Source organism: Silurus aristotelis (assembly GCF_946808225.1).
Source record: "Silurus aristotelis genome assembly, chromosome: 14".
Taxonomy (NCBI): domain Eukaryota; kingdom Metazoa; phylum Chordata; class Actinopteri; order Siluriformes; family Siluridae; genus Silurus; species Silurus aristotelis.
This window is the reverse complement of record NC_139587.1, coordinates 22,166,412-22,307,811: the sequence shown is the minus strand read 5'-3', so window position 1 is coordinate 22,307,811 and position 141,400 is coordinate 22,166,412. Positions and strand designations below refer to the sequence as shown.

The window sequence follows — 141,400 nt, the reverse complement described above, 5'->3', positions numbered from 1 at the left end:
TAGGGCTCCCTCGATGTGAAATAAGTCTTTAAGTGAATAAGTGTTTACTGGATGAAGATTTATTTGAGTTACAGTCAAACTATAACAATGAGTGTTCAACCATCACGTACTCTTTGTACGACTAATATACAAAGTCAGAGCAGTAACAGTAAGTAATGACAATGGTTTACAGGTTGAGGCCTGTATTGCTTTCCATATCACCTGAGAGCCAATCGTTATCTGAACCTGTTGAGGACTCTGACCTCCCCTACCCCGCCTCGCACTGTCTGGATAGTGGGTAGACACAACATAGTCGGAGCTCAGTTATGTTCATGGTCCTGACCAGTACAGACAGACGTTCTGATCTCTGATCATCCAGTCCTGCTTAGTGCTTACTGCCATATTGCTTAGCGTTCTGTCTTCCGTAGCGAAGCACGGGTACTTTCAGCTAGTTATTCTTATATTCACAAAATATTAGGAGTTGTGGTCAGATATTTTGCAAGTTTGTGGTTTATATGGTTACAGTGTGAATTTCAATTAGTGACCTAATTTTTTAAAGGATGCTTTTTACACGATTTAGATCATAATTTATTTTCATTGTCACAGCGTTACAACATGTACATTATACAGTGTAACAAGTGGTACCCAATTCTTGTGTCTCTTAAACATAAAGTTGTATGAGTATTACAAAAATCAGGTAGAACTGTGTACTCTTGTTACCGGCCGGACAGTTGATTTATATAGTTACTTGTTATACATTTCAAAGCATTTTGCTGATTTCTTCAGTAACACATCTACTGGGGCGTCGTTATAACTGTAGCGGGGGGTCTGGGGTCACACAGGAAAGGTCCCGGCCGCCTCCGAACCTGTCTGCCCGTAGATGCTCCATCAGAAACATCAGTTACTGGAACAGCGTTAGAGGAACTCCGCTGGTGCCTGATGTGACAGGCCTTGGCCTGCTCTGAAGACTTGAGTGATGGCCCTTTTTGATATGAACTCGCAATTAGAACAAGACTTGATCACTATTTACTTTATTTATCTTATTTTAAAACTAATTATTTATTCGATTTCCCTGTAAAAGAGAGAGAACTGCGTTTAAGAATGCGATGGTGACAATAAAACATATTGAAACACGTTTAAATAAAAATAAAACGTTCAAATCTAATTGTACGCATTATACTTGTTTGTAATCTCACTGTATTCACAGTTCAGTGTACAGAGAATATAGTTTAGTTTTGGTGTTTGTTCCTGGTCTGTGCTCATGGTCATGGTCTGTACTTCTGATTTATTTCCTTAATCAGAAGCGGCTTTATTTCCTTAATAATTTTTACACGACTCAAATCATAGTTTATCTTCGCCATCAACATTTAACAAAAACATTACAACAACTATTTTATACAGTTACTAAATTATGCCGAATAAATGAAGACAAATATCGGACGGAACTATTTACCTGGACTCCTGTTACCGGTCGCACTCATTAATGGACGGACAGAATGTTTCGATGTAGTGCGTATTTGTTCAGCACTCTTTATTGAAAGACCGTTGATATATAGTCGCCTTTCATCAATTAAATGTACTATTTATTCACTAAAACAATTAATTGACTTTTTTTTTATTTATGTAGAGCACTTTTGTGTAAGCTGTAACTCTTCGCCTGACCTGGTGGTGGGACTAACAGCAGCGAGACATTAAAATACCCTTTATTATTATGATTATTATGATTATTTATTTCGCAGACGTTTGCTGCTTACCATGCAGTAATGCGCCTTTTCTCATAACCCGTAGTTTTAACGCATGTGCTACACACCTAATTTCCCGAACATTGTGGCTCTCATTACGTATTGAGTAGCGGTGCATCATGGGAATTGTAAGCGGGTTTTGCTCACCATGATGGTGAACAGTGTGTGCTGTGGTGCAGTCCGTAGCTGATGCTTGTAGAACTCATACTTACCTGGCAGGGGAGATACCATGATCAAGAAGGTGGTTCACCCAGGGCGAGGCTCAGCCATTGCACTCCGGTTGTGCTGACCCCTGCGAATTCCCCAAATGTGGGAATCTCGACTGCATAATTTGTGGTAGTGGGGGACTGCGTTCGCGCTCTCCCCTGATTTCACTGTACTAAAAATAAATTCTTTTGCAAGTTTTCCGAGTGAATGAAATCTGCATGTGTCGAACATATCTTTGTGATACAAAGATATCTGTGAGAGTGAAAGAAAAGTTTATGAAACTGTGGTGAGACCGGAAATGTTGTTTGGTTTAGAGACAGTGGCATTGAGTAAAATACAGGAGGTGGCAGAGCTGAAGATCTTGAGTAAATTAGTTTATTAGAAGGACCGCATATGTAGGACAGAGCAGGGACATGGGGTATATCGGTAGGAGAATGCTGAAGATGGACCGACAGGAAGGCGCAAAAGAGGAAGGCCAAAGAGGAGGCTTATGAATGTGGTGAGGGAAAACATGCAGGTTTGAAAGAAGCAGATGTAAAGGACAGATTAGTATGCAGACGGATGATCTGTTTTGGTGACCCCTAATGGGAGAAGCTAAATGAAGAAGAATACAGTATGTTTGCTATGTAATAGGGTTGCTTTTATGGTCAACAAATATTTACCTGAAATCTTTTTTTGTTTTCATAGGTTTTCAAGGTACCGACCAGATCGAGATTACTACGCCAATGCTTGTGTTTCTAGTTAATCAGTCAGTATTTTAACAGGGTTGAAATTGAATTAAGATAATATATATTGGAGAAGAATGACCTTGATTTATAAGTTACCACCGAACATGGAGACACCCTCTGAAGATGGTGGCTGGAAGGAGAATAGTGTCCAAATTGTAGACCCATCATATAACATATATGCAAATATATTATTTATTAATTTTAATGTTGGTATGTCTTTCACATTAATAAAACACATCCATCTTTACCATTTGTTGTTTAATATTTGAAGTAATGTTTTAGCCAAGATCCATATTTAACAATAAAATAGATATATATTAGATTTATAGTTCATGTAAATAATCTCCTTAATTTACTAAACTGTTTTTATTATACCTTATACACTTATACCTTATAAACTTTTAGCTTTTTTTTGTATTTATTTTTTTACTGTGATTAAATTTGTTGCTTGTTACACTCAGCATGGTTTCCCATACCCCCCGAAAGTACAGCTTTAAAAAAGTAGTAGGGTATTCTAGCTGCTTGTTAATGCAGGAAAATCATAATTCAAAATGTTTCTCCCTATAAATACAAAACCAACTCTAATTTATGATTGGTGGGCTACAGTCAAAGTCTACAGTGAATGTAGTCTCTCGGCCAGAAAGTGTAAACTTTTCACATTATTATTATTATTATTATTAAATGTTAAAAATTGCATTCTTATTGTGTTGTAACTTGTATTTGATGACACAGCAGTCCTTAAAGACATTTTACTGAATATGGTTATTTATGTGGCAAATATTTGAGTACTTATTTTTTGACATAATGTAGCTTTGCCAACTAAATTCCCCTAAATGAGGGAATCTCGAGTGCACAGTTTCTTAGGTGATATTCACTGTATTTAAGATTGAAAACTATAAATATATTGATAACTATAAATAATTTTAAAGGCACTAATTTTATTAACGTGCGAATAATGCAGCATGCATTTTTGTTTATCTTTTTTATTAAAACAAAAATATATAAAATATAAAAGAGGCGAAATTAAAACCTGCAATGCAACACAAATTTTTTCATGACGTCCTTTCATTACACAGATATAAAAAAATAAATACATTAAGAGGTGTTAAGATGAGCCTCCCACTGGTTCCCTAAACACATTTCTATGTTGTATGTTCAGTGTCTACATGATCTTTAGGATGTGATTATGTAAGATATACAGAAAGTCTTTGTGTAGATTCACACATCTCTGGGTACTATGTCTTCTTACCCAATCAGGAACAGTTTTAGCTCAGGTTTTCTCCAGTGTAAATATATACTTGTTTGTTTTCTGAACATTTGCACCATTTTGTGTGATTCTTCCCTGATCAGAAAAGGCACTATGGGCATCGTAGAGCACATGGGAAACCTCTCCAAGATTTAAGTTTTGTTTGGGCATGTTTTATCAATTCGCCAAGTCTCAAATCCCCACCAAAATCCGCCATGATGCACACATGAGGCAATTAAAACTGTCCATTTGGAAACATAGCAAAAGTTCCTTTTGGTGTCTTAATGATTTTAAATAATTTAAAACACCATAATTACTTTAAAACATTTACAAGAATATTTTGTCCGATTGCTTTCATAATAAAGTTAACTAAAAATGTTATATATATATATATATATATATATATATATATATATATATATATATATATATATATATATATATATATTTTTTTTTTTTTTTTATGTGAGGAAAATAAGTATTTGAACACCCTGCTATTTTGCTATTTTAGTTCTCCCACTTAGAAATAATGGAGGGGTCTGAAATTGTCATCGTAGGTGCATGTCCACTGTGAGAGACATAATCTTAAAAAAAAAAAAAATCCAGAAATCACAATATATGATTTTTAAACTATTTATTTGTATGATACAGCTGCAAATAAGTATTTGAACACCTGTCTATCAGCTAGAATTCTGAACCTTAAAGACCTGTTAGTCTGCCTTTAAAATGTCCACCTCCACTACATTTATTATCCTAAATAAGATGCATCTGTTTGAGGTCGTTAGCTGCATAAAGACACCTGTCCACCCCATACAATCAGTAAGAATCCAACTACTAACATGGCCAAGACCAAAGAGCTGTCCAAAGACTCTAGAGACAAAATTGTACACCTCCACAAGGCTGGAAAGGGCTACGGGGAAATTGCCAAGCAGATTGGTGAAAAAAGGTCCACTGTTGGAGCAATCATTAGAAAATGGAAGAACCTAAACATGACTGTCAATCTCCCTCGGACTGGGGCTCCATGCAAGATCTCACCTCGTGGGGTCTCAATGATCCTAAGGAAGGTGAGAAATCAGCCCAGAACTACACGGGAGGAGCTGGTCAATGACCTGAAAAGAGCTGGGACCACCGTTTCCAAGGTTACTGTTAGTAATACACTAAGACATCATGGTTTGAAATCATGCATGGCACGGAAGGTTCCCCTGCTTAAACCAGCACATGTCCAGGCACGTCTTAAGTTTGCCAATGACCATTTGGATGATCCAGAGGAGTCATGGGAGAAAGTGATGTGGTCAGATGAGACCAAAAAAACTTTTGGGTCATAATTCCACTAAACGTGTTTGGAGGAAGAAGAATGATGAGTACCATCCCAAGAACACCATCCCTACTGTGAAGCATGGGGGTGGTAGCATCATGCTTTGGGGGTGTTTTTCTGCACATGGGACAGGGCGAATGCACTGTATTAAGGAGAGGATGACTGGGGCCATGTATTGCGAGATTTTGGGGAACAACCTCCTTCCCTCTGTTAGAGCATTGAAGATGGGTCGAGGCTGGGTCTTCCAACATGACAATGACCCGAAGCACACAGCCAGGATAACCAAGGAGTGGCTCTGTAAGAAGCAGATCAAGGTTCTGGCGTGGCCTAGCCAGTCTCCAGACCTAAACCCAATAGAGAATCTTTGGAGGGAGCTCAAACTCTGTGTTTCTCAGCGACAGGCCAGAAACCTGACTGATCTAGAGAAGATCTGTGTGGAGGAGTGGGCCAAAATCCCTCCTGCAGTGTGTGCAAACCTGGTGAAAAACTACAGGAAACGTTTGACCTCTGTAATTGCAAACAAAGGCTACTGTACCAAATATTAACATTGACTTTCTCAGGTGTTCAAATACTTATTTGCAGCTGTATCATACAAATAAATAGTTAAAAAATCATACATTGTGATTCCTGGATTTTTTTTTTTAGATTATGTCTCTCACAGTGGACATGCACCTACGATGACAATTTCAGACCCCTCCATGATTTCTAAGTGGGAGAACTTGCAAAATAGCAGGGTGTTCAAATACTTATTTTCCTCACATTGCTTCACATCTACAATTACACTAATCCACTAATCTTCTGTGGGGTTAAATTCCCCATATTGCACGGACAAATATATTATATTTAATATTGTAATATTTTCTATTTACTAAGACTTGTGTATACAAGATTATACTTACTTTATATACAATATTATATTATATAATATTGCACTGGATTTTATATTCTTGCTTATTTTATTATTCTTGCTTGCACACTATTTCCTGTCATGTGTTAATATTTCTCTGATTGATGAAGTGATCTCTTTCCATTAGAGGTGCAGTACTAACGATAATGAAACACACACCATACACACATAAACAAGCACGAGTTATCAGTTATATTAAACAAAAACAATATGAATTACACTCAACTTTTTAAACAGGGAGGCTTATCACCATCGTATCACATTGCATTTATGTTAAATAACAGCACCGTTATTTCTAATAAGAACATCATTCACAAAGTCGTCGTGGACTGCCGCATGCGCAAACGCGATGTGTTCGACTTTTTCACTTCCGGAAAGCTTTCTAGACCAATGCGGCGGCGCCATTTAAATCACGTGATCTTTGAATTTAGCCTAAGGACGAAATTTGAAATGAGTTGAAGCACTGTTTTATGTACGAGTTTGCGTTTGCAGTAAATTTGCACAGAGGGAGAAAAAGTTCAAGCTTCTGCGCCGTGAGTTTGAAATATAACCAAATACAACTGGTAAGATTTAGTTTTAAAATTAATAAAAGTCTTTGTGATGCTAAGAGTATCCATGTTTACTATGTAGTGTGCTGGTTAGCTGACTTGCTAGCTTTCGGTGCATCATGCTAAAGCAGAATAAACCTTTTTATAAACATGTAATTTGGATGAAATCGTGTTATTAGTATTGTATTATTTGAAATCGTTGTCACTTAATATTTGCGAAACATTTCATATCGTTATTGTGGTTTATTTTCAGCTGGTTTTCTGTCGATGATGGATTCGATAGCCGATGAAGGTAACAAAACCATATTCAACAAATATGTGCATTCTAGTTAAATGATATCAACGTATTAGGAATTCATGTGCATGCACAAAGTTTTTTTTTCATTTCATTTTATTCATTTGTTAACCAATGTTTTTCTTCTATAGATTTTTGCTCATTGGCTGAAGAGAAGTTTGATTTTGAGGTTTCACTGTCACCAGCCAGGTCTGTTGTCATTTGGTCTTTTAGTGGGTTGTTTAAGAAAAACAATAAGAATAGATTTGTCATAATCTTGGACAGCACAGACTACCGTACTTAAATGTCTATAGAAGCACAAATGTAACATTTTGGATTCCTTGCAATAACATAAGAAGCTTAATTGTGATTAGATTAAAACAATTTGTGCCATTGTTGATTACCAGTAGATAGAATGAGTTATGTCTGATCCAAATTCTAAATCAGACTTTTAGACCATTGTCTGCGCAAACCAGAGAATTTCTCGCTATATCATGTTACTGAAAACGATTGCATACAGCCAGGGTGATTTCTGAAATTAAGCTTTTGTTTCAGTTCTAAAGGTGATGATGTTGAAGATGAAGTCTTTTTGGGTCCAATTACACATAAAGAGAAATGCATTTCCCATGGGGTTGATACCCAAGCGAAAGACAGTGTGAGCAGCGGACCATCTTTGGGTGAGGAGCCCAGTTGGAGCCCTCTGCTTGAAGAGAACTTTGAGGAAATTCGCAAAGAAGCTCATCTTTTAGCCACCCACCTTGAGAGAACTTTGCCTGAGCCTGTTGCAAAAGACTTTACAGCTGCTTCCAGTGTGCCTGAAGATTCAGAAAAGTTTGAGATGGATGCTTCAGCCAAACTGGGCATGTTCAAACCAGTTAATAAACTTAGCCCTATTAAAAGAGAAACATTTTGTGTTCAGGACAGCCCTATGAAACAGCTTCCACCTGCCATCCAGAAACGCCTGCAGAAGTCTTGCGGTATATCTGGAGGCAAACCTCGTGTCAGCACCTCCAGTCCGTTAAGAACTACTGACACTCAACCTAAACTGGTCCCAAGAGGGAAAAGCCTTGGGCCCACTAGCAGAATACTACCTAACAAACCCACAACTATGGGGAGCTCTCGACTTTCCTCTGGCACTCGAACAGCACTTCCTAACAAAAATCGTCTTCCACCACCAAGCAAAGTAGGCCAGCTTTCTGCCTCCAATATCTCAAATATAATTTTGTTGAAAAAAATTAACAATTATGTATTCAGTATATTGATTTTTAATGTTAAAATTATACAATATGTTTGGTCTGTACTTTTTCCCCCAGAATTGTATAAATTTTTTTTTTTTTAATGTCCCAGAGTTGTTTTGGCTTAAAACGGAGTCCTGGTAATAGAGTCACAAGCAGAACGGGCTCTGCTGAAGACTTGCTCTCTGATACAGCAAGTGTAGCCTCTGATGTGAGTGATTCTTCATTCAACACAAGCCTGCCCATAAAGAGAGGCCTTCCAGCCCCCAGCAAGGTGATTTGCTTTAGTTATTTAGTTTAAAAATAGCTATTGATATCAAATTAGGTTAACATGTAAATAGTTTTATGGGAAATTCTTGATTTTTCTTTGCTCTTCAGCCTGAATTAAGAGGGGGTGCACCTCTTTGTAAAGTACCTGCAGTAACCAAAAGGAAAGTGGTGGACCGAAGCCGAAATACTTCCTCCTCTTCATCGTCTGTGTCTAGTATCAATTCAAGCCTTTCTGTCTCTCCAACAGGTAAATGTATCAGTAGTGCAAGTAATATTTTACTGCTTTACCCCAAACCTGTAAAAATGATCAAATTTTTAACCACACTAAAAGGCAATTTATGTCCAAGATATCTTGGCCAACTCTTGACATGGCTGTCTAGTCTGCCATTTTTAAAAAATCACATAATAAGGTCTACAGTACTGTCAATTAATAAGTTGACCTTATTTTAGTCAAAACTAAGCTGTTTCTTAGAAAAAATAACTAATTTTATGCTAAATACGAGGAATATTAAGAAATAATGCAACTGAAGTAGTTCTAAAAATGTTTTGAAGCAAATTTAAAGCCACACAAGGGTTAAACTAAAATTTTCTATGAACACTCTGCATGCAGGCAAACTGAATTCCTCCCTGAACACCAGTGTTAGTAGCATCAGTGGCCGCATTCCCAGCAGTAGCAGCAGGCTTCCTGGTTCCAATCGAAAGTCAGGAATCATCTGCAAATCTCGGGAATCCTCTGCTGGACGAACTGCACCCTTCTCCACACAGGGAAGGAAAGGATCTGAGCCTGTTCCTAGACCAGTCAAGGCCACACCTATTCGAAAAACAGAGACTGGACCTTCTGTTCAGCACCAAACACCCGCTAAGAGCACAATGGAAAGGACCACCTCAGTGCCCAATATATCTACACTTGCTGCTAAGACTGGAAGCACTGTTAAGATGAACTTTCAATTAAAGGCTTCCATGGCACCGACTCCAACAAACATACTCAAAGGAGTACAAAGATGTAAGAAACAATAATGCTAATGTCAAGCTTGAATTTGTTTTTAAAGTTGAATTAACGGTATACCTAATGTTTTATTAGTTGCGTCATCGCCTGATGTTTCTCGAATTATGAAACCTAAAAGACTGATGTCCGCATGCAGTGTGGACAGGTAAGGTAGCATTCTGGTTCTGTATTACATAATTGCGGATTATACACTGGATTTAGGACGAATTGCTCACTTGTTGAGGTCACAGGTTTATATGGGTAAATGTTTATAATTTTTTCAGCAGTGTTCCACAAAGACTTGCTCTTCCTATACCTCATGGCCTCCAGACACCTTCAAGTGCAGCTGAAAAGTCATTACAGACTAAACTGCGGCGCCCATCTGCGTTGCCTACACCTGTGAACCGCCGTGTGTCTGGCATTCCCATGCTGACACCCAAGAGCATACCTCGCCTCAACAAAGCCTCCTGGAACCCCGAGCCACAGTCACCAGGTTCTAGCTCAGAGATTAGTCATGTTAGGTAATGGGATTTGATTCTCATACTGCAAATGAAGAGTTTATGGTGCTGTTTACATAAAACAGAGAAAAACCAAACAATATAAACAGCAGTTATAATTTAAGATCATGGTCTTGAGTGTTTCCTTAATCAGTCATAGAAGTTTTTTTTAATAAACCCTGTGTTTGCAATACTGATGTCTAACGTGAGTGTGAGAATTTGGACTCTACAAATAGACATTTTACACAAACCAGTAGTGTTCTACATGTGTTCTGAAGGATCTTGAATTCTCTTGTTTTTTGTGTATTTTGATATATCATAGCATGAAAATCTAGGGTTAAATATATACAGTCATAAACTGTTGCATATCAGAAGACTGTCAGTATGCAGTAGTTTATTCACATGATGTTTTTTTTGCTATTTAATACCGTTTGTGATTCATGGCTACCCTCTTTTTTTTTTTTTTTCTCAGCCCAGGTCACTTGAAACAGAGTGATCAGCAGCAAGTTGTCAAGCAGGAAGTGCCTAAGGAGGACTCCTCTGCTCTGACTGAGCTTCAGCCCTGCTCCCTGGTCTTTAACCTGGAAGATGTTGTTGATGGACCCACTGCTTGTGAGCCTGCAGCAGTGAAGTCCCCAGTTGATCCAGAGTTCCATTTGACCAACCCAGAGGGTCCATGTCCATCACATTCAGAATTCAAGGACATTTTGCACAACCAGTTAAAGAAAACCATAACAAAGGAGGTCAGTGGGAGTGGAAAAAACAAAGTTGAGTACATTGTATAACAAAATTGTTCATTGTTGTATCTGACCATTCAGGTTGTTGTTAGGCCTTTTTTTTTTTCTTTCTTTCAGAAATTAGAGACATAGATATGGAATTTTAGTGGCATATACTTGACATATTTACTGCTTGTCTTTATGTTAACATGCTGATTAGATCAAAAAGAATTACAGTATTTAGCATATGCCCATATCCATGCAACTGAGCAGCTATGGGGTTAAGGGCCTTGCTCAGGGGCCCAAGAGTGTGGCAGCTTGGTGTGGCTGAGATTAGAATTAGTGACCTTCGATTACACCCAAGTCCAATGCTTTAACCATTAAGATACCACATCCCTTGGATTAAGCTAAATAAAATGGGATTTTTTCCACCATTTATAACAATTTAAAGAAAATTAAAAAAACATTTTCTGGTGAATTCTCTATGAAGAAGGCAGATGGTGGTAACAAATAAAATAGGCTTCTGTTTGCCATGTAATGATTTCAATGTCATGACATGTACCAAAAAAATAAAAAATAATAAAAAAAAAAAAAAAAAAAAAAAATATATATATATATATATATATATATATATATATATATATATATATATATATATATATATATATATATATATATATATATATTTGTCTTTTTGTTAGGTGTTACTGGTGGATGCACCTGCTCCTATTTTGAAATCTGAAGAGAAGGTACTCATTGATCTATCAAACACCCCTGATCTGATCAAAACCATTCCCAGTAAGGGTTTTGGTGGACAGGTAAGAGATCAACTGAATGACACTTTAATGACCACAAAAGTATTATAATATAAAGTGATTGTGTTTTTGTTGAAGATGGTGTTTTGATTACAGCATTAATGAGACATGTCTGAGTCTTCATAGCCCACAAACTGTATCACAACTTTTTTTTTTCTCCCCCAGCTGATTGATTTGAGCTCACCTCTAATCAAGTGGAGTCCAGAAAGAAAAACTGAAAATCCTGTGACTGAGGCTCCTCCACTTATTAACTTGTCTTTCTGATGAATCTGCAATGCAAATTGAAATAATCCAAGAAAATAAATCTACAGATAGAGACTTTGTCATATGGAAAACGGTGTGGGGATGGGTATCAAGACTCTAATAATAATAATAACAATAATAATGGCCATTTTATTGTGCGGTTGATTGTACGTGATTGTTTTATTATGCTGGAACATGTCCATGTTACTGTTTAGAGTAATTTACTTTTGCATGTTTGTCTTTTGTTAGTCTGTTTTTGTTGTTTTCTCTCCCCCATATGGTCCAAATAAAATATCTAAAATATAAATGCTGTGGGATTTATGCACTATTTATGTACCAGTTTTGAGTTAGAATCCAACTTTCAGCCTAGGTGGAGTTTAAACAATAGGAAGTTTACTGCGGGGTCTCTACCAAAAACATGCTACTCTAAAGTATTTCTATCTGTATTTCTAAGTTTACTTGCATGTTGCTTGGTAATAGACTTGAGTATTTTAAGGCATTGGCCTTTGGATCGGAAAAACACAAGTTCAAATCCCACCACCACCAAGCTGCCACTGCTGGGCCCTTGTGCGTGGCCCTAAACCCTACCCTGCTTAGTTTTAAGTCGCTCTGGATAAAAGTGTCTGCCAAATGCAATAAAAGTAAATAAGATGAGTGAATGACTCAAGAATCAGTGCGGTATAGCTATTGATTTAATTAATTTTAATTATATGTCTGAGTGGTGGAAATGAGTATCAAACCAATTTGACTAGACCTTTTGATTGAAACAGGTTAAATCCTAATATATTGTGTAAATTTAAGAAAGACAATTAGAATAAATAATTTTGTTTTTATTTAAGTAATGATTGTAATATTGGAGTAGTCGTTTAATGTTAAAAAAATGTATAGTAATCTCCAGTCCTACAGGGGGCGCTTCATAACGCTTCGCCGACAAGCACGTACAGAGAGAAGAAGAACAACCACAAGACGCACAGTAAAAAAATTAAAAGAAGAAAACGCAAATATGTTATAGCTAAAGTATTGTTTCTGCAAGATCTATTACCTTTTAGGGTGCGACTGGTAGCCATGAGAACTCTCGTTCTGGACAATGGTGCTTACACGGCTAAGATTGGATACAGCCATGAGAAAGTCAGGTGTGCTGCTTTTGTTATAGCATTGCACAATAAGGAAAAAGTGTTTGTTTTGGGTGAATAATAGTCTTTCTTCTTTTCTTTAGTGTTATTCCAAACTGCCAGTTCCGCTCCAAGTCTCTGAGGCTAAAAACTTTCACTGCAAATCAGCTTGATGAAATTAAAGACCCGTCTGGACTCTTTTATATTCTTCCATTTCAAAAGGTAAAGTATTCTGATTATAATAATAATAATAAATACAATGTCAAAAAAACGTGCACTTTTCCCTAAAAATACTTTCTAATCTTGGTGTATTTTAGGGTTATCTTGTGAACTGGGATGTGCAACGGAAAGTGTGGGATCAACTTTTTGGAAAAGAAATGTTCAAGGTACTTGTCAAATGGTCATTATTGTCTGTCAAACATTCAGATCGTCAAGTGGAGCATGAACATCCACTTCTTTCTTCATGCGATATTTGTCTCCATCTCTTCTTCATTCTGTTTTACGCAGAATTATTGGTCATAGTTCTTTAGTGTCTTGGGAAAGGTATCCCTCTTTCTCCATTCCTTTTGTACCCTCCACTGCCATGTCCTCCTTATATGAGAGGACAAATGTTGTCCCTATATGTATGTGCTACTTCTTTCTAATACAGTATTTACACACCTGACCCAAGTCAGAAATGTATTAATCACAAGCTGCTCTATGCAATGACTTTACTACAACATTTTGCAGGTGGACTTTGCTGATACCAACATTATTATAACCGAGCCCTACTTCAACTTCTCCTCAATTCAAGAATCCATGAATGAAATTTTGTTTGAGGAGTACCAGTTTCAAGCAGCTCTCCGAATAAACGGTGAAAAAACACATTTATGTACACACAAACATTTATGGGAACTATTTATATAATCATGTATGGAATTTTCATGTCTGCTTGTCTCAGTAATCGCAAAAATATTGAATATTTTTGTGTACACTTTATTTTGACTGGCCAATTTAGTATAGGGTATTACATTAAGATTAATACCCGAATATTGACACTTCAAACACATCCACAAAACCCGAAACAAAGCCGTAACATTCTACATAATGTGCCACGGTTTCAGCTGGATCTTTGAGTGCACACAGACACTTCAGTGAGTACAATATGGAGTTGTGTTGCATCGTGGTGGATAGTGGCTTCTCCTTCACACACATTGTCCCTTACTGCCGAGGAAGGAAGATGCAAGAGGGCATTTGCAGGTCAGCTAATTTTACCTGATTTAAATGTTTATTTTTAAGTTTGTTTGGCTATATTTTTCACACATTGCTTTTGGTTCTATAGAATAAATGTAGGTGGAAAACTTCTCACCAACCACTTAAAAGAGATCATTTCATACAGGTAAGGATGTGAAGATATTATAAGTATTGTAGTTTGTCTAACTAAAATTCCCTTCAGAATTACAAAGCATTTTGAAACATTTAAACATAAACAATGATCCGCTGTGGCGACCCCTAATGGGAGAAGCCAAAAAAAAGAAGAAACATAAACAATGATAGTGCTTTACTGCAAGACTTGTCTCAGATAATCAAATGTATAGTGGTAAAACACATGACATCTATGTGCACAATAGAGAACATAAAATTTAATTAAATATTGCTAATATATTTCTGTTGACTCTGTGACCTTGACCTGAAATTCTTTCAAAGGCAACTACATGTAATGGATGAGACTTACGTGATCAATCAAGTAAAGGAGGATGTGTGCTATGTCTCTCAGGATTTTTACAGAGACATGCAGATTGCTCAGTAAGCAGTGTTTTTTTTTGTCTAAGCTGAGGCTATAGATCTGTTCTGATACTTTCTTTAACTTTTAAGAATGGCTTTTTATTTTCTATAGGTTGAAAGGGGAGGAAAATCTGGTAATGAGAGACTACGTACTACCTGACTTTAGTGCCATCAAAAAGGGCTTCTGTAAGGTGTGATATTTGATCAAATATGTGCTTCACCTTTCTAGTTACTAAAAGTTTGCTAATCAGAAAAGATTTGATTCACTCTCTAATGCATTTCAGTTCGTTTTCTACCATATCTTTTTTTTTTCCGCCAATCAATCTTTTTGTTTTGTGCTACAGCCTCGAGAGGAGATGAATTTCACGGGGAAGTATAAAACTGGAGAGCAGATACTGCACCTCACAAATGAAAGATTTGCTGTCCCAGAAATGCTTTTCCACCCATCAGATATCGGCATCCAGGAAATGGGCATACCAGAAGCAATAGTCAACTCCATCAACAAAATGCCAGAAGGTAGGTTAAGCTTTCAACAAGCTTTATCATAATGTGACATTGGATTATAAAATGATTAACAATTTGGCACCTGCCAGTCATACATCACTATTGATAGTGATATTACCATGATGCTCCAAAAAGTGCAACACATTTCCCTCTGCATGACTGGTTCCTTCACAAAAGAATAGGGTAATTGTTTTCAGAAGTCAGTAGGATGTCATGTATGATACAAACGCATGAGATTTGTCTTTTCTTCATTGTCCAATAACCTTTCAGATTACAAGGTTGTCTGGATATTTTTTGGATGTCATGAACAGAAAAGGAGCCTAAATGATTCATGAGTCTGAAATAAACTTGTGCCTCATGAACTTGCATTCCAAACACCTCATAATAACGCATCATAGACTTAAAAAAAAAAAAGATGCTATAGCACCAATGATGGACAAATATCTGAGTGACTGCAAGCTGGTAATTCTTAAACAGCATTTGGTTCTGTGTGTTTGTGTGTGTTTATTTTTTTTTATTATTATTTCAGAAATGCAACCTCACTTCTTCAAGAACATCATCCTGACAGGTGGCACCGCCTTGTTTCCTGGCTTTAGGGATCGTGTGTATAAAGAAGTTCGTGCACTTGCCCCTAATGTTTTCGATGTTTCTGTAATACAGCCACAGAAGTAAGTTTACTGTAAAATTGACTAGAAATTGACAGTGAAAATTGAGTGTCAAAAATGTATTTGGCTTTAAAATTCTCTTCTTTCTTCAGTCCAATCTGCTATCCTTGGAAAGGAGGAAAGCTGTTAGCGGAAAACCCCGACTTTGAAGAAATGGTGGTAACACGGGATGATTATGAAGAAAATGGACATTATGTATGTGAGGAGAAGTTTGACATTTAAGATGGGAATTTATATTTATCCACAATGTGTCTCTTAACATGGGATGGCATGGTATTTGTTTTGGAGTGGATTTTTTGAATGTTGTAATTATAATTTTTTTTTACACTGTGTTGAAAATAAACTTTATAATTGGAAGTTGTTTTTTTTGTTAAGCATTGTGTGATCAGTATTGAATATTAATGGGAAATCTGGTTATTTGAAGAGCAAACTAATTCTGCTTTATTGTAAAGCCAAAAGTATGTGGACACACAAATGTCCATTTAAACAAAAAAACAAGAGCATTATTACAGTGTTGATCCAGACTTAGAAGGGAACCCGGATTTTGTAACCACTGGCAGAACACAGTCCTGTGGTGGACTTATATAAATGTACCCTAAATAAGCTGCGTTGCCAGATATGCAATATAAAGACATTTTTAGAAATGTGTTAAACTATTGTTATAAATAACGGAAATGCAATAAGCAAAAAATTACACAACGCACATTTATGTAAAGCAACATACGACTAATTTTGGAACCCGAGTTCCTTATTAATCGATAATACCGGTAATAGAGGACCTGGCAACAAGAGGCTAAACAGGTGTAGGCGCGAAAGCTCACTTTCCACACAGAGCAGTCTGAGGTAAAAATCATCAACTGTAAGTCAGACATCTGCAAACAATTTCGATGACTAATTTTAAATAGGAAAGAATGGGTTAAACGAGCTGTCGGCACAATAGTTTGTATTATTCGCTAAATACAATTAATTTATTTGCCATTTAGCTTCCTAACGTAGTGAATAATACTTAACACTGTTAAATTAGTACAGTGATATTTTCCTGTCGTGGGTTAAATTTTAACTGGTGTGGGTGATAAAAATATTGTAAAAAAAAAAAAAAAATAAAATTCTTATTTTAAAAATAACATACTTAAAAATAATTACACTTTATGATGTAAAAGCCACATAGGGATTTATTATATACTCAGTTTTTAAGTCACACATTCATCAATGGGATTTTCCTTAAAGCTATTAGTTAATTAAATCGATCAGAATGCATATTTGGATGGTCAGATTTTGTGTAGAACAAAAAAAATAATCACAACGTACCTAAAATGTCCACAGCCCATTCCCATCACTTTTATAAAGTCCATGGAGAGGGCTATATTGTAGCTTGGTCTTCAATGGAAGTGATGAAGCAAATGTATTTGAAGTGTAAGGACAGTGTTGATGTTACCTGCCTGGGCTTATCAAACAATGCAAAATCAAAATTATGCAAATAATCAATTAATAATATATATTCAAATTCTATTCAGTTTGATTTGTGTCTATTTTAACAATAGTTATAGTCTCTATGCAGATTTATGTAAATAGAGGTTATAAAATATGAATTTACATATTAGTGCTTATAAGTTTATCCTCAATGAGTAAGCCATTTGAGACAGCGGCAAAAACTCTCTGAGATGGAATGAGGAAGAAACCTTGAGAGGAACCAGACTCAGAAGGGAACTCATCATCATCTGGGTGGCTCAGAATCTAAATGAAACCTCCACCCTGAAAGTCAAGTCAAGTTTATTTCTATAGTGCTTTTCACAACAGACATTGTCTCAAAGCAGCTTAGTTAAGGTGAATGAAACCTATATACATATGTTTATACTAAAATTATCAGATGTGTTGAGTGATTCTGGTGGCATTATGTTAACTGGTTCTAAAGTGTAAGCGCTTGTCTTTCTGGCTTTTGTCACATTGCCAGCAAGTATAAAGTGGTGTTTAAGAGAAGGAGAAATCTCAACAATTTCTCAACACAAGGCCCCTAAAAAAAAGAAACAGGTGTGATAACTTTTTTCTGACTTTTTTCTGAACCATGTTCAGTTTCATGTAATGAGGAATCCAGTGGGGTTTGGATAAAAAGTACTGAATTCAGTGCCGTTATTAACACTGTTTTGCTGATCTATTGCAGAGACTCCGCATAGTTTGTTAGTTAGCTACAAGAAGTTACACACTATACCTTTGATTGTGGTTTTAGCATGACAAATGAAGCTTTGGACACTGATCGGTTTTGTAGAGAATAGTAGGTGGGCGTGTGGGTGAGAGAGAGAGAGACTTAAGTCAAGAGGTAGCATTGCTGAATCTCTCTGAGATAATTCGCAAGTAATAAAAGGTTCAAATTATTTTGTGCATGTGAATGTGTAATGATATTTGGGTTAGGGTTAAATCTCCTTAATGAAATTCACTTTATATTAAGCTATGTTATTTGTTGTAACTAGCTGACAGTCTTAGTATAATTCTAACAATTAACTTGTGTATTATTATTATTTATTTATTTTTAGAAAAAATGGCATCAGCAGGAAAAAAACAGAACAAAAAGCTCAAACCATCAGACTCTTCACACCTTCAGGCTTTCGACTTTAATATAGAGGATGAAAAGAAATGTCTGAGTGGCTCTGAGGATGAGGCAAGAGGAGGTGCGATGTGTTTGTCTTTTAGTTTTAATTACATGACATTTAATTAAGCTGTATACTAATGCAAAATAATAAGTATAGCTGTTATAATGCATTGTTTGTTTTGTATCTGTCAGATATATGTATAAAGTAGCATTAAATCCTAATCATTTCATCCAATTATAATTTTGATTATAGAAACTCACATTATCGACAAGTCAGCCAAGAAAAGATCTGCTAGTACATTTGAGGGAGAAGACTTAACTGTAGGCGCAGGGTGAGTTAATTATTGTCTATTAGTAATGTAGCTACCTCATTGGTTGGAAAGTTTGCTGATGCACACATACACGCATGTTTTTTTTTCCACAGGAATGAAGTTCAGACAATGTTAGAAAAGTTTGGAGGTGAGGCCGTTTGCAGTGAAAATCCGCTTTTTTTGTATTGTGCTGTAGTTATACATTATAGTAATGAATTTGTGACTAGTGTTTTTGAACGTCGATGCAGCTGACATCAGCAAGGCGATGCAGGCTAAGAGGAAACGTCTGGAAGCTTTCACCAAAAGTTCTCTGAAAGGCAGCAACCAGAAAATAGAACAGCTGTGGAAAACTCAGCATAGCCAGAGGTACATGTGCATACAACCTCAGCATTTTTAAATCTACTTCATTTCTAGTGTTCATGCAAATAAGTATGGCAGTGTATCCCTATACTGTGCTATTATTGTATTATGCTTTTGTGCATTAAAGCTTATTTGTGAATTAGTTTCCACCTATAAGATTAGGCTCTGGATGTTCCATGACAGTTACCAGCATTAAGACCTTTCTATGGATGAGAAGTCAGTTCTTTTCTGTGTTAATTACCTATTGTGGAGGTTTTTAGATCTTTATTTGCCACCACAGGCAGAAGCTGACACAGGAATACTCACAGCAAGTGCTATCTGTGCTGCGGCAGTGGGAGATCGATGTTCAGAAATCTGAGGAGCAAGAGGAGAAACTAAATGTTAGTGCTTCCTGAACACAACGTGAAAACCCACAGTTTGCATTAAAGTTTTTAAAATGTTCTTAGCTAGAAAAACAGAGTACTTTCTTTTCCGTGATAATGATAGCGGCGACATTACAATACAGTATATGTACATTACAGTGCATGGTAAATTAATTTAGAATAATACGCTGTGTATAAATCTCTGTTGTGTGTGTAGAATTTGTTTCAACAGCAGCAGAAGTTCTTCCAACAGGCTCGGGTTGTGCAGAGTCAAAAAATGAAAACCATCAAAGAGCTGTATGAGCAGTTCATCAAGGTATGACACTTCATATCAGTTCAGAGAATGTGCCTATTGTTTACGTTTTGTTTTTTAAACTGGAGATGTTCCTGTGTTTTCCAACAGAACATGGACGAGATGGAAAAGAGTCATGAGGCTTTTCTCCAGGGAGCACAGATGGAGCTAAAAAAGGAGATGGCTCTGCTTCAGAAAAAGATAATGATGGACACAGTGAGTACATTTACACACAATCTCTGGGTTTTTCCTATCTATAGACAATTTTACAATGCTAATTCTGTTCTGCATCTATGTTATAGCAACAACAAGAAATGGCCACAGTGAGGAAGTCCCTCCAGTCCATGCTGTTTTGAAGTCTAATGTATTTAATTGTTCATTCAGAAGAAATATTTAATGCTTATGCTGTTCTTAAAAATGTTGAGCATATGAATGAATGCAATTATCTGAATGTATGAAAATGACAGATTGTGTTCCTTTTCTTTTCTTTTCTTTTTTTTTTAAACCAATGATTTATATATAAATTTTGGCAGATTGTTCTCAAATAAAGAATATTTTGATGTTGATATGTGTTTATACTTTTTTGTATATTTATCAAGCAGGATTCCCACTACAAGCAAACAGTTTTACAAATGCATTTCTTTCTATTGAACTTTATAAAAAGCATATTTTTGCACTGTAAACTCTCAAGCTGGTGTGAAAATACTGTGCTTACTGTTTATGTAAAATATTGCTGGATTTGCAATTTTGGGGTTATTCACGTTTACTGGGTTTTGCAGAACTTTGTGGTTGCACAGTATCGGGAATAATTATATTTTGCAGGGGAGTAGTAGCCTCCATTTATTTGTTAGATCCATCTCCATAACTATGTAGAATATAAACATAATGTTTCTATGTTTTCTTCAGATCACTGTTTTCAATTTGGTTCTCCAAATAATTTGAACAGTTAAACAATTAAAGAAAATTACAAAATGTCATAGGAGGTTTTATCAGTTTATTTTTCTTTATTATTTAAATGCATATGGTGCAATTACTGTATCTACCTCGTTGAGCAATTTAGTTTTTTAGGGAAATTTCAGTGAAACGGAACACACCAGAGGAAATTACGTAAGCGGAAGTGCTTTTGCACGGCGGTATTTGTTTTTTATTCCTATAATAATCAAGCGGGTGGAAAAACAACTAAAATAAACGCGTTTATATTCGGGTTATGCGCTGTACACATGGTAAGTGCACTTTAATTCTGATATTTAATTGATCTAGAGCCATTGAAAAGGTGATCGTTTCAGAGCCTGAATGTAGTCTCAGGGTAGGACACTGCTGGCTAACCGACTAGCTAACTACATCGCCTTTCATCGCATTGTTTTAAATTACATGCTAGAGCTGACTAGTTACCCATCGCTGTTAAGCGACCAGACTCAGTTCATAGGTTTTCTAGCACGCCAGCATTTATCCTGACTTATAGCCAAGCTAGCGAGCTTCACTGTTTTGTCTTGCAACGTTAATGTTTCATTTTCTTCAGACACAAACTACAGCCGAGGAGCCATAACCAAAAGCAGGACGTATGGAGAGCACACTGAAAGATTCGAGGCCTAGCAGCCCTTTCTTCAGCCTGGATGAAGATGAAACCAGTGAACATCTAAATGAAGCTTGTCTACTAAGTGACAGTGAACTGCCTTTTGATGACCGAAGATCCTCTTATGATTTTTCCAACGTGATCGTTCCAGAAACTCCAGAAAGGTACTATGGAGGTTCAGGCTGAAACAGATTATGGTGTATTACACATTCCTCTGAGACTGTTTATATTATTTTATCTGGTTTATTATGTGGGTCGGAGATTGAAAGGTAGAAAAGCATTGAGCTATTTTTTTTTTTACAAGGCAATACTGTATAATAGATAGATAGATAGATAGATAGATAGATAGATAGATAGAGTACTATATTAATCCCAAAGAAAAATTGTAATGTTAGAACAGCCATTGCACAGACATACAACAAAGTACAATGGGTGTTGAATCTTAAAATGTAGTGTTTTTTTTTTCTTCTCTCCTCCATTTCGTATGACCAATACTTCAACCAAGTACTAAATTGGTCTCATGGCCAACAGTACTGAATGGACAAGACGAGAAATCGTGGGAAATCATTGCTCTGTCAAATGCAATAATCACAAAATCTTCAAATTGCATCCATCAGTATCAAATAACATGGATAAATAATGTAATAATTTTTATGTTTGGGGAATGTAATCTCCCATCTAGGTACCAGATGTTCAAGATTTATAAGAGTCTTTACTTACAAGTACAGTTAAGACCTGGAAAGTGCAAGTGGGTTGCCAGCTTTGTCTTTGACTGAATAACAACTTTTAATTATTGCTGGTGCTGTTTATTATTAATTCCAGCTTGACACAATATAAATTGTAACCACCTGATATCCTCCAGAGAATTATTATTACATTAACAGGTATAGTTAAGAAACGGGTAAAATACAGGGGGACCTGACCAGTAACCATACAGTGCTGTACTTCAGAAATCTACGTTCCACCTCTTTTTGTCTATAGCTACAGTGAGGAAAATAAGTATTTGAACACCCTGCTATTTTGCAAGTTCTCCCACTTAGAAATCATGGAGGGGTCTGAAATTGTCATCGTAGGTGCATGTCCACTGTAAGAGACATAATAAAAATAAAAAAAATCCAGAGATCACAATGTGTGATTTTTTTTTAAACTATTTATTTGTATGATACAGCTGATTTGTGATAGTAGGGTATCTGCAAAAATGAAAGGGAAAGGTCTGTGGTGAGACCTGCGATGTTGTATGGATTAGAGACAGTGGCATTGAGTAAAAGACAGGAGGTGGAGCTGGAGGTAGCAGAGCTGAAGATGTTGAGGTTTTTGTTGGGAGTGAAGAGGATGGATAAGATTAGAAATGAGTTTATTAGAGGGACAGCGCATGTAGGATGTTTTGGTGACAAGGTGAGGGAGGCGAGATTGAGATGGTTTGGACATGTGCAGAGAAGGGACATGAATTATATTGGTAGAAGAATGCTGAGGATGGAGCCACCAGGTAGGAGTAAAAGAGGAAGGCCAAGGAGGAGGTTCATGGATGTGGTGAGGGAAGACATGCAGGTAGTTAGTGTAAAAGAGGCAGATGTAGAGGACAGGGTGGTATGGAGATGGATGATCCACTGTGGCGACCCCTAATGGGAGCAGCTGAAAGAAGAAGAAGATTTATATGATACAGCTGCAAATAAGTATTTGAACACCTGAGAAAGTCAATGTTAATATTTGGTACAGTAGCCTTTGTTTGCAATTACAGAGGTCAAACGTTTCCTGTAGTTTTTCACCAGGTTTGCACACACTGCAGGCGGGATTTTGGCCCACTCCTCCACACAGATCTTCTCTAGATCAGTCAGAGTTTGAGCTCCCTCCAAAGATTTTCTATTGGGTTTAGGTCTGGAGACTGGCTAGGCCACGCCAGAACCTTGATATGCTTCTTATAGAGCCACTCCTCGGTTATCCTGGCTGTGTGTTTCGGGTCATTGTCAGACCCAGCCTCGACCCATCTTCAATGCTCTAACAGAGGGAAGGAGGTTGTTCCCCAGAATCTCGCAATACATGGCCCCAGTCATCCTCTCCTTAATACAGTGCAGTCACCCTGTCCCATGTGCAGAAAAACACCCCCAAAGCATGATGCTACCACCCCCCATGTTTCACAGTAGGGATGGTGTTCTTGGGATGGTACTCATCATTCTTCTTCCTCCAAACACGTTTAGTGGAATTATGACCCAAAAGTTCTATTTTGGTCTCATCTGACCACATGAATTTCTCCCATGACTCCTCTGGATCATCCAAATGGTCATTGGCAAACTGATTTCAAACCATGACGTCTTAGTGTATTACTAACAGTAACCTTGGAAACGGTGGTCCCAGCTCTTTTCAGGTCATTGACCAGCTCTTCGTATGTAGTTCTGGGCTGAACTCTCACCTTCCTTAGGATCATTGAGACTCCACGAGGTGAGATCTTGCATGGAGCCGCAGTCCGAGGGAGATTGACAGTGATGTTTAGCTTCTTCCATTTTCTAATGATTGCTCCAACAGTGGACCTTTTTTCACCAAGCTGCTTGGCATTTTCCCTGTAGCCCTTTCCAGCCTTGTGGAGGTGTACAATTTTGTCTCTAGTGTCTTTGGACAGCTCTTTGGTCTTGGCCATGTTAGTAGTTGGATTCTTACTGATTGTATGGGGTGGACAGGTGTCTTTATGCAGCTAACGACCTCACAGGTGCATCTAATTTAGGATAATAAATGTAGTGGAGGTGGACATTTTAAAGGCAGACTAACAGGTCTTTTAAGGGTCAGAATTCTAGCTGATAGACAGGTGTTCAAATACTTATTTGCAGCTGTATCATACAAATAAATAGTTAAAAAATCATATATTGTTATTTCTGGATTTTTTTTTTTTAGATTATGTCTCTCACAGTGGACATGCACCTACGATGACAATTTCAGACCCCTCCATGATTTCTAAATGGGAGAACTTGCAAAATAGCAGGGTGTTCAAATATTTATTTTCCTCACTGTATGTATGAGTTTTATGATCGCTAATCTATTAAGTACACTCAGATATCTGTTTTTTGTCTGTTTCTGCTTTTCAGCCCTCTCAATTTTCAAAGAAAAAGGCATTCCCAAGTCGCAGACAGTTACAGTGGGGTAAAGACAGCTTTTGTTAAAATCCCTTTATTTTTTGTAAAGACGTTTTAGCAAATGTAAAGAATATTTCTCATGGTGGCTTTAATCCCTAGGCTACACTATTTGGTGCAGATGGCAAAAGTTCACAGAGAGGGGACATGATTCCCGGATACCTCAACACAACCCCTTGCTCTCAAAGGACACTAAAACGAAGAAGATTACAAGAGCCCGTAGGAGGTGTACATGATGTACAAACTGGAATTGGAAGAGGATTTGTTCCTGCCTCATCTCTTTTATCTGAAATGACGTGGCTGGAGTCTCCACGCCCCTCACAGTCCACTGTTTCTTCCTCTTCCACTTCTGCCTTTTCACGTTCTAGTTCAGCTCCTGAACGATCTGTACTGGGAGCTGCTTCTGCTGCTGGTCATATTTGCTCACGCAAGACTTCTCCCTGTGGTCGTGCCTCTGAGCAAAAAATACTTAATAAATGCAATAAGGAACGGAGAGCAAAAAAGACATCAACCTTTAACAGTCATGGGTCCTCTAGGTGTACATCAACAACACTTTCGCTTGGAGCAGTGGAAACACACTTGCACACTACAGGTGAGACTCATGATTTGTTTTTGAATGGGTTCAGCAGTTTTCTAAAGTAATGGACATGAACTCAAGTCTTCTGATTCTTTCTCGGTTCTGTTGACCACAGACACAGAAAGAGGAGGTGGATGCATTCAAGAAGAGATTGTTGTCATAGATGATGATGATGATGATATGGTGGTTGAGGCTACTGTTCGCTCTATTCAAATGGCTGAAGACGAGGCGTTTGCTAGAAGCCTTCAGGTAATGCTGTTATCCTAATTTATTTTAAAAGACTAGAACTTTTTCTTTTCATCCAAAACAATGCCAATGCCATTAGGCTTCCCCCTCCACGTTAGACATATGAGGCACTCTGGTATTATCTTCTCTCCTGTTCTCTTCAGAACTTTCTTCCAGTAATTCACTGCCCAATTCTTGTTTTTTTTTTTTTTTTTTTTTTAGGTCTTTACCTATTTTGATGCATATAAACAAAAAGAGCATATATCTCAAAAATGATCAAAACACAAAATTTCTAAACTTTTGAGAGGTGCTCTATACCTATTCACACTTTTTTTTTGTATATTGAATTTTTTTTCTTTTCTTGCAGGAGCAATTTGATAGAGAGGAACAGTTTAATCAGGAGCAAAATCGATTACAGACCACCTCACCCAACAGACCTCCACGAAACCTCCCAGTTAGTTTTATTAAACACATCTTTCATAAATACTGTTTACATATCATTGCATAGTTAATATTTTTGTTATTAAAAGTTCTAACTTTTGATTTTACTTGTACCTTCTTAAGTTTAATTCCTATGTAGGTCTGAGCTGGATCTCTCCCTGGGCCTCCATGATACACTCATCATCATTCTCAGAGCTGCAGCAGGCCATGGTTGTGGAGCAGCCCAGTGAGTCGTGGTTATTTTCCAAAGATTGTAAAACCATTGTTTGACATGTCAGCATTCCTTGTTGATGCTGTGAATGTGATTGATTCATCAGGCAGACAAACAAGACAGACTCGGGGAGGTCGCAGCTCTCGCCACAGAAACGGTCCACACGTGTCTTTAGACATGCTTGATGACAGCCAGGGAAATAACTATGAGGTATGCGTTTATAGTGCAAATAATATGAATGTGTCAAGTAGCTTTCCCAATTCTTTCAGCAGCTGTTTTTTCCTTTTGACTATTTTATCTTGTGGATTTGTCTTTAGGCTCTTCTGGCACTTGAGGAGATCCAGGGATCTGTGATGGGCAAGAAAACCCTCACTAAAGTTGAGATTGAAAGACTCCCTGCAAAAGCTTATGATCCAGCACACAGTGCAGGCAAGACAGAGTAAGTGCCAAAATCACATTTTCTTTTTTTATAGGGTCTTGTATTCACTTATTGTAGGTAATGTTTCATCTCTGTGTGCCCAGATGCCAAATCTGTTTCTCTGACTACAAGAAAGGAGAGAAGCTGCGAATGTTGCCGTGCTTCCATGACTACCATGTGAAGTGCATTGACCGCTGGTTGAAAGTAAGTTATTGGACACTTTTCATACCTCATATTTTCTATCCGATGATATGATTGTAATGTGCACACATTTCTTGTTTGTTTCTCAGGAGAATGCCACCTGTCCTATCTGCAGGGCAGATGTATCAACATAGTGCACATGATCTCAGGACTGCTTCTCTACCTCATAACACAAGACTACACAATATGTATTGTATGCATGCAATTTTAATTTACACGTGCCTCAGAAATGTCTTTTTCTTAAAAATAAGAAACGAATGTAACGGATTGACCAACAAATTATCCAAATTAAATACATTAAATGCATTCAATACATCCAGGTTTACTGTTAGAATGTACTACTGTGCATATTTTTTTTTTAATAAAATTAATTTTTTTCTTAGGCTGGCTTGGACATTGTGATCAAATCAAGTCAATTGCCACATAATTATCGGTGCTTAATGGTAATTTCTTTGTCTAGTAAAAAGTTTTTATAAATATTGCTGTTGCTTTTTACTTTTATCCTAATTAAAAGACCTCCAGCACTGGTACCTGGTACTTTTAACCCCTTTGCATCAGTTTCATTATTTCATTTCCTCTTAGATACAGTGGTGTTTCTTATTGCCTTGTTGTGATAAACAGCAAAATTCATGGTTCCATTTATCAAAAAATCCTGGAGGAGAATGTCTGGGCATCTGTTTGTGACCTCAAGCTGTAGAGAACTTGGGTTCTGCAGCAGGACAATGATCCAAAACACCCCAGCAAGTCCACCTCTGAATGGCTGAAGAAAAACAAAATGAAGACTTTGGAGTGGCCTAGTCAAAATCCTGACCTAAATCCTATTGAGATGCTGTGGCATGACCTTAAAAAGGTGGTTCATGCTCGAAAACCCTCCAATGTGGCTGAATTACAACAATTCTGCATACATGAGTGGATCAAAGTTCCTCCAGAGCGCTGTAACAGACTCATTGCAAATTATCGCAAACACTTGATTGCAGTTGTTACTGCTAAGGGTGGCAGAACCAGTTATTAGGTTTAGGGGGCAAACACTTTTTCACACAGGACCATGTAATTTTGGATTTTGTTTTCCCTCAATTAAAAAAACTGCATGTTGTGTTCACTTATCTTTTACTAATATGTAAATTAGTTTGATGATCTGAAACATTAGTGTGATAAACATGCAAATGAATCAGGAAGGAGCAAACACTTTTTCACACCACTGTGTATTTAGTTAGTCAAGACATTTGATGTTCATATGTAGAGCTGGCACTAATATAGCAAACACTGAAGCCCATGGCTCCCAAAAGAGAGACTAAATATGACAAGCTTAATGCATATTCTCTTAACTGAAACTGCTTAGAATTAAAATCATTTGTGCTTATGTCCTACACCAATCTAGAACAGGAAAAATCAGACAAATTACTTTTATTAAATAACATGCTGATCAAAAATCAACAATGAACAATTAATTGTAACCCAATCAACATTCTGTGGTAGTTCAATGCAATAATTTATTCAAGATACAAATTTCATGACTCCTGCAAAATTCCATTGTAGGCACTATAAACAGACCAGGTTATTGATTTCCTGACTGTTGCAGTTTGTATTTGTCTAATTTAGTATAAAGTCACTATTATGGTTATAGTCATATCTACCTAGGTTATCTACTACAAACATGCCCTCTTATATGGCAATATTTTATTGCAAATTATGCACAAAAATGCACAGAAATGGAGAGAAGCTTACAAATAATCTCTCTTATTTTAAGGTACATTCATGGTGTAACCTTAAAAATATGCTGGTGATAAATAGAGCAGGCAACGCTGGTCCTCCGGACATGAGTGCATACTTCAGGCATCAGCTGGAAAGCAGAACCCCAGTCGTTCCTCACCAAAGACAGTGCTGTAATGCTACCACACATCCTGGGCCTAAACCTGTACTGAGCACAAAGTAGTCACTCTACTGTCTGTCAGACAGGTAGCCACATTCTTTTTAGTAATTTGCTCTGAGTCGTTTGTTTTCTTCCTTTAGCTTTTCAATCTCTTCCACAAGACTGTCATTTATAGAGTACCGCTCAATGAGCCCATGGATTTCATTCTGAAATAGCGAGAATCGCCATATTAATAGAGTTGCATGACAGTATGGCAAAAAAAAAAAAAGATGACAAAAACAATTGTGCCTTGCAAGTAATACTTACCAGCTGAATATAGAACTGCCGAACCATTTCAACTTGCAGATTGATAATATCTCTGTGGCATGTGTCTCTACAAAAAAAGATTACAAAGCTGTTTAGCTGATCTGAGACACCTTGGATTGATAAACTAGCCACCAGGAAAGTAAAATGTGTTACTTAGTCTCAGATTCTGGTTACCGGGATTGCAAAATGACTAAGGTAACATAATATAAGAATAGCTGTTCTTTTACAAAAGTAAATGTAAGGTACAGGTTTATATGCATGAAATTCTCATCTCAGGTGCCATATGTCCAAGACGCATGCAACTCATAAAATGGCTTTATTCCTAAAATAAAGTTGAAAATTGAACAGAAAAGTTTACTCTTTCTTCTCTGTGCTCTGTGTAACTACCTAATTGACTATAGTGTACTAATTATTACAACAACAAAAAAAAGGTTCCACAACTTGGTAATAAAGCCCTGGAAGTATAAACTGACTTCGGAGTGGGATCAGAATGTTTTGTTAACTTGAGTTTACCCACATAACAATGCAAAAATAATGTACTATACTGTAGGTAACATTATAAATTTAACAGTTTTTCCTTAGAGACGAGTAAATAGAAGTGTGTGTGTGTAAATATTTCAAAACGATGTACCTGAAATCTTCCAGAGCTTCATGGATCATGTTGCGCACAAAATTCATCTGGACAGAGGTGAGTGGTGCGTCACTACTGACAGCACCCGATGCACCTGCTACTGCTGCTGCTGCTGCTGCTGCTGCTGCTGCTAAAAACAGAAACACAACTTTTTGTGACCCTGCAATCATACATTTACATACAAGTATTCATTTGATCAGGTGTATTCTATGTCCTGTTTACATACCTGGTTCAGCTACAGGTTGACTGCAACTTACTGGCGAATCATAGTTGAGCTGGGTTGACAATTCTCTCCTTTGACTTGCCTCAGGAGTGTTGAATGAAGGCACTGATTGCATGTGTGTACTCTGAGAAGCAGGAAGTGTATTCAGAACATTTTGCCTCAGATAATTACTCTTCTTTACCTGTCCATCATGCCAAAATGTTAATATCAGAAATATAAAAAAATATATATACCTATACATTTTATGTATAGGTTTTTATACCATTTTATATTCCTTATATTGTTAAAGTAACAGTACATTATAGCTACAAAACATTTAGTAGTCATTAAAGCATTAGGGATGTCTCCTAAACACATAATGATATGACAGTAACTGACCATATTGCTTTGTGTGTCCGTATGCGTAGGTGATGTGATCACTGTATCCTCCTCTTTGATTGCAGGTGGTGTGTGGACAGCAGTCAGAGGACTATAACAGCGAGCACCAGGTGTACCCAGTGGGTTCTTGCGCTGAGCTGAACCGTGCTGAGGTAAGAAATCTAAATCTTTAATAAAAGAAACAATATCAAACAAGTAAAGAACTGAACAAATGCTTTTACAAATACAAACTTCAGTCGAATGCAAACAATAAAAGCTCACCTTTCTTTACACTTGAGGCATCACTGAGCCTGTGACCTTTATAATCTAGAATTAATGAGTTAAAAATACGTAAAAAAAAAAACAATTATAATAATTCTTAAAAAAATAGCAGATTATTGCAGTTACTTATATTTGAGAAAGCAAGGAAACATTTTCTGAAATATAATAAATAACACCTAAGAAGAAAAATCCTCTCACCATCTCGGACAGGAGAGAAAATGTCCAGGCTGTTGCGACCCACCCTAAACTTGTCTGAACTGTGTTGCCCCTCAGGTTCTCTGAAAAAGACATCAGCACTCCCCCCTAGTGGTAAATTGAAAAACAGATATACCCATCAGACAAAAAGCAATAAGCAGTGCTGCAATTTTTGACCAATAGAATGGTATAGGTGCTTATTAAGTACCTATATCTAAAGTATCACTAAGTACACACCATTTCTTGAAGTTGGAGTATCACCAATTAAGCCATGTGTCTTAAACCCTGAGTGAGGCATTAAACACAGAAAAAAATAAAACTGTAGTGCAAAGTAAAATCCACAGCAACTGTATAATAAATAAAGTAAGCACATACCATCGGTTACAGGTGAGAAAATATCCAGGCTCAGACTGTTTCGACCGACACTGTTAAACTTATCCAAACTCTGCTGGCCTTCAGCCTCTCTGGATGGGACCTCAGGACCTTCTCCACTCCCTAAACACACCCACAGCACAGGAAGAGTAGTCAGAACACTAGTGCAATTCTAAAATTTGAATACATTTGTCACAAATATGCTATGATCCCATATATTAATTTTATATATATATATATATATATATATATATATATATATATATATATATATATATATATATATATACACACACACACACACACACACACACACACACACACACACACACACACACACACACACACAGACCTCATGAATTTGTCAAATCAAAAGCTGACCATGTTCCAAACCAGGCTGTACAAGTTATGAATTATCTACATTCAAGGAAACTGAGGACAGCTGAGTGAAATGGACACTCACCTAGGTTGTGAGTTTGTCCATCTCCTCGGCTTACTGGCTGCTGTTCTAGGACAGTAGGAACTGAAAAAGTCGGCGTAGATGGACCGCTCTGCTGGGTCTGCCCCAGCTTTACGGAGATCCGCTTGTTAGACTGCGAAGAAGTAGTCTTGCCTGAGACTGTTTTACTAGTCTGAGGAGAAAGTTAATTTATAGCACATTAGAATGCCATTGTTCTTAATTACTTCACAATACCATATATATATATAGACAAAGCATATGCAAAACATACTTTTAGTCTTGTGTTCGAGTGCTGGAAGCGAATACATGTGACTGAGGTCTTGTGAGCCATTATGGTTTTGACAGGAGCACTTAGATTACGCAAATCATACATGTAGATCCGTCCTTGGGTGGAGCCCACTACCAGCCCTGCTCCATCTGGAGTGAAGTCTACAGTTGTAAGTGGGGACTCTACCTGCTTACTTCGGAAAATACTGCAGAAACAAACAACAACCCACAAACTAAATTTCAAGTAATATTATAAAAATGCCATATCTTGCTTTGAACTAGCAATTATCTAAAAACAACCTTTAAAAAAATGTGTGGGCCTTACACTTTGCTGGAAGTGTCATAACAGACAATCTTCTTATCCAGTCCCACTGTAATAAAGAGTAAGTCATTTGCTGGAGAAAAGGCCAGGCCTGAGGCAGGAGCTTTGTGCGCTCCTTCAAACGTGTGTAGCTCCTTCTGTGTATTGGCATCCCACAGAACCACAGAGCCGCTGTCTGACACACTCCCCAAGAGAGACCGCTTTATCAATGAGTACTTCAAGTCACGGATAGGCTACACAGTGAAAACATGTTATTCACTATATTTCTGCCAAGTTTAGTATATTTGTATGCATTTTTAAATCAAACATTTTACTTCACAGTATAATTTTAATTTTAAATACATTTCAATCTAATTGTACAAGTCTAATATAAATCCTTAAAAAAAAAAAAAAGCACAAACAAAACAGAAGTGTCAATTCATAAGATTGATGCATGTTATTTATTTAATTTAGCTTACTCAAACTAAATTCACCAATAATATTCTTATATTATACCCAATAAGACAGCAAAAATGTCTCCCATTAGTTCATATACACTGATCAGGCATAACATTAAGACAATTTAACATTATTATTAGTGAACTAGATAAAACTGATTATCTCTTCATCATGGCACCTGTTAGTGGGTGGTATATATTAGGCGGCAAGTAAACATTTAGTCCTCAAAGTTGATGTGTTAGAAGCAGGAAAAATGGGCAATCGTAAGGATTTGAGAGATTTTGACAAGGGCCAAATTGTGAACACAATTTTCATCTCCAAAACTGCAGGTCTTGTGTGGTGTTCACGATCTGCAGTGGTCAGTATCTATCAAAAGTAGTAGGAAGGAACAGTGTTGAACCGGCTACTTGGGGAGTGAAGGCTGGCCTATGTGGTCTAATCCAACAGACGAGCTCCTGTAGATAAATTTGCTGTTAGTGCTCAACAGGTTCGGACTGTTTTGGCAAAATAGGGGGGGGGGGGTCAACACAATATTAGACAGGTGGTCATAATGTTGTACCTGATCTGTGTAAAACATGGCATGAAAATACAGGTTTTGTTGAAAAGAGACAAACCCACCTCATTGGGTCCGTGGCCAAAGGCTTTGCTGGACAGATTGGTAGTAATGCTGTGGAGAATGATGTCTCCACTGGTGGAGCCAGATGCTATGTAACTATCACCACCATTGAAGGATACACACGTTACTTCCTCCTTATGATCCTGAAAAGTGGTTGAACAAATAAAGTAATATATATATACACACACACAAATTATTAATTTTTTTTTTATCAAATTATTGCAGTTTTCTGTAACTGTAACCCAGGTCAATGCAAATGTTAAACCAAGAAACATTTAAACATATCTGTAAAGTAGAGCTGGTTAATTCAGACAACCTCGCAGTAAAATATCTACTTTAATGGATAATTAACAACGAGATACCTTGAGGCTGCGATGTAATCTCTTTGTTTTCAGGTCCCAGATGTTGACCGTGTTATCTAGTCCCCCACTGACCAAGAACTGTGATGTTGAATTTAGTGCAACTCGTGTCTGTTTTTTCTAAAAAAAAAAAAAAAAAACAAAGCCACAGATGCAGCACAAATGAGAATGCTGAGAGGGTTATGAAGTGGTTTTATTAGTGCTTTGTGCAGAAATGCAGCTTGTCTACTGACCCCTTCTGCAAGCTCCATCACTGGCACTGGTGAGGACTTCAGGCTGGTCACTACCAGCTTGTCTCCTATACTGCTGGCACTGACAATGTACTGATCTGACTGTTGTCAAGTCATACAAAGTGGTGTCTACAAATTCATTATGGATTCATTAACTAATTATTTATTTATTTTTTATTAGATTTTTTTTTTGACAGAAACCATAACATAATACACCTTATCTGCACTTTTGCACGATTGCTACATTTTGCACTTCTGGTAGATGCCAAACTGCATTTCGTTGCTGTGTACCTGTACAATGCAATGACAATAAAGTTCTTTCTTTCTTTCTTTCTTTCTTTCTTTCTTTCTTTCTTTCTATCTATCTATCTATCTATCTATCTATCTATCTATCTATCTATCTATCTATCAAACCAAAAGTAAGACTCAAACAGTGATGTTAAATGAGAAGATCTGGGGTTAAATCAGTGTTCCAGTATATCTGTGCAAGACACACATTCTTTCACACCAACCTTGTTAAATCAATTCTTAATGATACAGCAGACAGAGACCTTCTATACTACTGTGCATTTCAAATGTTGTGGGAGCAGTTGGCAGAAAGCCCAGGAATGGGGTGTTGGCCAGATGTCAGTATGTTTGTGTATGGTATATAATTGTAAATAGTGCTGTGTAATTTGCTTTAAAATGTTTAAGAACATGCTTACATCATTAATAAGATAGCTTGCCATTGGACAATGTAGTGAATTATGAGTAATCTGCCAAGCAGAGCCACACAATCTACGGTAATTGATAAGCTTTGAAGCTGTTCCAAGTAACATCAGTTTCTAACATTTACATTAGTGTATTTAGTGACACAAACCAGCACAATTCTATGTCAGAAACTTCATAATTACAAAAGTGTCAATTGCACACTATTTAGGGAATGTTCCACCACTCAATACAACTGAATCCAAATATAAACCAGGCCTTTTACATTTACTCAATGGTTGTATATCCTGAATAAAATGGCTTAATATGGAAGAAGAAGAATATGGAGGATACTGCTGCTGCTCCAGCAGGCCTGTGCTAGTGGATGGCTGGCACTGTGAGGGTTGAACTGCTCCACCACGCTCATGGAGGTGGAATCCCAGATCTTCAGGCAGTCACCTGATGACACCAAACGCGTCACCTCCTCCATAGCAACACTCTTAGTAGAAAAAGCAACAGAAAATACACTGCATATGTCAGACAGGCTGGTGACACTTGAGTCTTGTAGTGTAATTACAGCTTTCACAGTGACCACAATAAATAATTTACAACCTGATACACCAACACTGGGACTTTCAAAAAAAACAGTTTGGCTTCATATTTTCCTCATTATATTAACTCCTTTATACTTTTGGAAATGTGAAAATATAAGAATGTTGTTATTCTATATAGAATAATCCCAAATATTAGAAACAGTAAAAGGATACTTGTGTGTCAGTTTTACTGGTCTTATTATTAATTATAAAACTAATTTTAGGAAGCCAGAATGCTTCTTTATTTTTCCCAAATGTAGACGATAACCTTATGAGTATTATTTTAATATATATACCCTACGTGGACAGACTGGATTTGGTAAAATGATGTTAACATGCAAATATAAACCAGCGAGCTATAAAAGTTAGCAAGCTAATTAGCTTTGCATTTTGGCTAGCTAGCTAACTTTTTAACAAACTCACAACTTTAAACAGCGCAGACAACGCTACATATAAAACTAAACATTTGTCAAACGCCACATATAAATTAACCGGAAATACTAACTTTTAAGTTTATCGTGAGAACATTAGCCACCGACAAGGTTATGCTAGCAAGCAGTTGTTGACATTTTGCAAGTTTTTCCTATAACTTTGACTACTCACCGTAAGGTTTACAAACCAAGTACCTCCGTTTTTTAATGCAACGGGCTAGATTTTGTTTTGTGAAAACCCCGGATATTGTTATTCTTATTAATTCCCAGCACTTATTTATATATCCCAAGTTTGAAAAAACTGTACACTCGGCTGGTACCGCCACTACGGCAACCCACGAAGGTCAAACCATGCAGCCAGTGTTTCAAACGCTTTTCAGGGAGAAGTAGCTAATGAATTTTTAGAGAACCGATAAATAAATAAATAAATAAAACAAGTCAGATAGCGTCATATACTAACTTGCATATTCATTACATTTTTAATAATCCATGGAGAGGCCAGAATGGTCAGAAGGTGTGCTGAATTATCGCTGAATATCAACAGAGAAGAAATCAGTTTTGTCTGCTACATGAATAGGTTAAGATTATGACATATTTTAGAAGAGTTTATTTAATACAAATATACAACAATGTATATTGTTATCATAACAATGAAGACTTCACAGCAGTAAAAGTATTCAGAACAGATAATTTTTTTCTACTCGTTTCTTGGTAAAATGACAGGCTGAGTGTTTCAAGAGAGTTTCACATGACTGAGAGATGGGGAGAGAGAGAGCGAGAGAGAGAGAGAGCGAGAGAGAGAGAGAGAGAGAGAGAGAAAGGTGATTAGTGAGTGACAGGTATAACAAATGAGAACATGAACTTTTCTCTCTGGCCTCCACAACAATTAAATAGAATATAAATAGTTAAATTGTATTATGTGTTGTTCGCAAAAAACCCTCGGTAGACAGAAATATATACACAATCACACAATAATGATGTGATGTGTTACAATCTTTATTTGCAAACTATCTTTCATTTCCATTTATTTAATTTACAAAATATTATCCCCTAAAACAAATAGCAAATGCCGACAATATTAACCACATACTGCAGGAACTATGTTTTCAGTATGGCTATCATAAAAAAAAGCAGCATCACTTTCCCCAAAGGCTATAACAATATTGCTGTCTGGTTGCATATATTCTTAATACAATTTGGCAAGTCTATATACATAAACTACATTCACCAATTTAGGATGTTAGTAAATTGTGTTAAATACCACATATAATGAACACTCATATCGCCCTAACCATCAATCAACATTCAAGGGTTGCATACTAGATATTGCCTTATTAGTTTCTTTAATATAAGCAATTAAATGTAAAGAAAAGACAATATATACAAATAATTGCATAGTGGAAAAAAGATCCAAAAGAGCAGCTGGGAACTGTGAAGCACATCCATCAGACAAAGATACTTATCAATAAAATGCATGGCTTTGACCAAGCACTGAAAAGATGATGAGTTTTTGTAATGGCTCAGTGAACTGGGGACCGGTTGTCATTGGGGCAGTGGTACAAGGACCTCAACATAATTGACAGGGAAAAAGCCAGACTCTCCATTGAACAGCCCTTCATACCAGTTCTCATCAACCTGGCTAGTGAGAATAATGATGTCATCCTTCTTAAAGCCTATCTCACGTTGAGTTTCAGGCTTAAAGTTGAACAGTGCCCGACAGCAAGGTTGATCCAGTGGTTCATTACAGGTGCCTGTAGGTCAAAAATATTCACATGGATCTATGCAGATGATATACACTATAAAAACACACAGTTCACTTTGAAAGTGTTGAAACGGAAAGACCATTAATGTTGTTTAAGCTACAACCTAAAAACTGTTGTTTTTAGTGTTCTGTCAACATCTGCTGTTGTTGTTTTCCTTAGCTGGCATATTCCATGATAATTTTTTCCTTTATGGTTTATTTCCCTTTTATTCCAAATGTTTGTATTAGCTACAATATGTCCAAAGATTGTTCTTATAAATGTTTCCATTTTCCTCAGGGAAAATTACTTCATTTCCCGATAGACAGCTCACCGGTCTTCATGTTGGTTTATCCATTTTAAGAACAAATACTTCAGTGCATATTAAAAAATATAAAATATTTGGCTTTGCAGTGCTAGTACTTTAAAAGGTTACTATACACTTATTTACATTTACATCTGCGGCATTTAGCAAACGTCCTTGTCCAGAGCGACGTACAAAAGTGATATACTCCTGATCAACTTAAAAAGGGCCACCCATACACATGCTCATTTTTGCATAAAATCATGCAGCTGTTGACCAAGAGTTTCAGTTAATGTGCATGACATTCAGGATGGAGAAATTTCTGATATGATCTATAACTATGGCATGATTGTTAGCTGATTGGCTGGTTCGAGTATTTTGGGAACTACTGATCTCATGAGATTCTCTCTACAGATTACACAGTAAAGATAAAAAACCAGAAAAACCAAAAGAGCAACATATGTGAACAGAAAAACCTTGTTGATGAGAGTTAAAAAAAGAAAATGGTCAAATTAGTTTGAGAAGGCTGGAAAAGGAAGGCCATGGTAACTTAAATAACAAATCTTTATAACCACGTTTAGAGGATAGGTGAACACTATTTGATGTACTTGATCTATACCTGCCTGATGAAAGATTGGATAATTGTGAATGTGCAGGTGTAAATGTGCTATTACTAATACTCATATTCAAGTTTCCAGTAAGTGTAGATTTTTCTTTTGACTGAAAGCCTACTTACTTTTTTCACTCAGCTCTTGATTTATCTCAGTGTCTGAAAAATAAAGGTGTCAATTGTAAAATCTTTACCTTGTATACTTTTTTAGCACTGTGGCAACATAAAAAATATCACTGACCATAAGATGTAGTTGTAGAAAACCCATAAGTGCCTGTCCAACACATTGTACTTGCGGTCGACTTTGTTTTGAGTTCCTTTTTTGGTCTGTTGCTGGTATCCGCAATCCTGAATAAAAAGAAGATACTTTTATAAGCTACCTAGCTAAAATGCAGCATTTAGACAAACATGTTATGTAAATAACTATTAACTCACTTGTTTTGAAGACTGCTTCTGAGATTTTCCAGTATGTCATGAGATTGCTGATGGTAATCCATAGATGCTTCAATGAGACCCAACAAGTGTCGTACTTGATCCACCTAAAGCAAATAAATTATAAGTTATGAATATTTAACCCTATGTTTTTGCAAAAATAAAGAAATTAAATTTTCTTTATTGTCTTACATCATTTTCTAAGAGGTTGAACATGCTACTTTTTGCCAGCTCTTTGGATTCCTCAAACTTGTCTAATGCCTGTTTAAGGTCCGCCTCTGCAATTCTCCTTTTGGAACCTTTCTTGTAGTCAAAATCTAACCGGCGACCTTCAAGTTTCTTCAGATGGAACTTGCACACAGAAAAGAAACGTATACATATATACATTACATAACCATCACAGTTAAAACCACAGATGTGTTGCTTGGTTGTTTGTTTTTCTCAAATGTACAAAAATTTACAAAAATGGGACACTACTAAATTTCCAAACTTTTTCTTTCAAAAAGTTATGGAGGTCTAGTCTTTAGACCTCCATAACTTTTTGAAAGAAAAAGTTTTGAAATATAAACAGAGGGGAGGCATGGGCCTAACCCCCACCCTGAAGACGCTTCCAAAATCTACTCTATAGGTTAGAATACTCTGAAAGTCTCATGTTACAACCTATACTCAAGAAGGGATGAAACACCTACCTAAATTCCTATCTTAAAGCATTACATTAATTGTATTATTGACTATTATCCCTAATGAATAGACTCACTGCAATTTCTTTAAGCTCCTTTTCCTGTAGCATCTGAAGTGGATCGATAAAGCTGTGTTTCACACGCACATCCATGCAGTCCCTTACTTCTGCCATCTGCTTCAAGGCCTGTCCCATGTCCACCAGTGCATTACCTAGTGGGAAAGGCAATGATTAAGCTCAGGCTAACAGACTAAACACTAAAATGAAAGTTTGCCATTTCTGAAATTCCTTCTTTAAAATACTGTAATACAATCACACTGGTACAAATTGTAACTGTGATAAGTCCTGCAACTAAACAATGTTGATGGTATGATATTAAAAGAAGTAATAAATCTTTTAATGGTTGTTTAGTTGCAATGCTTTCATACGTTTACAATTCTGAAGGACAATATTGCAGTAATGATTAACAACAATATCTACACTACAACATAATGCCCTTTCATATAAGCCATACAGGAAACTAGAATACTTTACTATATATCCAATTCTATAATATTAAGGAGCAAGCTATGCATGAAAAAAGTTCAACTTATTATAGTTTACTGGACACTAAAAAATGTCAGAAAAATGAAGTGTTGTTCTTCATCTCCCTTCTGTGAACAAGTACTGATTAAGTAGTAAAGCAGACATTTTCATGAATGAATAATCCCTAACAATCTAAATGTTTGCTTCTCTATGTACATTGATACTATACCAGACGTTTTCATTAGTTTTTCACAGATAAATGAATTAAACATTTTTATAGTAAGATCTATTTCAGTTGCTAAACATACCAAATGCAGACTCCACCCCAAGCTGAGCACCGTAGATTAACATACAGTCCCCCAGTATTCCTTCTGTCTGTGGGTATCCAGCTGATCTTGCATTTCCACGAATCCTAGAAACTTTATTGAGCATGCTGAGTTTTGCTCTATATGCTAGGAATCAAAAGAACTTGATAATGAATAATAATGAATTATCCGGTTATAAATACCTTAAATGTGAGTATTACTTTCTAAGGCATACCTGGGTTTGGCTGAATATGCTCTGTTGTTTTTGTAAGAAGGTCGGCAATAAGCTTATTGGTGATTTGAGTTTTCTATAATAAAGCAGGAAATGTACATTTTCATTGAGAGTAAAGCCAAGTATGGAGTCTAGCCATGTTGAAGTTCTACACTGATCTAAATGAAAACAAAATTACTTTTTCCATTTTGATGAAATCCTCATCCAGCTTTGTTCCTTCAGCACCACTGATCTTTTCCTTGAGCAACTAAATTGATAAAAAGCACAAAAAAAATGTATAGTTTGTGAAGGTACATATGTGAAACACATATATAAACAGATAAATAACATCATAAGTGAGCATTTAAATTATGCAGTTTTTCATGGTATGTGCATTTAATTGATAATACATTTAATAGATGATTTGATATGAACTTCCACTAATTCTTTACAACGATCCCTAAACGAGTTTGAACTGATTTTCGGATAACTAAACTGAAACTGATTTTGGGATAATACTGATATAAAATATGGAAATAATAGAACTATATGGTCTATTTTGCTGCTTTAAGTGTGCTAAAAGAAGACAAAGTTCAAATGTTGCAATAGGTCCTAAGCTGTAAGGAAGTTATGTATATCAGTAATAAAACCTTATCATTGTATCATTTCTGCTGGGAGAAAACAGACATGTTTTGGTCTTTATTTTTGTCAAGATAGCTGGTCCTGTTTTGAGATATTAATTTATTAACCTGACAACACTTTTTTTTTATCTAACAACACTTTTTTGTTCTGCTGTTCCCTTTGTTAACTTTGAGATTATTTGTAATTATGGTGATTGCTGAATGTTTTTTGAACACTAATTGATTTCTAAACAAACAATTATTATTATTTTTTTTTTGGCAATTGACATGTAGCCTAATGACTGCACCAGGCACATTTTGCATTTCCCTGAAGGATGTTCACAATTGCACTCTTGCATTGTAATAAAAATATCTGATATTATTTTTCTATACAAAAATCACACATTAACCTTGTTGCTCTATAGTAGAGGTGCCCAAACATTTTCCTAAGAAGGACCAAAAATCAAACTTGATTGAGGGAAATGGGCCAAAAATAAATGTTGCATTATACCATTATATAAGAATTAAAGTTGCTACAGCTCCTCTCATTTATCATCATTCATCCTCTCATTTATGATTTTATAATATGTAAAATGAATAAATAATTAGAAAAGTTTACTCTGTAATATGTTTAACTAATGCAGTTTTATTTTTAATGTTCTTAACATAGAAAGAATCGAATTAATTGTACAATAACCTCCAATGAAAGACATGAATTTGGTCCTTGGTTTTTCCAAATGGTACCCACCCACCCATATATCATTGTGGGCCAAATCGAAGGTCACCACTGGCCAATTTTGACCGGCGGGCCCTAATTTGGGCATCTCTGATCAAATCCAAAACACTGCATGCCCTCAGTAATGTCACTCCATCTTTAAGTCCCTCCAATAAATCTCATACAGTAATTTGTTTAGTTCTCTTTTCATTAAACAGTGAGTGAGAAGTGTGTACTGGCTTACGTTTTAATCGTAATTACTTTACGATTAAATAACCCATTCAGGTTCTGATATTCTTTTCGATATAGCAAATTATTTTTCATATCTAGTAAACTAACAAAAGAAGTTATGTGATTATAATATTCGAAAACAAAACCTACATTTACAATGTAGCTCGATTGCTTCTTTTTTAAAAGTCGATTCGCCCGACTCTCTTAAAAGAATCGATCAAGAGAATCGATTCGTATGCGCCTCATCCGTCAAAAGGACAAGCAACTGGCACGAGCTGCTATTTGTTTCTGGATTTAAATCTAACTTAATAAACAGCATAGCATAGAGTTAGTATATCTTGCTAGATAATGCCTGGGTTTTAGATGTTATAAATGGTGTAAACGGTAGGCCAACACACGCGACGACTTGAATGTAAAGCCACGTGTATAATGTAAACACATATAATAACTTAATAAACACAATTACACAGGCTCGCGCTGCAAGCTGTGCCTTTCATTACCTGGCTAGCCTTGTGAAACTGTTTCTTCAGTCCCGCTACCGACATCTTTCATGCTTTTCACCTTCGTTCCTTTTTTTTAAGGCTGGACAATCAGTGCACAAACAAGAAACGCTGTCAATAAACAAGTCAAGGGCGCACCCAATCGAATTTCCGTCCAGAAAAACAAAATGTTCACAAACTCTAACACGAATAGAAATCAAGTCGGCTCCAGGGCGCAGTGGCTACTTTAAGAACACAATAAGGGTCAGAGTCCACAGACACACCCATATGACGTTTCTTAGAACTGAAACAGTACATCCATACCGTAATCCTTACTGTTAAAATAAGACAAAATAAACTGAATATCGGATTTCTGTGCAAGCGCATGCCGAGGATGCTGCAGAGAGCTTGAAGCAGTTTCTCAGGTGACGTTACACGGCACGTGGACCAAGCGCAAAGACGTTGCATATACACACTCTCACTCGGCAGTGAAATTTATACAGTAGTGCACTAGGCATAGTCCACTGCGTTGAACCAGGTAACTTGCTTTGCTGCTCTGCTGGGTGGAATGTGACCAGATTTGCATGGGCATGCACATTGTGTAACTGTGGCACAGAGAAAAAGAAAGACAACAGCACATTAAGCGGTGGTACAACGAAGCTGCATTTCTTGAACAATTAATAGAGACGTAATAACAATAGTGTATTAGTTCAATTAGCATTAATCTTTCTAACACCCAATGGAGTCAAGTTAAAACATCTAAATAGCTGCAATTTATGTGAATTTACCCCAGCATTAAATTTGGATTAATATAGTGTGAATAAATTGCACAGATCTAACCCAGCCATTAGGGGGGCACAAGCCAGTGTACTCTTAGTGCCGGTCCCAAGCCCGGGTAAATGGGGAGGGTTGCGTTAGGAAGGGCATCCAGCGTAAAACATGTGCCAAATCAAATATGCGGATCACAAATGAGAATTTCATACCGGATCGGTCGAGGCCCGGGTTAACAACGACCGCCACAGGTATCGTTAGCCGACAGGGTACCGGTGGAAATTGGGCTACTGTTGGCCGAAGGAGGAGAAGGAGAGGAGGAAGGTGTCTACAGAGACGGCAGGAAAAGGAGCAGTGTAGGAGAGTAGAGGTTCGGGTTGGTACTTTAAATGTTGGTACTATGACGGGTAAAGGGAGAGAGATAGCTGATATGATGGAGAGGAGAAAGGTAGATGTGTTGTGTGTTCAGGAGACCAAGTGGAAAGGGAGTAAGGCCAGGAACATTGGAGGTGGGTTTAAACTGTTTTATCATGGTGTGGATGGGAAGAGAAATGGTGTAGGGGTGATTCTGAAGGAAGCGTACAGTAAGAGTGTAGTGGAGGTGAAGAGAGTTTCTGATAGGGTGATGATCGTGAAGGTGGAAGTTGAAGGGATGATGATAAATGTCATCAGTGCCTATGCTCCACAAGTTGGCTGTGAGATGGAGGAGAAAGAAAGATTCTGGAGTGAATTAGATGAAGTGGTAGATGGTGTACCTAGGAAAGAACGATTGGTGATTGGGGCAGACTTTAATGGGCATGTAGGTGAAGGGAACAGAGGTGATGAGGAGGTGATGGGTAGGTATGGTTTTAAGGAGAGGAATGTGGAAGGGCAGATGGTGGTAGATTTTGCTAAAAGGATGGAAATGGCAGTGGTGAACACGTATTTTAAGAAGAAGGAGGATCATAGGGTGACGTATAAGAGTGGAGGAAGGTGCACACAGGTGGATTATCTTCTGTGTAGGAGATGCAACCTGAAGGAGATTGGAGACTGTAAGGTGTTGGCGGGGGACAGTGTAGCTAGACAGCATCGGATGGTGGTCTGTAGGATGGTTTTGGAGGCGAAGAAGAAGAGGAGGAAAGTAAGGTTTGAAAGAAGAATAAGATGGTGGAAACTGAAGGAGGAAGAGTGTAGTGTGAGGTTCAGGGAAGAGGTCAGACAGGGGCTCGGTGGTGGTGAAGAGGTGCCGGATGATTGGGCAACTACTGCAGGAGTGATGAGGGAGGCAGCTAGAAAAGTACTTGGTGTGACATCTGGAAATAGAAAGCAAGACAAGGAGACGTGGTGGTGGAATGAGGAAGTGCAGGAGAGCATTAGGGGGAAGAGGTTGGCAAAACAGAAGTGGGATCGACAGAGTGATGAGAAAAGTAGGCAGGAGTACAAGGAGATGCGGCAGCAGGTTAAAAGGGATGTGGCGAAAGCCAAGGAAAAGGCATATGAGGAACTGTATAAGAGGTTGGACACTAAGGAAGGAGAAAAGGATTTATACCGATTGGCCAAGCAGAGGGACCGAGCTGGGAAGGATGTACTGCAAGTTAGAGCAATAAAGGATGGAGAGGGAAATGTGTTGACTAGTGAGGAGAGTGTGTTGAGAAGATGGAGGGAGTATTTTGAGCAGCTGATGAATGAGGAAAATCAGAGAGAGAGAAGGTTGGAGGATGTGGAGTTAGTGAAGCAGGATGTAGATAGGATTAGTAAGGAGGAAGTGAGAGCAGCGATTAAGAGGATGAAGAATGGAAAGTCGGTTGGACCAGATGACATACCGGTAGAAGCGTGGAGATGTTTAGGAGAGATGGCAGTGGAGTTTTTAACCAGATTGTTTAACAGGATTCTGGAAGGGGAGAGGATGCCTGAGGAATGGAGAAGGAGTGTGCTGGTACCGATCTTTAAGCATAAGGGAGATGTGCAGACCTGCAGTAACTACAGGGGAATTAAGTTGATCAGTCACACCATGAAGTTATGGGAAAGAGTAGTGGAAGCCAGGTTGAGAGAAGAGGTGACCATCTGTGAGCAACAGTATGGTTTCATGCCGAGGAAGAGCACCACAGATGCCTTATTTGCTTTAAGGATGTTGATGGAGAAGTATAGAGAAGGACAGAAGGAGCTGCATTGTGTATTTGTGGATTTAGAGAAAGCGTACGACAGGGTGCCGAGAGAGGAGTTGTGGTATTGTATGAGGAAGTCAGGTGTGTCAGAGAAGTATGTGAGGGTGGTGCAGGACATGTATGAGGACAGTGTGACGGCAGTAAAGTGTGCAGTAGGTACGACAGACTGGTTCAGGGTGAAGGTTGGACTGCATCAAGGATCGGCCCTGAGCCCTTTCCTGTTTGCAGTGGTGATGGACAGGTTGACGGACGAGGTCAGACAGGAGTCTCCCTGGACTATGATGTTTGCAGATGATATTGTGATTTGTGGTGAGAGTAGAGAGCAGGTTGAGAAGAGCCTGGAGAGGTGGAGATATGCGCTGGAGAGAAGGGGAATGAAAGTCAGTAGGAGTAAGACAGAGTACATGTGTGTGAATGAGAGGGAGGGCAGTGGAGTGATGCGGTTGCAGGGAGAAGAGGTGGAGAAGGTGGAGGAGTTCAGGTACCTGGGGTCAACAGTGCAAAGTAATGGAGAGTGTGTTAGGGAAGTAAAGAAAAGAGTGCAGGCAGGGTGGAGTGGGTGGAGAAGAGTGACAGGAGTGATTTGTGATAGAAGAGTATCTGCAAGAATGAAAGGGAAAGTTTATAGGACTGTGGTGAGACCTGCGATGTTGTATGGATTAGAGACAGTGGCATTGAGTAAAAGACAGGAGGTGGAGCTGGAGGTAGCAGAGCTGAAGATGTTGAGGTTTTCGTTGGGAGTGACGAGGATGGACAAGATTAGAAATGAGTTTATTAGAGGGACAGCACATGTAGGATGTTTTGGTGACAAGGTGAGGGAGGCGAGATTGAGATGGTTTGGACATGTGCAGAGAAGGGACATGAATTATATTGGTAGAAAAATGCTGAAGATGGAGCCACCAGGTAGGAGGAAAAGAGGAAGGCCAAGGAGGAGGTTCATGGATGTGGTGAGGGAAGACATGCAGGTTGTTGGTGTAAAAGAGGCAGATATAGAGGACAGGGTGGTATGGAGACGGATGATCCGCTGTGGCGACCCCTAATGGGAGCAGCCGAAAGAAGAAGAAGAAGAAGAAATTGCACAGATCTGAGATGCTAATTTCTTTAAGCATCACATGAATCTTTAGACCTTAAAACATTATTCATCTGTTCTGCTTTCGACCAGAAAATTATTCTTCATTCAAACAATTTAATCATGCTATTGAAATGTGTTATATACTGCCAAGCGTCTTGTCCTCACACTGGACCACTTTCTGGACCTCACCCAGATTTGTGTCACTCAGCGAGTACTGCATTATTGGCTATTGCGAAACCACTGAGATCTTCACTCGTGGTGTATTAAAATACAACAGGAGTGAAGATCTCAGTGGTTTCGCAAAAGCTAATAATGCAGTCTCACAGTTCAGTTAACATTCTCGTGGTCTATCTTAATAGCAATAGAGAAGCTTTTTCCCCCCTATTTATTGCTATTAAGATAGACCACGAGAATGTTAGCTGAACTGTGGGAGTTGATTTTTCTCCTTCACTGTTATTGAAATCAGAATTTTTAGGACAAAATCCATGTGTCTACTGTGTAAGCATGTTCTGAGGTTTTAATCAATGTAATAAAAACAATCATTTGATTCTTTGTCTACTACTCGTAACGTTTACCACCTACCATTATTACTGAAGTACACAGGAGTTCTTTTTCACAGTAGGCCCTTAGATATTAGACATAAGACATTGTACTTTATTGAACAGTGTTGATCTTATATCTTGGTAATTGATAACATAAAAACCCCTGAACACACGAGCAACACATGAGCAATCCTGAACAATCTGTACAATATTTCTGCACTACTGGACTCATCCAAACCATGTGCAGATTCTTAATGGCTGAATACTACAAATGCATCATCTGTTCAGCAAAACTAAGTCATGACAGATCAGTTGTTTTTTTAAAAGTATATAAAAATATATTTGGTCCCAGCCGTTTAAAGTTTGAATCAAAACAGTATATATGTCACTGAAGTGTGCACACTGAACGTCTGCAGTCATGTGTCCGGGATTGGTAAACTATTATAACATTTCCTTGTAGTCTGTGTACTTTGTGAGGAGCTGCACAGCAGGTCCTTGATTGCATCTTAGCGCCTCTTGCAAAGCCGTGTTTCCCCACCTGCCAACATTAACACAAAATCTAAACACGTACAATCAGTAAAATGTGTACACTGATATGAAAAAGTGATCAATTTTAGTGGATCAACTTGCATTATGAATGATACTAGTCATTGATGTATTTTTAACTTTACCTGTCCTTGAGTGTGCAGTTGGCTCCAGTGCTCTCAATCAGAAACTTGATGACCTCCAGACGCCCCTCCGAGGAAGCCACATGAAGCGCAGACCTTCCGTCATAATCAACAGCATTCACATCTGCTCCAGAGAGGAAATACCTGCCGAGGTGAGGAATGACACATTTTAGCATGCCATGCGTCCTGAGTACTAAGTGGTGTGAGAGGTCTTTGGAGTGAGTGTGAAGTGACAGAGTAATGCTTGTTTTAGATGCATTCGTACGTCATTGTGTTGGACCATCTGTGTCGTTTTAATAGTGACACTGCTTTGAAATCATTGCCAACTAAAATTCCTCACTGCACTAGTCCTATTTTGTATGATGTAAAGAAACAATAGATCTTTTTGAAGAAGATTTACTGATCAGTGTGTCAGGTGAGAGACTTTTCCAACTAAATTGGTCAGTCCTATTGATTTTACATGTACATATACAAATTCCAGAATATTTGGCACCCTTTATGAGAATGGTCAGAAGAATTGTAAAAAGTTTTTTTTTTTCTTTTCAGATTTACTTTTACACTAACAAACCGATAAGTACTGTTAGTATTCAGGAACTATATTGCTGTCTTTTGGTCCATTTTGTCCAACTATATTCTTCCAGTGGCTTAATTCTAAAGTTTCCAAAATTGCTCTTAACAAACATTTGATTATTTATATTAGAAGAGCAGAATTTTTGTGCATCTGTAATGATATTATCAGCAAAGTACAATATTGTTACCTCCGTAACGAGTGCAGGTCTCCTCGATAAGCAGCCAGAAGGATGTTCATGATTTGGTAGCCCTGTAAAACCAGATAAAGGAAACATGTCATTATAAATGGTAAGGGGTTGGTTTATGCTATACAACAAACTAACTATTGTTTCAATCCAAGCATGCTAAAGCAGTTTAACTGACCTCTGACTCTACTTTCCAGTGCCTGTAGGACTGCACCTGCCTGAACGGAGTCCTAATATCAAAGCTGTGCAGCTGAAAAAGTGACACCAGCTCCTAAAACAAAGATAGAGGATCAGCATTGCACCTGCAGCCACCTTACATGTGCTATATCTCTATTTGGAAAATATTTCTTTACCTCACAGAAATGCACAGCCTTCCAAGAGTTTCCAAATGCATCCAGCTCTGGTGACCAGCAAGTAATGCCCAGCACTCCAGGAACTACTATCAATACCACACCAGAGCTGCTGGATTTGGCAGGCACAGATGTCTGAGAGGGGTTGAGAAAGCTATTATACTTCCAGATTTATATGAACTCGTACCTCACAGGAGTTTATGAGTCACCTTTGCTTGAGGGGTGCACATACAGAAACTAGCATTTTTACTAGAGGTGTTACACAATTATATGAACAATTATATCAAATAGATATTTCAGGTATCTCAAATAGGCCCTAATGATAAATAGTGCACCTCGTATTTTTATCCATATTTATATATGTTTAAAATACATATGTTCATTTCATGTAATGTATTCTTAATATTTGGCTACATTTCTAGTTTGAAGGTAATTCATCCGCCACACCCTTTATGTTTGGATATTAAATCCTGTTTCACAATAAAATTTCACAAAATGTTTTACTGTATAAAAACAGAAATGCATAAAAAATTATTTAGCTTTCACCAGCAGGGGGTGATTTAAGACTATTACTACTAAAAGGATGACGCAGCACCTGTTCTCTGACTCTACTATTAGGTTTCAATATGCATATCAAGTACAGTGGTAATATACACTATATATAATATATTGTGACAATATACACTGCATTAACTAGCATACAAAATTCTCATTTAATAATTTAAAATAATATAAAAAAATATACATCAAATTACTTCCTACACTACCTAAATCACCTTAAACATCCTAATTACCTTAAAGTGGAATATTCTGGAGTAATTTTTCATTCCTGCCACTTGCATTATAGACAGAGTACTGCGAACTGCAGAGGCAGAAAGGACTTGGTCACCTGACATAGGGCAGAGGCCACCGTTAGCTAATGTTGCAGCCAAGGCTGCTCCAGACTCACAAGTGAATTCTGTGGACAAACACTAAAAACATAAAACAATAGGCTTTATAAGAAATCTGAACTTGGACTATGCTGTATAATATATTAATAAACTGGTTAAGTTTAAAGAGTTTTAAGAGTACCTGTAAAAGCAGATCCAATGTAGCATTTATATCAATGGCTTCTGGAAAGCACTATAATTAGTCAAGAAATTAAGATTAGAGCAGCAGTAGTTTTTTAATTTATTCTCCTGTTAAAAACAACATCTTGTATCTGTTTCAGTCTTGATATGCATAATTAAAAATCATGTTTACCTTCTTTTCTTGGAGATAAAATGAAAGTGCATGTAAACGAATAATGTCCCTCCTCAAGCTTTGATAACTGAAGTCACATAAACAAAATTAAATCAAATGGAGCAATTTAAAAAATATTAGAAATAAATTCCAGACAGCCTACCTTGTACAGTTTAAGTTGGCATGTTCCTTGTTACATAACCGTCTTACGATATTCAAAACCTGCAATTGAAATTTAGGATTAGGAATGGAGTTAACCATGAACTGTATTTCGATAAAACTGAACCACAAGACTAAAAAAGGTTTTAAAGACCTGTAAAACTTAAAAGATTTTAAAGTATGCCTGTAGCATGCATACCGACTCGTATTTCTCCTCTTCCTCTGTAACTTGCCTCAATGTTAACTGCTAAAAGGCAGAAACAATCAACAAGTAGACTGAATGATTTTGTGGGTGTCTTGTGATGGTTGTTTGATGATTTGATATCTATGTTCATATACATAGTGATTATAATGCACATTATAATGATGAAAAAAGTCTGTACCTGCAGCATTGATGCACATATAATAGCTCCAGTCTCTGTCAGAGGAGTGTGAGGGACACCTACAATCAAGAATAATCTTTGAGATGATAATTAAGCATTAATTACAAGTCAATCAACAGTCTACATGTTTCAATCTTTCAAGTGGAGCTTGTGTACAATCTTATACACTTCCTCTAAGATCTGTATTGTGAATAGTCCAGGATTGAACTTAATCTGTCAACCAAAAATATCAGGGACTTGAATCAGTCCAAGATTTATAAATATTTCAGTGCTTGTCATTTGGTGTTACCTTGTTCACTTAGGGTAAAGGGGGATTTAAATTTTGCATATTCCTCCACTCCTACATATCTATGTACATGGTCAACTCCAAGCTGATCCACAGCAAGCCCGTAAACAAGAGGCCATGCAATTTCTCCCAGAACACATGGCTCATTCCAGTCGCCGAGAGACAGCCTACAGCCACAATAGCACAAAAGGCATCACATTTACACCTTATTTTAGCAATATCTAAATCTCATCCATCAAGCCAGAGCAGAACAATATGACAGTTACCAATTTGAGTATAGATTGCCATGTACAGAAAAAAAAATTTCTGCTAGGGTGTTCATGTAAAAATCTTGAATTGGTGATGTGACAAAAAATGAGATATTAAAAATTGTTTCACTTCACTACCTCTGGCCATCCACTGTGCAGATTGAAATCCCCCACTTTCCACTTCCCTTGCTTCTGTCTTCCTTCTCCTGTCAAAATATACATTTATCATATAGCTGACACGATGCCTTGAATTTTTGTTAAATTAATTAAAAAAAAACATTTAATTATGTTATAAATATCACTTGACCTGTATTCAGTTATCTGTATTTAATTTTATCCAGAATGTTTTTTTTATACATGGTCTCTCTGGAAATAAGGCAATTGTACTTGTGAACTAAAATCTATAGAAAATAAATACTAAAGTAAACACTAATCAATTAATGTTACATTTACATACATACCTCCACAGAAGACAGCTGTTTACATTTAATGAACAACTTTTGGGTCTCTTCAGCAAACACACAGAAATCTGGTATGACAAATCTGCCCTGCACTGCTTTCAAAATGAAAGATACAAAGCCTGTCACACACCTGTGAGATTGCCACAAAAGAATACAGCTATTATCACAACGGACAGTAAGTGGATAACATCCAATTAATTTGTGCTTAATGACTACACAGTTTGAGTACTCATTTATGAGGCTTAAGACCTTTGGAAAGTGTTCCTGTCCACTCCCCCATCAGCATCCTGCAGTTTTTTCATCAGTGCATAGCATTCCTTGATCCGTGGGTCAGTTCTTAAAATCCCAGACCACCACAGGGTCTGTGAAAAAAAAGAATTCAGCATGTAATATTTCTTAGACAGGAATGTGTGTTATTTAGAGCATTTTCAAATACCTCAAAGAAATGACTGGTGCTAACTTTTCCTCCAGAGGCAAAGCTGTCAAACAGCACATCAGCAGCTCTGCAGAAAGCCATGGACAAGATGTGTGCATCACAAAAAACACATTGGTGGCAATAAAGTTACCGTACATAGATTTTAACCTGAATGTCAAAGTCTTTTTGGAGGACTTTGTATACAAGACTTACACTTTTCTTTTAGATTGACTGTGTTGAGCCTCCATCCCGGTGATACTTTGCCATGGGTGGGCAGAGAGCATTCGCTCTGGTTCTGGCTGATGGCCTTTTGTGCTACCATTGCTGATAAAAGCTGATAAAGCTGGGCAACAATGGGAAACACTGTAATTCAAGGATGCTAGTAATTTTAGTAAATTATTATTATTATTATTATTATTATTATAATTATTATTATTATTATTAAGTAAGTTTTGCTTTCCCTCTTTTCTGTGATAAATTCAAGGCATATTGTATAGATAACATTCTGAAATAATACTGGAAAACTTGAACTTGACTGCAATTAAAAGATACCTTACTATACTTATAAAATAAATACTAGATTTGTTCCCATAGGTTTTTTGTGTTTGTAAAGAAATGCTGTTTTACAAACCTACCTGTTGTTCCTGGAGCCACAAAGTTGGCAGGCCTCTGAGATGGTGTAGCCTTTCTTGGCACAGGATTTGAAATAGTCTCTGCAAGACTGGTCTCCTGGAAACATTAAACACAACATGACACTCAGAGTAGAGCTATAAATGGAAATAACATTTCATGGCACTCCTACTGCTTTTAGGAAAGAAAATACCAAAGTGACAATTTTGCTTGGTTTTTTTTTGGTTAAGATAAAAGTCAGGCTGTTATTCAAATCAGCACAAGTGTTTACAGTGCCTTAAATCCATACTGTTTATAATGCACACAATCTGCAGCTTTTAAAACCACAAGCAGACACTTACTTTGATGTCTTTGATGTCTATATAAATGCAGGTGCTGCACAGGGAAAAACTAATTGTTACCTTTACAAGGTAACATGATGGCTGACAAGTATGTTGCCAGCTGACAACAGCAACAAGAAGTGCCTGGAGCAATGGTTTTATTACAGGACATATTATCTTAGTCTCTTGCACAGGCAAGCTTCTTTAGGTTTATACGGTGCCACCAACTACTATGCTACTTTGTACTATACATATTCCAATAAATTTTTATTTGGTTGTTCACTGGAATTTCAAAATTAGATTCTCATCTAAAATAAAAAAAAAAAGCATATAACTGTTCTAAAACAGCCCTATTATTATCCTCTATTGTTTGTATCAGGGTTTTAACAAGATATTAGATGCCCTTTCTGCTGCCATGTTTTAGGCTTTAGTGTTGATGTAGCAGTGGCAAGCTGAACAGGACAGAGCTTGTACACAGGCACCTGAGCTTCTGCACTCTTCAGAGGGGCGGCATTCCTTTCAAAGTGGCCATCTGTCAGCAAACCATTCTCTAAGAAAATAAAAAGGGGGTACAAATAGAGGAGGAATATTGTTATCTTCCTTGCTTTACAAGCAAAAATATAAAAACCTTTTTTTAAAAAGAAGAAAATTTAGTATGGAAAGGATTTAGTATGAGGATATGTAGCTAGCATTTTGTACAATGTAGGTCACAAGTTTTTAGATATTGTTAGCCAAGATGTGATCTCCTCCCAAAACCTCTGAATTCCAAGCAAAGGCATAATAAAACTACAAACATCTGGAGCTTAGTGTGTGGGTTATGATTACAATTTCTATTTTCACTCTCAGCTCCAATTGTGAAGATTACTCTTACAAAGAAGTATAAAAGTGGCTGTTGAAGACACATGGTTTTGTAGAGCCAAACTGTTGTATAATCACTGATCTATGAGCTCTATTGATTAGTAAAGCAGCAAAATTTTCCAGTTTTAACTACTTCAAATTTTTGAACAGAGCACTTTTCACCATTCTCTGTTTAAGGACTGAAATCAAAGTTTTCTCTATAAAGCTTAAGCAGTGTACATGTTTTTAGAATTTTGGACATCATGTTCTGAAATTATCTTGAAATCACTACTTGAATAGTTTTTTGTTGTTGTTGCTTTAGCTCATCACTGTTTATATAAAGAAAGGTCATTTTTCAGATTTTCTTTTCACTCTGTAACTAGTCAACAATAAAAATGATAAAATCTACAGAAGTGTTTTGCAGGACCAAGGATGACCTATCAAATTATCCTTTTACAAGAAGTTGCTTTGGTTGTACTGGAATATACTGGAATAGAAAAAGCACTGCCAACCTCCGGGCTCATGACTTGACAAAATAAATAAAAAGGAGGAATCTATAAGAGAACAGGCACAGACAATAAAAGGAATACTATTATCACATAGCTAAAGATTGTGGATCATTTTAGTGCCACATTTTATTTAATTAATTTTCAGAGGTCCAGGACCCCAGAACCGAACAGTACAAGTCAATAGAGAAATAAAAAAAAAAGATTAGAATTAGTAATTAGTCAAAGTCCATAAATTGACTAGTAAAACAAATAAAACTTGTTATTTAAAGGCAGAAATATATTTGTTCATTAAAAAAAATCAAAGCCTTATCATGCATTGGATTATGACTTTTCCTTCAGGTTAAATGTAAATGTAATAAAGCAAAAAATAAATAAAAAAATAAAAAAATTAGACAAAAAATGTTATTCATTATCTATTTAAATTCAGATTGAAAAGAAATGGTAAACCAAATCACTATATAGGGCTGATTTCACTTCTTGATACACCAAATATATATATATATATATATATACCAAAACTCAAACCACAAGCACAGTTGTATCAGACGCTCTACAAGCAGCATTCCTCTCGTTCCAGTCAGAACTCATTCTGTTTTACTAAAGATCTTTAATTCTGCTGATCTGGGATCAGTCTTTCTCTTGTAAGTATGGGTTTTTGGGTATTTGGTATTAACAACTAATTTTAGTGTGTAAAAAGAAAATTTATAACTGGAACTACACCAATGTTTAGAAACTGCCACTGAAAATCACAGCATGTAAAGCCACATGGATCACTTTCAGATTATACATTTGAGCAGTGCAGTGTTGTCCTATACCTTTCATGTCGTCCTCCTTGTTTGGTTCCAGCAATTTGTTGCCATCTAAACCTCCATAGCGTTTTCTCCATTTGCGCCGAAAAGACGGTGTTCTCTGAAAACTATTAAAACATTTCCAATTATTCATTTAATGCTATTTGTAACATATAGTATAGGCTAGTGAATGTGCCAACCATTTAAATTCATATTTACTGTGGTTATTTCATCTTTGCTTACACAAAACCTGTTACTTTTGAATGAACAAAATAGGGTAAAAGGTAAAACACACAAATAAAATGATAGACTGCAGAGTGTGCATCTGTGTTGAGACAAGTCCAGTCATGAAGAATAAGTACTGAGCATCTCGACTATATCAATTTTCAGCACAACTTAAAACTTCCCCTTAAAATAATTTAGTGTTTTTTTTCGAAAGTTTGACCTTGCATTAAGCTATGACGATGAACGAACATGTTAAAATTCTTAGGTTTAATAGCCTAATAAAATTATAAACAGCTGCTGAGTAATATATGAAAGCAGAAAGTACAAATAATAATAATAAAAAAAAACAGTCTTACCAGAGATAAGGATTTTCATCTGCTTCTTTGCTTGTAGTGTGTTCCATGAGGACAATCTTTCTGAACTATAAGGCAGCACACATCTGCAATGTTTAAACTCTCCAGACAGGAAAAAAACACGCTTTATGCTCATGTGCTGAAGACTCAGCTGTTCAGTAGAGACTTTATAGTGTGAGTGAAAGTGTTTGTTGTCTGAAGCAGTGCTTCTTTCCTGCACAGGCTGGAGGAGGGACAGGAAAGCTCATATTTAAAAAAATAGGAGGGACTTCAAATTTTGTTATGAAGTTTAAGAAAATGAGACCCATATGATTAAAATATTGCAGATGTAGCACAAGCAATATATTTTATAGTATAGTATTTTAAGTATCTACCAGATGTAATACTATTACCTATTTAATGTATAAGTTCACATTGGTGTTAGTCCTATTAGGATAGAGGTTCTGTGTGATAGTGATCAGAACGCAAGAGGGTCTGCAATTCTCATAACCATTTTTAGAATGTGGTGTAAATAAAGTTTACAATCAACTACTTACTATGACTATTGTCATAGTTATTATTGTGGAGTATAATTGACATCTAAAGTCAGTTAGTATAATCTAATATCAATCTATATAATTGCATCTGATGAATCCTGAGCAGAAGGCAGGAGAATTTAACCCACACCTCTGCTAATCTCTTGCAGAGCATCACACACATTTACACAAATCCAAACATAGGATGATTATGCATAACCGACCTCATGATTTAACCAGAGATCTGCTATCATTTTATTCTTCTTCAGTAATAGCTTTATTCTACTGTGGGTTGCGGTGCCTCCGAAGACTATCCTAGGAACATTGAGCAGAAAGCAGGAGAATTCACCCCACATCTCTGCTAATCTCTTGAGAACCAAACACATTTACACACATCCAATTATGGGATGATCATGCATAACCAACCTCAGGACTGAACCGAAGATCCTGTAAGGTATAAAATAAAGTATATAACAGGCAATATATTAAAACATAAATGATCTTCTGAAAATAGTGGTGACTATCACTTTTGTTTGGGATTTGTATATGGACAATTCAGGAATGGAAATCTAATAAATCCTATAGTACATGTTTAATATGTTTAATAGTTATTTGATTAATTGGTTGATGACATTCCTGAAGAATTTCCAAAAAAAAAACAAAAAAACGGAATTAAATCCTGAAAAAAGCTCTGCGCAGCAGATAGGCTGTTGGACGCTTCTGCGTACGTCTACCGCAATGTTGACGCTTCGAAGCTACTTTAAGCGCATGCGCAATGCGGTCGCTTTTTACCGGAAGCAGAATTTAGCAAAGTAGCTATTTTTTTTATTTATATCTTGCATAAGTTTATTATATGATTTGCATGCGGTAGAACGGGTTAGTCTATGTACTGCCATAGTCTACGTCATACTTGTATGCGAATAGGGTTATTTACACTCTGTGAAAGTGGATGTGGGGGAACAGTGTGTTTTGGAGCTACAGCAAAATCTCACAGCAGAGGAGTTTCTCTTAGAAACAAGATGCCCAAGAAAGAGAAAACGGTAGGGTTTCACTGGCTGAGGTGTTTATTTACACGTGCATCCGACTACTTCAGTTTTGAATGGCATATACATATATAACTAAATAATGTAGATCCGTAGTCGGATCACAGGGTGTGAACAGATTTCATAATTTTGACATTACACGGCTGATTCAGATGTTTACATGTTTTTTGTTTGTTTGTTTGATTTTTGCTTTATATTCTATCATCAGAGCAAAAACACTCAGGTGAAGAAGCAGGCAGAAGCACCGACCGGTCCGATTTCCAAGCTGAAAGACGGTGGATTTGCAATAGCGATACACGCCAAGCCTGGAGCAAAGCAAAACGCCGTGACAGGTTTGGGTTTCCAAAATCAGTTTTCAGTATGTGTTCATGCACATCATGTCTGCCATTCTGATCACTGAATCCCACTGTTTTGTTTGGGGGTGTAGATGTGAGCTCGGAGGCAGTAGGGGTCGCTATTGCTGCACCTCCTACAGACGGCGAGGCCAACACTGAGCTCGTGCGCTATCTGTGCAAAGTGCTGGAGCTGAAAAAGAGTGAAGTCATGCTGGACAAGGTACACCAACATCAGTAAAGTGGCAAATATGTGTGCATATCTGGTTTCTCTGATCTTTTTTTCCGCACTATTGTATTATTGCAGGGCAGTAAATCAAGAGAAAAAGTCATTAAAGTCACTGCATCAATTAGTGAAGAAGAGGTTCTGGAGAGACTGAAGCGAGAAGCAGCAGGCTGAAGACATTTCGTACGAAGAAAATCTTTACTATAAAATAAATCCCACTGACCACCTCAGGACAGATTTATTTCCTGAATATTTAGAAAGTATTCAATATTTTGTCTCTTCATTATATGTTTTGATTCCTTTGTGGACACCTGACCAGTGGCAGGCCTTGCATTTCAAACCTAGGCCTTCAGTGGTGTTTTTCCTTAAATCAATCTTTCCACCTCTTAATACCACCATTGTGATGCCACAGCTATATAAACCATCAATATTATACAGAAAGGCAGTATAACAGAGCGCTGCGTCACAGACAGATGTCTTATGCAGTGTGAATGAATGCCATTACTAAAGCAAGAAACCCAAACAAGACAATTCAGCAAGTCTCCTTTCACTACAGCCACCTGCATACATTATCTCTAGCAGAAGCGTGAATATTAATACTGGGGTTTTTGTGCATTTTTTCGTGCATTATGGTTTTGCTATGTCCCTGGAATCACGTAATATTACGGCTGAAATCAGATTGAATAGAAACGGGTGCACTGCGCACCCAGAGAGAAACGTCATAAAATGAAGAGAATAAACTATTGTGAATAATATTTCATGGACAAAAAATATTTAAATGTATGTCATTGATTCACATGAACATCACACTCGTATGTGGTTCCTTCCCAAACTGTTGCTACAGTGTTGGGAAACAAACAATTGTATACAAATCTTTTTGAACAAAACCTCATGAAATGTAACAAGGTTCATTACATGGTTTGCCAAGGTTTGAGTGGAAGAAGTCAAGTGACACAAGGCCCTAACCTGAAAACACTGACTGCACACCATGCTTCCTCACCCAACATCAGTCTCTGATCTCTATTTGTGGCTAAATTAACAAAAATTCCCACATACATGCTAAAGAAAATATAATGTAAAGCCTCCTTAGAGGAGTGAAGGCTAATTTAACATGAGGGGAGCATCTGGAACAAGAGGCACCTATGGGTCAGGCGATGGCCAGGTGCTCAAAAACATTTTGGCATATAGTGTACATAATTGTGGTTTGTGGTTTTCACCACTAATCAAATGTAAGTTAAAAAAATAAAACATTCTAAGCTTCACAGACCCCACTGAGAACCACTGCCCTGAGGGATTTTTGGTCACTTTTAGGATGATATACTTTCTTTCGGCTTCTCCCATTAGGGGTCGCCACAGCGGACTATCCGCATGTTTGATTTGGCACATGTTTTAATGCTGGATGCCCTTCCTAACGCAACCATTCCCATTTATCCTTGGAACCGGCACTAAGGCTTGTGCAACCCTAATGGCTGGGGTTGGTTCCCTGACCGGGGATCGAACCCGGGCCACAGCGGTGAAAGCACCCCATCCTAACCACTAGACCACCAGGGAACCCACTTTTAGGATGATATCTGTACTATATTTTAATACGAATGGACATATCATATAGTTCCATGCATCTTTATTATCGAAATATTCCTTACAGTAGATAAGAAAGCAGGTGTGCACATTTTTTGTCAATATATTACAGTATCTGCTTCTTATTAAAGAATGGAGTTTAATGCTAGGTCTATTTGTGTTAAAATTATTAAGCCCAATTCCAATGCAGCTTCTTGTTTGTGAAGTCATAATGCTGGACAAATGAATGGTTTGATTAATCAAAGCGTTTCCATCTCATTTAAACCTCAGTGACAGTGTCTTTGCACTTCTGTCTGTGAGTAATGTATTTGTTAAGGATAGGCCTAATGAGTGTTACTATTAAACAGCTTTCATTAGGACCCACCACTTTATCACCTGGTTTAAGGGAGCTTTTTTTGCACTTAACCTACAGAGCATGTTCAAAAATTCTTTAACTGTTAGTTAAAGAGGCAAGTGACCATAGTTAATGATTGATTTATGTTCCATTTCTGTGTTTTATATTTGAAGGTGCAGGCTGCAACTTGTTCTCTCCCTGTTCAACCCTCATCTCTCTTATGTATATATATTTAATAAAATCCAGGGGATTTCAGCTTCTTACCAATGGTTGCCAATTTATCATATTTTAAAACATTAACATAAATTTGAGAAATCATAATTATACCCTTAGCATCTTGAAAAACTGATGACTGTTTTTGAGTCGGTGATTAATGCAAAAGTGATTACAATCATTTATCAAAACATATTTAAGTCACAGAAAATTAATCTGAATTATAATTGCAGTTCATCATATTGAATTCAATATGCAGTTTGTAGCTTTAATTTAAAATAGCTTTTTTCCCACTTCAAAATCTATACGTTTTCTGAAATGCCAAAACGTTTGACAACAGCAGAAATAGAGGATAATATTATTGTATATTATTATTTTGTCAGTTATTTAGTGTTAAAGTCTACCAACTTGGTTATATGATTTTACAGCTTTAATGTGAATAAGTATATTACAAAGCTGTTTGGACTCGTACAAGAGTTGTGCATCAGTTGATGCAGCACTTTTAGAGCAAAACTGGTAGTTGGTAGAAACACTCAGAAACTTTCTTCAGCAGTAATCAATCCTTCTTGCAAAGGGCCAGTGTAGCTGCAGGTTCTCATTCCAACCAAGCAGGAGGCACACTGATTACACTTGTCTAATCAATGAAAAATCTTTAAAAACTATTCTATGTGGGTTCTTTTTGGTTAAAATAAAAACCTGCAAATGCACACAAAATCCATCTAATTTCATTCAGTTTAAGTAGAGGAAATAATTTATAGGATTCAAATGAAGGTGTCAGAGAAATGTCTTTCACATGTCTCATGTTTTATTTATGACTAGTAACAACAACTATGATGTAATATAAATTAATCCAAATATAAGCCTTTCTGATTGAATGTATGAGTCACACTTCATGTAAAGTGGAATAAATGTACTCCTGAATGGCACATTTGATTGCCAGGCACAGCTGTTAAAAGTTTAGATGCAAACCATCATTTGTTCAGTGTCAAAAGACATACTGTAGATGCTTTTATAAGACACAGAATAATGTATGGTAAGCAGCTTTAGTAATTAAGGAGCAGAAATTGTTTTTCCATTATGAAATGTTAGCGTAGGAGTTCTTTGTGCTAAGGTAAAACATCATGCAGTCTGTGCCCTTGCAACATGCAGCGATTTAAGTACTGTGGTCTATTAAAGTAAAGTATTAAAGTATCGCTTTTTTTTTTTTTTTTTTTTATGTGTTACATAATCATTTTTCCACTCTCTAAGCTGCTAAAAATAACACTTGTCATTTAAAAAAAACCTAAATATTTAGCTGAAATTTTCAGTTAGATGTGGCAGCCCGATGGTTCATTTGTTCAAACAGATTTTTTTCTTAATTAAAAAATATTCTAGAAATGCCTGTAAAAAAAAAAATCAATTTCACATGTACATAAGTTTTCAGACCCTTTGCTCAGTACATGTTGAAGCACCTTTAACAATTAAAGCCTTGAGTCTTTTTGGTTATGACACAGCAAGCTTTGCACACCAGAATTGGGGGATTCTTTTGCCTTTCTTCATGGCAAATCCTCTCAAATTGGGGCAAATTAGATGGTGATCTTGGTGGACAGCCACTTTCAGGTCTCTACAGAGATCTTTATTAGGGTTCAGTTTGGAGCTCTGGCTGGGCCACTCTAGGACATTTACAGACTTGTCCCTAAGCCATTCCTGTGTTGTCTTGTCTGTGTACTTAGGGTTGGTCTCATGTTAGAAGGTGAACCAGTCTGACTGTCAGACTGTGGTCCTGATTGCTGTGGAACAGGTTTTTATTGAGGATATCTCTGTACTTTGCTCCATTCAGCTTTCCTTTAACTCTGATCAGTTCCTCAGTCCTTGCTGCAGATAAACACCCACACAGCAGGGACTGGGCAACTGATCAGGGTTGAGGAAAGCTGAATTCCTGTTCAATCCTGGTTTCATCAGACCAGAGAATCTTGTTCCACACAATCTAAGAGTCCTTCCTTAAGGTCCCTGTTGACAAACTCCAAGGAGACTTCTGTGGGCTATACACTGAGCAAGGGCTTCTTTCTGACAGCACTGACATGATATCTTTATTTAAAAAAACACTACATTTGCAAATACATAACCCACAATAAAAAAACCCTAAAAGGTCAAAGTCTGAGAAACTAACAAGCTAACACTTTTTTTATTATCAGAATAAAGATGATTATTATTGTAGACCTGAATCATTCCTTTAATCATTCTCTGCGATATTGTACGATTTTTTAAATATACGAATCATAAACATTTCTACAATGCTGAAGTTACCTTGTTAGAAAAGACACTTCCATATTGTAATGTTTTGTTTAATTGAAAATTCTGTATGTAGTATTACATAACATGTAGTAATATTGTAAAGGGAACTTATTATAGTAGACATTCTTTAAAGCATTTTAGGAAAGCTGTTTCTAGGCTGGTAGAAGCTGCTGAATACTTTCTGATCAACTGCTCTAGCATCAGATTTACATACTCTGGATTTACATATACAGAGAGTATAAACAACTCAACAGTGCCCAAACAAATTTAATTAAAAGACCTTACCAGGAATGACTAACCTAGGAAATCCTTTTATAGTCTGTGTTGGTGTTTCTGGACTAAACACCAGTCCATTGCAGAGTATTATGCACATGCACACCCACACATTCAGACACTCATTCACAACTAGGGATGACTTCCAATGATATGTTTTGTGAGGTAGGAGGAAAAGGGAGAAGCATTGTGGAGGAAAGATGTATAAAAAGTCCCACAGAAGCTAAGAAATGAATCAGAGACCCTGCAGCTGTGAGTCAACAATGCTATCAGACTGCATCAACATTCCACATCCTTCTTACCAACAAATAAAGTAATTGAATAGTTGATCATAAAAAATGCCTTACTCCCTCACCATACTGAAAAGCATAAACAGTGCAAGGCTTACTGATTTAGAGTTTGCCTGTTCTGCTTTTTAGAACTAATAAAATCCTGTCAGTGAATTAATTATATATTAGGGTTAAGGTTGGCAACATTTTAGGGAACATTCTGGGAGTGATAAATCTCACTAATAAACAAAAAGCACAAATAACCCTGCAACCCACACCACTATGTGGTGTATTTCTGGTTTAATGGAGCATTCAAAATTAAGGTATGTTTAAAATGGGGGTTGATAAATAAATCAGGTTTCAACATTACCACAATGTTCCACAATGAATCTATTACTCACACAAGGTTATAAAAGTTATAATTAATACATATTTTACATTTAAAATAAATCACCAAAAACATTTTCACAAGTCTACATATTGGTAACAATATAATGGAATTAATATTTACTAATGCAGATTGTGGGAGAGCGAATGGTTCAGGGGAAGGAAGGAAGGGAGGAAGGGAGGGAGAGAGGAAGGTCCTCTTATCTTCTTATTGTTTTTGTTTTTGAGTAGCTGTGTAATGATAGTCTAGTTCTTTATTTGTCAGGACTTTTTTATAATTACATTTAACTATCTACTGGATTATTTATAGATTTTTAACCCAGCAGGCCAACAGTTAACAAGCTATTCATCCTTAGACAACCAGACTACCAGATCTCCTGTAGGTCTGTGTTTCTTGTTTGCTGTTAATAAAGTGGTGTTTTATCAAATAATGTAAGAATAAAAATGGGCGAAAATGACAGTATTTTGCTGCTCATAGCTCCTGGCACCTTTTTTTCTAGTTAATAATTATACCACCTGCTAAAAAAAACAAAAAAGCATTGATTTTTTTTGTTGTTGCAAGTATTACAATAAACATGAACCATGGAAAAAGAAATCCTAGTGATTTGACTGTGTAATGATGGGTGGTGACAGATGGGCTGGTTTGAGTATTTCAGAAACTGCTATGTTGTGATTTTCACAAAAATTGTCTGTCCGATTTTACACAGAATGGTGCAAATACCAAAAACATTTGGTGAGTGGCAGTTCTGTGGACAGATGATGTTGATGACCAGGCCAGGCTAGATTAAACTGACAAGTAGGCAAGGAAAACTCAAATATCCAGCCTTTACAACCATGGTGAGCAGAAAGCATTTCAATATCCTCAATACGTCACATGTTGAGGTTGTGCATAATATTGGAAATAGAAGGCATTGTAATTTACAATCTTCAGTTGTTCCAGTTTTGATGTGTCTGTGTTTATATTAGCCTCAGATTACTGTTTTTTTTTTGCAATTATGAATAAAACCTGATCTGGTCTTCTGATGTTGAAACCCATTCACCTCAAGCTACAGTACAGTTGCACATACAGCGATTCGCAGTGACTAAATGACTGGAGAGCACAAATGATTTGTCAGAGCTAATGACTTCAACCAACAAACTTTACATTGACCATCGGTGACTGAATGTGGGTGTGTCCAGCGATTTGACAAAGCTAAGAAAAACTTAACTTTAAGCAAACTTGGTGAAATGACTACTAGTGGGAGTGAAGACAGTAGACTGTCTCTTGATTTGTTGTCAATATTGGAATGTTGGTTGCGCCACCCACTGAAAAAGTTACTATGGTAACCACAAGTAAGAACGCCTACTGGCAACTTCATAGTACAGCAACAGGGACTTGCAGCAAAGAAAATTACAGGATATGTGAATATAGCATTAAGGTTCAGCAGGTCATGTGACTCAAACACATTCAGTATGGTGTAAAATCTTAGGCATCTTATTTTGTAAACATTTGATGACATTATTGGCAAGAAAAAAAATCTGGCAAGCATCTGTATTTGCCAGTGAAGAAATTAAGCTTGTTAAAACTTTAAAAAATTTGATTATGAAAGCTACTGTATTTAAATGTAAAAACCTTGTAAAACTGTGCAAAGTGCACCTGAGGCTACTTTCTTTTGCAAAGTATCAGACTAATTATTTGTTTTGTTTAGGCTATTTTTTCAATGCAACTTGTAAACTGGAACAACAGAACTGAAAATTCTTCTTATTGAAACAGAACTTGATGAGAAAAAGAATGTTGTGCTGCTATTTTAGCCAGCGGTCTTAGTTGATACCAAAACAAAAGGGGCTAAATACCCATTATAATCTCCACCTCCATGGCCATCTGTTTTCTCTGCTGAGTCAGAGGCCTTTTATTTTGACTGTAGACATCTTGTTCCATCGCCAGTGGTGCAATATGTATTCCAAGAGACAGGAGAGGAGACACACACCCACATAGTGGGAGCAGCTGGATGAGGGCATTAGATCCAGGGAGATCTGTGGCGGAATAGAAATCTGAATATTTGTCTGAAAATGGAGTATAATGAGAAATGAACTCTCCCACACAGTATAAGGTCTCTGTCCTTCAGCTGGTATTTGCATTTGAAGGGTCAGCTCCTGACCCTTTAAAGGCAAATACCAGCACACACACACACACACACACACACACACACACACACACACACACACACATTTCATTTACATGGATCTTGGCAATAAATCTTTAAATAGCGTGACATATTAATGCTTACTTTCTCCATTACTTTCTTTCTCTAGGTCTCACATGCCTATACATGTGCAGGAAATATTAAGCACCAGCTCTAAAGTGTTTTGGACGTTGCAGGCTACATTGCAGCTCTCAAGAGACTTGTGTCACATTGCCCAGAAGGCTCAGCGATCATTAAAAAGAGGGCTTTGAAGAATTTCTCTGATCTTTTAAATGGTATCGCTTCTTGTTCACTTCTTTTTATCATGGGGGTTTTCTGAAAACTTCAGGAACACTTTTTTGGACCCAGTAAAAAAAGAATGCATTTTTGGCAAAGCAGTTTAAAAGGGAAAAAAAACATAAACATATAGAAATGAGTAAGGCCTACATAGGCCAACACATCACCAACATGCAGTCAGACATAGGAATGGCAACAGCTCAACTGCTTCAGCAGTGATGCAATGTAAATTTTCAACAAACCCCATATTACTGAGCATCTGCCTGCCAGGATGAAGAATTGGGCAAATGTTGAAAAAGGCTGTGGGTGACATTAGAGGCATTTGCCCTGTATTCTTCTCCAGTCTGTACTAGAATAAGCATCACCTCTACTGTGGTTAGAACACAGAACTTGTTTCCACAAAGATACAAGTCAAGCCTTTTATACATATTACAGTCCTGCTTGGGGAAAGAATCATTGATTTTCTGGACATTTCTATGTGTTGCTTGACCTTTAAATCTTTTTATTATTCAGTATCATTCCAATTTCTACTCAGAAAATATAATCATGAGAAGAGTAAACTTTATTTTATTGCAGTATGTAATAAACTACAATTTCTAACAGGACAGCAGGCCTAATAGCTGAAAGTAAATTGGATGGCTAGTGATTAAAACCATCTGCCTGTTAGAGGCAAATTTATAACCTGAAATAGGTCCCCCTATCTGTAATTTTGTTCAATTTCACACATGACGTCAATGTTGCACATGCAGCTTTGAAATTAATCTGAAATTTGTATCAATTGTTTAATGCCTAGATTTTTGCTTGCTGTAAAAACAGGTGTTCATATTCCAGTGTTTTGTTATAGGGCCCAAAGGAGCTTTGTCATCTTAGATTTTATTGACAAGGTTACCAGGATGTAATTAGATGTTAAACAGAATAAATCTGATAGGTACTCTGTTTAACCTCTTCATTAAGCCTAGAAGTCCTTTGATATTGCCTCCTGATCAATAATGAAATTAAAAAAATTGATCTTTCTTTTTTGCACAGAGCATAATTGCAACTTACGGCCAATGACGGATAACAATGATACTGAATGCATCACAGTTTAAATGAAAACATCTGTTTATTTTGGAATATTTTAGGGTAGAGGCTGCATGAAATCTTGATACCTTTTTCTGCAAGCCTAAATGATGCAGTAATATTTGTCAAATATTACACTTCTTTGAGCAATTCTCTTGGGCTAATGCAAGACTGAGAATGTAACTTTTGATTACACCAGTTAATTAATGAAATACATGTTTCAATATAAACACAGCCACTTTTCAATATAAACACAAAGTTAGATTAGCTTAGATTTTTAGTAAGTGTTTTAAATTAATTGGTAGTCTGCAAGGTTCATGGGAGTGAGTATGAATTTAAGGTGGGCAAAGCAAGACTCGCCTGCATGCTCAGTGGTTTTCGCTTGGCTGCAAACATAAGCGGATCAAAACATAAGGGAACAAAAATGGAACTGAATCATGCCCGAGAAAAAACGAACGTGGCAGGGGAACAAATGTACTATTTAAGATGTTAAACCCCTTAACTCAAAACTCTTTGCAGATCTATATATAGCAAGAGGCAGTTCACTGCAATCTCTTTGAGGCCACTCTGTTGCTTAGGCTTTAGGTGGATGTGTCAGTGGCAGATTCTACTTATTGCTACTTTAAAGGTGGATTTACTTGAGGATGCTGTCAGAACATGTTATTATATATATTACTCATAGCAGTGTGTGTAAGGACATATTTACCAATTTCATAAAAGAGCTGTCTTACCTTTTGGTTTCATTGTTAACAGACTAGATTTGTCAGAATGCTCTGGTTTCTGAATTGGATTAGAAATTACCTTTAACAATGTGGTTGGCAGCATAAAAAAACGGAAGATGTAGTTCACAGGCTATTGACCCAGGTTAAAGGACAATTACTGAAGGAATGATTCTTCTAGAAGTCTGCCTAAGGGACTGTGACTACACACAGTAAAATGAACATTGGTATATGTCAATATTAACATTACAGAAGAAATTGCCATTTTTTGGTCTTCAGTGTATAAAGTCAATGCAGTCCAAAATATATAAATAATTTCCTTTATGTTGGTGTAACACAATGAAAAATAAAATAGCCTCTGTGAAAAGATACGTTTTGCACAGAGAGCTATTGTGTCAACATGAAAACAGATTTTGCTCATATTTAAAAAAGCATCAATTCCAGAGTATTTGAACAGAGAGACTGGGAAGCATGTTCACTCAGAGTCTGTTGACACCTCAGTATATAAACATGTCTAGACTATGATAAGCTTTGCTCATATATGAATAGGAATTTATTTGAAAGAGGAAAGAGACTTTAATAGGCCGATATCTTTACCCAGTTGTGACGTCACACAGAGGAAATGATTTTGAAGCTGAGTTTATTAAGATATTTGTATGCCTGCAGATGTTTTCTGCCCAGCAGCAATTACTTTTTCAGACTTTAATAAAGTACCTATCATTGTAAGCATGCCCACAGTGGTTATTTTATCAAAATCCTTGTTTTATTAAAATGTGTGATGATTAAACGTGTTTTGATTACATGATTCATGATTGAAAATCCTGTCTAATTTCCAGATTGCAGTAACTGACTTTGACAGCTAAGCAAATACAGAACATTCCCTTACCATAAACACGCATGTATGTTCTTGATACTACATTGTATTATCAACTCTATAAAAAATATCATGTCTGGGTGTCTGGAGCAATTAATCAGAATTGAGATCATGATCTAGAATTTATTAGGAAATAGACAGTTTGATTTTACCACTATTTTAAAATGGGATTATTGCTAAATAAAGGCAGAATTGCATTTTAGCACTATTACCCTGTAATAATTCATGCTTGGAAAAAAAAGTCACTAAAAGCATTGCAGTTATGTCATGCATGTTATGTCTTATGTACTATAATTCAAATGCTCACATAATAAGCTCTCTTATGCTTTGGCTGCATGACTGTGTATGTATTCTGAGAGAAAAAAAACAACAGGATAAATGTCTTCCCCTATCAGTAGACAGGACAAGTAATAATTTACTGTTTTGGTAAGGTTAAAAGTCTTGATGCAAAGCTGAAAAATACAATTAGGAATTTTCTGACTCATTGAGCACAAGTGGACCTATTGTTTCAGAAGCTGTTAGGGGATGATGCTATGAACTGATCCGCAAAATGACATGCAAGCACAAAGTGATTAAAGGCTAAATGTTGATGAAAGAAAACCCAGTCTCCACAGCCACGAAAATAAACTGCAGTTTCTGTCCTCTAGCCCTCTCACTACACCCTCTACAATCTCAATATTCATTATGATAGATTATACACCCTCATCCTCACTCAAAATCATCACCAGGTGACAAACTGCCACGTGGTCGCAAACAATCTGTCTCTCAGTGTGCTCAAATCTATCTACATTCATGCACAACTATTACAAAACTCACTGACGAATCTGCCCTTGAAAAGTTGAGGGGAGGGGTGGTCGGGGAGCTGGTGTGGGTATGGGGTGCACAAACCAATCTGGAGGTATCATTAACGCATTCGATGACAGCTCATGCGAAGAGCAATCTTGCTTACGTACGAAGGAGAAATAAGCGCGCAAGGCGGGGCGACTCCCCTGAATCCGAGGCGCGCAATAAAAAGCCCGCTGCGATCCTGAGCGCAGTGTTTGGAGAGTCGCGCGCGCCTTCGTGCACAAAAAGCCCGTTTCGATCAGCACCATGGAGAGCTCGAGTATCGCTGCGCGCGCTCTGCTGCTACTGCTCGTATTTATGCTGCGGAGTTGTGCGCGAGGAGACAACGAGGACACCGAAGTGGACTTGGATACAAGAGCCATCCGAGACTTCTATCCAAAAGACCCCAATCTGACCAGCGAAAAACAGCTGGTGAGCTACAATCATCTGAAAAAGTTCTATTTTGATCCATCGTATAGATTAAACCTTACTGAACTCCTAATTGTAATGCTTTACATTAATTTTCACCAAACATGTGCTTGTTTACTAGCTTGGCGCTTTGCATGATGTTCTGGAAAAGCTTCAGATGAAAAGAATTCCTCCTTGGGAGAAGAAATTTGGGCAGGTTCCTATGGTAATGGGATTTTTTTTAATGCATGCAACCTATTATACTTATTAATTCATCCACGTGTGAGATTTAAGCAGGTGTTTTTTTTAATGCAGGTATGGCCTCTGCCTCATATCGTTGCTCTCCTGCACATTTTGACTGTTTATATATAAGACTTAATTGATGATTGTTTTATCTTTTTAGTGCGACGTGGGAGAGCAGTGCGCAATCCGTAAAGGCTCCAGAATTGGAAAAATGTGCGACTGCCCACGAGGAGCCTTCTGCAACTTTTTCCTTCTGAAATGTCTGTGAGGAGGAAGGCAACTTCTTGTAGCGGCTCAAATTGATATATTCAGTTTATTTGTATAGATATTTTTTTAAGTGCAAGAACACGCTGAAGAGATGTGTGTGTGAGTCTACAGTCCTGTTCATCTGTTCATGCACTGCACGCCTATAATAATGTCATGAATATGTAACATGTCTGTTATGTGTATTAAAGTGCAACGTAAATTTTTTTGTAAAGTTGTTTGTGTACCTGTTACTTCTCAAATTTTATATGAGGGTAAACATTGTAATTATCAATTGATTCATAAGCATCCAAAAGTGCTTATAACAATCCTCGACACATGGTTGGAACAGTAAGAGGGAATAAAAAAGAAGCAATAGAAACCAAGACAATAGAAGCTTAAAAGAAATTCCTTAAAACTTTATTTTTAATGTAACTTATCTAACTTATCTAAAAGACGCTCAGCGTTGAATTATTAGTGTGTCAAAATGGACACAAATATAAACATGTTATGCTATTATGAAACATGTTATGCATTAACACTTGGGGTTTGCATGGATATTTAGCATGTTTGATAACACTAAAGCCACTATGTCTCTATTTCCTGGACACATCATTTATCAAGGGAAATTTGTCTCCTTTAATAAACTTTAACAGCATTCAGGTTGTGTAAATAGATTCAATGCCTAATAACAGAGATGGTCTCTTTTCTGAATCATCACGTTAAAAAATATAGATGGTGACTTATTTTCTGTAGAAATGATCAAATATAACATATTTAAAAAAACAACAATCAAAAAGCAAATCCATAGGCATCTAAGAAACACTGTACCTATATATATTTAAGAATTCTTAATATACTAGCCTGTCGAAGAAACCTAAGGGAAAAAATGTAAAATAATTCTAAATATCAAAATGCTGCCTCTAGGAATTGTATTTATAAATAGGTTTATTGCGTCATACTTTGTACTTTTGTAAGTGAATCATGCTTCTATAATCAGTCACAACAAAGAGAATCTACAATGAAAAAAAAAACAGTCACAGAGCTAAAAGCTGCAGTTTTGTTTCCATAAAGGCTTCAAAGAACTTTTAATCTTCTCAGCAAATGGGTATATAAATATATCTAAAAATAGTTATTTAACAGTAAAACAGGTATTAATGCAACACTTTCAGAGATGATAATTGTCATTTATTTTTTAATTCCCTTTAAACGTGTGTTATAAACAGAGAGTATGTCTACTAACATAATGCTAAAGTTAACCAGGTGAGTAAGAGAATAAACTAAAACAAAATTTAAAGATGTAGAACTTGTTCGTGTTCCAATCACTTATTTCTTCATCACTTATCACTTATAACGTTCAGATTTGTACATAATAATGACTAAATAAAATCATGTAATAACTATCAATCGCCTAATAACTAGTGAGTGTCAAATGAATGTTTCACAGATTCTTTCATACATACATACAGCTGAAACAAGAATTATGACTGTAATCACTGCCATATATAATACGTGGAAGCTGCATATAATAGTTTTGATAAAATTTGATGAGCGCTTGTTTGTCATGACACTAGAGAAAGAAGGAGTGCTCAAAACATTTCTTTGAATCCTAATTTTAGAATACTGGGATGTTTATGGTCTGATTAAAGGAGGGAGAAAGAGAAAGAGAAAGAGAGAGAGAGAAAGAGAGAGAGAGAGAGAGAGAGAGAGAGAGAGAGAGAGAGAGTTGTCAGATATATGAATCAAATAATAGTGACTTTTCAAAGGCAGGAATGTCAGACTAATCCAAAATCCTTAAGCTGAGTCCAACCTTTTTAAGTAAAATGTGTAAAAAAAAAAAAAAAAAAAAAAGCTCAAATTCACCACTTATATCAAACTGCAAATTCAGGCATTAAGTAATATCCGTAAACTTATCCAATTACTTTAATAGTGGAAGGAAATAAGTATTCAGACACTTTTGTTATTTTATATACTTCCATATTATAACAAACCTGTTACACTTTCTCCTCAATCATAAATGTCTCCATCCCTGAAAACCTCAACATCTTTGATCCTCTCTGTGTCTGGAGAAACACAGAACTACTGAATATCAAAGCTGAGCTTTTACCAGGTGATCTGCCACTCATACTCTCCACCAGTGATGGGTGCTCCACCTTGAGAAGAGTATGCAAAGCCCCGATGACATCTTTGGGTGAGTAATCAGGGCCTGTGTGGAGCAGGCTGAAGTATTTACTTTCAATCTTTTCTAGCTCAAGCAATGGTCCCCCACCTCTAAATAGTGACCAATGAGCCAGTGAAGAAACCTGCTACTGCCATGACCTTCACTGTGTTCATCTTTACTATGTTTCTCTAATCAAGGAGCCCATCAAGAACATTTTCATTGAACTAAATTAGTGCACACCCCTATCTACATCAATGGATATACATCAACAGTAATGCTAGTCTTGGTGCTAATGATAACCCCTTACCCCACCACCATAACAGCTCATGGGATAACTATATAAATTTTTAATGTTTTATAAACTTCATTACATTTTATTCATGTTCTGCACAATGAGAATAAAGGCAGGTTCATTCTAATATTACAATAAAATGTAATCTTTTCTACCAAGAAAATAAACCTGTGGAGATGGTGAGCATTTCAACAAGACAGTGACCACAAATATACAGCCAAAATAGCATACCCTAGCTAATGTCCTAACTTAAATCCCATTGAAAATGCATTGATTAAAAAAAAATGTAAAAAATCTGCCAGCGTGACCCCCATAAACTTGGAGAGTTGGAGCTAATTTGTCCAAAAGAGATAGAGCAAAATTGAACCACAAAGCTGTTAAAAATCGAATTACTTTTTACTGTAGAGTTCTCCAAGCTGTACCTGCCAGCAACAGCTTAGCCTGGTGTCTGAATGCAATTCAATTTTTTAAAAACATATATATTTTTTAAACTTTATATATGCATACGTTTTAGTTATAGGTCCAAATTCAATAGATGTCTTGTATTTATTGACATTATATACATATATTGAATAAATGATTAGTTTATATACATGGTTTTAAGATAAACTTAAAGATTTAAGTGATTATTTATAAAATTGAAGTAGTGTTAATAATAACAAAGCACAAGGATAAATCCACAGTAACAGTAGATGCAGTTTCAATGCTTGTTCATCATTTATACTATCATTTTTGAATGAGCATAGTGCATAACTTGGCTGTAGGCATGCCCATTTATGCAATTTTTACAGCAGGTATACATGTGTCTTATCTGCATTTACTGGCCATTCAGGTGCTCCCTAAGGGTATAAACTGAATAACTGTTATTGTTCACAATTTGGTAGCCTGATTCGACTATCTCCATCAGTAGAAAAAAAGCACAATTTGCGTATTTCACCACACTAGCTGAACTTGTTTTAGCATTAATCCACCTTAACAGTAGAACAGATGAAGGACTACAATTAATGAACTTGTATGGTAGATATGTTTGATAAAATGACCAATAAATATATATATACAATAATGCATTTAATAAAGTGACCATTGATTGTGCATTTGGAAAATATTGGATCTAAGATCATGAGTCATAGAAGCCCACTGTCCACTCTTTTCTTTCGAGATGGATAGTCTGTAGGGCCACACAGTGTTAAATAATATGTTTAGACATTCTTTGTTATCCCAAATGTAGCATAGCGGTTGTGGCATATTTGAAAGGGATCAGCGGTGAAAATTGAGGTTTTAATGTTAATATAATGGTTATGTGTATATAATGTATATTTGGGGGTCAATGTTTAAGATTTAATTAAAATGATCTCGCTTATACTTGTTTTTGTTGCAGGATAGGTGCCACATGTGTTGTTAATTAATTAGCCAATCTTTTATCAGTGACACCCTTGAGAGATACATAATAAGATATAATACATATGCATGTGGCTGCACTTGGCTGCATTAATGATTGTTTGGAGAGCACATCTTACTACTTCTAACTTTAGATCCTACTTTCAGATGACTTTGCAGTAGAATAGACAGATTGTAATCTCTCTGGCTGAAACAGACTCACAGTAAAAAAAGAAAGTAGCTTCTGGTACCTAAAAATAACAGCATCAATAAATGAGTTTGATAGAAATGTAGGAGCACTCTTTCACCTTGATCATGTAAAGATTTGTTGCTGACATGCCGTTGATCTCAGGATCTGCACTGTAAACTTCGCACCATGGACCAACCCAAAATTACACAAATTTATAAATAAATCAATTTATTCTGGTAAATAATTCACGGTAGATTCTGATTGTAACCAGCTAGTGGCAGTAAGAGCTCACAGTTGGGAGCGATTAGATTGCTGACTCACTGCTGGACTGTGTATGGAGGAGCAAGGTTACTGCACCATCACACCACCAGCTACCAACACAGCAGGTGGGCTAAAAACAAACCAGAGGATGTAAATAACAGTAAGAATAAATGAATCATGTTTCGTATCTGTTATAAGTTAGACCTCACATGTTAAATGTTAAAGCACAAGATGATGTTGCACTATTATTCTCCCTTGCACTAACTCTAAATGCACATCTTCAAAGAATCTGCCCAGGGCCAATTCCTGCTGTTAATACGTTCTTTCTGGTTAAAATACACACTTTAATAGTGAACTAAAGCATGCCTTAGTTTGATATGAATTCATATCAAATTCATACAGATGTTTACCTTTCACTGAAATACCATATAGACCATAATGTAGAAATGCAAACATCTGAGAGGTACATTTCCTCCTTCTGGGCTTCAAAACAGTAGATCAAAAGTGCTTTGATGAAGGCTGCATCTGTGCAGAGAATCAATCTGCAGATCCATGACTAAAAGTATCCTAAAAATGGTCTTATTTTGTTGTTTAACAGTTTTAGACATTGGTGCATATCAGTCTGAGCACTTTGGAAATGACTGATGCTTTAGATTCATACGTTGTATGATCCACATGTTCCATGATCTGAACATAGTCATCAACACAAGCCAGGATTATTTTCTTTATAACATTTTTTATCTGAGAGTGTTGTCCATTCGTCCATAACCCTCACTGCTGGTATTGGCTTAGGTAGAAAAATAAAGATTTTAGAAACCTGTCAGATGAATCCAAAGCCTTAAAACTCAATGTGAGTTATTTTCCTTCGCCAGATTGCAGCAAAATTCTGAAAATAGTTTTATTTCTTTACTGCAATAGATTATTGCAAAGTGCGCAAAGAAGGTGAACACACAAATAAGGAAACAGGGTGCACAAACAAATACCAAAATGAGTAAATCTATAAGTAAAAATACTATTCTATTCTATTCTATTCTATTCTATTCTATTCTATTCTATTCTATTCTACTCTTTTTGAATATAATTAATTGAACAATATACAACTATATCATTATATTTTATAATATTAATAACATTTGATTAATGCAACTTCCACTTTTTCCCCCACCGATGTGACGTCACTCAGGTGGCCTATCAGAAAGGCGCAATCCGCTTCCCATAGCGCGCTCGCGCGCCTCTCCCGTCTCCCGTCGCCTCCTCCTCATAACTTCGCTCTCGGAGCTCGCGGCAGCGGCAGTTGTCATGGAGATAGACTTGGGCCCTGCGTCGGCTCCAGGTGCCGTTGCCATGGGGACTCGGGTCCGGAACTCGCTCTCGGCGGTAGAGGAGGATGAGGGCGAGGAACTGCAACGACAGCTCGGCAAACAGCGCGGAAACTTCTCCATGCTGATCGTGATCGGGGACATCGGCACCGACCACCAGCTGCAGATCGCCAAGCAGCACATCGAGCGCGGTGAGTGACGCCATCTAGCGAGACCCCGCGCCGCATGATGATGCGCATCAAATGCATCATGCATCAAATGTACAATCTATATAATCTATGGTGCTGAAAATGTCAAAAAATCTATGTGCTTCATGAAGCACAGCCAACACTACGGGACATGTCTTTACTGCATGCTGTACATGCTTGTTTAACGGATTCTGGTGGTTATACATGCAGATTCCTTTCAATTAGATCAGTGTGACTTATTGTTTCGGTGAAATGGTTGGGTAAAAAAAAATTGGTTCTGCTCAAGTGTGAGTGGAGTTTAAATACCAGAAATCCAATGTAGATGATTGGGATTTTGCTGATACAGATCGACCACTCACAGACATTATTTTGTGTGTTTGTTTTTAAACCCAGGAAAAATGTATCGCTGAGTAATTGTCCAAGTCGGGAATGCTATGCGGGTTTATGAGGTGTTCTTTTCACCTGGAGTGAAATACGACACGGCTTGTTTGTGATGCACACTGCGGCGACCTCGCGCGACCCGCACGAGCACTGCGCCATCAGTCTGGATGCACGCCATGTCTCCTGTTTGGATCGACAGAACTGCTGCATGTGTTGATGTATTTATGAAGAGTCGTTATAAAAAATGTGGAATATCTGATTTGTCTTGCGTCAGCCCAATTTATTTTGACTACATGAAATCAATCAGTCTGAAGCATCAAAATACCATCAAAATACATGCAGACAAACCAAACCCATACACTAAGATTTCCTAAGCAGGCATTGATTATAGATTAAAATGATTACTCATTAATCAGCAATTTAACTGCACTATAGGTACTAAGGGTGGCAGAACTGAGTCATGCAGTATTCCCAGTACCCCCAGTATCACAACAGCACAAATGTACACTGGGAGAGCTGACAATCTGTTGCCACAATACAAACACCCATGTCCAGTATACTAGAACATCAGAAAAGGCTGACAATTTATTATAATGGCATATTTGATTTTGAAACCTGAAATGGTTTTTATGTGTGTAATGGTTACATACAGTTTTGACCAGTGAACTATAGACTTATATACTTACTGAAGCAGTTATGCAGAAATTTGTTTAGTCTGTTTACACTCAATGCAGACTTATTTAGGTACATCTACTAGCCTATATACAGCAGATGCCCATCTGTTGCTGTACCCCAATCATCAGACCAGAAAGGAACCACCACAAGACAACTGACTAGATAATAGTTGTGTAGTGTTATACTTATCACAACAGTGATTCTGATATTGTAGATGTTGTGTATCAATGTATCAAGCATGGCAGCATTCTTGGGATATTTAAACGCAGTGTACTTATTGGCTATTTAAGGGTGCAATAGTCATTTTTTTTAACTTATCACTAGTGTAAATGAAGTGGAGGATCATGTAGAAATCATATAAAATGTTTCAGCCAATGTCAGAACAATGCAACTTGGTTATCAAGCAGTTGCCTAAATGGGTATAAAAAAAAGAAATGTCATGAAAGTCTGTGCTAATAGTAACTCTAGTTGAACAGTTTGAGATGGAGATTTGTTTACATGGGTTATTTTGGGGTGGATGAAATAAAAAATATCCTGAATCTTATTTCACCCCACCCATTTAAGTGTTAGAGACCCATTCACAAATCCTACATAATGCACCCTAAAGTAGACATCTCTGCAAGGTTAGGTACTCTTAGAGGTGTGTGGTTGTAGGTGTGTCTTGCATAAAAAATTTTTTTTTTATTATACCTCTGGAATTCATCATGGGTCCAGTGTCTGACCACTGAACTATTCACCTGATGCAATAACTTTAACCTAGTAGTTACAATCAGGTGTTTACAAACCATTGTAACACGTTCTCACCAGATACATTCACATCGGATACATCTTAGCATCACATTGTCAGTGATCCACTTCATGTTTTTTTTGCTTTTATTGCACTTAATCACACTTAAGAAGTAGTAAATTAGATCATTTCCTGGATTTGGGTAAGTTGTGAGGAAACCCCGAATATATCCAGTAGAAGTTTGTTTTTAATGTATGACAGGTTGCTGTCGCTCTTAGATCAGATCCACATATTGAAATATTCGAATTATAGGCATCTGGATGGATTGGACTGTAGTTAATGTCAACAGTCTGCTACATTGACTCAGGACTACTTTTCGCTTCTGATCATCATCACTGTACCCCGCAACATCGTATATCTGCTATAAATGGACATTTGGTGCAACACAGATGAGAATGGGTTCCCTCTTGAGTCTGGTTCCTCTCAATGTTTTTTCCCTATGCCATCTCGGGGAGTTTTTCCTTGCCATAGTCACCACCCGCTCGCTCATTAGGGACAAACTTACTTACAAAGAACATATTCACTTTTAATCACCACATTATCTGTGTAAAGCTGCTTTGAGACAATGTTTATTGTTAAAAGCGCTATACAAATAAAAATGAATTGTAATGAATTGAATTGAATCTTCACAGGCCACATGAAGTTTGAAGTGTGACTGTTATGTCTAAAACCTTTGTAAGCACTAATAAACTGCCAGTCCAACTGATTTATTTATGCAATAACATACATAGTTTACATAAGTACCACTAGTTCAGTTGTCTTTTGTATTCAGGATGTGAAAAACACATTAAGCTCAAAACATTTTCAATATCAATTGCTATTCAAAGAGTATAGAATGGAGTATTTTTTCATTTATATGGAAAACTGGCCCACAGTTATATAACATAGAACAAAAATGCAATCTAAATGAGAGTGCAGGTATGGCAGACTGCTCTTGGCTGTGTACCAAAAACAGTGTGCTCACTTGTGTTCTGTCATTTGTTCTAGCCAATGTTTTCAGATATGGAACAAACCCTGGTTTCATTCATGTAGTGATTAAAAATAAGCTATTTCCTAAAATAATTGCAATTCAGGATATTTTGGTAACAAAGACTCAAAACTGTCACATTCAGTCTTACCTTTCTCACTTATCCTGAATTTTATTTGTTTACAGTAGTGTTTATAGTTCGAAATAGAATCAATGCAAAGTCTTTTTCTGAATTTTTATGTCTGAACTGGAAATTGCAGCATGTGCAGTTTTTACTCTTCTAGTCTCAAAGCAAAACAGCATCTGAAGAAAGAAAATAATCATTGAATCATTCGGAGGAAAAGCAGATACAATGATTAATAGAAAGAAGTAGTGCATGAAGATCTGAATTCATCCTCTAATGCTTTATGTACTGTTTTCTGAGGGTTATGCCACAAAGTACAGTGAGCCATCTGCGCTTTTGTCCATTGTTGCATAATCCTTAATGAGATTCGTTGAATATTCATTAAACACAAAAAAATCCCATAGAAGTTGTAGCAGCTGTGATAGTGGAGTAAACACACTACTCCACTGTAACTCACAGTGACTGCCCTCATAATAGACTGTATGTTCTTTTTTCTTTAGATACAGAAGTCAGTCTCACATATTATATTCCATTTTTCTGTCGGACGAATATCACAGACATTCAACATTCAGCTGAAGCTGTATATTGTTTTGTTTTTTGTTTTTTTGTGATTGAGCTTTTTCTTTGTGTGTTTGAAGGATGCATTCAGTAAAATAGATCGTTTTTTGTCCTTGCAGGGATCTGCTCCTGGAACATCAGCCTTGACGAATGTGACTTGGACAAACAGCTTCAGCTTTTCATAACTAGACACTCCGCCCAATTTTCTGCAGAGGTCAAAGGTCAGTCATGGGTCTCATCTGGGAAGTTAACTGGGCTTTAACTGAAGAAATAAACTGGTGTTATATACTTTTATTGGAATTGCCTCTTCTCAATCAAACTATCTATTCTAATTTAATTTGTATTATGCCAGGAAGCATCAAATATAATTTTTGTTTAATCAGCACCGACAATTTCAGAAACACATGGATTTGTTTACAGATATTAATGCTCCAAGGTCACGCATGCTGTAATCACACATGAGACTTTGCAGCTTGTGGCTACTGTATGTCTTGTAAATATGCACAGACTGTAGAATCTCTCCCATCTGCTCCAGAAGGATCTCTCTGCATGTGTGTTTGCAGGGTAGCACGCAGCAGCTTAGCACACTGCACTCCCTTCCGTAGTCATTAAAGCGCAATGTTAGGAGGAGGGGAGCTGCAGAGTCTGTCCTGCTGCAGTGTGTGTGCGTGTGTGTGTGTGTGTGTGTGTGTGTGTGTGTGTGTGTGTGTACGCTGGCTTAGGCCTTTAGTCTGTGTGGCTGAATAAGGCTTTCTCAGCTTGGAAATAAAGGTTCAGGTGTGAATTAAATGTTATCTTCATGAAGCCTTTTTATTCCCTTTCTGGAGCATAGGGATACATTATATCACATAGCTGTTGAATTCTTATGAGATATCCATGGAGGAATAAAGGGGCTAAAAATAGATAAAAAAAGGAGCATCAGCAAATAATTCCAATCGTGCAATTTTGTTCATTGCAATCCAGGAATGTTTGTTTTTCTTTCTTCTTTTTTCAGGCCACAATGAACAAGGATTTTTAGTTTGCATATGGCGTTGTGATAAATTCTGTAATATTAACATCTGGGTTGTTGTACTGTATTAAACTGAGTCATGGTTCTGATTATGTGGGTAGAAGCTGGCCTTTCATGCTTCTCTTAGATCAGCTCTAATAGGTATCGCTCTGATTTCAGAGGAATTTGAGCATTGTCATTGCTACTGGAAATGTATTGATTGTGGCCAAGTTTATATTTTTACACAAGGTTTTTTTTTAGGATTAAGTCTAAGCTTGTGTGATATAAAGATTTTATTATCCTCACAGGATATTGCATGGCAGAATATACAGTGACATTTAGTTGTATTATATTATAATACCAGGCCTGCCAGCCTTTATGCATTTCGAACCTGTGATGATTTCTGCAGGTGTTTTGGAATCTCTAATGTTCTACTGCATGGAAGCCCTGTATTTTATTTTTTTTTTTTTTACTGCTGACTGTCCATTTCTGCTGGTTCAACTGAAAATCAGCTATTTTGTGATCGAGCCATCAAGCAGCTTCTGACTGCACAACTACTACAATGATTACACTGTTTTATACTCTTCCAAAATGGTGGAAATGCTCACTATGGTGTTGGGATGATTAAATTGTTAATGTTTTTTTTTATACACACACTTTTTTTATATACACATATATAATTTTGAGCACTTTTAAACACTGGGTTGCATTTTTAAATAAAAACGAGTATACTCTAGCACTGACTGCATTTGTAGTATTCTATATAATTTCACAGAAGGACTGATCAGAAGCCTATCTCCATGTCTAGCAGACTCACCATATATATCATATCTATCACAAATTATACCATATTTACATTTTACATAACACAAATAATTGTTCTGAAGAGTGTAACCAATTGTCCTATTTGTAACCCATGTCCTCCTTATAATCAGATGTTTTAGAAATGAACCTTAGTGTTTTTATTTCAGTTCAGACCTCCATGCAGTAAGTATTTAAATACTCAAGAAAGCGTATGTAATAATTACATTTACAATAACTGAATGTAGTTACAACATTACCTTACTTTTCTGCAAATGATAGCTAAAAGCTGTTTAGTTCTAGTTTATTCTAGACCTGAGTGGACTTCTATGGTTGGATCTAATATCATCGAAATGAACTAGAGAAAAAAGAATGTATGAGTAATATACTGTAGAAGAACATTTGCTGCAAATCAGGGTGTGTTGCCCTCTTGTGGAAAATCACTCGCAGTGCATCACATGCTTCTGTTTGTTAGCGCCCCAGCGATTGAAGGTCTCCAGGGAGCATAAAAGGGCACAAACATAGAAATATATACTTGGAGCAAAGTCTAATATATATATATATATATATATATATATATATATATATATATATATATATATATATATATATATATATATATATATATATATATATATATATATATATATATATATATATGACTATAATCTTCCAAATGATATCATTTTGAATCTTTACTTTATATATTTTTTGTTGTTATTGCTGCAAATATTATTAATAAGTTGTGTGCTTTATCTTGTTGACATTTAAACATATTGCACCTTTCCTATTTGTGTGTTAATAGATGAGTGTTTGCCTGTGTTTCACATGGAATTTGCCACATTAACACAGTCATCCAAACTTAATTAGCTTGCAGTCAAGTGGATATCAGATTTTCCCGATGGCTGGGTGTGTGAACACACACACATAAAAATCAGTGCAGCATAAGGTAGCTTTAAATATGCCCCATTTCTAACAAAGAGGGAGTCACCAGATCACTCAACAACAAAGTCTTCCTCTCCGTCTACCTCTGTCTTCACCTCAGGGAGCTCTTTTTTTTCAAGGGGAATTTAAATGAGGCATATTGATCGATGGCTTTCACTTTTGCTGAATTGCATCTCAGCCTACTTTCCTACTTCTCCTTTAAGACGTGCTCTGCATGGATTATTTGTGGAAAAAAAAAAAAAAAAAACAAGGAAAAGCTCTTACAGTTTCCTGTGGAAATATAGTTGGCACATAAAGGACTACTAGGCAATTTCAGGTTTGTTGTAAGCATTCACATAGGTTTTTTACAGCCTTTGGAATCTGGGCCAGAAATGGTCCAAATGCAGTCAACCTTACCTAATGCTTATGCAGCATTTCATCCTTTCTGGCCCATTTCTGAGCTTTACATAGACCCGGATGAAAATCTTAAGCTTGTGCCCTCACTAAACCATTTGCTTTTTCTTTCAATATCTATTTAGTCAAGACTTGATCAGTTTTTGACAGCCCTAATGCTCAACAACCCATTTGACAGTCATTTCAATCTTTTTTTTTTCCCAATTGACAGTGGATTGATTGCTCATAAAAGTTTAACATTTATGAAATGTCCTTGCTTCCATGTTTAAACAGTTTGATGGCAAAGAATCCTCCACAAATGGTATTTTCTATTCAAACTCAATTCATTGGTGCCATTCACTTAAAATTAATAATATATGCAATGTGTGATATTTTAAGGTCGAACATTCAGGGGCCCTGTGTTACTTAATTTAAAAAAATTAAAAATATGTGACATGCAGGGAAAAGTAAACATTTTCTAGACACTTCCATGGCTTTGATTGTAACAAATGGCTACCTGAATTTTGCAGCTAAACATATCACCTGTTTTGTGCCAAATATTTTTTGGTTCTTTCTATTAACATCAATGCTTATGGGTTTAAAGGTTTTGGGATCAGAAAATGTTTAAATGCAAAAAAACCCCAAAAAATGTATCAATAAATTTTTGAGAGACAGCACTATTATTTCTTAACAGTTTGTTTATTTATTTAAAATATAAAAATGTTCTTGTGAGAATGTCTTGATATGGGTAAGTAAAGGTAAGTCATTTATTGTCTAAGCAATTTTTAGAACTGTGTGCACTTATTATAAGATTATTTTATAAATTAATAGAATAGAATAGACTGTATAGAATATAGAGTCTGTATGAATAATACACATAGGTACGCTTGTGAATGTTTAGTAGTTGTTATGTTATGTATAATTTGATGAGAATTTAAAGTTGATTTTGAGAAAACATGCCCCGCACAGTCACATCGTGTAGACTGGACAGATCTAACCTGCGACCCTGGTCTCTATCTACATCAGGACAGATGGAATCAATTAGGCTGTACTTCTGGTTATTGCTCCATTACCAGATGTTATATAATCCTCTGTGTGATTCATCTGAGTGAGCTGTACAGATATTTTATTGTCATTGCTGACAGCAGGTCGATAAATAAAATATTGAGCAAAAATACTCATGTGCTGGCATCAAGGGTGAAGTTGGCTAATCACCTACAATAGGGATATGATTATTTGTCAGTGTCTCATAATCTTACACTATCTCTCTCTGTGGTCTCCCGCCTCAAAATACAAGTATAAAACATCAATGTAGAAATTGTGGCTGTGAGCTGGCCTTTAATATCAAACTATAGGTCACAGTATTTTATACAATACTGGCTAAAATGTTCATAGTCAGAATAATCTGATCATTATAAGTAATCTATTTGTAGTGCATGTCAAGGTTTTAATATATAATACTATGACCTGCACAGGCAGCGATGTAATATTTTTATACTTGAGTACTGCACTGATTCTTAAGGCCAGTAGATTGCAGGGATCTTTGATGTGCTGTGTCATTCTGTTAATTTTTTTATATTCCTGTTGCTGATGTCATATTTTGGAGATGTATTGCAATAAGCTTCAATAGCTACGCTTAGACATCTTTCAGTCTAGTTTTCTTTATAAACTTTTTTAAACTGCACTAAAAGGTTTAAACTTTTGTCGCTTAATATAGCACTAGGTGCAACATGTGAAAGCCTTGGCTATAAAATATTCAGTCCTAAAAACGATTGAATATTGTTCATTATTAAAAGATTTTATGTACCTACACTTGACAGTTGTAGTGAGTTAACCTATGAAGATCATATGCAGGCTTCCGGAACAAACCCATACATTTATATGACAAGTTTTAGTGGTTAATTTGAATTATAATTTGTACAATTTGCTGTTGTTGCTAATCTGAAACTACAGAGGAAACTACTTAGGAAACTTTCTTTGAAGTCTAAGGATAACTAATGTAAGAATATCGATATTTCCGAAGATCGTAGAGAACCCATGAGTGGTAGGAGCATACATTATAAATGAAGGTTTAAAAAGGTAAATACATCTAGACAGCTAATCAAGTAAAGCAGTAGATTTGTTTGCTCTTTCCCAATCAGTACGAATTCCTGATTTATGACGTTTGAAGATGAATTACATTAATATTTCAACTTAAAAATTCATATTAAAGATACTGGTGACATCTTAAAAAGTCTGTATTGACTGTCACTTGATGTCTTTTCCCCACATGAATGACCCATATTTAATGATCTTTGATGTAAAAACTGGATTTGGAAAGTTTTGTAGGTAGACTTTGGCTTAAATGTTGCTTGCTTAAATTCTTTTTTTTGTTTTTTGTTAGATAAACAGTCTCTTTAGCCAGGATTAATTATTAAGTCAGAATACAGCTTCCTTCTAAGTCTTCATTATATACACAGTGGGTTTATATGTACATGCATGTTTGTTTTATATTCGAGACCTAAACTCGTATATTCCTGACCATTATGACTCCATAAATCTTACACCCAAAGGGATTTTCAGGATTACTCATGCAGGGAATCGTGCAGACTTCCTTGGCACCATGCATAATGGAGTGTGCTAAATAATTTAGAGTTTGGATATTGATATCACTGCAGATTGGTTCTGAAGGCTGGATTTGGATCACTCTGTCAAGGTCCTCTAGCATTGATTCCCTATGCAGATTTTGCATGTCTATGGATATCACTTGCAACAAAACATAATCTTACCTGTGTTGCAAGAGCGAGCAGGAATTGGTGTCACTGTACGATAAGCTTATCAACAGCCATTCATGTGCATGCTTATTCAATCAGGTAGAAATTGATGTTTAGAGATGAATGTTTGTAACATTGTAGCAAATAAAATCATTTTAGTTAGGGGGCTTGAGGGAAATGCTTCAGGCCTGTATCATTGGTAGCATTGGACATTGCTGGTACTGCTACACCTACTGTAAAGGACTTTTATCTAGCTGCATCTTAATGGTACAATGAATAATCTCAATACTAAAACGAACATATAATAAGAACTAAAACTCTATTGAATGTATCTAATAGATCATTAAGATTGTTCTACAGGAAAGGACAGAAAATATGGCATGACTGGTGGGACTGACACATCACTAAACCCTCTAGGCCAAAAAAACTGCTGACTGTGATATAGGTGTCTCCTCACACCATCTCCCAGGCCATAAGCAATCCCTCACCACAGTGCCATGCAATATTATTAACGTCAGCTAAAAAAGAAGATGGAGTCTGATATACTTTTTGAATCCCTTAAATATAAACAAATGGATTATAAATGATCTTATTTGTAATGTTTTACTTACATTAATAATCTTATTGGCTCCAACAATAAAAAAAAAAACAGCTCTTGGGTGAGCATTATAATATATGCTGTAGCTTTTTCTTTAATTTTAAAACAGTGACACTGAAGGATTTAAAGACAAAAGTGAGTGTTACTGTGCCTGATACATTTATACATGCACAATACACATTTCAATGCCATTCCATGACCAAATGACATCTGTTAAAAGTGGTTTTATTGTATTCTCCCCAGCTTCACAGATGAAACCCTTTCTTAGAGGTTGATAGCCTTAATGCGTATGCTAAGTTCTAAATTAAACTACTGGTTTGGGGGAACAATTTAATTGTCAGTGGTGATGCAGTGGGTAGAACTGCCACCTCCTTGATTCAGCATTACTCTTTGGTTACTGTCTGTGTGGAGTTCTCACCGTGTTTACATGGCTTTCTTTCCACTTTCAAAAAAACACACAGGTAGGTGGAGTGAATGCTCTAAATTTGCATCCTCTTCAGGATGCAAATCAGGAATTTATAATTTTGCTGCCTTGTTCACAGTATTCCTGGGATAGGCTCATCATCCACCAACACCCAGGAGAATGCATGTCCTGAAGATGAGTAAATGAATGAAAATGACTTATTCATTATTTAAGTACTGATCCATAAACACATTTGTAATGGATTTTAATGTAATTGTTTACAAGCATCAAAATAGTGTACATAATTTTGTATATCAGATAGAAAAACCATGTTTTATAAGTACAATTTTAGTTTAGTGGACTATCAAGCAAAAAAATTAAATGGAATACAATGAACTGTGATTAAGTGCTTTTTAATGCCTCTTTAAGCATGTTTAGCTTTCTAAAGAAAAGCTTTCTAGCAATAACATTTTCTAGGATCAAACACATTTCTAATGGTTTCTTCATGGATTATTTGAATGTACACCTTTTTTAAAAAAAATAAAAGTAAATCATTATATACGTTATGATAAAAAGGTAATCTAACTGTGTTGATGCTAATTCAGTCAATTAATTCAATACTGCAAGAGTTTACTTCTCATAAGACACAGGGCAGAGGATAACAATAGAACACTGCAGAGAGCTTTTACCACACCTTTAACTTGGCAGGTGTTTAGTCAGTACATACATTTGACGCGACCCCTCAGAATGGGATGTTCTCTAAAAAAAAAAATAGAAAAAAAAAGCATGATGAGATTTAGAGCCAGGCTTTTTAGTGTAGTTCCCTGAGTGATTTGGATTGTCTCCTACTTCAAACAGCCGCAGATGTATTGCAACTCGTTTTGCTGAGGCGTTGTGGCCGTGTCCCAATTCTCCAGCCTCCTTCCAATGCGCTCCTCCCTCCCTCCCTCTCGCACTCCATCCCTCTCTCCCTCCCTCCCTCTCTCCCGCACTCCATCCCTCTCTCCCTCCCTCCCGCACTCCATCCCTCTCTTCCACCCTCCCTCGCTGCTCTTCTCTCTCAGCAGACCCGCACACACTCTGCGCAGCGCTCGCCGGCGGCTCCGCACGTTACCGCGGCTGAAGTGGCCCGCATCAGCAACGGTATGTAGCAGCGCGCGCACTTTCTCTCTGCAGTTTCTCATTAAACGGCCGATGCAGTGTGCATGACTGCAGGATGTGGATTCTCTCTCTCTCTCTCTCTCTCTCTCTCTCTCTCTCTCTCTCTCTCTCTCTCTCTCTCTCTGAAACAGTGACGTCGTTCAATGCAGACGGCGTCTGTCTCTCCTTGACCGCATTTTAGCGCCTTTATCAGTCCTGAAGTAAGAAATTAAGTCCTTAAAGCTTCACGTAGACGTTGCTCGAGGGGCACATGCGCACCGCATCCAGTCCCGTCGCTTTATCCAAACTAAGTGGATTAATGTAGGATCCTTCGTCCGGCTGACCACATGAACCGAGTTCACGTTCAAAGACACAGTCGTATAAGGAGCGGAGAACGTTAGGAGCGCTGCATCGCTTTGACAGGGACTTGTAGGAGTTTATTCTAAAGTGATTATGTGTTCAGAAGAAGAGCTTCATCATCCGCTGACTCAAGCGTCCCGAATGACGCACTAATGCAGCAAAGCGCAGAGACTCACCCCCGGTTTAAGGTATTTAGTTTGTTCAGCGCCTCTGGATTGACTATGATGCGCGTAAAAAATGTTTATTTATTATCCAGAAAAAACGCAAATAATAGTCTATAGTATATAACTTGACATCTCGGTAGGAAACTGATAATAGGGAGAAAGTGCGCATTAAAAATCCTGCCCGCGATCGATTATCGTCTGTGTCGCATAAGGGAAAAAAATAGAAAATAAATATATATTCCACGTATTGATTATGTGGTCAGTGACTCAGCTAAACCGCCTTTCCATTGCATCCTTATCTCTGTCTGTGTCGCAACATTAAACCCCCTCCCCATCCTCCCAAAAAGGATGACAAGGTTTGTTTGGATTTTTTCCCTTTGGGCTAATCAAAACTTAAACTGTTCTCATCCAACACATAATCCATCAAACATAATTAATATGGTAATTTTTCTCTTACAATAACATATACTTGCTTACGGATATGTAATAATGCTCAGATGATCATTACAGGTTATTTTCTCATCCAACCAGAAATCCATTCAATATTCCACTTACAATAACATCTACATTGCCTGTGAATATTGCATAATGCTCAGATGATCATTTAATAATAAAAATGGTCAGGGTTTTTTTTTTTTTTCAAAATAATTGTGAATGACAATGGCGTTTAGCATATGCAGTTGATCTGTTAATAGTACTACCTGAAGGTGCTGGCAGTAACAGAAACAACTCTCAGTGGAAGACCAGCTCGCATCAGCACTGCGATGGAGGCTTAGTCACTGTTTCATTGCTCCCACTTACAGTAAATGGTGGCTAGGCAACGGCCAGTCAATTTATACTGACCTGAGAGCAGAGTTGGATCAAGGTTAAGACACTTTAAGTGGGAAATCTGGTTGGGTTTAGCAGAAATACCCATCCAGAAATCAAGCTTCCAGAAAGCAGATTCGACAGAGTTGATTGCATGTGTCAGTCTATACAATTTAGATTTTATCCCCAATCATTAAAATTGTGTGAAAGTATCTAACACAGTGCTGATCCTCCTTAGTTGCATTCAGTTGTAATGAGTTTCTACCCTTTACGCTCCATTTGCCTACCTAGCAAGCTATTTTCATGCCAGACTGGTGATAAAGGGTACTAAAAGTCTGTACGTTGCGGTAGGAGGAACTCCGTCATATTTGGGGCACCTTGACGTAGTCCTTGATTGAGCCAGACAGGGTAACAGTCCTGAGCTCTGAGCTCAGCAGGTCTTTTTGGCGTTGTGATGGCCTGCATTCAGATTTATGCTCGTCATCATTGCACCATGTTTGTCTGTTCAAATGGATCAGCTTCATGTCCTAACAGACTTTGTGATCAAGTTAACATGGCAGAACTAAAAGACCCTGAAGGGCATGTCTGTCCGACACAGTGTTAAAATGGGACACAGAGGAAACAGACAGACAGGGACAGTCAGAGTCCTGGCTCTACTGAGTCATTCATTCAGGTTGTTCTACTTACAGCTGGGGGAAAATTGAGGACACAACATGACCTCTTTGCCAACACTTACATTGTGTTCCTCTACTAAATGATAACCATTACATTAGCAATCACATCTCTATGATTATTCCTTAATCCGCATTAAGAGTGGCTTGTTTTGACACTCTTTGGAGGATTAATCAACTCAGTAGTGCTTTATCTGACAGGTACCTACCTGGAATTCTCTGCACATATGAAACCACTGCCTGTTGGGATCATAATACAATTTACTGGGCAACATTAAAGGTTCCTTCCCTGATGTTTGGGTTGGAGAAGATCTGCCCAAATATCAGTTTATTCTCAGAAATTTATCAGAGGAGCCAAAAATAAAGTGCCATTTATTTTACAAGCTGAAGGTGGCTGTTAAGAGTTATTACAGAAGTTTACTTTAGGAAAAGTCTCCTTGGGGATAGCATGTATGCTGTCTTTGAGGTGCTAGAGTGATCTGATATGTTGTGTCAGGGTTTCATTTTGCCGTGAGAGATGCTGAGGCCCTTTGGTCACAGTGAGGTGAAACACCCCCCCCCCCCCCCCCTCTCTCTCTCTCTCTCTCTCTCTTCTTCTCTATTACACACATCAAATCATTTTGTCCTTCACCCCTGATAGTGGGCGACTGTGTTGGTGGGAGACTGCACAAACTGGTCTTAAGGCTGAAGACCGGTATTAGTCTGTTGTATGCGGGTATCTCTCCTGCACTGAGCACTGCAGCACAGTGCAGTCGGGACCACTCCCACTGGCTGACTGGGTATTATTGTTACATCTTAGGTGTCAGCTGTTTATGAAGGCATAGAATATGCTATGCATAGATCTGCACAGTTTATTCACTAGGAATCTAACCGATACAGCTGATGTAATGCTAAAGAGTGACTGGATTTATCACAATCCTTTCTGCACAATTAATCCTTAATAGAGGTGCCATATTGAGGGGTGAAAATTTCATAAATTATGTGCATCATGCATACTTGCATATTCCTTTTTGTGATGGAGAATGCTTTTTATTTTTTTTCTGCTTTTGGTTTCCTGAAATTAAAAGGACCCTTATTTATTGCTTTAGTAAATCAGGCTATCTTGCTCCTAATTTTTATTAAGTATCCTTAAAACTTTACAAAAGATTATCAAGATTCTAAAGCTAACCAGAAGCAATGTCAGTGCCTCTCAGCATTGTCTGTCCTGACCCTCATTGCTGAGCCTACTGGTTTGTAAGTTTTATATACAAATCAAAATATGTCAGTTCATGTTAAGATATTAGAATTTGCAGTCCAAAGAAAAGGCTTGTCTGGGGCTTCAATGTATTTGAATATAATGCAGCTGAAAATGATAAATGTATTAGTATGTACTAGGATGCAATATGTTTGACTTATAGTATGCTATGTATTTTTTGGCAGTAATGATTTGCCCAAACATATAACCGTGTTAGTTTCAGATGAAGCAGTGCAATAAAGTAACAACATTTAATGACTCCTGATTTGGACTTCAAGAAACTATAACATTTTTGTTTAATATAAGCTTTTTTTTCTTCAGCTCTGTTTTTAAGTCCACACTTTTTGCATTACTTTCACTTCAACAGACTGCTTCCAACTGTTTCATCTCTTTCATTCTTATTAGGTTTTAACAGTATACAGTGAAGCATAAACAAATGACAAAAAAGGGATTTTGTTGGGTTAGGGCTTATGAGCTCATCGTTAGCTTTGAGACTGGAGTTTTGTCTCTAGGAAGCAATGGTAGTGTACCAACAATGTTCTCCTCTCTTTTGTCAACTATGTCATAATTTTGGACATTTCTGTCCTTGTCTGTGCACTTCACTTTGTTCATTGTGTCATACCTTTCCTATTCAGTGTTGTAATATATATTTATATATGTCTCCTAGGTGTGCTGTCATAAAAAATCACAGTACTTGGTTTGGTAATATAGGGAAGGCTTTTTAATCATTTTACATACTGTACATAGGGAGTGTGAGGTTTCAATATGATCAGCTATATCTTAACCCAGGTGGTAGTCCTACTTTCAGTGACAGAGCTAAAAAGAACTTATAGGCTTTAAATGCATTAATGGCAGACTCTATTAGTGCTGCCAAGTCACAAGACAAGGATTACATTAAGAAACTAGGACATTTGTTGCTTCAGAAAGTACAGAAGAAAGAAAGGTTAAATCTACATCAGAGGTATGTTAGGGTGAAAAAATGCATATGCTTTGTTGCAATAAGATACTAGCTAACGATTTGGCTTAATAAAAATGTTAGTTAATTGGTGGAGATTTTCTATTTATATTTTTTTGTCCCAACTGCCTCCTTTAATATGACTTAAGTACATACAAATCGCTTTGGAACACATACACGACAGCAAGCTTCAAAACCTACATAAGCAAAAATGCACTTTAATGCCGTAAGGTAATGATACGCCATTTTATCATTGCATCACGTCATATGAGGTGAATTATTTCCATAGGCTTCTTCCTCTGGGGTGATTATATTTGGAGCAAACTATCTGGAGCAGTGCAGTGGCTTGGTCTGTGTTCTCACACTGTTCTGTTAGAGCTTATTTTAACACAGTGCTCCAATTTGGAGCATTCATGGGTGGATATTTATATCAAACAGGTCAATTGAGGTAGGACTGTGGTGCAATTATTTGATGTGTTAGAGAAATGGCTACATTGTGAAAGCATTGATCATTTGATGTAGCAGCACTGACAAGTTTTAAAATAATCACATCTTTCCAGTATAAAATATACCTGAGTGGAGGACAGGGTGTAGGATGGTAGACATTTAAGTTGCACAATACTCAGAGAAGTGTTGTGAGTGAGTGTCAGTATGAGACCTATTTTTTTTATACTGTTCAAAATTACAAGCTTTAACTGTATACCATCAGAGGCCATCATTGAATTAGAATTTAAACCATTGTGATTCTCTAGATTCAAATGTAATGGATGTAATCACTCTCATTCTAATTGTTTCTCATAGTTAATGTGAGTTATTTTGAATGCTACAAAGAAAGTTTAGTGTGTGAAGAAAGAATTTAACAAGGTTAATATTTTGATGACTGTATCAATGCAATCATTATTATTAGCATAAATAATTACTCTCTGATATTCTATAATGAAGCAGAAATAACACATTGCCATTGTTTTTATCTTATGTAGCAAGTTCTTCTCAAAACTGCTGTGTCACTGATAGCTACCAACAAATCTGAAAATGAAGCCCAGTCTGAGCAGAGATAATCTGGGAAACCATCTGTAGTAATTCTTCAGTACTCTCATTAATGATACAGTTTAATCTTGAAAAGTACAAAGTAGAACTACAAACAATCTGTAAAAAAGATGCATTATACTGAAGTTTTCACATTTGTCTAATTCATCCTAAAACATTTATATACTTTAACCTCCACTTTAACCTGTATTAAATATTTTGCAGAACTACTGGAAATTTAAATGCAAATTCAAATACTGTTTTATCACTGGACATTTATTCTGGAGAATATGCCGATTTTTGTTATGCTTCTGCTGCTTTGATGGGCATTTGATTATGATTGACCGAACTACGGTAGTCTTTAGCTAAATCTTTCTAGACTTGAAGAGTAATAAGATAAAATGTGTCAATGAATCAGTGGCTGATCTTAAAAGCAATGAGTAAAATGTGACCTGCACAAAATATATTACTTGTTATAGGATGAATGGTTTGTTTAAGGAAAGGTTACAAATAATGTTTGAATACTTATATGTTTAGGCTGTTTCCCTTCACTTAGTGCTGTCCTCCAAGTTATAGAATATATACAGAATATATGCATTTTGTTTAAAAGGACATTTTACAAGTACTGAATTTATGTCACATGTGCATCTTTATTTTTGTTGTGTTTTATATGATTACAGGACTAAAATACACATACACTATACAGTGACCTGGATGTTAGCACGTTTGCCTCTGGGGTTAGTGTTTTGATATTCACCTTGGCCCTGCATACATTGAGTTTGCAAGTGCTCCCTGTTCTTTGGGGTTTCCTCTGAGTGCTTTTTTAGTAAAGGTTGTCTGGTATTTACAAATTGTCTGTAATGTGTTTAAGGGTGTGTAAATGTATGCAATGGCATTCTGAAATTGGGTGGCACCTCATCCAAGGTGTCTCTTGCTTTGTGCCCCGAGACCGCTGGGATAGATTTTATACTCTACTGTATCCCCATTCTTTACTTTGACATCAGTCAAATTCTTCAACAGTTTGTATGTTTCCTGCAGGGCAAAGGACTCTACACCACAAAAGTGATGTACTTGAAACAGTTGTCTTAGTCAATCCATCAGAAGATACAGTTCTTTCAGAGGTAGGTTTTTTTTTTACTCATTGTAGAAAACTGACTTCATTCTCTTAGTTCGAACACAAATTTACATAGTATACATGACTTGCTAAAACACAAAGTCACTGCATTTTTGTTGTATTTTTAAATACACTTTGTGTTGCTATTTTGTGTCCTAGATCCGTTCTCTTGTGTCTGACCCAGCTGTGCACAAACTACTGGTCCTGAGTGGGCAAAACTCGGACCAAGGTGACCTGGTTCTTCAAACTGGGGTGTTTACTCATCAAGCTGTCTCACGTGTCTTGGCTGATCCTGGGGTAAATCAAAGACATTTTGACATTGAGTCCTCAGTTCATATCTAAGTTTATCCAATTTTGCTTTAGACAGACAAATAAAATAGGTGCATAGAGTTCAGGGTATCTATTATTATGCAAAATTTGTCAGCATATTGTGGTGTCTGAAAGATCTAAGCATTACTGCTTCGTCCAATACACTTTTACAACTTTTGATATGTACCACAGCACACACTACACACTGTTGAATAATTAACCATCAATCTCAACTTGTAGATGGGGTAGATGATAGAAACTTTTTTATTTCAATAGATGCATGCATTTGTTATGCGTATTTAGTAAAATCGCCAATATGAATCGGTGCATGGCAAGTAAACTTGGAGTTAATTATACATGCCTATTTAAAACTTTGCTATTTAATGCTATTACTTTAATTCATGTAAGCCAGTAAGGTGAAGACTTCAAGGGGAAAAATCTTAAGTAAAGAAAACACCCACCAGCTATGAGCAGAAATGGGCAATCAATGGCAATAAAGTGGACAGTGCTAAATTAACAAAATTAACAAATATTAAAACATTTTACTGGTCTAATTGGATTGGGTATCCATCCTGATGCTCTGTCTCTCTTTGTCAAAATGTAGGTTGTTAACCTGCTGGAAAAAGCAGTCCCAGGGCAGCAAACAAAACTCACTGTGTCTTGCCGGGCTGAGGCAGGTTGGACATCACTGGGACAGCATTTAAAAGAGGTTATGGACTTCAAATTAAATCCAGAACCTGTACTACCAAAAATGGAAGGTGTTACAGAGTTCACAGAATACATTTCTGAGACAGTAGACGTCCCATCTCCATTTGATCTGCTTGAGCCACCCACATCTGGAGGATTCCTTAAGCTATCAAAGCCTTGCTGCTACATCTTCCCTGGTGGTAGAGGGGACTCTGCTCTGTTTGCAGTCAATGGTTTCAATATTTTGATTGATGGTGGCTCTGAGAGAAGGTCCTGCTTCTGGAAGCTTGTTAGACACTTGGATCGTATTGATTCCATTCTTCTAACCCACATTGGTGCTGACAACCTTCCTGGTATAAATGGGCTGCTTCAACGGAAGATAGCAGAGCAAGAGGAAGAACAATCACAAGGCTCAACTACCTACAGTGATTGGATGAAGAACCTCATCTCACCAGAGCTTGGAGTTGTGTTCTTCAATGTTCCAGAGAAGCTGCGCACATCTGAATCAAATCTAAAAGTCAAGCGTAGTATTGAAGAAGCCTCTCTGACACTGCAGTACCTAGACAAGCTTGGAATGACACCTGAACCTCTTTTCAGAGTAGTTAGTAATACAATTGAGCCTATCACTCTTTTTCACAAGATGGGTGTGGGCAGGTTAGAAATGTTTGTTCTTAATCCTGTGAAAGACAGTAAAGAAATGCAATTTCTTATGCAGAAGTGGGCTGGCAACAGCAAAGCAAAAACTGGGATTGTTCTTCCCAATGGAAAGGAGGGAGAAATATCTGTGCCGTACTTAACATCGATTACAGCTCTTGTGGTGTGGCTTCCTGCCAGTCCAACAGAGAAGATTGTTAGAGTTCTGTTCCCTGGTAATGCTCCACAAAACAAAATACTTGAGGGGCTTGAAAAGCTAAAACACCTGGACTTTTTGCGATATCCAGTGGCTACACAAAAGGACATTGCTGCAGGGGTCTCACCCTCTGTTACAAAACAGCCAAAATTAAAGCAAAGAGCTGAGAGCAAAGAAAGTCTTAAGTCATCTCCCAAGACACACACACCTACCAAGATTGTAAAGAAGGAACCTGAAGAAGAAGACACATCTATCCTTGAGACAAAGTCTGAAACTGTCAAGGAGATCAAACCTGAGAAGAAAGAAGAGAAAAAACACACCCGACCACTTAAACCAAAAACTGAGGTGACAGAAAAGAAGAAGTTATTAAAGGAGAAATCAATGAAAAAATATACCAAAGAAAGAGCAGCTAAGATGGATGAGAAAAAGGACAAGGAGAAGAAAGAGATAAAAAAAGATAAACATGATCTGAAAAAAGATGATTCTGTGAAAAAAGATGACAAAAGAATTAAGAGCAAAGATGGTTTAAAACCAGAATTGAGGAAAATAACCAAACCTGATCTTAAACCCTTCACACCAGAGGTAAGAAAAACTCTTCACAAGGCAAAAACTCAAGGGAAACCAAAAACAACTAAGACCAAGACTCCTAAAGTAGAGACTACTGTAGAACCAGATTCTAAGAAAGTTGAATCTAACATCAAAGATATTGAAATATATATTGCAGAGGTTAGATCTGTTTTCTCAACTCCAGAAGATCTGACAAAAGATTTTGAGGAGCTCAGAGAAAATGATGTGCAGATAAATCAGTCTGAACCAGAAGAAATTGCACAAGAACACTCAAAAATAGCAGAAGAAGAAGATCTTGGACCAGTCCCAGACACTACTGCTGAGAAAGAGGAGTTTCTTGACTCTCAGATTACAACGCAAACCCAGGAGCCAATAGCTCAAGATAAGAAAGAAGCATTAGTGCCAACAGAGATCAAAGAAGAACCTGAGAAAACTGTAGATGAGTGCCAGGCACAAAAGGGTGATAAATTTGAAGATGAAGGGACTGCAATAGAGGATGAAGAGGAGGAAGAGGAAGAAGTATTAACAGTTAAGAAAAAGGCAACAGAAGAGGATGAGGATATGGGAATAGGGGATGAAGAAGATGAATTGATGGTAAAGGACACTAAAGATTTAGAGGGAGTTGACAGAAAACATGAAGTTGAAGAAATGGAAAAACACAAAAGCAGGGAAGAGCTTACAGACATAACAAAGACAGAAATTGAGGAAGAGCAAACTGAAGATGAATATGTAATTGAAAAAGCTGAGCTGGAGGAGGCAGAAGATTTGGATGCCATTGCAGATGAAGAAATCAAAGATGTTGCTGATGAAAAAGTTCCAAAGGAACTTTGGGTATACAAGACACAGGAGGAGATTCAGGCAGCCAAAGAACAAGTGTTCGCATCCACAGTTCAAGGAGCTGCTGCAGCAGACATTTTGTCCTATATTCAGGATGAGACCATACCTGGTTACTCAGAAACGGAGCAGACAATCTCAGATGAAGAGATTCATGAGGAAGCAGAAGATAGAATACACCACCTTCAATATGAAGTCAGCACATATGATGTCTCAGTACCAGATCAACCAGGCTCATTTGATGCAATCCATGGCATGAAGGAGATGCAAGCAATTGGTGATGAAAGTGCAAAGCCATTTATAGGAATCCAAGAACCTGCTATTTCTCTGTACACCAGCATAATTGCTGCTCCCCTGGCAGAGGAGGAACATGTTTCTTCAGCAACATCCATCACTGAGTATGAAAAAGTGTCATCTTTTCCAACCTCTGTTACTGAGGATCAGTCAGTGGCATCTGTGACAGCACCTCAGACTGAATACACTGGAAAGAGCTCACTAGAGTTAGACACAGTAAACATTGTACACCCCTTAACACAAACAGAAGCTACTCAAGGTAAAGATTACTTACACTCTGCTGGAACCATCTCTCCAACATCATCTCTAGAGGATGATAAAGGCTTCAAATCACCTCCTTCAGAGGAATTTCCACCACTTCCCCTGGAGGTGAAAACAGAGGGAGTTGAGACCACTGCTCATCATGATGAAGATGAGGAGGATGAGTATGAGGATCAAACACCAAACATTGACATTTCACTTGGAAAACTACAGGAAGGATATGCTGCATCCCAGAAACTGGAAATGAAAGAAAAAGAAAGTGAAACGATCCAAAGCCCTGAGTCTGCTGCAGTGTCCACAGTGGACAAAAAACCACAGACCTCTCCTGAGCCAGAGGAAAGAACAGTCTTACCAGTTACAGATGTTATTTCTAAGCCTGTAATTTCAGATTCAAGTGGTTTTCCAGAGACTGAAGATCGATGCTTCAGTCCAGATGATAGCACTGTGAAAATGGCCTCTCCTACTCAATCTGGGCCACCTAGTGCCACCCATTCTCCTCTTCATCTATCACCAGTGGAAGATAGAGCCAAGATGTTCCCTGAACAGTTGCAGCAAGAACAGGATAAACTCTCTTTCCCCTCAGAGCTTAAAATTGATGAAAGTGAAAAACCACAAATACAAACTGACAAGACAGAAGAATACAAATCAGACACCACTGGAAAAAACAATGAAGCAGCATCAAAGATTGAAGAACAGAAAGAGCAGGCTTTGGTGAAAGAGGAGGAAATATCTAAGGATGCAAAGTTATTAACCACTGTAACCGCACCACTAGCAAAGGATGATATTTCATTGAAAATAGAAGATAGAGCAGCAGATCAAGATGTAATCAAAGGAGGAGCAAAGACAAGTGGAGACAATGAGGATAAACATCAAGACATTTTCCAAGCGAAAACCACAGATAAAGTAGAAATTGGGTCTCTTTATGACCTTGCTCACACTGATGAAGCACTTATTAAAGATGAGAAAAGAGAAAAAGAAAAGGAACTATATGAAGATGAAAAAGAAAAGGAGGAGAAACAAGAAGATTTTAAGCCAATATCTATCTCAGAGCTAGATAAAGATAAAGATATATCTGTATCAGAATCAAAAGAAAGACAGACAGAAATGGCACAGCAGCAAAGTTTAACAAGTCCAGCGAAAACAGATTTGGTTGATAAACAGGAGTTATTTCAGAAAGAGTATGATAGGACAGAAAGTGATCTACAATCTGAAGATAAACATGATGAGGAAATTCAGCCTCAAGTTGTAGAGTTAAAACAAGAAAAGACTGACTCCTCATTCAGGCTGGATCATGAAACAAAAGAAAAAGAAAACGATGTAATCAGTGAACAAGCTCAAGCATTACCACATACACAAGTTGAAACATTGGATGAATCTGTGACAAAGGATAGAAAGATGGAACAACCTGATGTTGTATTGACAGCATCAGAAAAAATAGATAAATTAGATGAAATAACTGACAAAAAAATAGAAGTCACTGAAACTGCAACACTGCAGTTCACCTTAAAAGATGCTGAACCATGTGGTATAATTCAGCAAGAGTCTGAAGAAAAGGAAAAAGAATCCATTAAGCCACAAACAGAAGAATTAACTTTGGAAACAAGAGACAGAACCTCTAAAGAAGATGAGGATGAGAGTCATTCACAGAAATCATTGCTGGAAGATAAAGCAAAACTGAAAGATGAATACGAAGAAAAGACCAAGGAAGACATGTACCCTGATGCACAGTACCCAGAGCCATTGGGACGTGTTTCTCCAATAACAGATAAATATGTACTAGAGTCTGAGTCAGCTATATATGTAAAAGATGCAGTGGTAATATCAAAGCAAGTTCAAGAATCTAAAGAAAACCAAGCTGAACAAATATACAATATACCTCTAGATGAGGTACATTTATCAGACAAAAGTGAAGAGGCCACTACAAAGGAGCCTGTGGATAAAAAAATTGATGAATCATCAAAACCTAAAGATATACATAAAACAGAAAGCCAGCCTGAAGCCTTTCAGGTGCCATCAGAGGAAAAACATTTACTGTTAAAACAGGATCAGCTGTCTAAATATGAGGAGGAAACTGGGCCACAGATTACATCAGACACAACATGCAAACTTGAAAAAGTCTCCTCAGCTGAACATCAAGAGGAATCTCAGTTTATAACAGATCTTAATACAGAAAAGACAGAAATACTCTCCAAAGAAGACAAATCAAGCATATCTGAAACATCCACAGATAAGATCAAGGAGGACATTATGCCAACAGAATCAGTCACAGGAAAAGTTGACATTTCTCCAAAAGCTGATCATGAACCCAAGGATAAAAATATAGAAGATGACAAATCCAAAGCTATTGCACCAATCACTGAGAAAACAGAGTCAGCTGAGAAAGAAGCTCAGTATTTGAAAGAGAAGGAAGAGATTCAAATGGAAGAAGTTTACCTACCCATATTAGAAGGAACAGGTGTAACTGACAAAGATCAAGAGACAAAAGACATACACACAGAAGACAGCAAAACAATAGATCTTGAATCATCTTCTCTAAAGACAGATGACATGTTAAAAGTGGGACAACCTGATGTATCCGGTGAAATAGCCTCTGCAAAACCTGAATCCAAAGAAAGTACAATTAAATCATTAGCAGAGCAATCTCCTTTATCTGGATCAGATAAATTAATGGATTCAAAACTTGTTTTACCGTGTGGAGAAGAACTAAGTAAGGAAGATACCCTCAAACCAGTGATTCCAGCACCATTGGATCAAGTGCCTGAGAAATCAGCAATTGATGGAGCAAAACGAATTTCAGTGTCAAGCTCAGAGACAGAAGATGTGGAAGGTGAGACAGATCTTATAGATAGATCACAACAACAGGCAGATGACCAGTATCAATCAACTTATGAATCTGAGGACTTCCTCTCAGTAACAGTAGAGAAAACGGACATTGGTTCTAAGTTGAATTTAGAGTATAAAGAAAAATGTCTTGAGGACATAAAAACTGAAGCTTTATTTTCTGCAACAGAAAAAACAGAAAGTGGCATAAAAACATCACTGGGCTCTGAATTTCCAACAAAGTATTCAGATAATGAAGAAAGTACTGAAGAAGATGAAGGAGATGCCGTCTGCATGGGCGGTGCAGGCTCAAGACCATTGTCAGTAGAATCATGGGTCTTAGAAGAAAGTATCCACTCCACAGCAGGCACTTTAAAAGATGAATTGGCAACTCAGTTAGATGACAAAAATGTATTGAAAGACTTAACTACTATTTCAGCAGAGTTAGAGAAAGACAGCACAGAACCCAAAACTACATTTACTTCAACAGCTCTTTTAGAACATAGTAGTAGTACATCATCAGTACTTGAGCAATCAACTCCCGTGGTCAGTCAGGCAAGTGTTGAGGACTTGAAAAAACCTGAAACACTGCTTTCCTCAACAGAAATTGTTAAACCTGAAAAGGAAACGCAGAGAGAAATGGAAAGAGAGCGAGAGATGGTTTCTCCAGTTCTAGAAACACCTCATCCAAAGACTGCAGATGAAACAACAAAAGCAGAAAAGGAGAAAATGGATGACCGCAGCACCTATCAACCCGAAAAATGGAGCTATGAATCTTCTAAATATGAGCCTTATGAAAAACCGGTTTCGGAGGACCTTGGGAAGGACATAGAGGACAAAGAAACATATTCTAAAATGCACCTTGACATTAATATAGGTGATGTTAGAAGGGCTAGCCAGTCATCTCTGCAGGGAGCTGCATGTCAAATAGATGAACAAAGTGATGAAGAACCAGTATCATTCAGCAAGGTTGACTATGACATGTCTTTCTCTGATATGAAGACTAGCACCCTTAGTGGTCCCATTACCTGCTCTGACCAAGATAATAAGGCGAGTTACCAAGAAGAAGAAGAAGCATCTGGTATGAGAGTAGATGAGGGTTCTGACAGCAAAACTACCTCTGTAGCTGCATTAAGTTATTTTTCTACAAAGGAAGTTCAAGACAAATCAGACAAATTAGAACGAGAAGAGAAAGAGAAGGAACCCACCAGAGAGGACACATATTCCTTCTATAGAGAAGAAGAAAAAGACACTTACTCTGAATTTTCATCAAAACCACCTTGTCCTTCTGCCTCTTTTTTGCCACAACCTGAAAAGTTAGACACTACCAGAGAGAAAGTGAAGGACATAAAGGAAGAAGAGAAGACAGCGAAATCACATATACAAGTCTGTGATAATACTATGACATCTGTTCATGAAGCTCATGCAGATGATATGACTTCCAAACCTGAGCTGGTTTCACAAGACCAGATAAATCTGGAGTCTACAGCTATACAATCAACCTCATATAAGTCTGAGAACATACCAGAGAGTCAGACCACAGCAAGTGAGGATAAGATGGACATAAAGTCCTCAAACCAAGTAGAAGAAGATTCCTCAGACAGTAAAAAAGACGAAATGTCTTCTGGTAGATATACCCCACCAGAGAAAACTATCTTGCCTGGTCAGTCAACTCCTACACGTGTAAGCAGCTATGCCCCTGATTCAGATGATGGGCAGGTTGCGTTCGAAAATGTTCTCGCATCAGAGTGCACAAGTGTTCCAAGTTCTCTGACCAGCAAATCACAGCTGGCAAGTGAAGAGACAGAAACTTACCCAGTCAAAAGTGAACAGATTTTGGTAGAAGAAGAAGGTGAAGAAGAGAGAGGTGAAGAAGATGAGGCCAGTGATTTGGGTATGGAAAAAGGTGCCAGAGAGATGTCTGAGAAAGAATCCAAAGCTGTATCTGAAACAATGGATTCTAAATTAAGTGATTCAAAAGATAGGAAGATAGCAGAATCATTTACTGAAGACATTGTTAAAACATCTGCTGAGACATTGTCAACATGTCTTACATCTACACAAGAGGTGGTAAGCACAGATATTGAGCAGTCGAAGGAAAAATACAGCAGTTTACCACATCCTGATATAAGCGAGAGTAGTATGCTTAAGCATGAATGTAAGTTAGAGAACACTTCTGATAAAAAACCTGAAGGAGCAGGAGCTCAAACTGTCATGTTAGATACAATTCAATCTTCATCCTCTTCATCCTATAGTTATTCCTCATCGACCTCAGCCTCATATTCTACAGGTCAACACTTTGGTGATGGACTATTAGAGTCCGTTACTACTCCCAGTGCTCATTTGAGGACTGATGCCGATAGTATATCCTACGAGTACTCTTCTTTCAAAGAAGAAGAATCCCTTGCAATAGATTCATCATATTTAAGTTCTGGGGTCCAGTCAAGAGATGAAGCCATGGAAGTTTCTGAACGGCTCACATCTGCAACAGCTGAGTCTGTGTCCAGTCTTGCAAGATTTTCTCCACTCAGTCCATTGGAGGAGAGTAAATCTTTTCTTCAAGACCAAGTATCATCAGCAGAGGAAAAATCAGAAGAAGAAATAATGAGTATTAAATCAGACAAAGATCAGTCATCTGACCAAAAAGGTGTGTTATCTACTGACCCACAGTGCTCAAAAGCCCCTGATTCTGACAAATCTTCACCTCAGGAGCTTGAAGTAGCTTCTGCTTCTGCTATATTTGATATTGCTCCACTAAAGAAAGCAGATTCATTGGAAAGGCATTCCCATGAAGAATCCTCTGACATTGAACAAGAAGAAGGAACTTTACCCTGTAGAATTGAATGTAACCAAGTTGCTCATGATCAGAAAGAAAGCACAGGGTTATTGCCAGGACAACATGCTATTACCTCAACCATGCACTCTGTTCAGTCTAATTTGGATACACATTCACCAGTAGGACAGTCATTCAGTGGGTTAGCAGAAGTGTGTACAGACTCCCATGAAGTATCTAGGAACACAGGTGAAGTTGGCACCACATGTCTAACAGATCCAAAACAGGCAGAGGTGGAAAAAGAGAAAGATTATATAAAAGATGCAAAGGATTTTGAGATAACTTCTGGTTCAAAAGAGCGAGAGGAACAAGCAGACCAGCTAAAGGAGAAAAAAGAAGAGTTGAAAGTAGAGGAGACAATCCCAGAAAAGAAGGCGATTGGTGAACAGAAAGAGAGAAAAAAGGAAGATCAAAGTAAAGAGGATGATAAAACAGAATTTGAAAAGATTGATATGAAAGAAGAGAAGCAAGAAATGCAAGTTAAAGAAAAATCTGAAGAAAAGAAAGAGAGTAAAGAAGTTGGAGATTTTGTGAAAGATGTAAAAGATGAGTGCACAGAAAAAGAACAGATGGAAAAGGTTAAAAAAGCATCTGAATGTAAGGCAGAGGAGAAACAGCAACCAGAAAAAGTAGATTTGCCAGAAAAAGATACCAAGAAAACAGATGGTGATGAGTCAATTCAAAAAAGCACCTCCGCTACTGAGATGACTCAGGAGACAACAACATGTTCGACAGTTATACCTGACAGTACCTTAGATATGTCTACCCATCTTCAAGACGAGAAAGAAAAGAAAGAACAGCTGGAATATGAATCAAAGGGGCAGAAAGCTCAAACTGAATCTCATTCAAGTGAAGAAACCTCTAAGCCCTCTAACAAATCAGAAGTAGATTTTACTCGACCTTCTGAACTCAGCATGGATGCCACTTCCTCTCACTCACCTTCATTATACAAACATCGCAAAGGAGAACTTTCACCATCATTCATTAATCCAAGCCCGCATGATTTCTCTAGTGAAGAGGAAGGTGGGGATGTCAAAAGTGATTGCTCAAAGGACGATGATTTTGATGATGAACGTGAACAACATTCAGTTAAAAGGAGATCTCACAAACAGCCACATTATCATTCTCATAGCCACCATGGAGAAAGCAAAGAAGGAGTCCATGCTCCTTCTAGTGGCATGACAAGTGGACATGGAGTATCACTTGCAGGGGAAGAAACTCCTCCAACCTCTCTGAGTGAGTCTCTTCCTTCTCAGTCAGACTCGGATGTACCACCTGAGACAGAGGAATGTCCATCCATCACAGCTGAAGGAAACCTTGACTCTGATGAGGATGCAGAACATTTACCAGTGGACAAGATGTCATCTACTAGTGGAAGTGGAGGTGGTCTTCACTCATCGTCCCCAAGGACCCATGATCCTCCACCTGCCCCGATGAAAGACCCAATCCCTCAGCCCCCCAAGCCTGATGTGTGCATGGTAGATCCGGAGGCTGTTGTAAATGGGCAAAGCCACACAGAGAGACCTATGAAGAAAGAGCTTAAAACCAACAAAGGGTTGAGGAAGACTCTCGGGAAGCAAAAGTCTGCATCCCCAGCACGTAAAGGTGAAGGAAGGAGCAGGCGGTCGACCACACCTGTAAAACAGACATCCAAGGACTCCTCACCTCATGCTCCTACTATTAAAAGATTAGATTCTGATAAGACCCTTCGTGTGGCCCGCATGCCTGAGACACAGGGATCTAAGGGAGAAAACCATCCAGCAAAAGGGCTTGTTAATGGTGTAAAGAGCAGTTCAGGTATGTAACCTAGCAAGATTTTTAAAAGAATCAGAATTATTGTTGGACATTAAATTGTAACCCCTTGTTTTTTTATTTATTTCTCCTTCAGGTTCCAACCAGAAATCCACCTCTGGAGCTTCCCCTGGACCACCATTCTATGTTGACCTTGCCTACATTCCAAACCACTGCAGTGCTAAAAATGTAGACCAAGAATTTTTCAAGCGTGTACGCGCTACTTACTATGTTGTGAGCGGAAATGACCCGGGTAGTGGAGAACCAAGTCGTGGAGTATTGGACGCGCTGCTTGAAGGCAAAGCGCAGTGGGGAACCAATGTGCAGGTACACAACTAATATGAAACTTTGTCATATTTTTGCATTATTACAAAATAGTGATTGGAATCAGATCAAGTTATAAAGTTATAAATGGTTGTAATGCATTAATAAAGTTAATATTTTTAATTTACCGATGACTTAATTGCTTTTCGAATAGGTGACACTGATCCCTACCCATGACACGGAGGTGACTCGTGATTGGTACCAGCAGACTCACAAGAAGCAACAGGATCTGAATATAATGGTCTTGGCCAGTAGCAGCACAGTCGTTATGCAAGATGAGTCTTTCCCTGCTTGCAAAATAGAATTTTAGGCATGCTTTACATTTAGGGACATATAATTTCTCATTATTAATTAAAACTATTTAAGACAGTGTATTCTTTACCACCCACAGCGTTGCATCCTACTGACTGCCATTTATAGTTTGTATCTTAGCCTGCAACAGTAACAGATCCTTGTGCTCCGAAGCCTTACTAATAAGCTTTGGTTTAGATTCCTGGATTATATTGTGTGCTATTTCATTCATATTCTTGCTATTTCAAGACCTAGGCAAAGACTGTGAGGTAAATTTTAATTGAAGTTGTGGCAAAAGTCTTCAGTTTATTGTATATTTCATTTATTACCATATACCCAGTCCTAAACCTTTAGAGACATACTCACATTCAGATGCCCTAAATATAAATTGAAGCACAAAATACCCTTTTGCATTTTATTACTATATAACATCAATCCACTACTTTCTTCATTATCCCAGTCAACATGCTTTGTTACACATTTATGGTAACATTGATCTGGAATGAATACAGGATCCTGTGGGAGTAATTTGTTTGCAGAAATCAAATAACCCTCTATTTTAGACAAAACAAAGAGAAAAGGTGTGAGTAAAATATCAAGGGAGTGTGTATAGAATTTTCAGTATTAAAGACATCATTTAAGCTACTCTGAAAAGGCACATACGCTGCACATACCAGCAAGAACAAGCTAGCAACCAGCCAACAAATGAGCAAACAAAAATGTAAAGCATATGCAAGTGCCAAATCTAAATTGTGTATTACAACAGCCAACAGACTGTTGTCTGTTGGCTGTTGAAATCCAAAAATCAGAAATTGTGAGTTGCTCATAATTGTGGCCTGATAGCTATAGGTTTAGTATGTTCTTTCCTTTATGGATATGGCACTGTAGATGACCAGCAGCTTTTTTTTTTTAGCAGGTATTTGGCTGACACTTATATGCCTATTGTGGGTGTTCAAATAAAAAATTTAAATAAAACACAGCAAGAAAATCTTTAAGAACTGAAATCAGCAAACAGTGTAAAATGGTTATTTATTGGCTTTAGTTTAATTAATGCATGGCGCTTGAGCAGCTTTGGTTTCTGTATATGTTGTTCCTCGACCTTTAAGAATGACTTATGCACCCAGCCATGGTTTTATGTGATATTATTTGGCAATTTCAGAATTTCCAAGAGTTCAAATGAAGTCAGTGAGTACAGAAATATATTTATATGGTGCAGCACAATGATATGGTTCAACAGTTATGCATTGTCTAAAGCCAGAAACATTCATTAGCTTTGGTTTGAATGGAGGTGACAGTGGTTTATGTAGCAGTACACATGACTATGTAAATGATGACTTGCCTGAGAAGTGAGCACTATTCCACTGTAGGAACCGAGAGCATGTGTGCCTTCTTGCATTAATCAATTATAGACAAAATAAGGGTTTACAGAAAAATACAGAAACACTTTAAATAACATGGAAGATAAATACACTGTGGTACATTAGCCAGAGTTTGATGAAAAGGAATTAAAAGTAGCCTTATACCTGATGTACAGTGACACATAATGGACTGTCCTATTCTAAAGTGTATCCCAAACAATGCAAAATAATTTAAGTATCATTCTTTTGCACAGAAAACGAGGACTTTTTTTAATGTGAAAAGGAGATATTACAGAATAGAGTATGGGGAGATACAGTGCATGTAAATATTTACATAAAAACATTGGGTTGATTAGGTTATTTTAATTAAATAAAAATATTTATAAGTTAGGTAATTCTTATATTTAATAAAGCTTGAAAATAACATAGTTCACTGAATCTAGTATGGTTTGATCATGTATAATTGTGCATTTGTGATACAGTGGATTTAAAGACCAGTCTGTGTATATACATTTGCAGAGTTGGAAGTCTTGGATTGAGTATAATAAATAATCTAAAAAAACACTAGAGCAACACAACTTATATGAATTGTTTAAATGTACTTTATTTTACTTATATTTGCTTGACAGCTTCTGTATTACCTTTGTATTTACCTGAGTGTTTGTTGGTGTGATTATCTTATTTAATTTTCTAAAACACATTCGAAATGTCTCTGTGTTAATGTCTTTGTTATATGCTTTTTTTAGTCTGTCAATTTTTTTTAATCTGGTGAAAAAACAATGAAAAGCCAGTGGTTTATTCATATTTGCTGATTGTTTGTAGAACATGTCAGTAAGGGACTGTTTAAAAAAAGTCCTAAATCCTGTGACAAACAATTAACTACAATTTTTTTTATAAGCTTCAAAATCCCTTTGAACAATCTTTTTTTTTTTTTGGTATATTTTTAATGGCAGTTTCTTCTTCAAAGCCAAGCTAACACTACAGCACCTAGGATCTTACAATAAATAATAATAACTAAATTCATTTCTTAATAGTTTATTTAAGACATGTATGATTCAGTATTGTGGACTGCAGTTGATTCTGTATTTTGTTTTAGTCAGTTACATTTCTTTAATGGAAATTGATTAGGTTTTTTTTTAGGCATAGTGTCCTTGTGTTCCTAAAAGGTTAATGCTCAGAGTCCAAAGCAATGAAATTACCTCTGGTCCTGTCGACCTCATAAATGCCATGAGCCTAAATGACTGAAAGTGCTCTCTGAACCCAACATAACCAGAAAAATTATACACCAAGGACAATATGTATTTTTGATAGGTGAACTGTACTAAAAATGGAAGTGTGTACTGTAAGTTCATAGTTATGGATATATTTTAATATTTGGCCTTAGGAACAAGTACTGTCTGGTCTTGTTGTTTTTGTGTGATTGCTATGCACAGAACTCTGTGCAATGTATGCACTAACTTTATATTACTGAATGTATAAGTTGCTTTGCTGGATGCTGCTTGAACAAAACAAAGAGCTAGCAAATATGCATATGGTACAGTGAACCCAGAGTAAAATGATGACAAGACTGTGATAAGTTTATTTATATTATATACATTATATATATAAGAAACATAACTGGACTCATTCAGAAATAACTGATTACTCTCTCCTTACCAGAAGGCTGAAACTCATACAAACTATAGTTGGCAGGTTTTCTTCTCCTGAATGATTTGAAATGTACACAACAAAATCTAAACAGCAGTGCAACCTCTCTGCTCATGTACTCTTGTAGACAACAATCAAAACTTTTAGCAAATTGCTACAAACTTACTCTGGTGAAGTGTTTTCATTTCAGAGCTTTTTAGCGTCAGTGGAATTTTATTTAACAAAAAGTAAGAACAGACTTTCAGAAATAAAGTACCTTTTTTTTTTTTTTCAGTTCCATACTTCGGAGTCCATTCTCCAAAATGAATGGCTTTATCCTCCTCCCTTACATCATGCTCATGCATCAATTTCTGCATGTGATCTTATTAGTTATAATCCTGAATGTACTTCTCTAAAACTGAAACAAGAAACACTATTTTAAAAGGTATATTTGAACAAGCTAATTGTCTTAATAGTACTGAAATATGCATATTGTTGGGCTTTGCTTCTGTTTGCCCTCAGATGTTGTTGAGAAGATGCTGTGATAGTTCCTGTTTTTTGCTGCTGTATGTGTCTTAATTCTGTTCCTCTTTAGTGCAATATAACAAACAAGCTCTTTCAATCCAAACACAAACTTAGATTTCTGCTTACTGTAATACAGAACCATCCTAGTCATCATGAATAACAATAAAAAAAAAAACCTTACAATCTGACAGTCTTCTTTGTTTTCACACATCACCTACAAATGTACAGTAATGCATGCTGCCTTTTTAAAATATATTACACACACACACACACACACACACACCTCTCTCTCTCTCTCTCTCTCTCTCTCTCATATATATATATATATATATATATATATATATATATATATATATATATATATATATATATATATATATATATAGATATATATAAAAACTTAGATGTCAAAAAAATACATTTTAGAGAAATTTTGTACGTGTTACAACGTATAGATAATCTAAAAAAGATCCAGCAAAATGTAGTGATTGGTGTAATAAATAAAAAAAAATAAAAAATTTATATATATATATATATATATATATATATATATGTAAATATAAATAATTTTACATTGAAACTTACACAAAAAGTATAGAATTGTAAATGTTCATTGCGCTTTTTACTATCTAATCAGCTATATATATTTATATACACAGTACAGACCAAAAGTTTGGACACACCTTCTCATTCAAAGAGTTTTCTTTATTTTCATGACTATGAAAATTGTAGAGTCACACTGAAGGCATCAAGGGCTATTTGACCAAGAAGGAGAGTGATGGGGTGCTGCGCCAGATGACCTGGCCTCCACAGTCACCGGACCTGAACCCAATCGAGATGGTTTAGGGGTGAGCTGGACCTCACAGTGAAGGCAAAAGGGCCAACAAGTGCCAAGCATCTCTCGGGGAACTCCTTCAAGACTGTTGGAAGACTATTTCAGGTGACTACCTCTTGAAGCTCATCAAGAGAATGTCAAGAGTGTGCAAAGCAGTAATCAAAGCAAAAGGTGGCTACTTTGAAGAACCTAGAATATGACATTTTTCAGTTGTTTCACACTTTTTTGTTATGTATATAATTCCACGTGTTAATTCATAGTTTTGAAGCCTTCAGTGTGAATCTACAACTTTCATAGTCATGAAAATAAAGAAAACTCTTTGAATGAGAAGGTGTGTCCAAACTTTTGGTCTGTACTGTATGTATGTATGTGTGTGTGTGTGTGTGTGCGTATATATATATATATATATATATATATATATATATATATATATATATATATATATATATATATATATATATATATATATATATATATATATATATATACGCACACACACACACACACACACACACACACACACACACACACGATATTTGGTTTGTTTTTGGGCAGATAATCTTGGCAGCTAAAAGAACACAACTTACTTCTTATGCTATGTCAATTAATAATTTACACATTAAATGAAGACCGTTTTGGTGTGTCACTTTTTACATGCTATTTACATTTATTTTCTTGTCAGATGCTTTTATACTAAGTGATTACTGAACAAGACAAACTAGAATCCATCAAAGCATTCAGCAGTTAAAGAAAAGAACAGCAATAGAAGAGTCCAATCCAAATGACTATAAACTATTCTAAAATAGTTGGTAAGAGGTAATAACAATAGCTATCTTCTAGATTATAAACCCAGTGCATAATGTAGTAACTGCCTATGGATGGATTTCACTTGCCATTGCCTTGAAAAGAAAAGCCAGGGCACTCTTTTTAATTTGGGAGACAATGCAGACATCTTGAATGCCTGTGTGGAACACTCAGTGGCAATGACATCACCATTTGGCTTCCTGTTTAAGCCAGGCTGAGACTTGTTCTGAATAAATCCACTTTTTGTCTGTGCTTCTCATCAATGCTACACAGCCACTGCTTTAGCAAAGCTCTCACAGAAGTCAATGGACATCAGGACCCATCACCATAGTAACTAAGCACAACTAAGGACAAAGCATGAGTCATCACAGGGCTCATTTCTCCCGGAGTACAACCGAGAAACTTTAGTCTTACCATTTATAAACGTGTTATTAACCCTCTAAGGGTGAGCGTCGTAAGGACCAGTATTGTTTTATGATGACTGCCAGTTTGTTGTTCATTTATAATACATTGGTAAATTAAACCATTATGATCTTTAATGCATATGTAAATAAAGCCAGCAAGATTTTGTACCCAAAATTTCTTTAATGTGACAATGCTATTTGAAATGAAATTTTTAGAACTGAACTGTTATAAGATTTAGAATAAAATTACACTTTACCAAAAACAGCAGATCATAAAAAATTCTAAGCAGGACACTATCAGAGTATGTAGAGGTATAGAGGTAAAATCAGTACTGGCTGAGAAGTTTATTTAAAAAAAAAAAAAAAAAAACCTTTGTAATACTTATAATAGTAATAAGGCACTGCGCTTGACAAAATACATTTTTTTCAAATATCATCAAATACAAATATTTCTATTTAATTCAAGTCTCAATCTCATTATAAAATTATTAGAACATAATGCAATTTATGCAAAAAAAAAAAAAAAGTATCAATTTAAAACAATGTGCTTGATCATTTGGCTACAGGATCATTACTTTCATCATTCATTTCATGTGTTCACTGGTACAGTGACTCAGCTGTATGTGCATCCTGGACGAGGAGACGTCACCACTGAACACACCACTGTGATCTGATTGGTCTACCTGCATCTTTTAGGCATTGCCTGACACAAAGTGACTTTACAATGTCCAATGAAATTGCTTGGCTATAAGACGTGACAACTGCAATCAGCTGAGAGAACAGGCAATTACAATCTTCACACTGCTCAGAAAATAAGATATAATTAAATATCTCTGCTGCAGATTACAGAGGAATAAAAGTGCAACTAATTGCTGGACTCAGTGTTTTGCTCATTTCCTGGAGCTGAAGAGGCTCAGCAAAATATGAAAACTGCATAACTAGACAACTAGACAAAATACAATAAGTGCAAAATAGAGTAGATGAGCAAGTGGCGGCTCGATGGCAATATATGGCAGGAGCTACACCTCAAAACGGTGCTCTCAGATTAGCACCAGCCACCTGGTGTAATGTAAAGCAAAGGATAAAGCTGATCTCAAGTCTGAATAAATAAGCAATATAATCAGTGCAGCTGCACAGTGTACAGACTGGAGGTTACACTAGTCAAGATTTGAGTTGAAGGTCATAAACTGGAAACATTAAATGGATTGAGTGCTTGCATCTTCTGACAGATAGAAGTACAATTAATTGCCAAGGCACATATAGAACAAAAAGACATAGGAAAATAACTGATTTAACAACCAATAAACTTACAAATCAGACATTATAATAAACAGTCTGGTCCATAAATGCAGCCAAGACCCGACTGTTTCACAGGAAATGGCATTTTGAATGATATTATAAAGGACCAACCATGCTTACAAAAACCATGCTTTACACTCAATAATTCCTGTCAGGAACTAGTGTAAGAGCAAATAGTAATTTAAGTGGCATAAGCCTGTGACCAGATGCTCTGCAGGACATTTGTAAGTTTGCTCCAGAAGGCAATCAAGCATATGTTCTTTGTATGTTTGCTTACTGACAAAATTTGCTTAGAAAGAAACCCAAGTAGTGAAACTCCGATATGCACTGACAGGAAGAACAACGCTATACTGTAGGACATTTATGCCGAGAGCATGTAGCTAGTTTGAGTCAGAAACATAAAACCGATAGTAAATGAATAATGAAACTTAACAAATCTACACCACATACAACAAGCAACTGAGATTTGCAGTGAGGGGAAATGTTTAGAGTTGATTCTCGAGATAATCTAGATACATCAGATTAACAAAATTAATGAAAAAAAAAACTCACACAAGACATTCTGACATTTAAAGCTCAACATGAGGGTGGGATAAAGTTAAGTAGAGCCAGCATTAGGTGTAACGGATAAACCGATGGTGTGTCAAGTGCCTGTAACTGTTTAAGGACTGGCGTCGTTGTCTCTTTGGTGGCAGACGCTCAAGAATGCTGCATATTTTGGACAGCCCCTGACTCCGGATAGTGACATGATGGGGATGATAGATTTCTCCTGGAGTCATGAAAAGCTGCTATATTGGAGCAGATACTCACACTATAGTGACGGGGCTACCTGTTATGGTAATGGAGAAGCTAAAGGAGACATGGTTGACTCCTGACCCTCAGACTCTGTTGAAGGCTGAATCTGAGAATCAAACATTCCACTTAAAGCTGGAGGGTACAAAAGAGCAAAGAGCACAAAATTAAATTAGGTCCTTTACATTTTTTTTACAGCAAAAGCTCAAAATTAAAGGTCACATTATTAAAGTTTTAAAAAAGCAATACAACTGGATATATATATGATTTAAAAAAAAAAGTATAGCTTTCGGTTTTAAAATGCCAAGTACAATATCCATGTCTGGAAGCAAACGCGTCTACCTACTCTTTAGGGTCTTGGCGAGGGTTTCTCTTCGGCTTTCGCACACTTTGTTGAGGAATTCATCCACCTGTTTTAGTGAGAGAGAGTTGTGCAGGGTCTCCAGGGGATATATAGATGGCACCAAGGAGCAGCCTTCAAATCCTGAAGTACACAAAATAGACAACATCAAAAAAATCGATGTAAAAAAGATCATCCTTTATATCTATTGCAAAACATTTACAAAACAGGACATAAGCTACACTATTACAGGCTTGCCAAAAGTCTAGCTCCAAACATCAAACCTTTAATTACGTGGCAACAAACCAAAACCCTCTGCATCTATCTGCTCTCAAATTACATAATAGCATGGGCAACCTGAGAATTTTTACATCAATCTGCTTGTGTTTGTAAACTGATAATACCTCAAATTGAACACCTTACATCGTAAATCACTGAGAGCCTTAAAACAACTGAATAACAACCAGGCTCTATACACTGACAAACTGCTGGAGTAAGTAATGCACCAGTTTAACCAAATTGAATGGGTTATAACTCTGAACACTCCTCACAGTGTTTCATCATTATACATAATCTTGTTTGTTTTTATTTTGCTCAGCTCTCACTAGAAGACCACAGGGATTGTTAGATAGTAGCTGCAGCTTTTAAGGAAGAAGTGATGCTCTTGTTTCTGAATAAAACACACTTTTTTTTTTTTAAAGATTTCTTACTTTTAGTACACAGAAGCAAGACTCACTAAAAAAATCTGTCTAGAATGCAATCTAGCATGTGGAAGAATTAGCACCATGGATATATTATAGACAATTATATAAATATTTTTGGCTCTTCATGGCTCATCGATTGCAGATGAGAGTATCCAGTATATTAGAATGCAGAATTCTCGGTTCATTTACACAGAGTGCCAGACGACGGTGAGGTGAGTGGAAAATAAATAAAGAGAACATAAGCTGATACTAAATGAGAAGGAGAAAGGGATTGAGAGGCAAAGAGATTGGTGAAAAGCAATTATGGTTCCGAGAACAAACTGTCCTAACCAAGTACATTTAAAGAGTTTTCACATTATCTATAAGCTTTTTTTTTTGCACAAGTTGCAAATCAGATATAACAGACTAATCCATTTTATTTATCCAATTTTACTATATGCACAGAATTGTTTATTTAAATATCCAATAAAAATGATTTTTGTGGGTCAAATATTTTACAAATAAAAAATATTAATAAATAAAGAAGTCCCTCTCTTAGTTTATATGATTCATTGCCAGGTCAATTCAACTAGAGGTCAAGAGAATCAGAATAAACAAACAATGCAATCAAGTCTAAGTGGGCTGGTTTTACTATTCTCTACATTTTGTGCAGAAATAATCATCAATTGAAGCATCTGTGTAAAAACATCTTGTTGTTGAGAGAGGTCAGATGATAAAATGGCCAGACAGAGCTGCCTGAAAGGGTACGGCAATTCAAAATGTCCAGTCTTTACAAGCATGGCAAGGTGAATAGCATCTCAGTAAGCATCACGTTTAATTTGCAGTTGGGCTACAACAGCAGCATATCCAATCAACTGAAAAAGGACAGTTGAAGATATACGGCACCTGGTTTAATGAATTTATATTTCGGCTGTAATGTGTAGATGGTAATGTTCAGAATATGGTGACTCACTCTATGCTGTTGCAGACAATGTATGCCATTTTATAACCACAATATACCACATCGTTTAATTGTGATTTCTAGTGCCACTAAACAGCATGTTATCTAATGGTACATGACAGGTTATGGAGGATGTATTACAAAAGAAGTTTCACAGTTTGACAGATCTGAGAGAAAATGGGGGTACCCAGATTTAGTATTGTTTCACCAATTAAATTGGCTGTATGTGTAAAATACATCCATTTTTTACAGTAAGGAATAATTAGGTAAGCCCCATGTAAACATCAAAACATAGCATATAGCATATGTGATTTCATGTTCCGCTTTGATACAGTCAAAATCAGATCAGGGATGTTTTCATTGCAAAGAGCCTTGGGTGTGGCATTTGTGCTAACATCATCTTCTGTTTCTGAGACTTGGAGACCAGTAACAACGAAGGAGCTGTAGAAAAAAGGGGTGGAGGAATGGGTGGAGTGCTGCCCAGAAATCAGTCAGAGGGCTGTGAATGGGAGCCAGCAGGTGAACAAGCAGAAAAAGTAGAAGAGTAGGAGGTGGTGAGTGAGCAAAGGATCAGCTGAGAACCAACTCAGCAATTCAGTGACAGAGGAATGAGACAGGAAAGCAGAAAGAGGGAAAAGGATTATAGAGAAAGTAACATACTGCACAAAAAGATTTTAGATTGTGACAAAAGGTTTTGAAAAGTAAAAGTGTGGTTTTCCTCCTTATTTCCCTACAAGCAAGAGAATTTAATTCTAAAGCCAAGTCTTGTCGTACAGCACACAGCACCTCTCGATTGTCTGACAACTTTTCAGCTCAGTGAGTCAGCAAGCGAGACAAATTACCATCTACAGCCGAGCATTTCCAAACTAAAAGTAGAAACACTGCAGCAGTGCAGCCACTAATTCCCACTTCAAAGATAAAATGAAAGAGGAATCCAGTATACTGTAATTAAAACAACCTAACCCATGATTTTATCTGAGCGGGGCGTTAACATTGATGAGAGGACTGTTCATCTTGTCACTTGTTCAATTCAGTGCACAATTTATATATGGCCTTTAAATCTCTTTTGCATTAGGGGGTGGGGTGACCTGCATATTGCGGCATAACACCGTATTCAAACAATCACACAGGGAACTGGTAGCTCAGTCAAATTAAGACATTGGATTTCTAATTGGAAGGTCATGAATTCACATCCCAGCCTCACCAAGCTTCCACTTGAGCAAGGCCCTTAACCCTCAACTGCTTAGTTGTATAAATAAGTAAGTTGTAATTCATTTTGGATAAGGGCACCTACCAAAAGCCATAAATTTACATCTAAATCAACATTTACATTTGCGACATTTAGCAGACACCCTTGTCCAGAGCGACGTACAAAAGTGCTTTGAGTTTCTAGCAACATAACACAAGACAACATGTAAAATATTGCAAATGAACTTTACCACTAGACAATTTAAATCTAACACAGCATCTACAAAATAATTAACACTAAAGTATAAAGGTATAGACTACTTAATACATGCCAAAAAAGTATGTCGCAGTTAACTCCTTTTCCATGCATGCACCAAAATCAAAAGCTCAACTGTACATTAAAACAAAACAAATATTTGTAACACAACAAAATGTTGGCTTCATTTGCTAATTAACATTAGGAAGCATTTAACAAAATACAATTCTACTTACATCATGTGCATTTTAACATAAGTAAACAGAATAACTTTAATTAATCTTTCACGTATGAACACACTGATGCCTTATGTCTGAACTGAAATGTTAGAGCATTAGGCCATAGCTCCAGAGCTGACACACAGCTCAGGACAGATTTATTGCCCTTAGGCAGATTCACTCTTTTTTTTTTTTAATAAAGCTGCCACATCAAATTGATTGAAATATTGCCTTTAGCTCTTTCCACAAACTCTTTGAATGCACCAGATTCAGTATTCTACCAGCATTCAGTCTCTACTAGTCCAGACCTGACTAGAAACCAAATTATTTTAATGCCAAACAATATAAATGGTAATGACTGAGATGACACAGGCACAGGCTGAACAATACGACAGGTATGAATGTTTATTTAGTTATTTATTTTTGTTTTGTTTACCCAATTGTCTTCTATTTTGGTCAGTTTCCACCCACTAGCCATGCAGCTCCCTTATCACACAACAGATGCCAACAGGGGAGAGTGAAGGAGAGCATGTGCTTCCTCTAAGACACGTGAACTCACTGCATCTTTTTGAACTGCTTCACATTCTAGGCTACACACACTCTTGTACTCCCTACATTAGATCTTGACTTTTGTCCTCAATGCTAATAATCCAGAAAATTCCAGAGCTAGAGCCAGTAAAAACCACAGATGTACTTTTAATTATGTTCTTTTGTTCCAAAGTTGTAAATAAACAGACAGTGTGAGGATTAAAACTTCAATAATTCTTCTTTTTCTGCTGATAATATAAAACATATGTATAGGAAAACATGACAAGTTTAAACCTAATTTTTTTTTTTTAACATAATGCATCTGTCATCAAGATACAAAATAGTCTTTCAGGGTTTTGCTGTGTGATTTCTTTCATCAGCTGTGATTTAGCCTGAGGATGTCTGCCACTATGCACGAGGATAGCCAAGCGTCACAGTGCATCTTAGCAAAAACTGTGAAGACAGTTCAATAACCCTTGCCTTCATTATCAGCTTTATTTATAATGTGCAATGAATAACTGCTGTTCCATATCTTGTTATATAATAGCAATAGCTAGTCCAAAATGGAAACTGGAATTAACAGTGATCATTAATTCTGAATCTTATTGATGGAAAGTTTAATGATTTTTCCAAACGGATCAATAATAACAGGAATGACACCAAGTTTAGTTGTGCCAAAAGCAAATAAAAATATCATGTGATATAATGCAAGTACAAGACATGCACTTTTACATTAAAAGGAAAGGAAAAAGGAATGAGAAGGAAAGAAGGAATGAATGATTTAGGAATAAATTAGGACAGAAAATGCGATTCTGTGGGTGGTAAATTTAAATTAAATGGGTGAGAACAATTGTAAGAATAAAAAAAAAATAGTATAAAATGAGTATAAAATACTAGCAGATTATAAACTAGTTGAATGACCCCCAGGGGGCATGCATGTATCTATACACATGGACTGCAAACAGCATTCATACCATTAGTTGGATGCCTGGCATATGACACAGAAAACCTCTTTACAGCCGGCATTGAGAGCAACTCTGAGGAAATAAAAGAAGCACCGTCACTCCGTTGCATTTGGAAAATGCAATAAACCAGAGCTAACCGAATTATCTGACCCCCAAACCCTCTATCCAAAATATAGCCTTACAAAATACATATAAGGTTACAAAAAAAACATTTAATATAAACAGTACCCTCACAACTCAGTACCATGGAGCAGCATGACAAGGCACTATTTTGGGCAAAATGTTTGTGGTCTAATGTACTGCAGACCTCAGGCATAATCATACACTGACACCCTGTGGACAAAATTACTTTTATACAGGTTGAGGCAATCTGCTTCCAATAGGAGTCAATTCAGTCCCAAGATATTAACCATGCAGATGGCTCTTAATATATGGATGATAATAAGCGGAAAAGACTAGGGCGTGCCTATGAAGCAGTTGATTCAGGTGCATTTGTAGATCGAGGTTGGCGAAATTATAAAAATATGACAACATTTTAAGACAATCTTGCGCATATATATATATATATATATATATATATATATATATATATATATATATATATATATATATATATATATATATATAGAGAGAGAGAGAGAGAGAGAGAGAGAGAGAGAGAGAGAGAGAGAGAGAGAGAGACCTATATTAATTTATTTTTAGACATAATATAAGTGTATTAAAATGTGAATAATTTTTTTTTACATTTTATTAAATTCATATTATGTCCAATAATAAATTAAAAATGAAACACAATTATTACTTACTAAGAGACCAAAAAGAATCACAGCTAAAGTGCTAAAGGTCAAATTGTGCATGGAGGGAGATAAATATTGAACTTTACACTTGCAAAGCAGCTTGGTCTATACACCAGCAAGACAGGTGTTTAATAAAGTGGCCAGAAAAGCCAATGTGCTTGATAGAGGAGATCCAGTAAAAGAATTACTAACATGTTAGTTTAACTACTGCACATAAATTTTGCATATACTAGCATTTTAAAGGGAAAAAGGTCTACCATGTGATCAGTGGTGCTCTATTGATGCCCTAAACTGCCACTGAGTGACTAAGAGTCACTAAATAAGATCCATAACTTCAAAATAATCAGCTGCATCTTCAACTGTCAAATTGACCGATTAGGTGACTTGTAGGTGTACATTATAAACTGCCAAATGTCTATGGATTTGAAGCTTTTGAATCACTACTGCCACATATATTAAAATCCTCTCTAGTAAAATAAAAACAAATAAAAATGGAAAAGATTGCAAAACAAGCAAAATAGTGCCCTCTGGAGGTGATCAAAAACATCGTTCATCATTGTACTGTAAATAAATAAATACAAAAAGGCTTTCAAAAAGAGCACAAATACAAACCGGATCACATGTAGAACTTTTATCATACAAACATGCAAAAATATAAAATAATAAAGAATAGGAATGAGAAATGATTGCAAATAAACTATTCCTATATTGGTCTATAATGCACACACACGCATACATCTACACACGCATTCACACAGTCATTATGTTCACATGCAAATACTTGTGGTGCTGGTTAAAATCTGAAATGCTATGCACCAGCTTGATGCTTAAGTGTCAGCATTTAGCAGTAAATCAACAGGGATGTGAGGTCAATGTCAGCTGAAGTAAGAAGTTTCAAGCAGAGACAAGGCTTTAGGACAAAGCTGGAAATAAACAGAAATCAAAATGCCAGCACAGCTTTTAGATAAGTCTGTGCAAAAACAAAGTCTGTATGTGGGAGAGGTGGGTTTCTTAACAATAGAGTAGCACAGAAATGATTGGGAAGCAGGGCCTGCCAAGGCCAATAGAAACGGATCAGGAATATTGCCAAGGAACCGTGTGTATTCTTTTGATCAGCTTGCTTTATTGAAGGCAGAAGCCGAAATTGGACAGAGGACATACCCTCTCTACTGACTCGCCTCTGAGGGGATGTAGCTTTTTTGCGCTGGGTTCGAGCCAGCTCTCGAAGGTTGGGGGCACTGGAGGAGACCCCCCGGAAGGAGGAACTGAAGAGGCCAGTGAACAGGGAGCCTGTGAGGGGGTGGGAAAGACCATGGGGTGGACAGAGAGGGGTATAGGAAGGGAAAGGGTTGATGATGGTTAGTTTATACTACTGAACATGCAGCATCTCTTCATGATTTAATGGTTTTCATAGCCAGCAATGAGCTCACTGGAGGCATCCAATTATATTAGATTATGTTAGTTTAGTATCTAGTACATTAATTATGCCATAAGCTTTTTCTGTCTTGCACCAAACCTCTGTGTGTCCAGGAGAACACCCAAAAACTCAAAATCTTTACACACAATAGTAACTGTTCAGTGGAAAATATAAGTGTGTTTAAACACTGAGTAATGGAAAACTAACTGGTTTCTGGAAAAGCTGAAGGAAACTCAAAGCACTATGAAGTTTGGGACATTCCAAATATTTCCCATGAACTGCTAGTCACAGAGAGGCTGTCAAAGTTATTTTTGCCCTTGTGGTAGAGACGGACCAGATGCAACAAAAGCATTGTCACTGACAAAGTCCTGTACAATGAACTTGAGCATTGTTAATGAATTTGATGTAATCTACAACTATATTTAGACAAGAACAGCATGTCTCCATGTTTTAAACATGTCATATCTAGTGTAAATGCAGCAGTACACACCTAACTTTACTGACATGGTTAAACATAAAGTTCACATCTATTTTGAACTTTATACTGTATATCCACTGGCCTTAATTTGTTTGTTTAATGTTTAACTGTCGCAATGTTATATATTTCTGGAAGTATTACTTCTATTACTTTTTCAGCTTTCTTTTTCAGGAATATAAAACATCCACTATTAGCTGTCCATGACATTGTGAACATAGTAGTTATACAGGTTTTAATTGGTCTGTAACCAGAGACACTGTTTGCATTGTTTTACTCCAGCTTTCTTCCCCCCCTGACAGGAATAGGAACGGCCAGCCTAGCACTCTCTGTGCTGCCAAGCAGCTACATTTAGACACACTATAAGTCAAGTATGAGCTGACCTCTTCATGTAAGGGCCTCATAAGTAAGTGTGCAGAAAAAGCTAATGTTTTATTAGTATCCAGAGAACAGAGAGAGCGAGTGAGAGAAATGTGATCTGACGCTGACTCTGCCGATGGAAGGGCATGTGGCAGGTCTGCAAAAAAAAACTAACACTTGATACATACCAAGGCCACCAGATTTGACCTCACAGGGAACTTGGCGGGAACACGAAGGAAATAGGCGATAACCTGCACCACGAGAGGAGGTTGTGCTCTCTGAGAGGACCTGCATGCAAAATACACAGACGTACTACATATAAAGATAAAACAGGCAATAATACCTAGCAATGACAGGCATATTTTTTAGTACATTCTACATCTCAATCTTTTTTTCTGAAAATTTTGAGATATGCATTTTTATAATATACAACTACTATCACTGTATTTAATTTAGACTGGTAATATGAGTATTGCCACATTAAAAGAAAATTAATAGATATATTTAACTACTACAAATGTAGATTTTTATGTTAAATCAGAAACCTTTTGGAATACATCACAAGTTGATATAATGTTGCATTGACATCCTTTATGATGCTTTATTGCTAATAATTATTATTTTTTAGTTCCTAGTTCCTTCCCACTAATCTAATCTCTCTGATAATGTGACTACCCTCCTTTCATGCTACTACTCAAAGATGGTGAAGGCAACTGCTGTTCATGCTGTGTCACTGAGTAGTGTAGCATAATCTTTTTAAAAATTATAACGCTCTAATGGGTGCCAGCAAATATCCAGGGATCAAATCTAGCACAGTTTATAAGATTACTTGGCCCAGCAATGGTGAGACAATTTTCCTCTTTCAGAAGAATTCATGGCGTCAGATGATTGACATGCCAGACCTCTAAATTCACTCTGTGCTCAAACTTTTAAAAAGGAACCAGCAGTCCTTCATAGAGCAGCAGACACATACTTGTTGTTTATGGTTTGCAAGTATACCATTAGCAAACCATTAGTTGTTAGAATGTGAGGACACCAAGCCTAGAGGCTGTTGGTTATAGAAAATTACCTCCATGGAACCAGCTTTTCGGTTACGAATTAGTGGGGACTTTTTGTGAACATTCAGGTGTTCAGCAAGATTGGCTCGGTCAGGTTCATCCTGTGACAAATCCTCCAGACTGCCCAGGTTTTCCTGCTTCTCCTGGTTCTGCATTAACATCAGACATACCTTGAAGCCTTCTATACTTATTCAAAAAGCTTTTATACTCTTAGGTTATACTTTTAGAGCACGTATATTCACATATGCACACACCTCGGAAGAGGCAGGGCGGAACCCAAAGCCCATTGGTGCGTTCTCCTCATCACGACAACTCTTCACTCCAGGACTGAAGTGCAGCTCTACATGAAAACGTTCCTCTGAAGATGGATCCTGTCCACATACACACAAACACACACATAGTAAATGGAACACTGGCATTTACAATCAGAATTTATGTACTAGTGGAAAAGATTATACCTTATTGTTGTCTTCATACAGCATAATGACAATCTGAGTCATGTAGTTGAGCTCAGTTACAGCACTGAGGTAGTCCATGGCCTGCTTCCACTGCTCGTCTTTCTCCTCCTAAAACCCAACAGCATGAACACGAATTATTTTACAATTGGATGTTACCCGAATAACATCAATGCATATGCATTGTGGGTGTTTGTTTGACTCATACTGACATTAAGAAGGCCTCCGTATCTAAAAATGCTGAGAAGAGAATGGACATGACTCTCGCTGGTGAAATAAAGCCGGGTCCGCACATGCCGACCCGGAGACATCACGCCTCGCGAATACCTGAACCACCAGAAGGAGATAAAAACACAATCTGATCACTCAAAAGTTTACATCAGTAAATAAAAATTATTTTGCAGCAAGTGAAACCAATTAATTTTAAATAATTTTATTTGGCATTGCTAATAAGGAGGTTATTATACAACAAATATAACTATTTTAAGTGTTTAATTTGTCGTCGTTTCATTCCTTCCTTTATAAAAACAAACTGCAATATGTTGCAAATACTATTTTTTATTAAATAACTAATTTTTATTTTTTGTTAGTTGCAGAAATACATGTCTTTAGAAGAAACATTAAATAGTATAAAAGTTGAATAATCTTTGCTTTTAATAATTACACAAATAAAATGATTAAATATTAGCTGTTTTCACTTATATTAAAGATGATTTCAAGCAATACTTTTTTTTTGTTTTTTTGCACAAACACAAATTCCACTTTTATTCCATCAAACCTTCATGGGTAAGACTCAGGTCAAGCCTGCTTCAGTTCTTTCTGCAGCAGTAACCACTAAACCACAAAATCACACTGCCTTAAGGAAATTAATAGTTTCATTGTTGTATAAAAGTTGTATTGTGTATTGTATTATATGGTAATAAGGTCCAGAGGCTCACAGTGGATGAAGCTTGTTGACAGCCTCATCCTCGTGTGTCCTCTGCAGGTCCAGCTGGATTTTCTTTACCAGGGGCAGGCAGTAGGCACTAGCAATATCCAGCTTCTCCATTTTATTTATCCCATACTCCTGAGGTAAGAAACAAATATAGGAATCAGAAAAAATACAGGAGGAAAATACAAGAAACAAACAAATAAAAATCTTTTAACTGCCTCCTCTACCTGAGGAATGATGATGTCAGCAAGTGCCCGGGAAAGCCGGAAGAGCTCCAGAGTGTTCTCCAGGCCCAGGGAGCTGTTGTGCTGTGTGTCATACTTCACACAATCGTAGATGTCAGGAATTTTGCTTATATCATAACGTCCATTCTTCATGCGGAAATCTCTTTCCAGTTTGGACCAGCGCTGGAGCATGAGCTCCAAAGTCTCACTGTGGTACAGCTGCAGATCTGATGAGATTAGACAAATTGAACAGTGCATTTAAGGAGATAGACAGTTTATCAGTACTTTCTTAAAATAAGTCGAAAACTGTAGAACGAGAACTAAGCTTTTTATTCAAATGAACTGATGTTAGTCATATACAAAGTAATTTTCTTTGTTCTTGTATATTTGTGCTATTATAAAGAGAATATAACAAGGCAAATTCATGTCCAATAGATAACTAGATAATTTAGGGATTTAGTTCGTTTTGAAAGATTCAAATATTTTTTAAACTGAATTTATATATTTCTGTGTTTTTGTATTCTAAAGAGCCTTATGCCAATGTCAATTTCTAAAAGTGATTTACAAATAAAATTTTGATTAGCTTTCTGTGTTTTTTACAGGAATAAAAAACGGATACAAAGTAGCCATACCTGCAGACTTCGGGTCCTCTAGCCATTTTCGTATTTGATGTGTGAGGCTCTGAATGAGAGCAAAAACCTGGTCACATGTTTTGACAGGATTTTCTATAATTCTCATGGAGTTGACCAGAGAAGGGCTTTCCGTTGGGGCAAGCTGGAACAAGTGTCAATACGGGGAAGGCAAACACACAAATTAAAAATTTTCGACACATATAAATGGGGAAAGACACAGGTTGGTAAAAAACATGTTGTACTTTTTGGTAGTCCTCTTCACAGAAATCTTGTTCTTTCTGCATGATCTCATGGAGCCGAGCTTTGACACGCTGCTGACAATCTGTGAGTGAGTCACTGTCGCTGTCCAGCAGGCCATTCATGTTGGCACTCTTAACCATTTGCACCAGAATAGGGGTCAACTCACCCTCCAAAGCCAACAGCCCCTAAAAACATACACTCGATATGTACTGAAGGTAATATATACAGAAGGACAAAAGCACACAAGTAAGTACATACTGGTACCTTTGCAAAAGCAGCAGCAGTCATCTGTACCCGGCCCTCGTCTGAAGCATAGATCTTGAGATCATGGCGGTAAGTGCTGTGTAAACGCAGTAAGCCACAGCCAGGGAATCCAGCATAGTCACCTGTAAGAAGACATAGTCTTGTATGGTAGCAAAAGAACAAAGAGTATAGAATACATTCACAATCAATTTTTGACTTTTTAGTTTTCCTTGTTGTGGCTGCTAAGTTGATTACATCTGCAAAATAAGACTAATACATGCAAAGCTTGAATTATTAATGAGTGAAAACATGTCCTTTTTTAACAATAAATGAGATTAAAAGCATTTTTATTATTTTTACAGGTAGAACAATCAAGGCACACAACAGACGTGTGCTTCACAATGATTAAGAAGCTACAAGCTTGATACAGCCAGACTAATATCATGAACTCTGAGCATGTCTTATTCTACATTAACAAATATTCTGCACACAACACAGGCAACACATCGGGCGTTAAATAATAATAAGAGAGGCAGCACAGAAAGCCCAATATCATTCCCACACTTGAAAGCCAATCTTACCACAGTCAGTAGGGGACTCACAACCAATGGACCTGCTGTTATCTAGTTTATAATTCAAGGCAAAAGAAAAGCAAATCAGCGAGTAACACAGTGTTACTCTCTTTCTAACAGCAGACTATGACTCAGCAAGAACATGGGAAACGGTTTGGCCATGGTTAGTTCCTGTTTGCGGCAATAATATCAAATGTTATGAACACTGTGGAAAAAATTTTTTTTAATGAAAAACCTGTCTTCATGGCACGTCAGGAGATTATAGACATGCCCTCTGAACTTTGAGGGAAATGCAATATTGCAAATGCAAATGAATAACAATATAGCAAAAAAGAAAATGTTTTTCAAGGGCTATATAAAATATTAATATACATCAAATAAAACTTGTTTATTTGTGCCATGGTGCAAACAATGTAAAAAAATTAAAATAAATAAAAAGAAGAGCAAGGGGAAATTTTAATGTAAATTCACGAAAATGTCAACAACTTCAAATGCTCAATCATTTTTAATGCTCATTTTAGTGACCATCCAAAAAAGTATATATTAAAATTACATTTATAGCTTTTTTTTTATTTTAATGTTTCAAAATGTTTGCTAGTTACATTTATTACTTTATTTTGAATATAATGCTTCATACTATCACGTCTACTAAAAAATAAGTTGTGCATAGATTTTAACCTATATCGAATCCAGATGTTAATAAGACAATACTACTCCCTTACAGTCAGAAATATGTGACATGAATACACTGACTGACAGTATTAGGAAGTAGAGGTAGCTCAGTGTTTAAGGCACTGGATTTTGAGTCAAACGGTCACAAGTTCAAATCCCACCACCACCAAGCTGCCACTGCTGGGCCCTTGAGCAAGGCCCTTAACCCTCCCCTGCTCAGTTGTAAGTCGCTCTGGATAAGGGTGTCTGCCATTTGCTGTGAATGTATTAGTTATATTAAAGGCAGAATAATATAATCATGCAATGTCTAGCCCAATAACCATTTCAGTAATTTTTCTGACAAAATATGTTCTGCTTTTCGACTGACCGTTTTCATTTATAGGAGTTGGCAAAGAGCCATGCTTTATTATTCTCCTTGCTTTGTTTAATTAGTGTGTACTTTGCTACTATGTCAAAGATAACAGAATACTTTATTTATGTCTCAGATAAAGTAATAATAAAAGTAATAATAAAATAAAGGAATGTATCGGTTTTCCTGATTAGTTACTTTGTGTGTATGCGTGCTTGTGTGCGAGTATGCATACGCATGTGTGTACCTTGTCCTCCAGGGTACATGCAGCGAAAAGCTCTCCCCAGCTCCTCAGCCTGCACACGACCAGCTGGAGTCAACTCGCCTCCCCATTTTAGCACCAACAGCAGAGAAGGACCTTCCTTCTGAGAGTCTGCACACACATACACAAAGTGTTTAACATTATAAACACAAATATACACAAATTATTTTATATACACAACTGTTTATCAGAACAACCATCTTAAACCATGTCTTTAGTATAAAAAAAGTTTTCACCTTCTTCCTCACTTGATGCTTTCAGTTGACCATTGGGCAGGTAGGTCAGTTGCACTTTGCGATTTATCCCAGAAAAATGACCGTACCTTAAAACACAGCACAGGGCAGAACACAGAATGCAAACACCATTGTCATACTGTTACACAAAACACCCACAGGCTACAGCATGTCTTATCATTTGCTAGCAGGTGCTCAATAGCTGTCAGGTTTCTAAAAACATGTGTCAGGTTGACCTTCTCAAAGTGGCTTTGGCCCATGTACTGTATGTCATGCCAGAGTCATTTTGCCCTCTACGCCTTAAAGGGATATAAGGAGCATATATGCAAATTTGATGGCATTTTATTACTACACAGTAGGTGTGGTGGCCTGAGAAAAACCCAAACACTGGAAAATATTCTTATTCTGTACTATAAATCAGTCTAAAGTATTTTCTTTTATTTTATACATTTTACTTTTCCAATTCTGTCAATCTTCAAAACTGATTTTTTTTTTTTATCCGTTTTCCAGTACATAGTAGGTGCCAGAATTCAGCCACATTTGATTTTTCAGGTCACCACATAAATAGCAATGCTTCACTATTTGCCTCTTTTCTGTAAAAGAAAGTTCTGATCAGGGCAGTCTGAACTTAAACCACAACTAAGAGCCACATGCCAACAAAAGGAATTCAAAATAAAGAGATAGACATCGGATTATCCAACATTAGATTATCAGATGTTAACAACCAAAAATGCTTTAACACTTGGTGGAGTCAGTGTTTAAGAAGAAACCCCAAACTGACATTGAACAAGCTTAAAAGCATTTTACAACAACTGCTCACTGCACAACTGCAGTTTCCTGACTTCAAACCAAGCACTTCCTTTAAAAAGTTACAGAAGTACACGTGAACAATGTACAAAGCAGCTTTGGCATTAAAGTGTTAATTACTCAAAGATCCTATGTAATGCATAGCAAGTGGGTTGTTGGAAGTGGGATGAAGAAGCATAAAGGATTAAAGAGGGACTGAGTTCCATTAGCAGTGGAGTCGGTTATTTAGGACATGCCTGAGGTGACATGCATATGAGGTGTCATAAATGAATAAATGATTCCCATTGCCCTCATTGCGAAGGAATTGTAGCAAATCAGATAACCCTTATTATCTCATCGTAAAAAAAAAGTATTCAAGGCTACAGGTTAATAACTATGAACTCATTGGCCTTCATAAGGATGAATGAACGTCTGGAGTGCATACTGATTATCATTCAGGCTGGATTCCCTTTGGAGAGAGTGGGCAGAAGAGATGGAGGGAGGGAAAGAGAAGAAAAGAGAGGAATGAATAAGAAACAAAGCTCAGGGGGATATACAGCACAGTGATCTTTTTCTCATAAATCATAAAGGACACTTGACAAAACTTAATATTAAATACTGCATGAAGTCGTTTCGCCTGCAACGGTACATATTCAGAGTTTAAGCAGGTTAAGCATATAGAATTAAGCTCACACCGTTTTCCAGACCTCAAACGTAGCTACTGACTTAAACACTATTCAGAAGTTGAACATGATTTGCATAAGCTCCATGGAAACAAAGACATGCCTCAGTTAAACACAATTCTAACCTTGGACTTAAGCCTATTTTTTTCTACAATATTCATTCGACAGAGGAGCATTATACGGTCCTGTGCCACAGTCTGACAGTTTAATGTAATCACAATATATCACTCTGACATTTAGGCTGCAATACACACAAGTAATTTATAGGATGTCATTTATGGAGAGTATTACCTACATAAATTTGATTAAATATATTAAATAATAATTAGCCTCTCCATTTAAAGACCAAAAACGCATTTATTTTTTTTTAATGGAGGTTATAGGAACTGTAGAGAACTGAACTATACCAAACTCTCATACACACAAACACTCAACGGTGTGTTATTGAACTGTTACAACCTGAACTCAACACACTCAATACTCATTTCAATTCATACACATCCATGTCTTCAGCACCACCCATTTTATTTTATAATCCTATTATACTGTTTACATGCTGTTTTGCACCTCTCAATTGCTGCTCTTGCTGTTTTTGCACAACATTGTGTTTATGCTTACAAATACATTCTTGTTTATAGTTCTATTTTGCACATTGTACTGTATAACATTATACAATAGGTTTACTGGTCAGCGTTATGGTTGTGACAAAAAGCTTGTTGACTTGATTTGACTTAGAATAGGCAACCTCTTTGAATTAATAATTATGTGCACACAAAAAAACTAAAGTGGCAAAATAAATGTATGGTGACCTGAGAAAACCGTTCATATGTTAAGGTAAATTTATACATTTAATTGTGAATGTGGCACAAAAGCTTTCCACCAACTTAATCAAACTGTGACATTAAGGGTGTGAAGAAATCTAGGGTGACAAGGCAGACAGAGTTTTTACTTTGTTAAACTGGAGATAGCATATTGATATTAAAAACAAAAAACATTTCCACATGAATTGGGTAAAATTTATTTGTGAATTCTTAAGATGAACATGTCAATGGAAGAAAAAGCAATTTGGCTAAATCTGTTTTTGATTGTTTGCCAAAATTCACAAGTGCCAACAATTAATGAAGTTCTCCAGAGGGCCACATGGAAATTACATAATGTTAAAATGTTCCATTTAAAAAAAAGATTTGCTCATAATGTAAAAAAAAGAATAGCAAAGGTAGAGTGGTGCAATAAGTTGAAAGTAGCCGAGTTGAGAGAAAAAGACAGCGGAAAAGAGACCAGGGAGGGAGTCAGTGGGATCTCTTACTGATTGTGTGCAGCAGCTCAGTGCCGTGTGATAGGTCTTGTACTCACTATAAATATTCATCTCTTAGCCTTAAGAGTTTACTTATGGTGTACTCACATCTCCAGGACAGTCTTAAGCTGTTCCAGTTTGGATTTCTTCTCCTCAATCTCACAGTCGTTGTGCTGCCCCAATTCAGCTAGCAGCTGACGGGCAATGTCCAGCACCTCCTAATGACACAAATCAAAGACGATTTCAATTACGGATTTGACAATACGATCATGAAGAATAGCCCTTTCACAAGTCAGTTCCAATTCATAAGTAATTGTCATTAAAGTTCAAGGGACCAGATATCTAACACACACCCACACACCAACACATACACACACATTCCAGTACTCATTTGGAAGGGTAATTTTTAGCATAGCCATCCATCTACCTACTACACACAGTAACCTGATCCCAGTATTGAACCAGGGACCCTGGCGCAGCAAGGCTCCACCAAACCACATCATATTGTGACGGATCACAATAGTCACAATGAAATATCCACAGACCATGTCAAGGTGATCTGAAGGATACAGCTCACTGTCTGACTTAAATACGAGGGCTGTTCAAGTCAGTGTTAGTAAGTGCATGAAACAGCATGTGGTGATGACGTTTCTTGTGAATGACTAATCTTTCTATGATGAATCTTTCCAGGCAATAGTTAAATGCTGGGATACGTGTATACAAGTAGCAATGTAGTATATAAAAAAATAAATGCAGTTTCCAGTCCTTAAAATTGTTCTTATATTTTAAAATCTCAAAAGTCCCAGTGTGAATTAATTTTCCCTTGTATTTTGACTGTAAACTCAATAGGTGGTATATTACACTGTGCAATGTTTCATTTTATAGAATGTGTACATATAAATCTGATGAACATTAAATATTCATTCAACAATAAAGTAATTGGAATGTACTTTATTAATATATACAGTATTTCTGCTTACTTGGGTTGGTTTTCAAAGGTTTTAAGCAAATCTCTTTGTCACTATAAAAATCAAATAGCTTGCAATTTGCATGTAGTATCAGTGATTATCTTGCATTCAGAACAGTTGCAGACTCTTTTTTTACCTACCTGGAGCTGCTTTGGTTTCTTTAGTTTGAGTTTGCCTGTCTTGTAACCGCCATATTTTTCAAAGAGATCAAAGAACCTGGGAGAAAGGCAAAGATGTTACAGTAGGTATGTAACAGCATAGCTGACAGCTCCGAAATGAAGTGAGACCTGCAAACAGAACTCACAAAGAGTTTCTAACTTCCATCTTCATCTTCTGTTTTGGTGTGCGATCTCCATGGCGAATCACTGCTATCACACAACGAAGCTCCATCCTGCAAGAGACCAAATGGATGGATATAACAGTTTAACTGTGTGGCATTTATAAATGTTCATGTGTGTTAAAAACATGCTCTATAATGCAACGTAGAAAAAGAACTATTTGGATAACATTTCTGTTATCCTTTAAACATGTTTTTATCATACAGCAAAATTATTCAGGTTGAATGAATCTTGCCCTGTTTAGCAGAAAATATATTGCTAAAAGCTAACTACATTACATTTTTGTAGACAAAGGGGGCATTTATTGTGCTTGGTCTTTTGTAGCTCGGCATTAATTAAAATTTCTAGCCATTTCAAAAACAGAAGAGGACAATTATTGGAAAAATAAATCATAAAAGGTCACCATTAAAACGACAATATGTAATATATTTATTTTTTGATTATGTAAATCAGTGGCTACACAAATGCCTGTGGATTGCATGTCATATAGAAACAATGACAATATAAAAATGAGTTCATTAATTTAAACCTTTGATTTACTACTGTCAGTGCTGCTCTAGCGCTAGGAAAATAAATCAAGTGATTCTTCAGATTCGAGAACTCAAAAGTGTTTAATGAAGTAATGCACAAGATAATATGGATAAATGTACTGAAGGGTACACACATGGTTCCTGAGGTAGTAGGGACTATAGGGATGTCCTCAGCTTCCATGGGGATGGACCAGGGGATGTGAAAATGAGGAGCCAGTTCTCGCATCACCATGTTCCTGTGGGAGAGATTTTGGTGTGACACTAATGGATTAAAATTGTGTTTAAGCATGACAAAATGTAATATGAAACATGGTTAAAAAGTAATATCTGTTTGATCTGATTGATCGATAGATCAATAGATAGATAGAAAATCTGATTAAAAAACCTCACCTACCCCAGGACTTTGGCACAGTCATCATAGTATTTCATGGAGTTCTTTACAAAGCTAAATCCATTTACATCGCAAACAAAGGAGTGGCCATTCGCTCGAAGGAGATCAAAACCGCATACGGTTTGCTGTGGCGAGCAGATAGCAGTGTCACTCAACTTCAACTTCAGTGTTACGCCTAACTTCAATGGTGGACATGAAATAGCATCTGTAAACAACAACATACCTTGAATGCCATACACACTTTACGAGCCACAAGTTTCTCCATGGCAGTGAGCATGACTGGGTATCGAATCTCCTTCCCCTCGCTGTCTCTCTCCACTTTCCCGTCCAGAGCAGGGGACTTACGAGCTTCTGCATGGGCATAGTCAGGCCCTACTGTGTACACCTGTTACACCACCATACACAAAAACACTGTAACAACCTTTTAACCTTCCATATAGTAACACATGCAGCAACAAATATACATAAAATCAGACATACCTTCACATCTGTACCATCTGTTGGCATGAATTCCTCATAAATGTAAGATCCAGTCTTACGAACAGTGCTCTCAGGAGAATAAACACTGCTGCGGCTCCCAATCTACAGCATATAACACAATAAAATACCTCTCTACAGAGAACAAGTAATAGTAACAAATACATTCTGAATACTCCTGACATAAAGAAAATAGATAGACAGAAGGGGCACCTTTCTAAAGAGCCGCTGGCTGCCTCCCCCGGCTGAAGTTGGATAATATATGTACACGTTGTGATCCTCTGCAGAGACAGGCTTCTCCACAAAAGGCTTATGAAACATTTCACCGTTTACCTCAACATGGTCTTCTCCTTCTACCAGGCTACATTCTGTCACATACACACATTATATACTCACATTAAATTATTATAGATTTTTGTTAACACTAGCATACAGAACTGGGTTTGATATATTAGTACACAATGGGCCTGTAGTAGAAAAACTTTATACAAACAGTTAAATAGAGTTAAAATAAAAATGATGTGACAATAAGATAGCACATAGCCAACCTGGAAACTGCTTAAAATTTAAGTTCTGCTACAGTTTAGTCATTTTCCAGATGCACATGAGCAGTACCTTAGCTAAGTGAACAATATTATCAGTGATTTTACTACAGTGAATCGTAAATCAGTCTAATTAGCATTGTAGCATGTTAAAGTTATCAATTCTGTATTTATACAGAATTTATATTGATTTAGTTTTTTTTTTCAGGTCCTACATAAAAATTATTTTAGAACTCAGAGTTCATATCTCTTGCTTTTGTTTTCTATTTGAAGCAAACAATGAGTCAGAATATATAAAAAGCCCTGCATTGGGCTCTTTTTAGGCTTTGAGGAAGCCACATGTATATTCATAGTGTTACATGTGATTATGTATAAGAGAAAACAAAAATGCATTTGAGAGCGGGACAGTGAAGATTTCATTATGTACTTTGCATTCATTGCATTTACCTTCTGGTCTGTCAGGGTCTCGGTTCAACACAGCAAAGCGTGGCAGATCAATGCCCTCCTCTTTCAGGATGCGATAAACCTCTCTCCTAACAAAACCAGCAATATTCAGAATTTAGAAAGTTATTTTAAAATGTAAGAAAGCACCATTAATTTTTAGATTTTGACAGACCTACCTATCCTGAATGAAATACTGCATGTTGAGATCATTAATTAGAAGAGGGGTCCTTAATTTGACATAACTAACTGCCTTGTCCAGCGGAAACCCTTCACACATAAAAAGAGATCAACAATGAATTAAAGTAGGAAAATTATTACTAGCTAAGTAATATTAATAATTGCTATATACTGAAATGTGCTAACTACCTTTGGAGTGAAAAGAGATAAGGCAGTGGCACAAAGGCCACTTTTCTACTGGTTCATTGAGTATGACTTGTTCAGAGAAGATGACCACAGTGATGTACTCGAACTTGCAAAGGCGCTCCATGATTTGAGTCATAGGCTTGGAGTTGGACTTCTTCATCATAGAGCAGATTCCCACCACAATCTGACGCTCTGAAGCCTTTAGTAGTATAGTGGTTGTATATAAAGATGGAGAATATGACAATATAAGACAGAAAAAAAAATTATTTATGATTATGTGCGTTAAAAATATAAATATTCTCTCTCTCTTACACACACACACACACACATACATAGATACATATACACATACACACACACATACATACATTATATATATATATATATATATATATATATATATATTACAATTCTGTATATTTTTTTTTAAGTTTCAATGTAAAATCATTTAGATGATATATTTTTTACACTAATCACTACATTTTGCTGGATCTTTTTCACATTATCTATTCGATGTAACACATATGTAGAAATTTCTCTAAAATGTATATTATTTTTTGACACCTAGTTATCCCTAGTAGTATACTGTGTACCAATACCCAAAGTTTAATTTTTCCCCTGACCACCTCTTAAGAAGAGCAATTATTTGTCATTACCAGATCGTCATCTTCCTCCTCTTCTTCATAAGCTTCTGTAACGTTCTTCATGATTCTATCTTCCAGTTCTCCATGCACATGGTCCTCAAAACCTACTAGGAAACGGGGAATCTCGCAACAGACCTCGTCCTCCTGTATTTCCAACTTTGACATGCCATCTACGTGTCAGTCAAACAATACAAGCTCCATTGTACCATCATGCGCCAGCAATCACCTTCAGGAATGAGATGTGTAGTCCAAATCTTCAGGGTACAAAAGGGAAACAGTTTCTTCTCAGCATGCGATATCAAAAATGTTCTGCACTGGTTGTTTCATCTCTATCCATAGCCGAATCTTTCTTGTTCAGTGCTCAAAAAGACTTAAGTAGATTGCAGACAGTGTGCAAAGTGTCATTCTGCAATAAATAAAATTCAAAAGTGAGTCAAAGTGACATCTAGCTTGTACACAACAAAGCAGTTTAAACAGCAAGTCTCTGAGCACAACCTGGCTTCTTTCTGTAGTCATGTGCTGTGTTCACCAGTGTGCTGACGACATTGGAAAAGGCATCACATACAATCTAAGGTATGCACTGACACTTCACTGTGCATGGTATCATGTTTCAACATCCATATAGATAGTACATGTTATTATGTAAACACTAGCTTGAATCAATACCAAAAAACAGAAAAAACTATTAGCGAAAAAAAAAAACGATAAAAAAGGTTTTGTTTTCTTAAAATGAAATTTTCATTTAAACTCAACCTTTGACTGTGCTTGAATATTCGTTAGAATTGTAACAGGCCACTCAGTTTTTGTGCCTTTATGCCCTAAGCTATAGAACATTAACTCTGTGTGGGCAGACTGTGTGAGTATACGAGTATGTGAGCAAGTGTTACACCCGGCCTAGAAATAACTCAAACCCCCTCATGAAACAAACTGTGGGAGGGAAGTAAAAGAGATCAAATGATTTATATGTATCTGATTCCCAAACATAACTTATCACCCTGTAGAAGTGTTAACAGGCAATATTAACCTGAGCACTAGCTGTTCTAAGTGAGCTAGTGTCCAGCAGCACTAACAAATTTAAGTGTAAATAAACCTGGTCATAAACAAATACAAATGGACTTACAGCAAACCAACATCTCTAAACAAACCAGAGCACCTTCCAAAATCATAAAAAGTGTCAATCAAAACTTACATGTGACTAATTTCCCTTGGGCTCTCCAAAGCCACATATTAATGTGATTGTGGGGATGCAGAAAAGACTGGTTAAGGCTGGCTTTTCACAACAAACTCACCACAACCCATTACTTATCTGCATGGGTTCATTACAGAAACTGCTATCTTACACAACTATTTACATTGGAAAACCAAACTTGATTGTACATGCTCATTTGCAATTATAACTCGCCTTCAATTTTGCCATATCTACTGATATACCAGATTTTATTCAGCTCAATCATATCAAAACCTTTTTACAATGTGGCCTTTGTACCACTGTATTGAATAATGTTTTTTAAATAGTTGATGCAATACACACATCATTGGCCTTAGATGGACTCACAGGATGAATAACTAGAAAATAGCAAAAAGGTAAATAAATGAATTCAAAAGATAGCTTTCTTGTTGTGTACATTCAGAACAGTCCTGCCCTTTCTGAGTTTACCCTGAGCTAACTCTGCCTGGTCAACGTTGCATAATAGCCAAAAGCAAACATCTTAATGTTACTAGGTAGCCATTTATACCTTGGTCAAAACAAACTGTTGTTGTTTTTGTCAGTAATTTTCCAACCTTACATAGACTCAACATTTTTCTAAGGAAAAGTAAGTCCTGTGACAGCATGTAATTGTTCTTTATAAATGAGAAAATCCCAAGCTTTGCCTGCAAGCAGATTAGCAGCCAGTTTAACCACATGCCATAGACTATAGTGCTGCCATCTGTCTTGTGCACAAAGCAACTTGCCAATCTCAGCCAAACACCTTGGCCTTCGAGAACATGTCTTACAAAATACCTCTATTATCATTAGGAAGACTGCCAGTGCATTAACAGCTGAAATCATACATAGCTACTCCTATAAAACAAGTAGAAAGTAACAACGACAATTGGTAATTAGAAATAACGTTCTCTGGTAGCAATTAAAAGTTGAGCAGGCACTGGATGAACTGTGAACATTGTTCATTGACAATGATGGGGTTTTGTTTGAAAGTGGTTAGGTAGTTAGCCAGCTAGCCAGACTACTAATGGCAAAGCACAGTTAATACAAAGTAGTATGACATGTAATCAGACAGTAAGACAAATCTTCAATAATATAAGTCAGATCTACTTTTTGATCAACAATGTACAACTTCCATTGGCTAACACTGATTATGATCCCTGATTACAGAGTTTATTGTACTGTTCCATTCAGTACTATTGTGCTTTGCATCAAACACACCACTGTAGCATATGTAAAAAAAACTTTGCCAACACAAAACACTGTTACTCTGAAGAGTATAGAAAGAGAAAAGAGATCAAGTACTGCTTTGAAATCATAGGACTTGTAGAATCTGCAAAACCACCAAACGTTAAATAGCATAATAAAACACTGTTCTATTTGAGGAAATTTGTGATTTCTACACACCAATGATTTGTATTGTTTACTTCTGGTTTTCCACCAGGTCTTTAGCACTGTGATACTCTCCTACTATACGAGGTCTGATTAAAATATATACTAGCCCATCTTATTAAATGGTAGCTCTGAATTTATTATTACTTACTTGTCAATGTACAGTCAAGGCCTATCGTGAATTAAGAAAAATAAATTACTTTTGAAGAAAAAAAAAGCTTCTTTAAAAGGATATGAAGGAACACCCGACCCTTCATAGCTTCAAATGGATAGAATTGTTTTTTTTTTTAATAAGGTATAAAAAGAGTTTAGAAAAAGCAGGGCAGTCACAAAAACCCAGTATGAACACAGTAATAGTTTATATAGACCCACAGTAAAGTTTTTACAGCTTCACAGTTCACCCATATGATCAAAAGGTAACCTACTGTACTTTACATTTATAATTTGAAGGCATTTTTATATATAACTACCCATTATCTTTATCCCCACTCTGCCTGCTCATGTCTGACAAAACTATTAAGAACCCCTTCCTCACTTATAAATACAGTACCTACAATTTTTTGGTGAAGCTTTTCATAAAAAAAACCTTTCTAACAAAGATTTTATCTTTTTCTTTCCCTTTGGTAAAATATGCAGTACTTGTGTTATATTTCTATGGCTATTGTGAGACCTTGCACTTTGTCAACTTTTTTTTTTTCTGCTCACTACAGTGCAGGTAAACTATAACTCAAGGTCCAGACTCCATTATATGAGACAGACTTTCTATGCAAAAGCAGGTTGTAACGTGTTTTAATATTTATCTAATATTTTTGTAAATATATAGTGAAATATTTCTAATTCCACAGTTTCCCTTCCTGATAAAGTTGCCTAGTGTGTGCGCTAGAATATAGATTGAAATTTACAAATCGAGTCAGAATCTTCCACACGAGAACGCGTATAGTAAGCACACTGACACGGATGCACGCGCACTGGCACTGATGCACGCGCACTGGCACTGATGCACGCGCACTGGCACTGATGCACGCGCACTGGCACTGCTGGTCGGTTCTGTGGCCCGCGCGCATCTAAACGCTACTTTGAAGATGTCCGGACAAGTCTAAATCGCCTCCTCCTACTGAAAAAAGTGCACTTAGATAGGGTGCATGCTTCCTGCATCCTATCTAGTGCACTCTATATTGCCTACGATGCTATTTGACTTTACCTTATAAGTTGAATGAAGTCCAAGGAGGATATAAATCACTTCATTATTATGATAATTTCCCCTAAAGAACATCAAGCCATATTTCCTTTAAATGTGCTTCTTTGTTTGTTTTGTTTTTTTTCTTGCATAATAATGAGTTTTATGTTTAGGGAAATTAAACACAGCTTCAAGGACGGTTTCAGTCCTACTGATGAAAGAAAGGAAGTTGCTTCATGGAAAATTGTGATAAACATTTCTGTACACTAAACAAACTAAAAATTAACAAAAAGCCACAAAAAAAAAAAAGGTGAGAAAATGGCTTGCCTACAGAGACAACTTTCTCATCTCTTATTTTAATGACGCAGGGAAGTCAAATCCGCCCACTCCACTTTCTTGTCACATCTCAGTATGATCCATGCAAATCATTTATTTCCCACTGCAAAAGGTTTAAAAGGACATCAATGACCAGAACGAGATGCAGTAAAAAGTTGTAGAGGGTCTAATATACTCACTTGTTGAGAAGGGGGGCTTGCTTTGATGACAGCGACAACTTCCTTGTCTGTTGCCAAATGTAAAGCACACCAAGCAACTTAAAAAAAAAAAATACACCCACACGGTCTGAATCATGACCACAACCAGAAACGCACACTACTCTACTTAAGAGTATGCCAAAACGTAGTAGGACTGTTAAACCAGTGCAGTGTTTCAACATACTGTTTAGTAGGCTAGTGTGAAGCGTCCTTCTTTCGTTTTGAAGTAGGGCTATGAGTGAGTAAAGACACTCACTATCAGACTTAATGACTGCCACCTACAGCATTGGCGATGAAGGTAAGCACAAGCACTTCAACCAGCTGATAGAAATCTACCAAGCTCATGCAAAATTATATTAAATATGGTTTATTTTTTTAGAGTATTAATTAAATTGAAGTAAAAATGGCCAATTATCATGTCTCTTTTAGTTTTCTGCTTAATTAATTGTTTTCTATGGTCTAACCCAATTACTAGTTAGTCTTAGGTTTCTTACATCAATAATATAATAATTGCCTTGGAAACCATTCATGTATTAGCCTTAGTTCTCTTCCATCCATTGTGTATTCCCACCTTATACCCATTATAGGCTGCAGATTTGAGCATTTTGATGCTCTAAACCGGTTCTGAAACAGGTGAAAACCTCGGCTCTTCAGGACTGTTTTGAGTGCATTGACTGGGACATGTTTATGGAGGCTGCAACAAACGGCGATTTCATCAACTTGGAGGAGTAAACATCATCAGTGACCAGCTACGTCAGTAAGTGCGTTGATGACGTGAACATCCCCAAGACCATCCCTACACGCTCCAACCAGAAGCCGTGGATGACCGCTAAAGTCAGAGACCCGGCGCATGTAGCAGGGCATCCAGGCGATCACGAACCACAAGACTACTTCACCCGCTTGTGACCGTGACACCTCCCTCCCAGATGTGCTGAATGACTTCTGAAACAGTTACCAACCTGGTGTGGAGCCAACAACCTGTCTCTGAACGTTGACAAAACCAAAGAGATGGTTGTTGACTTCAGGAGAGCACAGACCGACCATTATTCTCTGATCATCCATGGATCCTGCTCTTGATGATCCCCACGATCATCAAGAGCACCAAATTTCTTTGTGTACATCTGGCAGAGAACTTCACCTGGTCACTCCACACAGCTCGATCACAGAAAACGCACAGCAGCGCCTCTACTTCCTGAAAAGGCTGAGGAAAGCCCAAGTGGGGCTGAGGAATGTTCTACAGAGGGACGACCGAGAGCATCCTGAGCAGCTGCATCACTGCCTGGTTTTGGAACTGCACCATCTCGGATCGCAAGACCCTACAGAGGATAGTAAGGACAGCTGAGAAGATCACTGGAGTCTCTCTCCACGCTTTCAGGGACATTTATACCACATGCTGCATCCGCAAAGCCAACAGCATTGTGGACGACCCTACAAAGCCCTCACACACACACACACACACACACACACACACACACACACACACACACACACACACACACACACACACTCTTATATTTACATTTACATTTGTGGCATTTAGCAGACACCCTTGTCCATTGCTATGCACAAAAGTGCTTTGAGTCTCTAGCAATTAATAAATATACACTGGTACGCTAGATTACAAACTTAAAATAAATCAGCATACAACTCTGTAGAATTTTATTTATTTATTCATTTATTTATTTTTTAACAACACAAACTTGGAAAGTACTAGTTTCAGTGTTTCAGGAAAAGAGGTAAGTCTTTAACCGTCACTTGAACATAGCCAGGGACTCTGCTGTTTGGACATCTAGGGGGAGTTCATTCTGCCACCTCCGTGCCAGAACAGAGACACACACACACACACACACACACACACACACACACACACACACACACACTCAACTAAACTATACAACCTGAACTCAACACACACTCAGCACTCATCTTAATCCATTCCACCACCCATATTATATTTATATTTAATCATATTATACTGTTGCATTGCTGTTTTTGCACGTTTTGACTGCTGCTACTGCTGTTTTTGTACTACATTGTTTTTATGTTAACAAATACACTCTTGTTTATAGTCTTCTTTGCACATTACTGTATAATCAAAGTATACAATAGGTTTACTGGTTGTCGCTATTTTGTATTCTGTGTTTTGTGTATCTGTCCCACACTGCCTTGTGTTGTCTGTCTGCACTGTTTTGTCTGCACTGTTAACACTAGGTTGATGCACTTTATGTGGCAAGGGCACTTACTTTAGTCCTTACCTCTGTGTAACTTTATGTTGTGTGATGTAGCTCAATGTTGTTTAATGTAGCACCAGGATTGTGGAGGAAAGTTGTCTCATTTCACTGTGTACTGTGTCAGCTATATATGGTAGAAATGACAATAAAAGCTTCTTGACTTCTTGATTTGAGATCCTCTGCTGACCACAATAGATAGATAGATAGATAGATAGATAGATAGATAGATAGATAGATAGATAGATAGATAGATAGATAGATAGATAGATAGATAGATAGATAGATAGATAGATAGATAGATAGATAGATAGATAGATAGAAATAACTTTATTGTCATTGCATAGTACAGGTACACAGCAACGAAGTGTTGCCACTAACAGAAAATTAGCAATTGTGCAATTGTGCAGATAAATATGTAAGTATATATACAGCTTGTAACATATACTGTATATTTGTGTGTGTGTGTGTGTGTGTGTGTGTGTGTGTGTGTGTGTGTGTGTGTGTGTGTGTGTGTGTATCCTTGCAATTTGCTTTCTATTTCATCATCTTCTAATGACAATTGCACACACACACACACACACACACACACACACACACACACACACACACACACACACACACACACACACACACACACACACACATATAAACACACACACAATTTAAATTACCATGCTTAAAAAATCACTATTATATCATAATGTAAGGCATTTGTTCCAAAACCATGTACAGTAACAGATTTTTGCTCCTGAATCATTTCCATAAAGCCTCTATTCATTTAACTGGAACAGTGTAAAAGACTTCTTTTCCCTTGATGGACCGTGTCAATTCCCCAGTGAGCAGAAGAGCTGGGAAATAAGTCAAAGAGAGTCTGTTTGGCAGTGCTACACCTCTGTGCTATTC

The 141,400-nt window shown here is 37.0% G+C and overlaps 11 protein-coding genes across 31 annotated transcripts; 7 read left to right on the top strand and 4 right to left on the bottom strand.

Moving 5' to 3' along the window:
* The first annotated feature begins 6,540 nt into the window (after positions 1-6,540).
* Positions 6,541-12,014, top strand: gtse1 (G-2 and S-phase expressed 1). Of its 2 annotated transcripts, none has more exons than XM_083560797.1 (12): positions 6,541-6,687; positions 6,926-6,964; positions 7,099-7,156; positions 7,502-8,129; positions 8,294-8,455; positions 8,560-8,698; positions 9,062-9,454; positions 9,533-9,602; positions 9,724-9,957; positions 10,406-10,676; positions 11,351-11,467; positions 11,630-12,014. In XM_083560797.1, exons 2-12 carry the CDS (start codon positions 6,940-6,942, stop codon positions 11,726-11,728), a joined length of 2,196 nt encoding a protein of 731 aa, XP_083416923.1. In that variant the 5' UTR covers positions 6,541-6,687; positions 6,926-6,939; the 3' UTR covers positions 11,729-12,014. The 2 variants fall into 2 exon arrangements, with proteins under 2 accessions (XP_083416923.1, XP_083416922.1); XM_083560796.1 differs by having other exon boundaries at positions 6,546-6,687; positions 9,721-9,957.
* Positions 12,015-12,629: 615 nt separating this feature from the next.
* On the top strand, positions 12,630-16,106 carry actr6 (actin related protein 6). Its single transcript, XM_083560804.1, has 11 exons — positions 12,630-12,840; positions 12,924-13,041; positions 13,137-13,205; positions 13,549-13,672; positions 13,923-14,058; positions 14,141-14,197; positions 14,506-14,604; positions 14,696-14,774; positions 14,928-15,099; positions 15,617-15,755; positions 15,845-16,106. Exons 1-11 carry the CDS (start codon positions 12,773-12,775, stop codon positions 15,972-15,974), a joined length of 1,191 nt encoding a protein of 396 aa, XP_083416930.1. The 5' UTR covers positions 12,630-12,772; the 3' UTR covers positions 15,975-16,106.
* Positions 16,107-16,347: 241 nt separating this feature from the next.
* sycp3 (synaptonemal complex protein 3) lies at positions 16,348-20,227 on the top strand. 3 transcript variants are annotated; one of them, XM_083561442.1, is made up of 9 exons: positions 16,348-16,595; positions 18,281-18,415; positions 18,590-18,668; positions 18,761-18,795; positions 18,896-19,013; positions 19,288-19,387; positions 19,587-19,685; positions 19,773-19,877; positions 19,964-20,227. In XM_083561442.1, exons 2-9 carry the CDS (start codon positions 18,286-18,288, stop codon positions 20,015-20,017), a joined length of 720 nt encoding a protein of 239 aa, XP_083417568.1. In that variant the 5' UTR covers positions 16,348-16,595; positions 18,281-18,285; the 3' UTR covers positions 20,018-20,227. The 3 variants fall into 3 exon arrangements, with proteins under 3 accessions (XP_083417568.1, XP_083417567.1, XP_083417569.1); XM_083561441.1 differs by having other exon boundaries at positions 16,349-16,611; XM_083561443.1 differs by lacking the exon at positions 16,348-16,595 and adding an exon at positions 16,668-16,691.
* Positions 20,228-20,719: 492 nt separating this feature from the next.
* Positions 20,720-26,970, top strand: LOC310736876 (uncharacterized protein). Its single transcript, XM_083560790.1, has 11 exons — positions 20,720-20,884; positions 21,181-21,398; positions 24,309-24,363; positions 24,456-24,945; positions 25,046-25,179; positions 25,523-25,609; positions 25,720-25,822; positions 25,914-26,017; positions 26,125-26,246; positions 26,330-26,429; positions 26,516-26,970. The coding sequence occupies exons 2-11, from the start codon at positions 21,223-21,225 to the stop codon at positions 26,558-26,560; spliced, it is 1,416 nt and encodes a 471-aa protein (XP_083416916.1). The 5' UTR covers positions 20,720-20,884; positions 21,181-21,222; the 3' UTR covers positions 26,561-26,970.
* Positions 26,971-28,088: 1,118 nt separating this feature from the next.
* On the bottom strand, positions 28,089-35,416 carry nedd1 (NEDD1 gamma-tubulin ring complex targeting factor). 7 transcript variants are annotated; one of them, XM_083560780.1, is made up of 17 exons: positions 35,238-35,416; positions 34,396-34,540; positions 33,358-33,452; positions 33,128-33,244; positions 32,768-32,908; positions 31,715-31,944; positions 31,394-31,595; positions 31,126-31,294; positions 30,666-30,785; positions 30,528-30,575; positions 30,294-30,398; positions 30,096-30,140; positions 29,835-30,001; positions 29,460-29,637; positions 29,234-29,363; positions 28,603-28,669; positions 28,089-28,502 (listed from the first exon to the last, which is right to left on the bottom strand). In XM_083560780.1, the coding sequence occupies exons 2-17, from the start codon at positions 34,529-34,531 to the stop codon at positions 28,398-28,400; spliced, it is 2,055 nt and encodes a 684-aa protein (XP_083416906.1). In that variant the 5' UTR covers positions 34,532-34,540; positions 35,238-35,416; the 3' UTR covers positions 28,089-28,397. The 7 variants fall into 7 exon arrangements, with proteins under 7 accessions (XP_083416906.1, XP_083416907.1, XP_083416908.1 ...); XM_083560781.1 differs by having other exon boundaries at positions 29,234-29,360; XM_083560782.1 differs by having other exon boundaries at positions 29,234-29,354.
* A 624-nt stretch (positions 35,417-36,040) lies between these two features.
* On the bottom strand, positions 36,041-42,750 carry sh3gl3b (SH3-domain GRB2-like 3b). The gene is made up of 10 exons (XM_083560791.1): positions 41,937-42,750; positions 40,070-40,138; positions 39,895-39,967; positions 39,663-39,806; positions 38,908-39,041; positions 38,343-38,501; positions 38,154-38,257; positions 37,960-38,066; positions 37,845-37,877; positions 36,041-36,816 (listed from the first exon to the last, which is right to left on the bottom strand). The coding sequence occupies exons 1-10, from the start codon at positions 41,979-41,981 to the stop codon at positions 36,608-36,610; spliced, it is 1,077 nt and encodes a 358-aa protein (XP_083416917.1). The 5' UTR covers positions 41,982-42,750; the 3' UTR covers positions 36,041-36,607.
* A 3,783-nt stretch (positions 42,751-46,533) lies between these two features.
* Positions 46,534-55,232, bottom strand: glsl (glutaminase like). 2 transcript variants are annotated; one of them, XM_083560787.1, is made up of 21 exons: positions 55,056-55,232; positions 54,502-54,602; positions 52,823-52,890; positions 52,026-52,119; positions 51,604-51,733; positions 51,412-51,478; positions 51,225-51,337; positions 50,976-51,105; positions 50,653-50,720; positions 50,270-50,433; positions 49,981-50,039; positions 49,797-49,844; positions 49,602-49,660; positions 49,460-49,526; positions 49,289-49,339; positions 49,012-49,188; positions 48,221-48,352; positions 48,046-48,138; positions 47,871-47,932; positions 47,116-47,256; positions 46,534-46,982 (listed from the first exon to the last, which is right to left on the bottom strand). In XM_083560787.1, the coding sequence occupies exons 1-21, from the start codon at positions 55,100-55,102 to the stop codon at positions 46,886-46,888; spliced, it is 1,968 nt and encodes a 655-aa protein (XP_083416913.1). In that variant the 5' UTR covers positions 55,103-55,232; the 3' UTR covers positions 46,534-46,885. The 2 variants fall into 2 exon arrangements, with proteins under 2 accessions (XP_083416913.1, XP_083416914.1); XM_083560788.1 differs by having other exon boundaries at positions 49,797-49,841; positions 55,056-55,225.
* A 1,083-nt stretch (positions 55,233-56,315) lies between these two features.
* On the top strand, positions 56,316-59,343 carry cUnh15orf40 (chromosome Un C15orf40 homolog). 2 transcript variants are annotated; one of them, XM_083560779.1, is made up of 4 exons: positions 56,316-56,607; positions 56,819-56,942; positions 57,038-57,165; positions 57,250-59,343. In XM_083560779.1, exons 1-4 carry the CDS (start codon positions 56,452-56,454, stop codon positions 57,340-57,342), a joined length of 501 nt encoding a protein of 166 aa, XP_083416905.1. In that variant the 5' UTR covers positions 56,316-56,451; the 3' UTR covers positions 57,343-59,343. The 2 variants fall into 2 exon arrangements, with proteins under 2 accessions (XP_083416905.1, XP_083416904.1); XM_083560778.1 differs by having other exon boundaries at positions 56,328-56,607; positions 57,255-57,451.
* Positions 59,344-68,616: 9,273 nt separating this feature from the next.
* cart2 (cocaine- and amphetamine-regulated transcript 2) lies at positions 68,617-69,547 on the top strand. The gene is made up of 3 exons (XM_083561683.1): positions 68,617-68,864; positions 68,983-69,066; positions 69,244-69,547. Exons 1-3 carry the CDS (start codon positions 68,700-68,702, stop codon positions 69,349-69,351), a joined length of 357 nt encoding a protein of 118 aa, XP_083417809.1. The 5' UTR covers positions 68,617-68,699; the 3' UTR covers positions 69,352-69,547.
* A 5,293-nt stretch (positions 69,548-74,840) lies between these two features.
* Positions 74,841-105,577, top strand: map1ab (microtubule-associated protein 1Ab). 3 transcript variants are annotated; one of them, XM_083560772.1, is made up of 7 exons: positions 74,841-75,117; positions 78,726-78,827; positions 92,862-92,944; positions 93,097-93,234; positions 93,851-104,189; positions 104,281-104,510; positions 104,662-105,577. In XM_083560772.1, the coding sequence occupies exons 1-7, from the start codon at positions 74,907-74,909 to the stop codon at positions 104,815-104,817; spliced, it is 11,259 nt and encodes a 3,752-aa protein (XP_083416898.1). In that variant the 5' UTR covers positions 74,841-74,906; the 3' UTR covers positions 104,818-105,577. The 3 variants fall into 3 exon arrangements, with proteins under 3 accessions (XP_083416898.1, XP_083416899.1, XP_083416900.1); XM_083560773.1 differs by lacking the exons at positions 74,841-75,117; positions 78,726-78,827 and adding an exon at positions 86,285-86,609; XM_083560774.1 differs by lacking the exons at positions 74,841-75,117; positions 78,726-78,827 and adding an exon at positions 86,652-87,154.
* Positions 105,578-110,511: 4,934 nt separating this feature from the next.
* Positions 110,512-134,239, bottom strand: ppip5k1b (diphosphoinositol pentakisphosphate kinase 1b). Of its 8 annotated transcripts, none has more exons than XM_083559947.1 (30): positions 133,973-134,239; positions 133,320-133,515; positions 133,130-133,220; positions 132,957-133,042; positions 132,181-132,335; positions 131,971-132,072; positions 131,714-131,875; positions 131,494-131,615; positions 131,234-131,335; positions 130,536-130,622; positions 130,372-130,447; positions 129,372-129,481; positions 127,732-127,755; positions 126,504-126,589; positions 126,253-126,378; positions 124,994-125,035; positions 124,434-124,555; positions 124,172-124,354; positions 123,930-124,071; positions 123,301-123,524; positions 123,081-123,208; positions 122,355-122,478; positions 122,146-122,253; positions 121,942-122,058; positions 121,699-121,836; positions 120,818-120,917; positions 119,539-119,667; positions 117,590-117,652; positions 112,788-112,925; positions 110,512-112,576 (listed from the first exon to the last, which is right to left on the bottom strand). In XM_083559947.1, exons 1-30 carry the CDS (start codon positions 134,123-134,125, stop codon positions 112,482-112,484), a joined length of 3,531 nt encoding a protein of 1,176 aa, XP_083416073.1. In that variant the 5' UTR covers positions 134,126-134,239; the 3' UTR covers positions 110,512-112,481. The 8 variants fall into 8 exon arrangements, 7 of the variants coding, with proteins under 7 accessions (XP_083416073.1, XP_083416074.1, XP_083416075.1 ...); XM_083559948.1 differs by having other exon boundaries at positions 122,355-122,469; XM_083559949.1 differs by lacking the exons at positions 124,994-125,035; positions 127,732-127,755 and having other exon boundaries at positions 122,355-122,469.
* Between the last annotated feature and the right edge of the window lie 7,161 nt (positions 134,240-141,400).

Excerpts from the sequence above, each read along its gene's own strand:
- nedd1 (XM_083560780.1), bottom strand. The coding sequence starts at position 34,531 with ATGGAGGAGGTGACGCGTTTGGTGTCATCAGGTGACTGCCTGAAGATC. Across the intron at positions 33,245-33,357 it reads TGATGGAGCTTGCAGAAGGG|AAAAAACAGACACGAGTTGC; the intron begins GTCAGTAGACAA and ends TTTTTTTTTTAG. Across the intron at positions 32,909-33,127 it reads GATTACATCGCAGCCTCAAG|GATCATAAGGAGGAAGTAAC; the intron begins GTATCTCGTTGT and ends ACCACTTTTCAG.
- glsl (XM_083560787.1), bottom strand. The coding sequence starts at position 55,102 with ATGGAACACACTACAAGCAAAGAAGCAGATGAAAATCCTTATCTCTG. Across the intron at positions 51,106-51,224 it reads GACAGGAACACTTTCCAAAG|GTGTGTGACAGGCTTTGTAT; the intron begins GTCTTAAGCCTC and ends GCAATCTCACAG. Across the intron at positions 49,527-49,601 it reads GCCAACTTAAACTGTACAAG|TTATCAAAGCTTGAGGAGGG; the intron begins GTAGGCTGTCTG and ends ATGTGACTTCAG.
- sh3gl3b (XM_083560791.1), bottom strand. The coding sequence starts at position 41,981 with ATGTCGGTAGCGGGACTGAAGAAACAGTTTCACAAGGCTAGCCAG. Across the intron at positions 40,139-41,936 it reads AGTTTCACAAGGCTAGCCAG|TTGCTCAAGGAAAAGATCAG; the intron begins GTAATGAAAGGC and ends TTATCAATTTAG. Across the intron at positions 38,067-38,153 it reads AGAAGCAGTCTTCAAAACAA|GATTGCGGATACCAGCAACA; the intron begins GTGAGTTAATAG and ends CTTTTTATTCAG.
- cUnh15orf40 (XM_083560779.1), top strand. The coding sequence starts at position 56,452 with ATGTACTGCCATAGTCTACGTCATACTTGTATGCGAATAGGGTTATTT. Across the intron at positions 56,608-56,818 it reads TGCCCAAGAAAGAGAAAACG|AGCAAAAACACTCAGGTGAA; the intron begins GTAGGGTTTCAC and ends TTCTATCATCAG. Across the intron at positions 57,166-57,249 it reads GTGAAGTCATGCTGGACAAG|GGCAGTAAATCAAGAGAAAA; the intron begins GTACACCAACAT and ends GTATTATTGCAG.
- gtse1 (XM_083560796.1), top strand. The coding sequence starts at position 6,940 with ATGATGGATTCGATAGCCGATGAAG. Across the intron at positions 8,699-9,061 it reads CCTTTCTGTCTCTCCAACAG|GCAAACTGAATTCCTCCCTG; the intron begins GTAAATGTATCA and ends CTCTGCATGCAG. Across the intron at positions 9,958-10,405 it reads TCAGAGATTAGTCATGTTAG|CCCAGGTCACTTGAAACAGA; the intron begins GTAATGGGATTT and ends TTTTTTTCTCAG.
- map1ab (XM_083560772.1), top strand. The coding sequence starts at position 74,907 with ATGGAGATAGACTTGGGCCCTGCGTCGGCTCCAGGTGCCGTTGCCATG. Across the intron at positions 75,118-78,725 it reads CAAGCAGCACATCGAGCGCG|GGATCTGCTCCTGGAACATC; the intron begins GTGAGTGACGCC and ends TTGTCCTTGCAG. Across the intron at positions 104,511-104,661 it reads AGTGGGGAACCAATGTGCAG|GTGACACTGATCCCTACCCA; the intron begins GTACACAACTAA and ends CTTTTCGAATAG.
- cart2 (XM_083561683.1), top strand. The coding sequence starts at position 68,700 with ATGGAGAGCTCGAGTATCGCTGCGCGCGCTCTGCTGCTACTGCTCGTA. Across the intron at positions 68,865-68,982 it reads TGACCAGCGAAAAACAGCTG|CTTGGCGCTTTGCATGATGT; the intron begins GTGAGCTACAAT and ends CTTGTTTACTAG. Across the intron at positions 69,067-69,243 it reads AATTTGGGCAGGTTCCTATG|TGCGACGTGGGAGAGCAGTG; the intron begins GTAATGGGATTT and ends TTATCTTTTTAG.
- LOC310736876 (XM_083560790.1), top strand. The coding sequence starts at position 21,223 with ATGGAGAGCACACTGAAAGATTCGAGGCCTAGCAGCCCTTTCTTCAGC. Across the intron at positions 25,823-25,913 it reads CATGGTTGTGGAGCAGCCCA|GCAGACAAACAAGACAGACT; the intron begins GTGAGTCGTGGT and ends TTGATTCATCAG. Across the intron at positions 26,247-26,329 it reads CACAGTGCAGGCAAGACAGA|ATGCCAAATCTGTTTCTCTG; the intron begins GTAAGTGCCAAA and ends CTGTGTGCCCAG.
- sycp3 (XM_083561442.1), top strand. The coding sequence starts at position 18,286 with ATGGCATCAGCAGGAAAAAAACAGAACAAAAAGCTCAAACCATCAGAC. Across the intron at positions 18,796-18,895 it reads AATGTTAGAAAAGTTTGGAG|CTGACATCAGCAAGGCGATG; the intron begins GTGAGGCCGTTT and ends ACGTCGATGCAG. Across the intron at positions 19,014-19,287 it reads AAAACTCAGCATAGCCAGAG|GCAGAAGCTGACACAGGAAT; the intron begins GTACATGTGCAT and ends TTGCCACCACAG.
- ppip5k1b (XM_083559947.1), bottom strand. The coding sequence starts at position 134,125 with ATGTCAAAGTTGGAAATACAGGAGGACGAGGTCTGTTGCGAGATTCCC. Across the intron at positions 119,668-120,817 it reads GGTCAAATCTGGTGGCCTTG|GCTCCCTGTTCACTGGCCTC; the intron begins GTATGTATCAAG and ends ACCCCCTCACAG. Across the intron at positions 112,926-117,589 it reads TGCCAGGCATCCAACTAATG|GATTTGAAGGCTGCTCCTTG; the intron begins GTATGAATGCTG and ends TGTGTACTTCAG.
- actr6 (XM_083560804.1), top strand. The coding sequence starts at position 12,773 with ATGAGAACTCTCGTTCTGGACAATGGTGCTTACACGGCTAAGATTGGA. Across the intron at positions 12,841-12,923 it reads TACAGCCATGAGAAAGTCAG|TGTTATTCCAAACTGCCAGT; the intron begins GTGTGCTGCTTT and ends TCTTTTCTTTAG. Across the intron at positions 14,605-14,695 it reads AGAGACATGCAGATTGCTCA|GTTGAAAGGGGAGGAAAATC; the intron begins GTAAGCAGTGTT and ends TATTTTCTATAG.